This window comes from Salvelinus alpinus, chromosome 1, assembly GCF_045679555.1.
Source record: "Salvelinus alpinus chromosome 1, SLU_Salpinus.1, whole genome shotgun sequence".
In the NCBI taxonomy this organism is placed as follows: domain Eukaryota; kingdom Metazoa; phylum Chordata; class Actinopteri; order Salmoniformes; family Salmonidae; genus Salvelinus; species Salvelinus alpinus.
The window spans coordinates 95,586,434-95,730,612 of record NC_092086.1 but is presented as its reverse complement, the minus strand read 5'-3'; the positions used below and the strand labels follow the sequence as shown (position 1 = coordinate 95,730,612).

General features: G+C 44.5%; 1 protein-coding gene and 1 pseudogene across 11 annotated transcripts; one reads left to right on the top strand and one right to left on the bottom strand.

Annotated features, from left to right (window-relative positions):
- The first annotated feature begins 61,102 nt into the window (after positions 1–61,102).
- Positions 61,103–122,316, top strand: LOC139535806 (acetyl-CoA carboxylase). Of its 11 annotated transcripts, none has more exons than XR_011667207.1 (54): positions 63,155–63,310; positions 64,631–64,688; positions 64,900–64,983; positions 66,134–66,407; positions 69,476–69,620; positions 69,722–69,860; positions 70,241–70,350; positions 70,468–70,549; positions 70,674–70,772; positions 72,108–72,325; positions 72,489–72,698; positions 72,835–73,005; positions 73,772–74,097; positions 74,214–74,468; positions 74,627–74,854; positions 74,966–75,116; positions 75,239–75,373; positions 75,524–75,670; positions 75,801–75,989; positions 76,128–76,228; positions 76,339–76,427; positions 76,712–76,836; positions 76,958–77,071; positions 77,175–77,288; positions 77,405–77,494; positions 77,673–77,791; positions 81,032–81,055; positions 82,044–82,193; positions 82,773–82,916; positions 83,078–83,180; positions 86,273–86,380; positions 86,639–86,695; positions 86,952–86,996; positions 92,150–92,191; positions 93,013–93,228; positions 93,346–93,501; positions 93,630–93,854; positions 94,879–95,034; positions 95,560–95,706; positions 95,900–96,169; positions 96,530–96,627; positions 96,877–96,997; positions 97,609–97,719; positions 102,559–102,702; positions 102,870–102,990; positions 103,919–104,015; positions 104,800–104,896; positions 105,004–105,139; positions 105,237–105,414; positions 108,235–108,347; positions 116,023–116,177; positions 117,973–118,143; positions 118,358–118,450; positions 118,971–119,107. XR_011667207.1 is itself a non-coding variant. In XM_071335653.1 (54 exons), the coding sequence occupies exons 4-54, from the start codon at positions 66,169–66,171 to the stop codon at positions 119,481–119,483; spliced, it is 7,236 nt and encodes a 2,411-aa protein (XP_071191754.1). In that variant the 5' UTR covers positions 63,155–63,310; positions 64,631–64,688; positions 64,900–64,983; positions 66,134–66,168; the 3' UTR covers positions 119,484–122,316. The 11 variants fall into 11 exon arrangements, 10 of the variants coding, with proteins under 10 accessions (XP_071191745.1, XP_071191739.1, XP_071191754.1 ...); XM_071335653.1 differs by lacking the exon at positions 118,358–118,450 and adding an exon at positions 119,354–122,316 and having other exon boundaries at positions 69,488–69,620; XM_071335619.1 differs by lacking the exon at positions 118,358–118,450 and adding an exon at positions 119,354–122,316.
- Positions 122,317–130,568: 8,252 nt separating this feature from the next.
- The window catches only part of LOC139566670 (protein AATF-like), a 15,365-nt pseudogene continuing 1,754 nt past the window's right edge, over positions 130,569–144,179 (bottom strand).

Below are 144,179 nucleotides of genomic sequence, written 5' to 3'. Positions count from 1 at the left end.
TCTCTCTCTGTCGCCTCTCTCTCTCTCTCTCTCTCGCTTTCTTTCTCTCTCAAAACCCTCTGTCTTTGTCTGTTCCTCTGATGCCTCTCTCTCTCTCCCTCTGTCATCTCTCTTTCTCTCTGTCACTCTCTCTCTCTGTCACCGCTCTCTTTCTCTGTCGCTCTCTCTCGCTTTCTCTCTCTCTCAAAACCCTCTGTCTTTGTCTGTTCCTCTGATGCCTCTCTCTCTCTTTCTCTCTCTGTCGCCTCTCTCTCTCTGTCGCCTCTCTCTCTCTCTCTTTCGCCTCTCTCTCTCTCTCTGTCGCCTCTCTCTCTCTCTGTCGCCTCTCTCTCTCTGTCGCCTCTCTCTCTCTGTCGCCTCTCTCTCTCTCTGTCGCCTCTCTTTCTCTCTGTCGCCTCTCTCTCTCTCTGTCGCCTCTCTCTGTTGCCTCTCTCTCTCTCTCTCTGTCGCCTCTCTTTTTCGTTCTCTCAATTCAATTCAATTTAATTTAAGGGCTTTATTGGCATGGGAAACACATGTTAACAATGACAAAGCAAGTGAATTAGATAATAAACAAAAGCGAAATAAACAATACAAAGTAACACTAATTAATTAACATAAATGAACGTTAATATCTCTCTCTGTTTAACCACAAACAGGATGGTGTGAAGTCTGTCCCCTCCCCTGTTTTCTTTCACACACAAGTGTTTTTACCAAACACCAGCTTGATTGGGATTTAGGACATACACTGAGTGTACAAAACATTAGGAACACTTGCTCTTTCCATGACATAGACTGACCAGGTGAATCCAGGTGAAAGCTATGATCCCTTATTGATGTCACTTGTTAAATCCACTTTAATCAGTGTAGATTGCGGGGAGGAGAGGTTAAATACAGTGGGGCAAAAAAGTATTTAGTCAGCCACCAATTGTGCAAGTTCTCCCACTTAAAAAGATGAGAGAGGCCTGTAATTTTCATCATAGGTACACTTCAACTATGCCAGACAAAACGAGAGAAAAAAATCCAGAAAATCACATTGTAGGATTTTTAATGAATTTATTTGCAAATTATGGTGGAAAATAAGTATTTGGTCAATAACAAAAGTTTCTCAATACTTTGTTATATACCCTTTGTTGGCAATGACAGAGGTCAAACGTTTTCTGTAAGTCTTCACAAGGTTTTCACACACTGTTGCTGGTATTTTGGCCCATTCCTCCATGCAGATCTCCTCTAGAGCAGTGATGTTTTGGGGCTGTTACTGGGCAACACGGACTTTCAACTCCCTCCAAAGATTTTCTATGGGGTTGAGATCTGGAGACTGGCTAGTCCACTCCAGGACCTTGAAATGCTTCTTACGAAGCCACTTCTTCGTTGCCCGGGCGGTGTGTTTGGGATCATTGTCATGCTGAAAGACCCAGCCACATTTCATCTTCAATGCCCTTGCTGATGGTAGGCTTTGTTACTTTGGCCCCAGCTCTCTGCAGGTCATTCACTAGGTCCCCCCGTGTGGTTCTGGGATTTTTGCTCACCGTTCTTGTGATCATTTTGACCCCACGGGGTGAGATCTTGCGTGGAGCCCCAGATCGAGGGAGATTATCAGTGGTCTTGTATGTCTTCCATTTCCTAATAATTGCTCCCACAGTTGATTTCTTCAAACCAAGCTGCTTACCTATTGCAGATTCAGTCTTCCCAGCCTGGTGCAGGTCTACAATTTTGTTTCTGGTGTCCTTTGACAGCTCTTTGGTCTTGGCCATAGTGGAGTTTGGAGTGTGACTGTTTGAGGTTGTGGACAGGTGTCTTTTATACTGATAACAAGTTCAAACAGGTGCCATTAATACAGGTAACGAGTGGAGGACAGAGGAGCCTCTTAAAGAAGAAGTTACAGGTCTGTGAGAGCCAGAAATCTTGCTTGTTTGTAGGTGACCAAATACTTATTTTCCACCATAATTTGCAAATAAATTCATTAAAAATCCTACAATGTGATTTTCTGGATTTTTTTTCTCATTTTGTCTGTCATAGTCAAAGTGTACCTATGATGAAAATTACAGGCCTCTCTCATCTTTTTAAGTGGGAGAACTTGCACAATTGGTGGCTGACTAAATACTTTTTTGCCCCACTGTAAGTATTTTTAAGCCTTGAGACAAATAAGACATAGATTGTGTATGTGCCATTCAGAGGGTGAATGGACAAGACGAAAGATTTGAGTGCCTTTGAATGGGGTATGGTAGTAGATGCCAGGTGCACCGGTTTGAGTGTTTCAAGAACTGCAACGCTGCTGGGTTTTTCGCGCTCAACAGTTTCCTGCGTGTATCAAGAATGGTCCACCACCCAAAGGACATCCAGCCAACTTGACACAACTGTGGGAAGCATTGGAGTGTTGTGTGTTATTCAGCCTCTAGCACTTGACAGACACTATGATAAATAGGTCTTGCTTTACCTTCAGCAATCGTAACTAGATACTTAAAAAACAAATGTAAAGGACACTGGATAAATTTAAGTAGTTGTATTAATTAAGATCTGTATTTGTCAGTTGAATGTATTGACAGAGAGCAGGTAAGCCAAAATAAAGCTTTATAGGGAGGGAACAGGGCTTTATATAAAAAACGTAAGAGGAGGAGGCACTGAGGAGGACGTGCATCTTGCCGATTCCTGCTCAACTTTGCTTTTTTATGGCTATTTTAGCTCTAATAATTACTTTGTTTGTTCAGAATGTTTGTGCAATTTGTTTGTGTAATTTCCTACGATGAAAAACACTTCTGAATCATGAATTGGAAGCGACACACTTATCTCTCAGCCCCCCAGATCTGGAATAATACATTCACTCCTTTGTTCGCCGCACAGCGGGATTACCTGTTGCTGCTGACCAATACACTCGACTCTGCTATTCAACTAGACGATTTTTCCATTTTCTGTGTGGATCGAACGGCGGCTTCTGGTAAAAGTAGGGGGGAGGTGTATGCCTGGCGTACCAAAGCTGAAACATCTTGAGTTCCTCTTCACTCGACCTGGAATTTCGGATGCTAAAATGCTGCCCCCACTATATGCCGAGTGAATTCACGTATGTTATTATCACAGCTGTGTACATACCCCCACAACCAAACATCAAGACGGCACTCAGCGAACCGTACAAGAACATTAGTCAGCAAGAATCCTCTCACCCGGAAGCATTCTTTATTGTCTCGGGTGATTTTAATCAAGCATGTTTAAAACAAATTCTTCCAAAATATCACCAACATCCTACCCCACGAGAGGAAACCACGTGCTGGAGTGGGTAAATACAAATATCTGTGATGCGTACAAAGCCATCCCCCGCCTCCATTTCGTCTCTGTTCCTGCTCCCCGCTTACAAGCAGCAACTCAAGAGGGAGCCCCCAACACAGCGAATAGTGAGGCGCTGGACAGAGGAGGCAGACTCAATGCTGCAGGACTGTTTTGAGAAAACTGATTGGAATATGTTCAAAGATTCATCCACCCAGTACTCATCCATGAACATAGAGGAATATAAAAGGTCAGTCACAGACTTCATTAGCAAATTAGTTGATGATGTTGTACGCACAATAACAATCTGGACATACCCCAACCAAATAGCCTGCATGAATGGAGATATCCGTACCATGTTGAGAGCACGTATTATAGCATTCAATGTCTGTGGCGTGTGACGCGTACAAGGCAAACAGGTACGCGCTCCGCAAATCCATTAGGCTTGCAAAAAGAGAATGCATACTCGAACTTGAAATGTATGTTCGACAACTCAGACTCACGACACATGTGGCAAGTACCACAGACTACAAAAGCAAATTCAGCTATGTGGTGCACACCGAAGCCTCCCTCCCAGATGAGCTTAACACAATCAATGCTCGCTTTGAGGCAGACAATACCGAGCCATCCAGGAAGACCAGGTACTTTTGCTCTATGAGGCTGACATGAGGTTAACTCACTAAAAAGACTGAATACTCACAAAGCTCAGAGGTCATCCCTGGCCGCATCCTCAGATTGTATGCTGACCAGCTGGCAGGCTGTACTCCCCACCTGCTTCAAGAAGACCATCATCATCACATTGCCCATGAAAACAAGGTGACATGCCCAATTGACTATTGCTACATTGCCCTCACCCTAATCATCATGCAGTGCTTCGAGAGGCTGGTCATGGCCCACATTAAGGCCAGCATCCCAGGAACACTGGACACACTCCAATTTGCCTACCTACGGAAGATGCCATTTGACGGTATTCACATAGCCCTAACACATCTGGACAAGAGGAACACCTACAGTGCATTCGGAAAGTATTCAGACCCCTTGACTCTTTCCAAATGTTGTTAAGTTACAGCATTAATCTAAAATGTATTAAATTGTTTGTTTTTACTCATTAATCTACACACAATACCCCATAATGACAAAGCAAAAACATTCTTAAAATAAAGTGGTGTTCCTAACTGACCTAAGACAGGGAATTTTTACTCTGATTAAATGTCAGGAATGATGAAAAACTGAGGTTTTTTTAAATGTAAAGTGTATGTAAACTTCAACTGTAAGTAGTAGCAATTAATATAATATACATACAGTACAGTGCCTTCGGAAAGTATTCAGACCCCTTGACTTTTTCCATGTTATGTTACGTTACAGCCATAATGACAAAGCAACAAAAAAAAATGACGTTTTTGCTAATTTATAAAAATTTTGAAAATATCACATTTAAATAAGTATTCAGACCCTTAACTCAGTACTTTGTTGAAGCACCTTTGGCAGCGATTACAGCCTACAGTTTTCTTGGGTATGACGCTACAAGCTTGGTACACCTGTATTTGGGGAGTTTCTCCCATTCTTCTCTGCAGATCCTCTCGAGCTCTGTCAGGTTGGATGGGGAGTGTCGCTGCACAGCTATTTTCAGGTCTCTCCAGAGATGTTCGATCGGGTTCAAGTTCGGGCTCTGGCTGGGCCACTCAAGGACATTCAGAGACTTGTCCCGAAGCAACTCCTGCTTTGTCTTGACTGTGTGCTTAGGGTTGTTGTCCTGTTGGAAGGAGTACGTTCGCCCCAGTCTGAGGTCCTGAGCGCTCTGGAGCAGGTTTTCATTAAGGATCACTCTGTGCTTTGCTCCATTAATCTTTGCCTCAATCCTGACTAGTCTCCCAGTCCCTGACGCTGAAAAACATCCCCACAGCATGATGCTACCATCACCATGCTTCACCGTAGGGATGGTGCCAGGTTTACTCCAGACGTGACGCTTGGCTTTCAGGCCAAAGAGTTCAATCTTAGTCTCATCAGACCAGAGAATCTTATTTCTCATGGTCTGAGAGTCTTTAGGTGCCTTTTGGCAAACTCAAAGAGGGCTGTCATGTCTTTTATTGAGGAGTGGCTTCTGTTTGGCCATACCATAAAGGCCTGGTTGGTGGAGTGCTGCAGAGATGGTTGTCCTTCTGGAAGCTTCTCCCATCTCCACAGAGGAACTCCGGAGTTCTGTCAGAGTGACCATCGTGTATCTTTTCACCTTCCTGACCAAGGCCCTTCTCCCCCGATTGCTCAGTTTGGCCGAGTGGCCAGCTCTAGGAAAAGTATTGGTGGTTCCAAATTTCTTCCATTTAAGAACAATGGGTGCCACTTCAAGACAGCAGAATTTTTGGGGTACTCTTTCCCAGATCGTTGCCTCGACACAATTCTGTCTCGGCGCTCTACAGACAATTTCTCCGACGTCATTGCTTGGTTTTTGCTCTTTTTGCTCTGACATTAACTGTCAACTGTGGGACCTTATGATGACTATAAGTAGCAATTAATATAATATACATACAGACAGGTGTGTGCCTTTCCAAATCATGTCGAATCAATTGAATTTACCACCGATGGACTCCAATCAAGTTGTAGAAACATCTTAATGATGATCAATGGAAACAGGGTGCACCTGAGCTCAATTTCGAGTCTCATAGCAAAGGGTCTGAATACTTATGTAAATAAGGTATTTCCTTTTTTTATATTTCATATACAATGGGGAGAACAAGTATTTGATACACTGCCGATTTTGCAGGTTTTCCTACTTACAAAGCATGTAGAGGTCTGTAATTTGTATCATAGGTACACTTCAACTGTGAGATACGGAATCTAAAACAAAAATCCAGAAAATCACATTGTATGATTTTTAAGTAATTCATTTGCATTTTATTGCATGACATAAGTATTTGATCACCTACCAACCAGTAAGAATTCCGGCTCTCACATACCTGTTAGTTTTTCTTTAAGAAGCCCTCCTGTTCTCCACTCATTACCTGTATTAACTGCACCTGTTTGAACTCGTTACCTGTATAAAAGACACCTGTCCACACACTCAATCAAACAGACTCCAACCTCTCCACAATGGCCAAGACCAGAAAGCTGTGTAAGGACATCAGGGATAAAATTGTAGACCTGCACAAGGCTGGGATGGGCTACAGGACAATAGGCAAGCAGCTTGGTGAGAAGGCAACAACTGTTGGCGCAATTATTAGAAAATGGAAGAAGTTGAAGATGACGGTCAATTACCCTCGGTCTGGGGCTCCGTGCAAGATCTCACCTCGTGGGGCATCAATGATCATGAGGAAGGTGAGGGATCAGCCCAGAACTACACGGCAGGACCTGGTCAATGACCTGAAGAGAGCTGGGACCACAGTCTCAATGAAAGCCATTAGTAACACACTACGCCGTCATGGATTAAAATCCTGCAGCGCACGCAAGGTCCCCCTGCTCAAGCCAGCGCATGTCCAAGCCCGTCTGAAGTTTGCCAATGACCATCTGGATGATCCAGAGGAGGAATGGGAGAAGGTCGTGTGGTCTGATGAGACAAAAATAGAGCTTTTTGGTCTAAACTCCACTCGCCGTGTTTGGAGGAAGAAGAAGGATGAGTACAACCCCAAGAACACCAAAAAATCCTGGACATGCGCTGGCTTGAGCAGGGGGACCTTGCGTGCGCTGCAGGATTTTAATCCATGACGGCGTAGTGTGTTACTAATGGTTTTCTTTGAGACTGTGGTCCCAGCTCTCTTCAGGTCATTGACCAGGTCCAGTTGAGAACAAGCTCTCATTTACAACTGCGACCTGGCCAAGATAAAGCAAAGCAGTGTGACAAAAACAACACAGAGTTACACATGGGATAAACAAACGTACAGTCAATAACACAATAGAAAAATATATGTACAGTATGTACAAATGTAGTAAGATTAGAGAGGTAAGGCAATAAATAGGCCATAGTGGTGAAATAATTACAATTTAGCATTAACACTGGAGTGATAGATCTGCAGAGGATGATGTCCAAGTAGAGATACTGGGGTGCAAAAGAGCAAAAAATGTAATAACAATATGGGGATGAGGTAGTTGGGTGGGCTTTTTACAGATTGGCTGTGTACAGGTACAGTGATTGGTAAGCTGCTCTGACAGCTGATGCTTAAAGTTAGTGAGGAAGATATAAGTCTCCAGCTGTTACGGCTGTCATTAGATGAATGAGACCAAAGCGCAGCGTGGAAAGTGTTCATGATTTTTAATACTGAACTCCGACAAAACAACAAAATACAAAACCGAACGTAACGTTCTGCAGGGCTAGACATCAACTATGCAAAAACAAGATCCAACAATCTAAGGTGGGAAAAAAGGCTGCCTAATCAGAGACAACGATAACCAGCTGCTTCTGATTGGGAACCATACTAGGCCAACAAAGAAATAGAAACATAGATTTGCCCACCCAAGTCACACCCTGACCTAACCAAATAGAGAATAAAAAGGCTCTCTAAGGTCAGGGCGTGACACCAGCTTCAGTGATTTGCAGCAGAGAACTAGAAGGAAAGGCAGCCAAAGGAGGTGTTGGCTTTGGGGGTGACCAGTGAAACATATCTGCTGGAGCGCGTGCTACAGGTGGGTGCTGCTATGGTGACCAGTGAGCTGAGATAAGGCGGGGCTTTACCTAGCAAAGACTTATAGATGACCTGGCGCCAGTGGGTTTGGCAATGAATATGTAGTGAGGGCCAGCCAACGACAGCATACAGGTCGCCGTGGTGGGTAGTATATATATATATATTTTTTTTAATTTCACCTTTATTTAACCAGGTAGGCCAGTTGAGAACAAGTTCTCATTTACAACTGCGACCAGGCCAAGATAAAGCAAAGTAGTGCGACAAAAACAACAACACAGAGTTACACATAAACAAACGTACAGGCAATAACACGATAGAAACATCTATGTACAGTGTGTGCAAATGTAGAAGAGTAGGCAATAAATAGGCCATAGAGGTCGAAATAACTACAATTTAGCATTAACACTGGAGTGATAGATGTGCAGATGATGATGTGCAAGTAGAGATACTGGGGTGCAAAAGAGCAAGAGGATAAATAACAATATGGGGATGAGGTAGTTGGGTGTGCTATTTACAGATTGGTACAGTGATCAGTAATCTGCTCTGACAGCTCATACTTAAAGTTAGTGAGGGATATATAAGACTCCAGCTTCAGTGATTTTTGCAATTTGTTCCAGTCATTGGCAGCAGAGAACTGGAAGGAAAGGCAGCCAAATTTAATTTTTTTTTTTTAATTTTACCTTTATTTAACTAGGCAAGTCAGTTAAGAACAAATTCTTATTTTCAATGACGGCCTAGGAACAGTGGGTTAACTGCCTGTTCAGGGGCAGAACGACAGATTTGTACCTTGTCAGCTCGGGGATTTGAACTTGCAACCTTTTCGGTTACTAGTCCAACGCTCTAACCACTAGGCTACCCTGCCGCCCCCCAAAGGAAGTGCTGGCTTTGGGGATGACCAGTGAAATATACCTGCTGTGTGTTGGAGGCTATTTAGTAAATGACATCACCATAGTCAATGATCGGTAGGATAGTTGCAAATTAGGAAGCCGATTCTAGATTTAATTTTGGATTGGAGATGCTTAATGTGAGTCTGGAAAAATAGTTTACAGTCTAACCAGACACCTAGGTATTTGTAGTTGTCCACATATTCTAAGTCAGAACCGTCCAGAGTAGCGATGCTTGTCGGGGGGGGGGGGGGGGGGGGTGCGGGCAACAATCGGTTGAAGAGCATACATTTAGTTTGACTGGAATTTAAAAGCAGTTGGAGGCCACGGAAGGAGAGTTGTATAGCATTGAAGCTCATTTGGATGTATACAGAATAGTGTCATCTGCATAGAGGTGGATCAGAGAATCACCAGCAGCAAGAGCAACATCATTGATGTATACAGAGAAAAGAGTCGGCCCGAGAACTGAACCCTGTGGCACCCCCATAGAGACTGCCAGAGATCCGGACAACAGACCCTCCGATTTGACACACTGAACTCTATCTGAGAAGTAGTTGGTGAACCAGGCGAGGCAGTCATTTGAGAAACCAAGGCTATTGTGTTATGCTGGTGAATGAGGACCCAAAAGCGACTTAATAGAAACAGAGTCTTTATTCCAGTCTAAAACAAAAACCGATACTCCTGGATATTATCATAGGTAAATCCAAAACAGGAAAACTGAAATCCTCTCGTCAGTAGAGAGGAACGACTGGAGACGCGGCCACAGACTGCAGGTCGCTTCGGGAAGGCACAGGCCGTAGCTGACATAGACACCTGCTCACACGCAGCATCTGAAGAAGGCAAAAACACGACAGGGCGGAACAAGGACACAGAACAGCAAACAAGGATCCGACAAGGACAGAAGCGGAAAACAGAGGGAGAAATAGGGACTCTAATCAGAGGGCAAAATAGGGGACAGGTGTGAAAGAGTAAATGAGGTAGTTAGGAGAATGAGGAACAGCTGGGAGCAGGAACGGAACGATAGAGAGAGAGAGCGAGAGAGGGAGAGAGGGAGGGGGAGAGAGAGGGATAGAAAGAGGGAAAGAACCTAATAAGACCAGCAGAGGGAAACGAATAGAAGGGAAGCACAGGGACAAGACATGATAATCAATGACAAAACATGACAGTACCCCCCCACTCACCGAGCGCCTCCTGGCGCACTCGAGGATGAACCCTGGCGGCAATGGAGGAAATCATCAATCAACGAACGGTCCAGCACGTCCCGAGATGGAACCCAACTCCTCTCCTCAGGACCGTAACCCTCCCAATCCACTAAGTACTGGTGACCACGTCCCCGAGAACGCATGTCCATGATCTTCCGTACCTTGTAAATAGGTGCGCCCTCGACAAGGACGGGGGGGGGAGGGAAGACGAACGGGGGCGCGAAGAAAAGGTTTGACACAGGAGACATGGAAGACAGGGTGGACGCGACGAAGATGTCGCGGAAGAAGCAGTCGCACAGCGACAGGATTGACGACCTGAGAGACACGGAACGGACCAATGAACCGCGGAGTCAACTTGCGAGAAGCTGTCGTAAGGGGAAGGTTACGAGTGGAAAGCCACACTCTCTGACCGCGACAATACCTAGGACTCTTAATCCTACGTTTATTGGCGGCTCTCACAGTCTGCGCCCTGTAACGGCAAAGTGCAGACCTGACCCTCCTCCAGGTGCGCTCACAACGTTGGACAAAAGCCTGAGCGGAGGGAACGCTGGACTCGGCGAGCTGGGACGAGAACAGAGGAGGCTGGTACCCAAGACTACTCTGAAACGGAGATAGCCCGGTAGCAGACGAAGGAAGCGAGTTGTGAGCGTATTCTGCCCAGGGGAGCTGTTCTGCCCAAGACGCAGGGTTTCGAAAAGAAAGGCTGCGTAATATGCGACCAATCGACTGATTGGCCCTTTCTGCTTGACCGTTAGACTGGGGATGAAACCCGGAAGAGAGACTGACGGAAGCACCAATCAAACGACAGAACTCCCTCCAAAACTGTGACGTGAATTGCGGGCCTCTGTCTGAAACGGCGTCTAACGGGAGGCCATGAATTCTGAACACATTCTCAATGATGATTTGTGCCGTCTCCTTAGCGGAAGGAAGCTTAGCGAGGGGAATGAAATGTGCCGCCTTAGAGAACCTATCGACAACCGTAAGAATCACAGTCTTCCCCGCAGACGAAGGCAGACCGGTAATAAAGTCTAAGGCGATGTGAGACCATGGTCGAGAAGGAATGGGAAGCGGTCTGAGACGACCGGCAGGAGGAGAGTTACCTGACTTAGTCTGCGCGCAGTCCGAACAAGCAGCCACGAAACGGCGCGTGTCACGCTCCTGAGTAGGCCACCAAAACCGCTGGCGAATAGAAGCAAGCGTACCCCGAACGCCGGGGTGGCCAGCTAACTTGGCAGAGTGAGCCCACTGAAGAACAGCCAGACGAGTAGAGACAGGAACGAACAGAAGGTTACTAGGACAAGCGCGCGGCGACGCAGTGTGAGTGAGTGCTTGCTTTACCTGTCTCTCAATTCCCCAGACAGTCAACCCGACAACACGCCCTTCAGGGAGAATCCCCTCGGGGTCGGTAGAAGCCACAGAAGAACTAAAGAGACGGGATAAGGCATCAGGCTTGGTGTTCTTATTTCCCGGGCGATAAGAAATCACGAACTCGAAACGAGCGAAGAACAACGCCCAACGAGCTTGACGTGCATTAAGTCGTTTGGCAGAACGGATGTACTCAAGGTTCTTATGGTCAGTCCAAACGACAAAAGGAACGGTCGCCCCCTCCAACCACTGGCGCCATTCGCCTATGGCTAAGCGGATGGCGAGCAGTTCGCGGTTACCCACATCATAGTTGCGTTCCGATGGCGACAGGCGATGAGAAAAATAAGCGCAAGGATGGACCTTATCGTCAGAATGGAAGCGCTGGGACAGAATGGCTCCCACGCCCACCTCTGAAGCGTCAACCTCGACAATGAATTATTTAGTGACGTCAGGAGTAACAAGGAGAGGAGCGGATGTAAAACGCTTCTTGAGGAGATCAAAAGCTCCCTGGGCGGAACCGGACCACTTAAAGCACGTCTTGACAGAAGTCAGAGCTGTGAGAGGGGCAGCCACTTGACCGAAATTACGAATGAAACGCCGATAGAAATTAGCGAAACCGAGAAAGCGCTGCAACTCGACACGTGACTTAGGAACGGGCCAATCGCTGACAGCCTGGACCTTAGCGGGATCCATCTGAATGCCCTCAGCGGAAATAACAGAACCGAGAAATGTGACAGAGGAGACATGAAAGGCGCACTTCTCAGCCTTCACGTAGAGACAATTCTCTAAAAGGCGCTGGAGTACACGTCGAACGTGCTGAACATGAATCTCGAGTGACGGTGAAAAAATCAGGATATCGTCAAGGTAAACGAAAACAAAGATGTTCAGCATGTCTCTCAGTACATCATTAACTAATGCCTGAAAGACAGCTGGAGCATTAGCGAGACCGAACGGCAGAACCCGGTATTCAAAATGCCCTAACGGAGTGTTAAACGCCGTTTTCCACTCGTCCCCCTCTCTGATGCGCACGAGATGGTAAGCGTTACGAAGGTCCAACTTAGTAAAGAACCTGGCTCCCTGCAGAATCTCGAAGGCTGACGACATAAGGGGAAGCGGATAACGATTCTTAACCGTTATGTCATTCAGCCCTCGATAATCCACGCAGGGGCGCAGAGTACCGTCCTTCTTCTTAACAAAAAAAAACCCCGCTCCGGCGGGAGAGGAAGAAGGCACCACGGTACCGGCGTCGAGAGAAACAGACAGATAATCCTCGAGAGCCTTACGTTCGGGAGCCGACAGAGAGTATAGTCTACCCCGAGGGGGAGTGGTCCCCGGAAGGAGATCAATACAACAATCATACGACCGGTGAGGAGGAAGAGAGTTGGCTCTGGACCGACTGAAGACCGTGCGCAGATCATGATATTCCTCCGGCACTCCTGTCAAATCACCAGGTTCCTCCTGAGAAGAGGGGACAGAAGAAACAGGAGGGATAGCAGACATTAAACACTTCACATGACAAGAAACGTTCCAGGATAGGATAGAATTACTAGACCAATTAATAGAAGGATTATGACATACTAGCCAGGGATGACCCAAAACAACAGGTGTAAAAGGTGAACGAAAAATCAAAAAGGAAATGGTCTCACTGTGGTTACCAGATACTGTGAGGGTTAAAGGTAGTGTCTCACATCTGATACTGGGGAGAAGACTACCATCTAAGGCGAACATGGGCGTGGGCTTCCCTAACTGTCTGAGAGGAATGTCATGTTTCCGAGCCCATGCTTCGTCCATAAAACAACCCTCAGCCCCAGAGTCTATCAAGGCACTGCAGGAAGCAGCCGAACCGGTCCAGCGTAGATGGACCGACAAGGTAGTACAGGATCTTGATGGAGAGACCTGAGTAGTAGCGCTCACCAGTAGCCCTCCGCTTACTGATGAGCTCTGGCTTTTACTGGACATGACATGACAAAATGTCCAGCAGAACCGCAATAGAGGCAAAGGCGGTTGGTGATTCTCCGTTCCCTCTCCTTAGTCGAGATGCGAATACCTCCCAGCTGCATGGGCTCAGTCTCTGAGCCGGTGGGAGGAGATGGTTGAGATGCGGAGAGGGGGAACACCGTTAACGCGAGCTCTCTTCCACGAGCTCGGTGACGAAGATCTACCCGTCGTTCTATGCGGATGGCGAGTGCAATCAAAGAGTCCACGCTGGAAGGAACCTCCCGGGAGAGAATCTCATCCTTAACCTCAGCGTGGAGTCCCTCCAGAAAACGAGCGAGCAACGCCGGCTCGTTCCAGTCACTGGAGGCAGCAAGAGTGCGAAACTCTATAGAGTAATCCGTTATGGATCGATCACCTTGACATAGGGAAGCCAGGGCCCTGGAAGCCTCCTTCCCAAAAACTGAACGATCAAAAACCCGTATCATCTCCTCTTTAAAGTTCTGATAATCGTTAGAACACTCAGCCCTTGCCTCCCAGATAGCTGTGCCCCACTCCCGAGCCCGACCAGTAAGGAGTGATATGACGTAAGCGATCCGAGCTCTCTCTCTTGAGTATGTGTTGGGCTGGAGAGAGAACACAATATCACACTGGGTGAGAAAGGAGCGACACTCAGTGGGCTGCCCAGAGTAACATGGTGGGTTATTAACCCTAGGTTCCGGAGACTCGGAAGACCAGGAAGTAGCTGGTGGCACGAGACGAAGACTCTGAAACTGTCCTGAGAGGTCGGAGACCTGAGCGGCCAGGGTCTCAACGGCATGACGAGCAGCAGACAATTCCTGCTCGTGTCTGCCGAGCATTGCTCCCTGGAACTCGACGGCAGTGTTGCGAGAATCCGTAGTCGCTGGGTCCATTCTTGGTCGGATCCTTCTGTTATGCTGGTGAATGAGGACCCAAAAGCGACTTAATAGAAACAGAGTCTTTATTCCAGTCTAAAACAAAAACCGATACTCCTGGATATTATCATAGGTAAATCCAAAACAGGAAAACTGAAATCCTCTCGTCAGTAGAGAGGAACGACTGGAGACGCGGCCACAGACTGCAGGTCGCTTCGGGAAGGCACAGGCCGTAGCTGACATAGACACCTGCTCACACGCAGCATCTGAAGAAGGCAAAAACACGACAGGGCGGAACAAGGACACAGAACAGCAAACATCAAACAAGGATCCGACAAGGACAGAAGCGGAAAACAGAGGGCAAAATAGGGGACAGGTGTGAAAGAGTAAATGAGGTAGTTAGGAGAATGAGGAACAGCTGGGAGCAGGAACGGAACGATAGAGAGAGAGAGCGAGAGAGGGAGAGAGGGAGGGGGAGAGAGAGGGATAGAAAGAGGGAAAGAACCTAATAAGACCAGCAGAGGGAAACGAATAGAAGGGAAGCACAGGGACAAGACATGATAATCAATGACAAAACATGACATATTGAGTCTGCCGATAAGAATGCGATGATTGACAGAATCAAAAGCCTTGGCCAGGTCGATGAAGATGGCTGCACAGTACTGTGTTTTATCGATGACGGTTATGATATCGTTTAGGACCTTGAGCGTGGCTGAGGTACACCCATGACCAGCTCGGAAACCAGATTGCATGGTGGAGAAGGTACGGTGGGATTCGAAATGGTCGGTGATCTGTTTGTTAACTTGGCTTTCAAAGATTTTACAAAGGCAGGGCAGGATGGATATAGGTCTGTAACATTTTGGGTCTGGAGTGTCTCCCCCTTTGAAGAGGGGGATGACCGCGGCAGCTTTCCAATTTTTGGGGATCTCAGACGATACGAAAGAGAGGTTGAATATGCTGGTAATAGTGGTTGCAACATTTTCGGCGGATAATTTTAGAAAGAGAGGGTTCAGATTGTCTAGCCCAGCTGATTTGTAGGGATCCAGATTTTGCAGCTCTTTCAGAACATCAGCTGTCTGGATTTGGGCGAAGGAGAAGTTGGGGGGGGGGGGGGGGGGCTTGGGCAAGTTGCTGCAGGTGGTGCTGAGCTGTTGGCCGGGGTAGGGATAGCCAGGTGGAAAGCATGGCCAGCCGTAGAAAAATGCTTATTGAAATGATCGATCATTGTCGATTTATCGGTGGTGACAGTGTTTCCTAGCCTCAGTGCAGTGGGCAGCTGGGAGGAAGTGCTCTTATTCTCCATGGACTTTACAGTGTCCTAAAACGTTTTGGAATTAGTGCTAAAGGATGCAAATTTCTGTTTGAAAAAGCTAGCTTTAGATTTCCTAACTTCCCTGAAAAGTTGCATATCGCGGGGGCTATTCGACGCTAATGCAGAACGTCACAGGATGTTTTTGTGCTGGTCAAGGGCAGTCAAGTCTGGGGTAAACCAAGGGCTATATCTGTTCTTACTTCTAAAATTTTTTGAAAGGGACATGCTTATTTAACATGGCGAGGAAAGCACTTTTAAAGAGCAACCAGGTATCCTGTATTGACGGGATGAGGTCAATATCCTTCCAGGATACCCGGGCCAGGTCGATTACAAAGGCCTGCTCGCAGAAATGTTTTAGGGAGTGTTTGACAGTGATGAGGGGTGGACGTTTGACCGCGGACCCCTCACGCACGCAGGCAAAGAGGCAGTGATCGCTGAGATCCTGGTTGAAGACAGCAGAGGTGTATTTAGAGGGTAAGTTGGTCAGGATGATATCTTACAGGGTGCCCATGGTTTAGGGTTGTACCTGGTAGGTTCCTTAATAATGTGTGTGAGATTGAGGGCATCTAGCTTCGATTGTAGGACGGCCGGGGTGTTAAGAATTTTTGGTGGCCATGATTCAGACACGGCTAGGACATCAGGGTTGGCAGAGTGTGCTAAAGCAGTGAATAAAACAAACTTTGGGAGGAGGCTTCTGATGTTAACATGCATGAAACCAAGGCTTTTACGGCTACAGAAGTCAACAAATGAGAGCACCTGGGGAATGGGAGTGGAGCTAGGCGCTGCAGGGCCTGGATTAACCTCTACATCACCAGAGGAACAGAGGAAGAGTAGGATAAAGGTACGGCTAAAGGCTATAAGCACTGGTCGTCTAGTGCGTTCGGAACAGAGAGTAAAAGGAGCAGATTTCTGGGCGTGGAAGAATAGATTCAGGGCATAATGTACAGACAAGGGTATGGTAGGATGTGAGTACAGTGGAGGTAAACCTAGGCATTGAGTGATGATGAGAGAGGTTTTGTCTCTAGAGGCACCAGTTAAGCCAGGTGAGATCACCGAATGTGTGGGGGGTGGAACAAAAGGGCTATCTAAGGCATATTGGGCAGGGCTGGGGGCTCTACAGTGAAATAAGACAGTAATCACTAACCAAAACAGCAATCGACAAGGCATATTGACATTATGGAGAGGCAATGGGGCTTTGGTGACAAAACTGATGGCACTGTGATAGACTACATCCAAATTGCTGAGTAGAGTGTTGGAGGCTATTTTGTAAATGACATCGTCGAAGTCAAGGATCAGTAGGATAGTCAGTTTTACGACGCTATGTTTGGCAGCATGACTGAAGGAGGCTTTGTTGCGAAATAGGAAGCCGATTCTAGATTTAATTTTGAATTGGAGATGCTTAATGTGAGTCTGGAAGGAGAGTGGCGGAATAGCGTCTCTACTTCCTAAGGCCGTTGAAGACATTTGGCATGCCACCCCAGGTTCTCTCCAAATACTACCACTGCACCATCAAGTGTCCTGACCAGTTGCATCACGGCCTGGTACAGGAATTGTTTGGTCCAGAACTATAAGGTCATCCTGGTGAAGACGGCCCAGTGTGCTCCCACCCATCCAGGGCATCTACTTGAAACAGTGTCCGAAGAAGGCCCACAGCATTATCAAGGACCCCATACACCCCAGCAACAAGCTGTTCACCCCCTTACCGTCGGGCAGACGGTATCGGAGCATGAGGTCTGATACCAAAAGGCTCAGAGACAGTTTCTATCTACAAGCCATCAGACTGCTGATTACTTGAACTGGACTGACCACCTGCACTGACTCTCCGCTCCTTAGTACACACTCACTCACTCACTCACGCACACACACAGATAAACACACACACATACAGTACAATCATGCTACACAAACACATCACAACTGCTGATACCAGACTTGCTAAATACTGCACAATTTAAAAACTTCGTCCTCAATCCCCGTTTTCCCCAAAACACAAGTAAATATTGGACTATATATTGTGCCTTACTATATATACTTAATTAAAATGCTTATTATATCCTACTGAGTGATCTACTTTATGTTTGTATCTTTTCTTATTTATTATTGGTGTTGCATTATCAAGAAGTAACCTGCAAGTAAGCTCTTCGTTGGACGGTGTATACCATGTGTATCCCATACATACGATTCATTAAAACTTGAAATTGAAACTTGAAAATACAACGGTATAACATGCACCACAGTCTATGGTAACAAGTCATGGTAAATGATACAACAGATGTCAGTTTGATCATTACTCATGCAGGCCTACTCAATGCATCTCCTATCCTTATTAAATTGATGTTATTCAATCAAGTTCCTCTTCTAATTGTTTCAAAATAAAAGCTATGTACTTTATCTTTTCTGTCTAAAACCAGAGCAAGCCCACATCCCATTCACACAGCAATTAAAGAGTGTGTCATCATTGTAGCTCAGCCAGAGCAATCAGACAGTAATCCTGTTTGTCCTGCTGACAGTAGCTTCTCCTTATCCCCTGAACAGGCTCTGGTTGGGCTCTACTGTTCTACAGAGAGATAAAACATTATTCATGGTCCCCTGGGAGGGGCAGTAGCTCCTGGACCCTCAGTACAACAGTATTTTGGTGAAGTTTAGTGTTGAACAGGAGAAGGGTAAACATTGAGAGTGAGGACAGGAGAGGCAGGTGGCAGAGGATGAAGAGAGTATGTTGTCTCTAGTGATGAACAAGGCTCAGGACATTCAGGACACACACAAGTTCTCATGTCCTCTGTTTGGCCTAAGGGCCATGTTTTGTGGTGGGAGAGAGCCTCCCCTGAATCAACAATCCGAACCAAAGTCATGATAGAACTCTAAAAGTATGCCCTGCAGTTAGTTTTGTTCCATCCAAAGCGAGAACAAACAGATCAACAGAGCCAGGCAGAGAGCCCTTGTCTGGACACATTGAACTAACTCTGTCCCTCCCAAACAAACAGCTCTACAAAGCCTCCCATCCAGGCCTCCCTGGTTCCCTCTATCACAGTGACACTTAACAGTGTTTCAGAGGCTGCCAATGGAACATCAGTGTTTCCCTGACACAAAGGCTTCAGAAAAAGCCAAACATGGTACAAAACACGGAGCACATTACAGCCATTTAATCAGTGGGCTTATGGGGAGAGGCACTCTCCATGGCGCTGGCTCTGGAGCTGCAGCTAATTGTCTGTGCATTGTCTCTGCCTGTCCTGGACAAGAGAGGCTCTGTCAAAGCACCAGCGCACCGCTGGGAGAGGAACCAGAGTGCCATGTTTGTTTTTGAGGTGTTCTCCTGTTTTCCTGTGTGCCGCTCGTATTGTCCATGTGGGTTGTGGTTATTGTCTACTGGCACGATAACCCACGGAGAAGCATACATGTGTGAGTCAGCCTGGAGCCCTAGGTCCTACCGGTAGCACTGCTTCTTTGTGGGTCTCCACCTGCACAGACTCTTCCCTGGCTCAATCACTCACAGGCCGTAATCCCTCATCTGACAGAACACACAAAACAACTAAGCCAAGCTCTTTTCAGGGTCTAAGTACTTTTTAATCCCCAGACCAACTAAATAAGTTTTATGTTCAGTTTAAGTGTGCTTTTCAGGTTCAACATATTTATTTTCAATCCAGGAAACAAAGAAAACTACAGTTGTTGTGGTACATTTCTGTCTGTTGTTAGTCTATTCAAATACTCTTGAGGTGAAAAAGCAAATATATGTATTTTGACTTGTAGATTCTTTCCATAACAAAAGTTAAATGTCTGTTTATTCCATTTATGCTAATAATATGGTAGTTGATGTGAAAAGGGATAATGAAAACAGAAATCCATTGCTGAATCTAAAATATCAAATTCAACAGGAAAAGTGAAACATAGGTATTCATGACACAATCTGCAGTTACTTTGGTTTACTTTGCTTAGGTTTACCATGGTTTCAAATGCTGTGTTCTGTGTGGAGAACGAGGAAGGAAATTCACTCACTATCTATCCGCAGTCTGTAAAACAACTTTCACAAAAGTTGTATTATCACCCTTGCAACAAGCTCTCAGTCACAATGCCGAATTAGACATTTCTCCACATTTCTCCAAAGTAAAATTTCGAAGTTGCTCCAAATGTAAAATTTCGAAGTGTTTTTTACACCCTGGATTGACTCCTTCTGCTCAGTATCATTCCATTTCTCCAAACATAACATTTCGAAGTTACTTAGAACATTAAGGGTTAAGGTTTTGGATAGGGTTAAAACATTCAGTTTAGGCACTCATTCTGAATGGTTAAGTTAAGGGTTAAGGTTTGGGATAATGGGAAAAAGAAAGGGGGATACCTAGTCAGTTGTACAACTGAATGCATTCAACTGATACAGTTAGGTTGCATTGTCAAACTAACACAATTCGATATGGGCCCAATTCAGACTTAGGAAACGCATGACTTTCCTACTTTCCTACATTACATATGCCACCAACAAAGGTGATGGATACAATTTGGGATTTTAACTTTCCTGACCGGGACAGTCATGCAATACTGGAATATAAAAGAAAACCAGAAACCCCGAACATGTGAGTAGATATATTATTAATGAGCTAGCAATGCTGTGTGTGTGCTCATCCGGAAAACGAGTGTGCGTGGCTTTTGACAATTCAGTATGGGGTGCAAGTCCAACTGACCATCAGCTGGCTAGAGATTGTGTGTGTGGTGTAACGTTACGGATTCAAATAACCCATTGAATGTCAGAATACAACTATAGGGATTATATTAATTCTAGGTATAATAGATTGAATAAACTGCTGATTGTCTCTTATGGGAACATGTAGCACAAATCTATTGCTTCATGCTAATGCTAGCTAGGTAGGTTTTGACGTTTTGGTAGGGACGCGTCAGTTTTAGCTAGGTGGCTGTCACTGGCTAGAAATCGTATGTATGGTGTACTGATTCAAAGAAACCATCAGATGAAATTTCAGAATATAATTAATTATATGGCTAATAGATTGAAGTTAGTATCAATTGCAGATCTCCTCTTATGAGAGCAGGTAGCATTGTTAGTCTATGCTCGTTAGCTAGCTTAGCTTGCTAATTAATATTGATCTCAGATCTACTTAGCTAGCTAGTTCTTACCAGTGTCTGGATGTCGGCATTTCAGAGCAAGTTCAACCATCATTTCCCCCCGGGAATGCTGTGCCATGGTGTTGTATCCCTAGATTAGCAATGTATGTGTGTGTAGCTGTCAGTCAGTGTCATACAGGTTCCATTGCATCACTATCAGAATAAAATTATATGAAACCAAAGTATAACGCAGTAACTGCAGCCAAGAGCAGGTTGAAACCAAGCTAAAAGGCAGTAAGTTCACTTGGTTTCACAGCAACTTTTTGCAGTTACTGCTAATACGACCCCTATTTTCTCCAAAACACAATAGAGGCAGGATACTTGTCCACATGACTAAGCATGCATTTAATGTAACAAAAAATTACATTAACTCATTTTGGACCAAATGAGCAGTTACTGCCTTTTTGCTTGGGAGGGCAGCATAGGATACACAGAGGGGTGTTGTTACCCTCGCTTTTTCTCCCTGTTGAGATATAGATTCAACCTAGCCACTTGCGAATTGAAAGAACATTATGAAACACAGAGAGATGAAAAAAAGTATTATATAATACCTGTATTTTAATCAAATCACTGTATTTTTGATTCATCAATATATTGTGTGTGTAGAAAGGCTCTCCAACCCTGCAGTATATATATATATATATATATATATATATATATATATATATATATATATATATATATATATATAGTACCAGTCAAAAGTTTGGACCCACCTACTCATTCCAGGGTTTTTGTGGAATATTTTTCCTTCATAATGCGTTTGAACCAATCAGTTGTATTGTGACAAGGAAGGGGTGGTATACAGAAGATAGACCTATTTGGTAAAATACCAAGTCCATATTATGGCAAGAACAGCTCAAATAAGCAAAGAGAAACAACAGTCCATCATTACTTTGAGAAATGAAGGTCAGTCAATCCGGAAAATGGCAAGAACTTTGAAAGTTTCTTCAAGTGCAGCCGAAAAAAACATCAAACTCTATGATGGAACTGGCTCTCATGAGGACCGCTACAGGAAAAGAAGACCCAGAGTTACCGCTGCTGCAGAGGATAAGTTCATTAGAGTTAACAGCACTTCAGATTGCAGCCAAAATAAATGCTTCTCAGATTTCAAGTAACAGACACATCTCAACATCAACTGGTCAGAGGAGACTGCGTGAATCAGGCTTTCATGGTTGAATTGCTGGAAAGAAACCACTACTAAAGGACCCCAATAAGAAGAAGAGACTTGCTTGGGCCAAGAAACAAGAGCAATGGACATTAGACTGGTGGAAATCTGTCCTTTGGTATGATGAATCTAAATGCGCGATTTTTGGTTCCAACCGCCATGTCTTTGTGAGATGCAGAGTAGGTGAACGGATTATCTCCGCATGTGTGATTCCCATCGTGAAGCATGGAGGAGGAGGTGTGATGGTATGGGGGTGCTTTGCTGATGACACTGTCTGTGATTTGTTTAGAATTCAAGGCACACTTAACCAGCATGGCTACCACAGCATTCTGCAGTGATACGCCATCCCACCTGGTTTGCGCCTAGTGGGACTATCATTTGTGTTTTCAACAGGACAATGACCCAAAACACACCTCCAGGCTGTGTAAGGGCTATTTGACCAGGAAGGAGAGTGACGGAGGGCTGCATCAGTTGACCTGGTCTCTACAATCACCTGACCTCAAACCAATTGAGATGGTTTGGGATGAGTCGGACCGCAGAGTGAAGGAAAAGCAGTCAACAAGTGCTCAGCATATGTGGGAACTCCATCAAGGCTGTTGGAAAAGCATTCCTCATGAAGCTGGTTGAGAGAATGCCAAGAGTGTGTAAAGCTGTCATCAAGGCAAAGGGTGGCTACTTTGAAGAATCTCAAATATAAAATATATTTTGATTTGTTGAACACTTTTTTGGTTACTTACTTGATTCCATATGTGTTATTTTAGTTTTGTTTTCTTCACTATTATTCTACAATGTAGAAAATAATAATAATACAATTATTTTGAATTTTCTCTTAGTGTTGGCCTTCATATGACACTCTCTCCTTGAGGAAAGGGGGGGGTGTCATGATCCATTTATTATCGCTATGACAATCTCTCCCACTTTGTGTGTGTGCCACCGTCAGTCCTCCCGTGATCAGCATTCCACTCCGATCACACTGGAGGTGAGGACAGATCTCACTATGATTGAACTGATCCACTCCTCATTTTACCCTATTCACATTATCTCTGTAACTAAAAGTAAATGGTGGAAGCAGTTGATTTAGTCCTGCTCTTCCCCAAGTTCACTCAGTGTTGGGAGACAAATAAACAGCACCTACAAGTGGGAAGCACATACGGTTTTGGCAAAAGGTTTTGAGAATGACACAAATATTAATTTCCACAAAGTTTGCTGCTTCAGTGTCTTTAGATATTTTTGTCAGATGTTACTATGGAATACTGAAGTATAATTAGAAGCATTTCATAAGTGTCAAAGGCTTTTATTGACAATTGCATGAAGTTGATGCAAAGAGTCAATATTTGCAGTGTTGACCCTTCTTTTTCAAGACCTCTGCAGTCCGCCCTGGCATGCTGTCAATTAACTTTTGGGCCACGTCCTGACTGATGGCAGCCCATTCTTGCATAATCAATGCTTGGTGTTTGTCAGAATTTGTGGGTTTTTGTTTGTCCACCCGCCTCTTGAGGATTGACCACAAGTTCTCAATGGGATTAAGGTCTGGGGAGTTTCCTGGCCATGGACCCAAAATATCGATGTTTGTTCCCCGAGCCACTTAGTTATCACTTTTGCCTTATGGCAAGGTGCTCCATCATGCTGGAAAAGGCATTGTTCGTCACCAAACTGTTCCTGGATGGTTGGGAGAAGTTGCTCTCAGAGGATGTGTTGGTACCATTCTTTATTCATGGCTGTGTTCTTAGGCAAAATTGTGAGTGAGCCCACTCCCTTGGCTGAGAAGCAACCCCACACATGAATGGTCTCAGGATCCTTTACTGTTGGCATGACACAGGACTGATGGTAGCACTCACCTTGTCTTCTCCGGACAAGCTTTTTTCCGGATGCCCCAAACAATCGGAAAGGGGATTCATCAGAGAAAATGACTTTACCCCAGTCCTCAGCAGTCCAATCCCTGTACCTTTTGCAGAATATCAGTCTATCCCTGATATTTTTCCTGGAGAGAAGCGGCTTCTTTGCTGCCCTTCTTGACACCAGGCCATCCTCCAAAAGTCTTCACCTCACTGTGCGTGCAGATGCACTCACACCTGCCTGCTGCCATTCCTGAGCAAGCTCTGTATTGGTGGTGCCCCGATCCCGCAGCTGAATCAACTTTAGGAGACGGTCCTGGCGCTTGCTGGACTTTCTTGGGCGCTCACAACAATTGAACCGCTCTCCTTGAAGTTCTTGATGATCCGATAAATGGTTGATTTAGGTGCAATCTTACTGGCAGCAATGTCCTTGCCTGTGAAGCCCTTTTTGTGCAAAGCAATGATGACGGCACGTGTTTACATGCAGGTAACCATGGTTGACAGAGGAAGAACAATGATTCCAAGCACCACCCTCCTTTTGAAGCTTCCAGTCTGTTATTCAAACTCAATCAACATGACAGAGTGATCTCCAGCCTTGTCCTTGTCAACACTCACACCTGTGTTAACGAGAGAATCACTGACATGATGTCAGCTGGTCCTTTTGTGGCAGGGCTGAAATGCAGTGGAAATGTTTTTTGGGGATTCAGTTCATTTGCATGGCAAAGAGGGACTTTGCAAATAATTGCAATTCATCTGATCACTCTTCATAACATTGTGGAGTATATGCAAATTTCCATCATACAAACTGAGGCAGCAGACTTTGTGAAAATTAATATTTGTGTCATTCTCAAAACTTTTGGCCACGACTATACAGTGGGTTCCAGAATTATTGGATCTCTTGATAAAGATGAGCAAGAAATACTGTACAAAATAGATAATACAAATGCTGAAGTTTATTGAATGCCCCCCAAAAATATTATTTTGTGCTAATACATTTTTCATCAAAGAAAGAGATTTTGTTTAACAAGTTATAACAAAATATTAAAAAAAAAATAGGGGTCAAAATTATTGGATCCCCAGTTTCAATAATCCAGCACCCTCCCCTTGCGAGGATAATGACACTGAGCCTTTTTCTAAAATGTTTTATGAGATTGGAGAACAAATTGAGAGGGATATTAGACCATTCCTCCTCACAAAATCTTTCCAGATCCGTGATATCCTTCATCTCCTAGGGTTAGAAGTTTGGTTAAAGGGTTATGGTTAGGGTTAAGGTTAGCTAGCATGCTAAGTGGTTGCAAAGTAGACTAAAAGTTGTAAGTAGTTGCTAATTAGCTAAAATGCTAAAGTTGTCCGTGGTGATATTTGAACAACCTTTGGGTTGCTAGATGTTTGCGTTATACGCCTACCCATCCACCCTGACCAGCCACCCTACTTGTGTTTTTGCCTTAAGTAAACTGCTGTCTTAAGTAACCATACCATACCAAACATAACATATCATACTAATTTGAGTGTCCCCGGATATACATTTACTATGTTATGTCTTGTCTATGATACCAGGCTACAAAATCAACATTTTGCAATGGCCATCTCAGTCTCCGGACTTGAACCCTATTGAAAACATGTGGTTTGAGGCTAGTCCAAAAGCCCATACGAAGGATATCAAGGATATGGAAAGATTCTGTATGGAAGAATGGTCTAAGGTCCCTCTCAATGTGTTCTCCAATCTCATAAAACATTTTAGAAAAAGCCTCAAGGTTGTTATCTTCGTAAGGGGAGGGTGCTGGAGTATTGCAAAAAACAGGGCACTTTTTTATTTTTATATTGAGCAAAAAAAAAAATATATATATTTTTATAAAATATTTTTATTATTGAGCAAAATCTCCTTCTCTGAGCAATTGTATTAGTATAAAAGAATAAAATTTTTGATTTGTTTCAAGCATACAATATAGCTAAGTATTTGTATTTGTTATTTTAAAGTAGTTTTTGGTCATCTTTATTGAGGGATCCAATAATTCCAGACCCCACTGTATGTGATCAGCTGGCAAAATGTGACATTTTTGAATTTTCGAAAGAAATCAAGACTGGACAGCTGAACTCTTCCATGTTGTTATCGTATAAATCCTCATATTGGTCTTAGACGTCACGTATCTCATTTAAGGACACACTCCAGTGACTGGCAGGAGGCGAAGCCCAGCCGAATAGTATCAGGCTCATTGTGTTTGGGTTGGTGTTAAGTCTGCTTACGCACTGAGGAGTCTCCTTTCACAACCACATCCCACTGTACATAATTGCAAAGTGGTGACATTCACAGCTTTGGAAACCACCGCCACACCACCGACACCTTTTGTAATCAATATGGATCTATACTTAACCCACTTAAAATCATGCAAGACTCAAGGGCAAAAGAAATGCAAGAAACTACATCCAACCATTCATTATAAAACTGCATGAAGTCTAAATCATGAATGCTCCAATGCAATAGAGAGCCAGAGATATACAATGTCATCTAGTGCCAAGTTATTGATCCAACCCAAGGCCTAGACATCTGTCTCTTTAGAACAGACTCCTACCCCAATTAGTGTGTCACAAGTCCCCCAAAAAAGTCTGAAAGCCGCAAACAACCATACTGTAGAAATACCATCCTCCCCATACAACACTTGCCAGTCACATTCTGTTAAAGGTCCCCAAAGCACACACATCCCTGGGTTGCTCCTCTTTTCAGTTTGCTGCAGCTAGTGACTGGAACGAGCTTCAACAAACATGAACAGTTTTATCTCCATCTCTTCATTCAAAGACTCATTCATGGACACTCTTACTGACAGTTGTGGCTGCTTCACGTGATGTATTGTTGCCTCTACCTTCTTGCCCTTTGTGCTGTTGTCTGTGCCCAATAATGTTTGTACCATGTTTTGTGCTTCTACCATGTTGTGCTGCTGCCATGTTGTGTTGCTACCATGTTGTTGTCATGTATTGCTACCATGCTGTGTTGTCATGTGTTGGTGCTATGCTATGTTGTTGTGTTAGGTCTCTCTTTATGTAGTGTTGTGGTGTCTCTCTTGTTGTGAGGTGTGTTTTGTACTATATTTTTTATTAAATTTTTAATCCCAGCACCCATCCCCGCAGGAGGCTGTTCGTCTTTTGGTAGGCCGTCATTGTAAATAAGAATTTGTTCTTAACTGACTTGCCTAGTTAAATAAAGGTTAAATCAAATACAAATAAAAAATACAATCCATCAAGCTGAGCATTTCATATTATTCTGTACCGTAAATCCGAGACCCTCCATTTAGTATCATATGTTACATTTCGTACCGCATGGTATTCATTTGTGGAGGATCATCATCATCCATTTTGTATGATATGTTAGGAATTTGCAAAACGTACAATATGTTGCGAATGTACAAAACTAACAATATGTTACGAGTTTGCAAAACGTTTAATATGTTACAAATTCTAATTTGTTGTGGCTAACGTTAGCTAGGTGGCTAACATTAACATTAGCTAGCTTGCTAACGTTAGCTAGACAGTTAGCCATGAGGTATGTTTGGCGGCCGAGCCGAGCGTTGGACTATGTGGGAGAGTCTGCACTGGGCCATCAGCGGCCATCTTGTGTCTGTCTTAGAGATTTCAGCATGCTGTTTCTGGGTGTCTGTCTGGGCTGAGAGGCTGCAGCAGCTGAGGGTCTGATATACTGAGGCCAATCTGAATGCGTAGGCTATGAAGAGGTAACTGCCAAAAAAAGGAAACAAAAACATAAAGTGTCTGAACAGGGCGTTGGGCCACCACGATGGAACTCTATTGGAGGGATGCGACACCATTCTTCCACAAGGTGTTTTGTTGATGGTGGTGAAAAACACTGTTTTAGGTGCCACTCTAGAATCTCCCATAAGTAGTGCTCAATTGGGTTGAGATCCCGTGACTGAGAGCACGCACCCTTTAAATCCCCCGATGCTCCTTTGAAACCCCTCTTTCAAAGTCACTGAGATCTCTTCATCTAGCCATGGTAGCCAAAATAATGGGCAACTGACCATTTTTATACATGACCCTAAGCATGATGGGATGTTAACTGCTTAATTAACTCAGGAACCACACCTGTGTGGAAGCACCTGCTTTCAATAAACTTTGTATCCCAAATTTACCAAAATACCCACAAGTCTGTGTACGTGAGCAATAACACTAAACCCTAGACTAGGATTTAGTGTTACGTTTAGGAGATAGGTTAAAGGATTAAGGTTATGAGTAGGAATTGCCTACTAATGTGTTACTAATTGGTTGATGATGTAATTGGAAACACTTATCTTCTATCTTTATTACTACAAAATATAGAAACAGAAACGCAACATCTTCGCATACAGTATGTTGATGTTGGGGTGGTGCTGGAGATGATGAATATGAAGTTGAAAAATTGTAAGGCCTTTGAGACCAATCTTTACTTATAGGTGCAAATGGATAATCCATCTTTCTCTCTAATCTGTTAATTCCTCATCATTGGCACAGAGTTGGGTTTTTACAGTCCAGCAGCAGAGAATAGATATGCTCATGAGTTTATACAGATATTAGCTTCTAATCTGATCTCATTTTCTATGTCACAGACAGATATATTTCTGAAAAAAGCTACCAACATGTGAATAAAACATAAAAAAAAATATGATCAGCATTTGATGCACAATACATTTGAACTCCGAACATAGTATTCCCAGATATTTTAAACGTTTTGCTATCCCATCTTTCTCTGTGTCTGCTTGTCAATGTTTTAAAGAGATAGCTGAGCTATTTCTTAATTTTTCTTACCCCTTATTTATCCAGTCAATTAAGAACAAATGATTATTTAGCTAGATGCCAGGATGGACTCAGTCTAATTCTCAGGTATCTAAGTCAGGTGAAGCACCACTGACCGCGAGAATACAGGAAATGTATCTAAAACAAGGCAGCTGTCTTTTATTGATTAATGCTTCTTTTTTTGCTAATAACTGTCTTACACCTTCCGCATACAACTTTATTTTCCATGGACTGTTATTGGCTGTTATCTTCTGAATGACACTGTGGCAGACATGAACCTGTTAATCTCCACTAAGGCCAGCAGGACAAGGGACAAGAAGGGAAGGGAGCGGGGGAAACTGATTTTGTCCCAAATGTCCAGTTTGTAACCATACACTTTAAAATCCCATTAGCCTGTTGTCCTCATGACCTTTATGCAAATATGTTGGGATATCCCTGTCTTTTAGAACATCATTGCTACTAGTGCCTTGATGCCTGTAGGTTCTCCATTCCTAAGGTTCTGACCTTTCAATGTATTGCTTTGTGGTTGAACTGTGCCTCCAGAGACCCAGAGGTCCTATCAGAGCTGTAGCCAAAGCTTTCCTCTCTCACCTGGGTTTACTCCGTCACACCCAGCGTACTGACAGAGAATATATTGTATTTGTAATGGGCACAATGGGGATAGTGTCCACATATAACAGGTTTCACACAACAATGCCTAACACAGAAAGGCCTGCGGCGAGAGTCCATTCTGATGGACAGAGAAGGGGAGAGACGGTTATAGGACTGAGCAGGACTTGTAGGCATTCGGCACAAACAGTCCCTTGACAGAAAGAAACAAAAGAACATCTGCCAATTTTCAGCCACTGCCCTTCATGTGAATTTTGGCACTCAGGTCTGTAAATTGACAGGTGATAAGTTCACAGATATCCCACCTGACAGGCTGTGAGGGACAAAGAGAGGAATGACCCTTTCAACAGGTATCCTTGGACCCAATGAAGGCCTCCTCTAGGCTCCAGGCCATGGCAGGTACTCCATGGTGGGGGGGTCACGTCACTCTGGATGTAGAGACCCCACTCTAACACACACTCTGAGAGGCCAGTCAGCTTAACACACATTGACAGCTGTCATATGGTACATGTCATCATTAACACACAGACCACTAGATCTATATCATCTTCCTTACAAGTCCCCTAAAACCAACGTGTACAGCAGGAGAGAGCCCCAAATTCATCATGACACATTTTCATCCTGAACAGGAGAGAATGAATCCTACTGAGGTTATTGCCCGGAGCAGAGGTGCCCGTCACTCAGGCCGAGAGACAACGTCATAAAAGGCCACTAGTTTCCTGATGAGATCTCATCCGTCTCTGTGACACCAGCAGGGACAGGACGTTGAGAGTGGGGGCACAGGAGGAGGGAGGGGGCAGGGGCAGATTTTCCAAAGGAGAAGGCCTGTAGCCCAAGGGCTTGGTGTCATTTAGATCCAATCACAATCCAGCACGCAATCAAAACTGACAGGTTGCATATGTTAAAAAGCCAATCTTTGCTGCCAGCCAAAGATCCCCAAAAATAACAAAAACAAAACCTGGAAGGGAAGAGCAAATATGTCTTTAGACAAATGTGGGTTTTTTTTCTCTCTGACTTTTTGTTAATCTTACCTGGTCATCCATGAAAACATACAGTTAGCCACAAGGCATGTTTGGTGGCCGAGCCGAGTGTTGGACAGTGTGGGAGAGTCTGCCCTGGGCCCTCAGTGGCAATCTTGTGTCTGTCTCAGAGGTTTCAGCATGCTGTATCTGGGTGTCTGTCTGGGCTGAGAGGCTCTGATATACTGAGGCCAATCTGAGTCTAGTTGACCAACTCTGCATCTAAACATGTGTGTTTGAAAGTGAAACCATGTTTTACTTCTTATAGAGACTATTACAAATAATAGTTTATTTATTTGGATAGGAACAAAAAAAGAAAAAAAAAGAAAATTGCACATATTGTTGTTGGACATGTGCATTTAGTATTTGCTTTCATCAGATTCATGTTTTTTTTCTGAATGTGCAAGCTATATACAGGTAACTGCCAAAATAAAGGAAACACAAACATAAAGTGTCTTAATAGGGCGTTGGGCCACCATGAGCCGCAAGAACAGCTTCAATGTGCCGTGGCATAGAATCAAGATTCTACAAGTGTCTGAAACTCTATTGGAGGGATGCGACACCATTCCTCCATGAGAAATTCCATAATTTGGTGTTTTGTTGCTGGAGGTGAAAAACACTGTTTCAGGTGCCACTCCAGAACCTCCCATAAATAGTGTTCAATTAGGTTGAGATCTGGTGACTGAGGCACGCACGCACACCCTTTAAACCCACTATGCTCCTTTGAAACCGCTCTATCAAAGTCACTGAGATCCTATCTTCTAGCCATGGTAGCCAAAATAATGGGCAACTGGGCATTTTTATGCATGACCCCAAGCCTGATGGGATGTTAATTGCTTAATTAACTCAGGAGCCACACCTGCTTTCAATAAACTTTGTATCCCAAATTTACCAAAATACCCGCAAGTCTGTGTACGCGAGCAATATACTTTTTTAGATTTTACTCAAGTGTTTCCTTTATTTTGGCAGTTACCTATATATTGTGTGTGTGTCCCCAGAGCAGTGACCTCTGTGTGTTTGTGTCTCATCTGCAGCACCATGTCCCTGTTACACACAGCAGGCCAAGCCACCGTTAGTGTCACTGACCTGTCACTCACCCTGGGCAGGACAACCAGGTCATCAGCTGTGGGATGCAACCCTCCCTATGCTTATAAGACAATGGTGCATGAGGAAAATGTATCTGCGGAGAATATAGACGTTGTGAAATAATCCCTTTTGAGTTCTTCTGCACTGTGGTACGTCTTGTCAAATCATAGCAGATAAACTCAACCCCCTGACCCTTGACTTGGCACCATTATTGTGAAAGGGTAAGAATTCTTTGTCTGGAGACTGTTATCACAGGACACAGGGTACAGAAAACTGTCAATAACAGTTTGTGGCATTTGGGCCATGGGGAGGGAGTGACAATGGCCAGGCACACAAACACTTTCTACCCACACATTATCTTCCTCCATCCCACCCTCTCATCCCTGGGGCTGGACACTCAAGAGGGACCAGGAACAAGCTACAAAAGTTCAGATCTAATGCACCCCAGTCCCATTCCCCATGTCCAATGTGAATTAGTTATTCTAGGAGATTTTAACCTGGATTGGCTTACTCCAGCCTCTGATAGTTTGATGAATATTTCACTTGACTTTAACCTGACTCAACTAATCTTCAAACCTACACAGATTAATGTAAGAAACCAAGAAAACTACACGCTGATTAACCCTTATTTTGACAAATATTTATTGAGTAGTGTCTTTGCTAATGACATCAGTGATCACTGTCCTATTGAATGTATTAGAGATACCAAAATTAAAAACATTGACCCTCGAAAGATTATGAAGACTACAGTCATGGCCAAAAGTTTTGAGAATGACACAAATATTAATTTCCACAAAGTTTGCTGCTTCAGTGTCTTTAGATATTTTTGTCAGATGTTACTATGGAATACTGAAGTATAATTACAAGCATTTCATACGTGTCAAAGGCTTTTATTGACAATTGCATGAAGTTGATGCAAAAAGTCAATATTTGCAGTGTTGACCCGTCTTTTTCAAGGCCTCTGCAATCCGCCCTGGCATGCTGTCAATTAACTTCTGGGCCACATCCTGACTGATGGCAGCCCATTCTTGCATAATCAATGCTTGGAGTTTGTCAGAATTTGTGGGTTTTTGTTTGTCCACCCGCCTCTTGAGGATTGACCACAAGTTCTCAATGGGATTAAGGTCTGGGGAGTTTCCTGGCCATGGACCCAAAATATCGATGTTTTGTTCCCCGAGCCACTTAGTTATCACTTTTGCCTTATGGCAAGGTGCTCCATCATGCTGGAAAAGGCATTGTTCGTCACCAAACTGTTCCTGGATGGTTGGGAGAAGTTGCTCTCGGAGGATGTGTTGGTACCATTCTTTATTCATGGCTGTGATCTTAAGCAAAATTGTGAGTGAGCCCACTCCCTTGGCTGAGAAGCAGCCCCACACATGAATGGTCTCAGGATGCTTTACTGTTGGCATGACACAGGACTGATGGTAGCACTCACCTTGTCTTCTCCGGACAAGCTTTTTCCGGATTCCCCAAACAATCGGAAAGGGGATTCATCAGAGAAAATGACTTTACCCCAGTCCTCAGCAGTCCAATCCCTGTATCTTTTGCAGAATATCAGTCTGTCTCTGATGTTTTTCCTGGAGAGAAGCGGCTTCTTTGCTGCCCTTCTTGACACCAGGTCATCCTCCAAAAGTCTTCGCCTCACTGTGCGTGCAGATGCACTTACACCTGCCTGCTGCCCTTCCTGAGCAAGCTCTGTACTTGTGGTGCCCCGATCCCGCAGCTGAATCAACTTTAGGAGACGGTCCTGATGCTTGCTGGACTTTCTTAGGCGCCCTGAAGCCTTCTTCACAACAATTGAACCGCTCTCCTTGAAGTTCTTGATGATCCGATAAATGGTTAATTTAGGTGCAATCTTACTGGCAGCAATATCCTTGCCTGTGAAGCCCTTTTTGTGCAAAGCAATGATGACGGCACGTGTTTCCTTGCAGGTAACCATGGTTGATAGAGGAAGAACAATGATTCCAAGCACCACCCTCCTTTTGAAGCTTCCAGTCTGTTATTCGAACTCAATCAACATGACAAAGTAATCTCCAGCCTTGTCTTTGTCAACACTCATACCTGTGTTAACAAGAGAATCACTGACATGATGTCAGCTGGTCCTTTTGTGGCAGGGCTGAAATGCAGTGGAAATGTTTTTTGGGGATTCAGTTCATTTGCACGGCAAAGAGGGACTTTGCAATTAATTGCAATTCATCTGATCACTCTTCATAACATTCTGGAGTATATGCAAATTGCCATCACACAAACTGAGGCAGCAGACTTTGTGAAAATTAATATTTGTGTCATTCTCAAAACTTTTGGCCACGACTGTACATGACCAAAAGTACGTGGACACCTGCTTGTCGAACATTTCATTCCAAGATCATGAGCAGTAATATTGAGTTGGTCCCCCCTTTGCTGCAATAACAGCATCAACTCTTCTGGGAAGGCTTTCCACTTGATGTTGGAACATTGCTGCGGGGACATGCTTCCATTCAGCCACAAGAGCATTAGTGAGTTCGGGTCACTGATGTTGGGCGATTAGAACTGAACAGGCAGTCGACGTTCCAATTCATCCAAAAGGTGTTCGATGGGGTTGAGGGCAGGGCTCTGTGCAGGCCAGTCAAGTTCTTCCACACCAATTTCGTCAAACCATTTCTGTATAGACCTTGCTTTGTGCAGAGGCACATTGTCATGCTGAAACATGAAAGAGCCTTCCCCACACTGTTGCCACAAAGTTGGAAGCACAGAATCATCTAGAATGTCATTGTACGATGTAGCATTAAAATTTCCCTTCAATGGGACTAAGGGGCCTAGCCCGAACCATGAAAAACAACCTCAGACCATTATTCCTCATCCAAACTTTACAGTTGGCACAATGTATTGGGGAGGTAGCGTTCTCCTAGAATCAGCCAAATCCAGATTTGTCAGTCGGACTGGCAGATGGTGAAGCGTGATTCTTCACTCCAGAGAATGCGTTTCCACTGCTCCAGAGGCCAATGGTGGCGAGCTTTACACCACACCAGCCGACACCTGGCATTGCTAGCTAATTTTTCCTGGGATATAAACATTGAATTGTTATTTTACCTGAAATGCACAAGGTCCTCTACTCCGACAATTAATCCACACATAAAACAGTCAACCGAATCGTTTCTAGTCATCTCTCCTGCCAGGCTTTTTCATCTTTGAACTTACGTGGTGATTGGCATCTAAACTTTCATAGTATTACCACGATGTCCAGCAACACAGTTCGTCTTTCAATCACCCACTTGGGTATAACCAATGAGGAGATGGCAAATGGGTACGTACTTCTATAAACCAATGAGAAGATGGGAGAGGCAGGACTTGCGGCGCGATCTACGTCAGAAATAGAAAGGACTTCTATTTTAGCCCTTGGCAACGCAGACACTCGTTGACGTCTGCTGGCAGTGTGGGTGCAATAATTGAATAACATAGATTTCTAAATTTATTTTGCAACGCTTGCGCACCCGATGCAAGCGGTGTAGTCAGGGTATAAGACGGTGACATGTTGAAAGTCACTGAGCTCTTCAGTAAGACCATTCTACTGACAATGTTGTCTATGGAGATTGCATGGATGCGTGCTCTATTTTATACACCTGTCAGCAACGAGTGTGACTGAAATACCCAAATCCACTAATTTGAAGGAGTGTCCACATACTTCTGTAAAGTGCATTCAGAAATTATTCAGACCCTTTGACTTTTTCCACATTTTGTTAAGTTACAGCCTTGTTCTAAAATATATATTTTCCCCTATAATCTACACACAATACCCCATAATGACAAAGTAAAAAGTTTTGGGCAAATTTATTTAAAATAAAAAACTGAAATATCACATTGACCTAAGTATTCAGACACTTTACTCAGTACTTTGTTGATGCACCTTTGGCAGCGATTACAGCCTCGAGTCTTCTTAGATATTGGATGGTGTCAGGTTTTTTCCAGATATGACACTTGGCATTCAAGCCAAAGAGTTCAATCTTGGTTTCATCAGACCAGAAAATCTTGTTTCTCATGGTCTGAGAGTCTTTAGGTGCTTTTTGGCAAACTCCAAGTGGGCTGTCATGTGCCTTTTACTGAGGAGTGGCTTCCATCTTGCCTCTCTACCATAAAGGCCTGATTGGTGGAGACCTGCAGAGATGGTTGTCCTTCTGGAAGCTTCTCCCATCTCCACAGAGGAACTCTAGAGTTCTGTCAGAGTGACCATCGGGTTCTTGGTTGACTCCCCGACCAAGGCCCTTCTACCCCCATGGCTCAGTTTGGCCGGGTGGGCAGCTCTAGGAAGACTCTTGGTGGTTCCAAACTTCTTCCATTTAAGAATTATGAAGGCTACTCTGTTCTTGGGGACCTTCAATGCTGCAGACATTTTTTGTTACCCTTATCCAGATCTGTGCCTCGACCCAATCCTGTCTCGGAAGTCTAAGGATAATTAATTCGACCTCATGGCTTGGTAGACTCCAATCAAGTTGTAAAAACATCTCAAGGATGATAAATGAAAACAGGATGCACCTGAGCTCAAATTCGAGTCTCATTGCAAAGGGGCTGAATAATTATATGAATAAGGTTATTTGTAATACATTTGCTAACATTTCTAAAAACCTGTTTTCATTTTGTCATTATGGGGTGTGGTGTGTAGATTGCTGAGAAACAAAAATATATTTAATATATTTTAGAATAAGGCTGAATAAGGATTCCTAAAGTTTAGCATTGCAGGCTATTCATTGAAATGTCCATTGCAAGTAGCAAGATTGACTGTGGCTTCGAATTGAACATAGTTTGAAGCAATGAAACAGGCCACGGAATTACATTTACATTGGAATGTATGCTATGTATTAATGGCGTCAATACAATAGACAAGAATTGGCTTCATGACCACAGACAATTTTACCCTTAATTACATTGTGATTAATCTCTTTAACTTCACTAGGGTAGGGGGCACTATTTTCACCTCCAGATGAAAAGAGTGCCCAAAGTAAACTGCCTGCTACTCAGGCCCAGAAGCTAGGATATGCATATAATTGGTAGATTTGGATAGAAAACACTCTAACGTTTCCAAATCTGTTATATTAATGTCTGTGAGTATAACATACCTGATTTGTCAGGCAAAAACTTGAGAAGAATCCATCCAGGAAGTGGGATTTTTTTATGTTTGTAGTTTTCTCTTGAATGGCATTACAGTATCCATGTAGGACTCAAATTGCACTTCCTATGGCTTCCACTAGATGTCAACAGTCTTTAGAAATTGTTTCAGGTTTGTATTCTGAAAAATGAGAGAGTAAGACCACTCTGAATGAGTGGACCCTACAGTGTCCCAGAGCTTTTTCATGCGCGTGACCGAGAGCGCCCCTTTCTTGTTTACCTTTTATATTGACAACGTTATTGTCCGTTATTGAAATATTATCGATTATTTAGGCTAAAAACAACCTGAGGATTGATTATAAACATCGTTTGACATGTTTCAAATGAATTTTACGGATACTATTTGGATTTTTCGCCTGCCTGTTGTGACTGCGTTTGAGCCTGTGGATTACTGAACAAAACGTGCGAACAAAACTGAGGTTTTTGGATATAAACAGGGACTTTATCGAACAAAACAAACATTTATTGAGTAAATGGGAGTCTTGTGAGTGCAACCATATGAAGATCTTCAAAGGTAAGTGATTAATTTTATCGCTATTTCTGACTTGTGTAACTCCTCTACTTGGCTGGTAACTGTTTGTAATGATTTGTCTGCTGGGCGCTGTTCTCAGATAATCACATGGTATGCTTCTGCCGTAAAGCCTTATTGAAATCTGACACCGTGCTTTGATTAACAAGAAGTTCATCTTTAAACCAATGTATAACACTTGTATGTTTTATGAATTTTTATAATGAATATTTCTGTTTTTGAATTTGGCGCTCTGCAATTTCACTGGATGTTGGCCAGGTGGGATGCTAGCGTCCCACATACCCTAGTGAGGTTTAACAAAGCAACTGGAACAATTGCTAGGAACAGTTGGTTTTGCCTCGAAAATATAGCCTCGTATTTAATGATGCTGGCACTTATACCGCACTCAATGAGCTGTATACCGCCATTTTTAAAAATATATATATTTTTGATCCAAGATGGAGTAGCGGTAGGACGTGCGTGTTTGTTTTTGTCTTATCCCATGTAAATAGCCGTTTTTTCGTATATATCTTAATCGTACTTTCTATCTACGAAATAAATATACTTTCCTGCAACCCGCCTCACCCAATGTGGTACGGATCTGCTATTTGTATTCCTTATAACTGGAACTTCCATCAGGAACTTCCATCAACTAGCTACTAGTCTTTGTTAGCCACGGCTAGCGGTCTTCACCTTCTTTCTCGGTCGCCGCCAGGACTGCTTCTCTCTACCACATCACCGGATTCCTGCCGCTCTGGATCATTACACCGGATCATCACAGCTAGCTAGCTGCAAACGAGTGGCTACTGTTAGCTAACGCCTCTGTCCCGAAGGAAGCAACAGCTAGCCTCGAGCTAGGCCCATATACCAGCTATATCTAGGGCTAGTTTATCTCCTTTGCCAATTGGCCTGGACCCTTTATTGTCGACACGGAGCTCTGCCGATCCATCACGACTGGACTGCCGACGTGATCGCCCGATGTTGTCTCAACAGACTATTCTGTTACGATGTCGCACTATTGCACTCCACACTGCCCTTTCACACCTGGACAAAAGGAACACCTATTTGTGAATGCTATTTATTGACTACAGCTCAGCGTTCAACACCATAGTGCCCTCAAAGCTCATCACTAAGCTAAGGACCCTAGGACTAAACACCTCCGTCTGCAACTGTATCCTGGACTTCCTGATGAGCCGCCCCCAGGTGGTAAGGTTAGGGAACAACACATCTGCCACTCTGATCCTCAACACATAGGCCCCTCAGGGGTGCGTGCTCAGTCCCCTCCAGTAGACCCTGTTCGCTCATGACTGCACGGCCAGGCACGGCTCCAACACCATCATTACGTTTGCCGATGACACAACAGTGGTAGGCCTGATCACCGGCAACGACGAGACAGCCTATAGGGAGGATGTCAGAGACCTGACCGTGTGGTGAAAGGACAACAACCTCTCCCTCAATGTGATCAAGACAAAGGAGATGATTGTAGACTACAGCAAAAGGAGGACCGCGCATGCCCCCATTCTCAACGATGGGGCTGTAGTGGAGCAGATTGAGAGCTTCAAGTACCTTGGCGTCCACATCACCAACAAACTAACATGGTCCAAGCACACCAAGATAGTTGTGAAAAGGGCATGACAAAACCTATTCCCTCTCAGGAGACTGAAAAGATTTGGGATGGGTCCTCAGCTCCTCAAAAGGTTTTACAGCTGCACCATCGAGAGCATCCTGATGGGTTGCATCACTGCCTGGTAGGCAACTGCTTCGCCTCCGACAGCAAGGCACTACAGAGAGTAGTGCGTACGGTCCAGTACATAAGCGTCTTGCCATCCAGGACCTCTATACCAGGCGGTGTCAGAGGAAGGCCCTAAAAATGGTCAAAGCTTCCAGCCACCCTAGTCATAGACTGTTCTCTCTGCTACCGCATGGCAAGCTGTACCGGAGCAACAAGTCTAGGTCCAAGAGGCTTCTAAACAGCTTCTACCCCCAAGCCATAAGACTCCTGAACATCTATTTAAAATGCTACCCAGACTATTTGCACCCCCCACCCCCCCCCCTTCTACTCTGCTGCTACTCTCTATTAGTATCTATGCCTAGTCACTTTAATAACTCTACCTACATGCACATTTTACCTCAATTACCTCGACACCGGTGCCCCCCCACATTGAATCTGAACCGGTAACCCCTGTATATATCCTAGCTATTGTTATTTTACTGCAGCTCTTTAATTATTTGTTACTTTTATCTCTTACTTTTTTTTGTGGTATTTTCTTAAAACTGCATTGTTGGTTAAGTAAGGGCTTGTAAGTAAGCATTTCACTGTAAGGTCTACCTACACCTGTTGTATTCGGCACATGTGACAAATAAAATGTGATTTGATTTTGATTTGATTTAGTATATAAAACGAAGGAAAAAATGTAGGCTATTACTGGCTATAAACTGTAAATTATTAGGTGTATCACTTTTGTATCAACTTCAATTATTTTTTAATGCATTTGCTCCTAGTGTGGTTGTTTTGTTTTTAAAGTGGCAAATAAATGAAATCAAATTTAAATCACAAAAAATGTAGGCTAAGGTTTATAGATCACAACGAAAAGAGCTTGCAGCCTCTGGCTGGCTGTGTTTGGCTGGAAGGTGGAAGAACTAATTTGAGATTAGCAAAACTCCTGGCTATTGTCTTTCAAATGAACTCAGGGCTCCATGGCTTGCCTAGGGCATATAGTGGTCCGCTGAGTGGTTAAATGCCAGAGATGCAAAAGCGGCCTGCCGAGGGCTTATAGTGGTCCTCTGAATGGGGGCTACCCGCCAGAGATGCAAATCACGTCTTGAGCGGCAAGCTCCATTTGCCTGCTGGCAATAGGAATTTATAACCTTGGGTGTAGCAACAGCGAGAAATAGCAAGCATGGGGACATTTTTTGCTATCAGAGTAGCATAAAACTGTTAGAATTGCTATTACACTTTTGTAATACATGCTCTTTATTTTTCTCCATTACAGAAAACCCCTTCCAACATTACTTCCTTTTTCAATTCTGTGTGTGTGTCTGTCTTGAGTGTGATATGAAAAGCATGAATTGTATCTCCTACTGATTATTCTACATTCTCTAACCGGGACAGTTGTACCTATATTTTAAACTGGCACCTCTATCAGTGGCACTCTCTTTGGTCCGAGTGACAGCAGCAGTCCTCCTGTCATGCTGACCCTGTTGGTGAAGATGTCCTTACCAGTGGTACCAGCCAATGTGGATCCCGAGGAAGACCCCTGCACGCTGGTCCTGCCCCCCAAGAAACACTGAAGAGGCCCTGTCTGACTGATGCAGCTAATTTACCTCGTTTCATAAGCTATCTATGAACAATCTGCTTGTGACCTGTCCTCTCATCATGTATCACCAAATAGCTGCAGAATAAATATAAATAAAATCACAGTCAATATTCAACAGGAATGGTCTGATATCAAATTTTAAGTTCATACCAAAAGGCTTAAAAGTTTTTAGTGTATAGTGCAGTACCAGTATTCTCAAGTGTGGAACGTGCATGTCACCCTCTTTTTCTTCATTTCAGTAGTGCCCTCTCTAAAGGAGCCACAGTGTTAACATTTCATGCTACTCTGTGATTGCGGCACACAATGTAGTTGTCTTTTCATCCTACAAGAACTCCTATTAGTTATCGCAGGACTAATTCTGTGGTCTTTATTTCCTCCTAGCTCTTGGCAGAGGAGCTAGTGTGTTTTAGCTCTCCCCAGCATAGTAATAAAATCAGTGTGGCTGCCTGCCTGGCTCCGTGTGCTGACTATAACTGGTGCAGGCGGTCTCCAAGGAAGAGCATTGATCTAAAAGCCCTCTTCCACTCATGTCTCCTCTGGGTGGATTTTCTCCTCGGCTGAGCGTGGCTTCACACTGAAAGAGCATCTCTACTGGCTTGGAAATGTGGCGGACAGGTCAACCACAAGTTCTTGCAGTCAGCAGAAAACTTCGTACTGCAGGGTCAGTGAGAGTTTTCTGCATGGTGGTCAGAGGAAGGGAAGCAGTGGGCAAAGAAGAGCTCAACTCCTGGCGCCAGAGCCCTCTCTTTCCCTCTCACTCTCTTTCTCTCTCCCTCCCTCAACCATCTACTGCTGTGGGCTGAGGCGGCTGGGGAAGCAGGAGGAGTAGGGATGGGGGAGAGAATGATATCAGCTCACACTCTGCTGCGTGTAGAATACTCACTGAGCCGCGTTAAAGAGACAAATGAGAGAACTAGCACACAGCGCAGAACTCTGCACGCCTGAGCTGGATTGTGAAATCAAGCGAGGCCATACTTCCTCAGGTCTGTAAAGGTGATGACAGGAAAACTGGGATATGACTTATTGATTAAACATCATCCTTTGCATGCTGTAACGTCGAAGCGACAAAAAACCCTGTTTGTCAACATTTGCCAGGGGTCCCCATGAGAATGTTCGCCTCACAAGTGCACTCCAATTCCATTCCATTCCACAGTCTTGAAATATTCATTATACAGAATTTACTTTCATCATAATAACTGCAGTCACTTCAGCTTGTCTAAACGTTAGCACGTAATCCTACAACAACACAGATGGCAGAGAAATACACTTAGTGAAGGCCTGTGAATAATGCATATCTCAACTATTTCATACAGTAGGTAAGCGGTCCAGTTACAGTGTCTTACATATAAAACCGCCTAGTGTATTTTTAGGAAATGTATAATATAAAGACCAGAGAGAGACAGGGCTTGGCAAATACAGTGCCTTCGGAAAATATTCAGACCCCTTGACATAGTTCACTTTGTTCAAAAATGGATTAAATTAATTGTTTTCCCCATCAATCTACACACAATAACCAATTATGACAAAGCGAAAACAGGTTTTTAGAATTTTTTTCAAATTTATTTAAAAAAACAACAGAAAAATACGTTATTTACATAAGTATTCAGACCATTTGCAATGAGACACAAAATTGAGCTCAGGTGCATCCTGTTTCCATTGATCATCACTGAGATGTTTCTACAACCTGATTGGAGTCCACCTGTGGTAAATTGATTGGACATGATTTGGAAAGGTACACAACTGTCTATATAAGGTCCCACAGTTGACAGTGCATGTCAGAGCAAAAACCAAACAATGAGGTCAAAAGAATTGTCCGTATAGCTCCGAGACAGGATTGTGTTGAGGCACAGATCTAGGTGAAGGGTACCAAAATAATTCTGCAACATTGTAGGTGCCCAAGAACACAGTGGCCTCCATCATTCTTAAATTGAAGAAGTTTGGAACTACCAAGACTCTTCCTAAAGCTGGCTGCCAAGCCAAATTGAGCAATCAAGGGAGAAGGGCCTTGGTCAGGGAGGTGACCAAGAACCCGAGTTTGCCAAAAGGCACCTAAAGGACCCATGAGAAACAAAGTACTCTGGTCTGGTTATTTGTTACGTTTTTTTGCTTTTTTTAAACTGCATTGTTGGTTAAGGGCTTGTAAGTAAGCATTTCACTGTTGTATTCGGTGCATGTGACAAATACAATTTTATTTGATGAAACCAAGTTGAACTCTTTGGCCTGATTGCCAAGTGTCACGTCTGGAGGAAACATGGCACGATCTTTACGGTGAAACATGGTCGTGGCAGCATCATGCTGTGGGGATGTTTTTCAGCGGCTGGGAGACTAGTCAGGATCGAGGGAAAGATGAGCTGAGCAAAGTACAGAGAGGTCCTTGATGAAAACCTGCTCCAGAGCAATCAAGACCTCAGACTGGTTCACCATCCAACAGGACAACGACCCTAAGCACATAGCCAAAACAACAAAGGAGTTGCTTCGGAACAAGTCTCTGAATGTCCTTGAGTGGCTTGGACTTGAACCTGATTGAACATCTCTGGAGAGTCCTGAAAATAGCTGTGCAGCAACGCTCCCCATCCAACCTGACAGAGCTTGAGAGGATCTGCAGAGAAGAATGGGAGAAACTCCCCAAATACAGGTGTACCAAGCTTGTAGCATCATAGCCAAGAAGACTCGAGGCTGTAATCGCTTCCAAAAGGGCTTCAACAAAGTACTGATTAAAGGGTCTGAAAATGTGATATTAAATTTTTGTTTTGTAAGAAATTTTCAAAAATGTATTAAAATCAATTTTTTTTGTCATTATGGGGTAATGTTCGTAGATTGATGAGGGGAAAAAAAGATTTAATCAATTTTAGAATATGGCTGTAACGTAGCAAAATGTGGAAAAAGTCAAGGGGTCTGAATACTTTCCGAATAAACTGTATGTCCCAGAAAACCATAGCAAATGCATGCATGACTACACTGCTTTCACAACAATACATAACATTTACATAGCCTACAGTAACTAGAGATTACTGTATTTTAAAATCAATTCAATGTGGTGCAATTCATCAAGCAAGGTGCAGGCTTTTCCCCCCAAAATTGCTCAAACTGATCAAATATTTCAGCAAGTATCTTTCTTCTGGATATACATGACAATGGGTTGTCTGGTTATGACGTTACATTTTCTTTAGCTCTCTGACTGCCTTAAGTTGCATTGCTGTTTTTTCCATCCCTTTAATAATGGAGGGTGTCAGCAGCACAATGGCCACATAAATGAAACATAGAGAAGAAGCCTTTCAGATCCACCAGATAACAGGACGCACATGGAGATGTGAATTATTCACACTCTGTACATCACAGCCATGATCACCCCAAGGATGGTAGGTAGGGCCCAACTACCTCTACCATGTTTGGACAAGGGAGTTGTGGACAACATTATGATTTGACCAATAAACATCAAATGACATAAATTATGTAAATATGTCCCCAAATCCGTATTGGAGGGGGCACTTATGTGTACACCCACAAATCCAGTAATAGTTAGGTGGGTGTTTATATTTGTCCTATTTCACACATGTTCAAGTGTGTATTATACACATGTGAATTAGAAATGTGTTTTTTGCATATCCCAACTCCGCTTCAGACACCCTCAGAGAGTGGGGCCCCGGCCAGGCTCTGCCATTATCAACAGCAACCCTGGAGTAATTAGGGTTAAGTGCCTTTCTCGAGGGCACATCAACAGATTGTTCACCTTGTTGACTCAGGGATTCAAACTAGCAACCTTTCAGTTACTGGCCTAGCATTCTAACTGCAAGGATATTTGCTGCCCAATCTATGAACAACAGACAAGAGTAAATTAAGCTTTAGACAAAAGTGTCTACATAAAAACATTGTCTGTTACAATATGCAATAAGGACTGTATATGAATTGACCTGGAAATATGAGAAGGCTTCCAAAGCATTACTGTAGTAGAATTAGCACTGATAGACAGCATGAAAGATACAACATTATTCATCTTAATAGCAGGACAGAACAAAGTGGACAACAGAGTATTCATCAATGGGCTCCTATGGTAAACACACAGAATGTAAGCTGAAACAAAGGAAAGTTAAATGTGAATTGTAAACTGAGGTTTTGGACGTCATGTATTATACATGCTAGCTGCTTATTATCAGTGCTTTGAAACCTACACCCACCTTCACAATGAATAATTATATGATGCATAACCGCACAGTAATACGAAAGCATTTTAAGGGCAACATTTTTACAGAAATGTACAAACAAAGATGGTAGCTGAGTTGTGTCAAACAATGGCCTGTGGAGACATCTAGTGGATTAGCAAGGCAATGGCCTCTGTAGACATCTAGTGGATTAGCAAGGCAATGGCCTCTGTAGACATCTAGTGGATTAGCAAGGCAACCATTTTTTAGAAAGGAAAGACAAACCAAACGAAATTAATTGCAAAATAGTATCTTTGTGTTCTATTTTTTGTCTTGGGAGAGAAGGCGATCCTTTGGCCACAGAGCGAGGAGCCGCTGTCTGAGTGAGAGGTGGATGTGATTGCACCAGGTAGCCCTTGATCTCTGTGTAAAGTGTAGGACAATGTCTAAATTGGTTCTCAGAAGCTGTCATACTCTGCAGCAGTTCCACATCCCAGTAATGTATTGCTGTGGAAACACCAAAAACATACTGTACACAGGCACTCACATATCACTCACTACACACATTCAATTCATCAGTGTATCAAAGACCCCCAGCTCTATGGATGTCTCCTTCAGAGAGGTGTTCTGGTACTGAAAGCAATTCACAGCACTACACTCAACAGCATGGAAGGAGGTGCAATTCAACCAGAGAGTACACTTATCAGAGATCTGAGCTTATTATGTTAAATTGGGAGCTCATTTTGCCCTCTTACATCAAAGTGATGACCCTCTTCACTTCAGACACAAAAGCAACACAACTTCTGTACTACATCAAGGAGAAGGCACTATCAGTAACATCCTCAAATAACAAATCCTCAACTCTATTTGGCCCTCTCCTTTTTCAACCTTTCTCTTTTCAAACTATGATCAGTAAGGCTATATCCTTTATAAACAAATAGTAAGCCAACGGCGTGTGTTGCACCACAATACCAGGGATCAAGCTGCCTCCTTAGCCTCCCGTTGCGGTGGAAAGGACAGACTCCGGTTACCTGCTGTCCTTCTCAAGCTTGTTTGCCATTAAATATTACAATGCGTGATAGAGTGGAGGTGAATGTGACCCCTTTTCGAGCTGTCAGTCAGGGAGAGAAAGAGCGCTCGGTGGCAGGTAGGGTTACGGCCCTGCTGGAATTGGTACACACTCGGCTCCAGTTGCCCGTGACAGGGGATCACTTTACCTACGGCTGCCACATGAAATAGTCCATTCCAAGTGCCCGGCCTCCGTGATGGGATAATTACTTATTCATCACGGTGGCGAAGAAGGGGAAAGTTGTGAATGGGGGTCCTTGTCAGCTGCAGCGCAGGACACAGCTGACACAAGAGTATCTGTTACCCGTCCCACCACTCCCCCCCCAGCCCAACCCAACCCAACCCTCCACCTTGGAGATGCCTGCCACAGTCTCAACTTCAGTCACACCGACACAGCAGCAGGCCGGGAGTCTCCTCTGGAATGTAGATAACAATCCCACATCAGAGTGAACCCTCCCATCCCAAAAACTACTGCACCCACACTAAGCGACCATCATAGATCATCATACCACCTGCTGTTGTTCATCTCATAAATTCATGAGGTTAAAAGGGTAAGATAGGGAGCACTGTGCACTGTGGTAATATCTGAGGTGATAGTGAGATGTTCAGGACATACTGGATTACACAATCCACACAAGTGTATCTGAGGGAGGCTAATGTGGCTGAGATAAGGTATTTGCCAGTGTCCTTTACACACAGGGCTTGGTTAACAGGTTGTCAGTCTGTCTTTTCACTCGGCGGAGGTAGCCTGATACCCAGTAGCTCCTGGGCTGTGTGGAGAGAAAGGAGAGAAAGTGGCTCGGCCTGTGTGAGCCTGAGACCTCTCTCTCCCTCCATCTCTAGAACGGCTGTTCAGACACCTGAGAGCGGCCACGGTGTTTGGGCGGTGTGAAATCTCACACGGCCGGACGCTCCAGGGAACCTCTGGCTCAACTGAGCTGGCACAGCCTCACAGTGGCTCCAGCAGCTCTTCTCTGGTTCCCCTGGTCTCCTCTCCCCCAGACCCCACTGCAGGGCTCTCAAGTGAGCCCCTCTCACAAAGCATCTGCCTGTATCCTGGGAGTCATGCACTAACCAGAAGGTGAACTCCATTCAATATTTATCATGGGGGCTCTCAGATCACTGTGAAGCCGGGCAAACGCTTTAATTAAACTGGAGCTTGCCTCAAAAGCTGCATTCAAGGATGTCAATCAGCGATAGAGGGATGGAGTGAAACCGTATCCGGCCACTTTCCTTCTCGCCGTGGCAATAAAGGGGCCAGGGCCCCGGTGCCCATTGTAACAGTCTGCCAGTCTCCAGGAACGTGTAACTGAAGTCACCCCGAGCCCATTGTACCGATTGTAAGCAATATGTTCCTCTGTGTGATGGGTGAGCACATTAACACAGATTCTTTTCACTGCAGGACTCCAGAAACCCAGGGTGTTTATTACAATGCATTTGATTTTCAGCGACTCCTGGCATAGAGGGACAAAGAGTGATGATAGACTTCCACTGGCCTTTTTAGTCATTTTATTACAGCATTTTCCACAACATTTTAGACCCTTTATTGTGAAAAGTGATCTATGTATTCCTATCAAAATGAATCATAATTACTGGTCATTTGTTGACATCTTGTTGAGTGTTGTAGAAAAGGGCTATGTGATACATTACTCTACTGCCAGAAAAAAAAGTACAGCTTTTTTTTCTTACCCTTCACACCTTTACTCACAAGGTAAAGCACAACCTCCCCTGGTAATTTGACATTTGAATTTGACTATTTCCAAGCCATTTCCCTTGATCTGTGCATGTGGTTCTGTACATATCCAGAAGACATTACTGCTGGGCAAATACTGGCTGGATTCTGCTGCACTCCAGACAGGAGACAACAGAGCATGCAAACACAAATTAAATCAAAAGATGGAGACACTTGCAGTGTTAGTAAATATCCACTGGGTGGCAGGGTTGTACTGTGATCTTTATGTGGTTACCTAACCTTATCGTCCACTTTTTAGACTAGACTACATCACCTTCTATTTAAGGAGGGGAAGGACCTCAACCTTATGGCCTAGAATGTTCCCTGCACAGTTCACAACAGATCATCAGATGAGGTAGTTTAAGAAAAAGCAAATTGGCAATTTTATTACAGCGTTTAAATAGTTTCACAAGGGTTACGGAATGGGTGATGGATATATATTCAAAATACTCTATCCTGTCTAGCCGATCACCAGATCTATCTCGGGGAGCTGGAGCTCGCTTCCAACCCGTGTCCCCGCCCCAGGCATCTGCAAGGGAGATAATGATGTGGAAAAGAGAAAGAGAAGGAAAAGAACAGCAAACCAGGGGCGGACTGGCCATCTGGCATGTCGGGCTAATGCCAGATGAGCTGGTTAATTTTTTGCCTAGTGGGCTTGTCTAACTTGTTTTTTTTGGTGCAAAATTATCATTATCTGGCTAATAATAGAAGCCTCAAGGGAGGGAGGAAAAAAAGTGGGGGCCTCAAGAAAAAAAATGGGCCGGTGTGTTAGAAATGTCAGGGCCGATTTTTCTTCCCTGTTGTCCCTTATGCCCTTATGAATGGAAGCAAGTTCCCACACCAATATTCCAACATCTATTGGAAAGTGTTTCCAGAAGAGTGGAGGCTGTTATAGCAGCAAAGGGAGGACCAACTCCATATTAATGCCCATGATTTTGGAATGAGATGTTCGATGAGTAGGTGTCCGCCTACTTTTGTTCATGAAGTGTAGCTACTATAACTAACGCGTTAGTACAGTGTACAGTCAGAATGTGCACAAAATCGTATCGTATCACTACAAAAACACCCGTGACAAAATCCCCCACCAAAACACCGAAATTAAAGCAGTGATTGGAGCGCGGAACATTACCCCAGCTTGCCCTCCCAAGACACTTTGGGTGGTGGCTGACTAGAGGGGAAACAGACTATCCACAAGATTAGCGCAAAGGAGCGAGAGCTGTGATAGATTCTGCTCCTGTAGCCAACTATCTGGGCAGCACTGTTAATTCAAGCATTGAAAACATACACCATTCAGTCACACATCTACAGTGTATATATGCATACTCTAAAAGGAAATAGTGTTTGGTACACGCTTTGCAAGCCCTGTACATGCCCCTAGACTGGCTCCCTTTTCACCATCCCTCCTATTGGTTTGGAGCTACGAGATGAGATAAGGGCCGAGTCCGGCCGGGTTCTGGATCGGACGATTCCCTGGCATACCCTAAACACAAGATTGGATTCATTCACATTACAAAGCTTTACACGTTGCAACATAGAAAATGTATGTAAATTCAATATCTCGACTGCAGATCTACACACACAACCCCAGCACAGCAGCACATTCCCTCGCTCTTCTTTATGGCGGTCAGCAAACAAGCATTAGAGGTGCATGCCGCCCCCTACTGTACGAGTGGTAAATTATAGAAATAATATCCATTGTAGGAAAAACTGACATCATACAATAAAAAAACGAAAACAATTATAGCCTAAGATCCCACTCCTTAAGTCACATTCCAATTCAAGTCACATCACTTCTTCTTCAGATGAGGAAGGGGAGGGCCATCCTCCTCAGTGAATTTCATACAAATAATGAAACATTTTAAAAGTATTTTTTTTTAGATAAAACAATACTAAATATATTCAGATGTCCCCAAATAATGATAATTGATTAAAACACACTGTTTTGAAATGAAGGTCTACAGTATCCTCAGTATCACTCACTAAGGGAGCACCATGGTGTAACTGGAGGACGGCTAGCTTCTGTCTTCCTCTGGGTACATTGACTTCATTACAAAACCTAGGAGGGTCTTGGTTCTCACCCCCTTCCATGGACTTACACAGTAATTATGACAACTTCCAGAGGATCTCCTCAACCCTATTAGAGCTCTTGCAGCATGAACTGACATGTTGTCCACCCAATCAAAGGATCAGAGAGTGAATATAGTACTGAAGGTATAAGCTACAGCTAGTGCATAAAATGTGGTGAGTATTTGATTCAAAGAGAGAGAAAGACAATATTTGAACAGTTTAAAAAATTCATTTCTTCCAAAATTAAGGAGAAGCAAGAGAAAGAGAGAGATTGAGAGAGCTATATATTATTATTTGGTTGTATTTAAAAAAAACTTTCACTTAGCTAGCTGGATGCAGCTAGCTAGTTTAGCCTGCTCAAACACCCAGCTCAAACAGAGAGGGATGTTATGTTAGCTAGCTGGCTATATAACACTGGAACTCTTACAAGTCAAGGTAAGCTTTTGATTTTATTACATTTATTGCCGTCGGGGCCGTCCGGTGTAACTGCTAAACTGCTTTCTGACTGTACACTGTACTAACGCGTTAGTTATAGTAGCTACACTTCATGAACAAAAGTAGGTGGACACCTACTCATCGAACATCTCATTCCAAAATCATGGGCATTAATATGGAGTTGGTCCTCCCTTTGCTGCTATAACAGCCTCCACTCTTCTGGAAACACTTTCCAATAGATGTTGGAACATTGGTGTGGGAACTTGCTTCCATTCATAAGGGCACAAGGTGAGACCCTAATGCAGACACAGGAGGCAGATGGTAGACCTCCGATATGTATTATAACAAAGGGAGTAGGCAAAGGCAGGTCGGGGACAGGCGAGAGTTCATAAACCAGGTCAGAGTCCAAGCAGTACCAGACGATAGTCAGTCTCGAGGTCAGGCCAGGCAGGGGTCAGAAACCAGATCCGAGTCCAAAACAGTACAAGGGGATAGGCAGGCTGGTAGTCAGAACAGGCAGATTGGTCAGGCAGGCGGGTACGAAGTCAGTACAGGCAAGGGTCGAAACCAGGAGGACTAGAAACAAACAGATACTGGGAAAAATAGGAGCAAGGAAAAACGCTGGTTGACTTGGCAAACAAGACGAACTGGCACAGAGAGATGGGAAACACAGGGATATATACACCGGGGATAATAAGTGACACCTGGAGGGGGTGGAAACAATCACAAGGACAGGTGAACCAGATCAGGGTGTAACACCATTCAGCCACAAGAGCATTAGTGAGGTCAGGCACTGATGTTGGGCGATTAGACCTGGCTCGCAGTCAGCGTTCCAATTCATCCCAAAGGTGTTTGATGGGGTTGAGGTCAGGGCTATGGGCAGGCCAGTCAAGTTCTTCCACGCCGACCTCGACAAACCACTTCTATATGGACCTCGTATTGGGCACGGGGCATTGTCATGCTGAAACAGGAAAGGGCCTTCCCCAAACTGTTGCGACAAAGTTGGAAGCACAGAATAATTTAGAATGTCATTGTATGCTGTAGCGTTAAGATCTCCCTTCACTGGAAGGGGCCTAGCCCGAACCATGACAAACAGCCCCAGACCATTAATTCTCCTCCACCAAACTTTACAGTTAGCACTAGGCATTCGGGCAGGTAGCGTTCTCCTGGCACCTGCCAAACCCATATTAGTCCTTCGGACTGCCAGATGGTGAAGCGTGATTCATCACTCCAGACAACGCGTTTCCCTTGCTCCAGTGTCCAATGGCGGTGAGCTTTAGACCACTCCAGCCGACATTGCAGCATCCGGGTGTCCACTACAGAGGACATCAACAAAGAGGTAAGAATATGTAGGCTATATGTAGGCTATATCCATGCTGTATCACAACCGGCCGTGATTGGGAGTCCCATAGGGCGGCACACAACTGGCCCAGCGTCGTCCAGGTTTGGCCGGTGTAGGCCGTCATTGTAAATAAGATTTTGTTCTTAACTGACTTGCCTAGTTAAATAAAGGTTAAAAAATAAATACAAATTTGAATATGTTGAAGGCTAGCTGTACTGGGTGCAGATGACTGAACTGTTCACTTTTCTGTCTGTGTCTGCAGGTATACCGACAAGGAGGCATACAAAGGTATGTCAATTGGTATTGGTATGTTATGCAGATCACATTTACCATCCTCCTCCTTTACCTCTTCAATGACTATCCCATATGCCTCTACATTATGGACAATGTGTGTGTATGAAAACTATTATCAAAACAGTTTTTTTCATTCAAATTCACCACAAATACCAAAGGTATGAATACTGTTGTGTGTTTTGTTAATCATCTGTATAATTATATTTTGTGGATTTCCAGACTTCACCCTCTCTACATCTCTGATTAATATAACAGGAAACCTGTTCAATCACCATGCACTGCAAAATCATTGTGGCTATGGATACGGAGAACATCAAGACATTAATATGCAAGAGGATATACCCATTGGACTTGGGGCTCTGCTGGGAGTTTACATCATATTTGGATTTTTAAATGCTGCTTTGCCACTAAAATCATAATAAACACTGAGAACTAAAATATTGTGTTATTGTTGTTATTGTTATACATATTATTATAATTAATAATAAGAGGGGTAGTTCTTAGGTTCTTCAAAAGGTTCTTCGAGGATCCATTAAAAGGGGTTCTTTGAAGAACTTATAGGGGTTCCCCCACAGTTTCAATTTGAAGAACCCCTGAAGGATACTCCAGGAACCTTTTCTTTTTAGAGTGTACATTATTCTTCCCTATCTGCATACACTGGATACATGCCCAAATATTTTGCATTTATAACACTGGAGGGGCTCGTGCACAAAAGCTCTTGCAGGGTATCTCATAAAGCCTAGCTTTACATGAGAAAACAGTAATATGGACAAAATGGGTTTCCTTACTCCATCCACCATACAGTCGACGTGCACCAATCACTTCATTTACTTCTTCTGCGTACACTTCATGCGCAACCCCAAAAATAGCCCCCTTGAGAGGGGCTCTGCTTCGGAAATCCATACACAAAATATTCCAATCGCAAAGCATGCTACTTCTGTTCCGCGGACACGCAAAAAAACTGAATAAGAACACCTCTTGTGACTCTCACCCAAGCCACCTTACCCAACGCCTCCATGATACTCTTTGAGACTTCAAACAGATCCCCCAGGTAACATTGAACATTGATCCAAAACCCTCACTATAAACAAATCTAGGAATTTCTTAGTTTCAATCACAACTTTACTTCTTTTGTTTCCTTTCTTTTTCACAACTGTAACCCACTCGTTCTGAAGCTCTGTACTCTCATCGTCGCCCGACCCACCATCAATTTCCAACAGAATATCTGTTTCCGCCATCTTCCCTGAGAGGCGTCACTCCATTACCTCTCTCTCAAACCAAAGCAGAAGTGCCTTTCAAATACTCGACACTGCCCACTCACTCACACATCTAGGCTATTGGGTCTTGGGTGTCTTCTATGGGTGCACTACTGTGGGGACTGTAGGTGTCAGCCTGGACTGGGCTTCTTCTTTGAGGTTTTATTGCAGACCTATTGGTGTATTGCCACCAACTACTGTACACTACAAAGTCCACTTTCTTAACATGCAACATGTCAGGGTCCTTCTGTTGACAGGAGATATTCTCTGGTGTCTACTCCTACCACCATTATTTATTCAACATCACTCCTTTCATTGACTCTTCTCACAACCGCCAGACAGGAGACATGCTGGACAGACTATTTCTATTGAATTAAATTAACATTTAACTATGCAAGTCAGTTAAGAATAAATTCTTATTTACAATGACGGCCTACCAGGGAACAGTGGGTTAACTGTCTTGTTCAGGGGCAGAACAACAGATTTTTACCTTGTCAGCTCGAGGATTCGATCCAGCAACCTTTTGGATACTGGCCCACCGCTCTAACCACTAGGCTACCTGCCACCCCTTTATTCTTTCCACTTTTCTCCTTCACTCTAACAGGGCACCTCAGGAATTAGGGCGCATGTTCGCCACCACAATTACAGCATTTAGGCCCCGTCTACATACCTTGACACATGACCAAATACTGTAATTTGCATTTATCACACTGCATGAGTTTGGGCCCAAAGGCTCTTACAGGGTATCTCACAAAACCCAAATACACGTGCGAAAGGAGAGACTCTTCTTAAAAAAACAATAGAATGGATGGAGTCAGTCGGTTTGCACCAACCACTTGATCTAATTCTTCAAGTTCATCCTGTGCATTGTACGGATACAAAAATATAAGCCCACTTCTCGGTACTCTCACATACGCCACATCATCCAACGCATCCACAATTACATTTACATTACATTTTAGTCATTTAGCAGACGCTCTTATCCAGAGCGACTTACAGTAGAGTGCATACATTTTATTACATTTTTTACATACTGAGACAAGGATATCCCTACCGGCCAAGGGCAGACGCTCTTATCCAGAGCGACTTACAGTAGAGTGCATATTTTTTTTTTTACATACTGAGACAAGGATATCCCTACCGGCCAAACCCTCCCTACCGGCCAAACCCTCCCTAACCCGGACGACGCTATGCCAATTGTGCGTCGCCCCACGGATCTCCCGGTTGCGGCCGGCTGCGACAGAGCCTGGGCGCGAACCCAGAGACTCTGGTGGCGCAGCTAGCACTGCCCTAGACCACTGCGCCACCCGGGAGTTAATTCTCACAATTCTCATAGACACTTCCAATGGATCTCCCAGGTAACTCCATTGATCCAAACCCCTCACTCTGACCCAAAAATAATCAGCACTAAGCTTGGATTTACTAGATACCACTATCACTTTATTTCTCTCATTTCCTTTTGAATTCGTCACTGCAATCCTTCTTACTCTCATCTCCACTCGACGCGCCATCTTATTCAAACTTCCAATACCTCCCCTCCCTGGACTGGGCTTGGGCACCACACTTAGCTTATTACAGAGTTATTACACCACAGATCACATCCCTGTAGCAAGGACTATTTATAATCACATTTATAACAATCCTGGTAGGTAGACTGCTCTAAAGGTTTCACTCCGTAAGATGATGGGGAACAGGAAAAAATTACTGATCAATTAGACAGACAAGGTATTGCAGTGTCTGTAGTCACCCAATTGGCAATATATCTGATCTTACCATAATATGTCTGCTGGCTCTGGGTAAGTCATTAGGGTCAAGGCTGCATGTTTAGTGGAGACACAGCGGCCTGTGGCCAGCCAAACTGTGGTGCATCAGCCATGTGGTTCCAAAGTACAGTTCAGGTTCTGTAAAGAGTAGGACAAAGGGATAAATACACCAGGGAAAATAAGCGACACCTAGAGGGGGTGGAGACAATCACAAGGACAGGTGAAACAGATCAGGGCGTGACAGTACCCCCCCTCTAGGGACGCCACCTGGCGTCCTACCTGCGCGCATACCTGGCTGACCAGGGTGTCAGCAGTGAAAATCGGCGATGAGGGCCGGGTCCAGCATGTCTTTCACCGGAACCCAGCACCTCTCCTCCGGGCCATAACCCTCCCAGTCAACCAGATACTGGAAACCCCTGCCCCGTGGTCGAACGCTCAGGAGGCGTCTCACCATATAAGCTGGCTGGCCATCGATGACATCGGGGGAAGGGATGGGCCTAGAAGCAGAAGACAGAGGACAAAGAGACAAGGGTTTAATCATGGAAACAGGAAAAGTAGGGTGAACACGGAGGGTACGGGGCAACAGCAAAAGGACAGCAGTGGGACTAATGACTCTAGAAATGGGGGGAATGGACCAATGAAACGGGGGGAAAGTTTTCGGGATTCTACCCGGAGGGGTAGGTCCCGAGTGGACAGCCATACCCTCTGCCTGACCCGATAGCGAGGAGCCAGAGTCCGGTGCCGGTCCGCTTGTCGACGATACCTGGAGGTGGTCTTGAGAAGAGCCGCCCTAGCTCTTTTCCAGGTACGCTGACAGCGGCGGACGAACATCTGGGCTGAAGGTACGTTGACCTCAACTTCTTGCTCTGTGAAGAGCGGGGGCTGATACCCCATGGGGCATTCAAAAGGGGATAGTCCAGTAGCCGAGCAAGGGAGAGAGTTTCTGGCATATTCCACCCAGACCAATTGCTGACTCCAGGTGGTGGGGTTACTGGCAACCAGACACCGGAGTGCCGTCTCCATATCTTGATTGGCTCGCTCCGACTGGCTGTTAGATTGGGGATGAAACCCACAGGACAGGCTGGCGACCCAATAAGAGTGCAGAACGCCTTCCAGAATTGGGACGAGAACTGAGGACCCCGGTCCGAGACAACGTCAACCGGGAGGCCATGGATATGGAAGATGTGCTGCACCATAAGCTGGGTCTCCTTGGCTGAAGGTAACTTAGGAAGAGGGACGAAATGGGGGGCCTTGGAGAATCTGTCCACCACCGTCAGAATGGTGGTGTTGCCATCTGACAGAGGAAGCCCAGTGACGAAATCCAGAGAAATATGGGACCAGGGGCGATGAGGGACAGGAAGTGGCTGTAGGAGGCCAGACAGAGCTTACGGCGGAGTCTTGATTTGAGAAACCATGATAGGCCACCAGAAGCGTTGACAGCGGAAAGCTTCTTCCGGTCTGACGAGTACCAGCATGACAGGTAAGCCTGAAGGAGTGAGCCCATTCCAGGATCTTAGACCGGACCGCATCAGGGACAAACAGATGGTTAGCCGCCGCTGCCTCCCCCCCCCCATTTTCAATGACGGCCTAGGAACGGTGGGTTAACTGCCTTGTTCAGGGGCAGAACGACAGATTTTTACCTTGTCAGCTCGGGGATTCAATCTTGCAACCTTACAGTTAAGTAGTCCAACGCTCTAACCACCTGCTTTACATTGCACTCCACGAGGAGCCTGCCTGTTACACGAATGCAGTAAGAAGCCAAGGTAAGTTGATAGCTAGCATTAAACTTATCTTATAAAAAAACAATCAATCAATCAATCACTAGTTAACTACACATGGTTGATGATATTACTAGTTTATCTAGCGTGTCCTGTGTTGCATATAATCGATGCGGTGCACATTCGCAAAACAGGACTGTCGTTGCTCCAACGTGTACCTAACCATAAACATCAATGCCTTTCTTAAAATCAATACACAAGTATATATTTTTTAAACCTGCATATTTAGTTAATATTGCCTGCTAACATGAATTTCTTTTAACTAGGAAAATTATGTCACTTCTCTTGCAATAGAGTCAGGATATATGCAGCAGTTTGGGCAGCCTGGCTCGTTGCAAACTAATTTGCCAGAATTTTACGTAATTATTACATAACATTGAAGGTTGTGCAATGTAACAGGAATATTTAGACTTATGGATGCCACCCATTAGATAAAATACGGAACGGTTCGGTATTTCACTGAAAGAATAAACGTTTTGTTTTCGAGATGATAGTTTCCGGATTCGACCATATTAATTACCTAAGGCTCGTATTTCTGTGTGTCATTATGTTATAATTAAGTCTATGATTTGATAGAGCAGTCTGACTGAGCGATGGTAGGCAGCAGCAGGCTCGTAAGCATTCATTCAAACAGCACTTTCGTGCGTTTTGCCAGCAGCTCGTTGCTGTGCTTCAAGCATTGCGCTGTTTATGACTTCAAGCCTATCAACTCCCGAGATTAGGCTGGTGTAACCGATGTGAAATGGCTAGCTAGTTAGCGGGGTGCGCGCTAATAGCATTTCAAACGTCACTCGCTCTGAGACTTGGAGTTGTTGTTTCCCTTGCTCTGCATGGGTAACGCTGCTTCGAGGGTGGCTGTTGTCGATGTGTTCCTGGTTCGAGCCCAGGTAGGAGTGAGGAGAGGGACGGAAGCTATACTGTTACACTGGCAATACTAAAGTGCCTATAAGAACATCCAATAGTCAAAGGTATATGAAATACAAATCGTATAGAGAGAAATAGCCTTAGAATTCCTATAATAACTACAACCTAAAACTTCTTACCTGGGAATATTGAAGACTCATGTTAAAAGGAACCACCAGCTTTCATATGTTCTCATGTTCTGAGCCAGGAACTTAGACGTTAGCTTTTTTACATGGCACATATTGCACTTTTACTTTCTTCCCCAACATTGTTTTCGCATTATTTAAACCAAATTTAACATGTTTCATTATTTATTTGAGGCTAAATTGATTTTATTGATGTATTATATTAAGTTAAAATAAGTGTTCATTCAGTATTGTTGTAATTGTCATTATTACAAATAAAACAAATAAAATACGTCTGATTAATCGGTATCGGCTTTTTTTGGTCCTCCAATAATCGGTATCGGCGTTGAAAAATCATAATCGGTCGACCTCTAGCTGTAACCACGAATGAAACAGAGGTAGAAGTTAGCAAAACCTTGGAAACGTTGCAACTGCACCCTGAACGTGGGTTGAGGCCAATCCACCACTGCTTTCACCATTCCAGGATCCATCTGGACATTTCCCTCAGCAATGACATATCCCAGAAAGGAGATGGTAGAGTGTTGAAACTCACACTTGTCGGCTTTTTCGGACAATTGGTTCTCCAGAGGCATTGAAGGACCTGTCTGACATGCAGACCATGTTCTTGGGCGGACCAGGAAAAAAACAGGATGTCGTCAAGGTGAACGAACAAAAACTGGTTTAGCATGTCCCGGAGCACATCGTTTACCAGGGCCTGGAAGACAGCGTTGGTGAGTCCAAACGGCTTGACCTGGTGCTCATAATGTCCGCTGGCTGTGTTGAACGCTGTCTTCCACTCGTCTCCTTCGCGTATCCGAACCAGGTGGTAGGCATTCCGAAGGTCCAGCTTGGGAAAAATGGTGGCCCCCTGGAGAGGTTCAAAAGCCGAGGATAGGAGTGGGAGGGGTTAACGATTCTTAATTGCAATCGTAATCATTAAGAACCCGGCAGTCAATGCACAGACGCAGGGTATTGTCCATCTCCACAAAGAAAAACCCTGCGCTGGCAGGAGAAGCAGATGGACAGACAGCCCCAGTAGCCAGAGACTCCTCTATCTACTCCTCCATGGCCTTGGTCTCCGGCCCAGATAGAGAATATAACCTACCACGAGGTGGTGTGGTGTCTGGGAGGAGATCAATGGCACAATCACAAGGACGATGCGGGGGAAGAGAAGCAGCCCGTGCCTTGCTGAAAACCTCCAGGAGGTCGTGGTACTGTGTGGGGACGGTATAGAAATCCAAGACTTAACTTAAGCCCTGAGGAGGCTGTCTCGGGGAAGGCTGCTTTGCTTTGAGGCAATGGGAATGGCAAAACGGACTCCAACCCAGGACTGAACTTGTGGTCCAATCAATAACGGGGTTGTGTTTCTTAAACCAAGAAAATCCCAAAACAACTGGAACATGGGGAGACTCAATGAGAAGCAGTTGTATTGCCTCACTGATTTCCTGAAACCCGTAGATTAACAGGAACAGTGCTGTGGGTAACTCTACCAATAGATCATCCATCCAGTGCTCTAGCGTCCATGGGAACAGAGAGAAATTGAGTGGGAATAGCTCATTCAGAAACTAGAGTAGCATCCATAAAATATAAAATATAAAATATTCAATCAATCCTTATCCCAGTCTGCTGTTCCCACATGCTTCAAGAGGGCCACCATTGTTCCTGTTCCCAAGAAAGCTAAGGTAACTGAGCTAAACGACTACCGCCCCGTAGCACTCACTTCCGTCATCATGAAGTGCTTTGAGAGACTAGTCAAGGACCATATCACCTCCACCCTACCGGACACCCTAGACCCACTCCAATTTGCTTACCGACCCAATAGGTCCACAGACGACGCAATCGCAACCACACTGCACACTGCCCTAACCCATCTGGACAAGAGGAATACCCATGTGAGAATGCTGTTCATCGATTACAGCTCAGCATTTAACACCATAGTACCCTCCAAACTCGTCATCAAGCTCGAGACCCTGGGTCTCGACCCCGCCCTGTGCAACTGGGTCCTGGACTTCCTGACGGGCCGCCCCCAGGTGGTGAGGGTAGGTAACAACATCTCCACCCCGCTGATCCTCAACACTGGGGCCCCACAAGGGTGCGTTCTGAGCCCTCTCCTGTACTCCCTGTTCACCCACGACTGCGTGGCCATGCACGCCTCCAACTCAATCATCAAGTTTGCGGATGACACTACAGTGGTAGGCTTGATCACCAACAACGACGAGACGGCCTACAGGGAGGAGGTGAGGGCCCTCGGAGTGTGGTGTCAGGAAAATAACCTCATACTCAACGTCAACAAAACAAAGGAGATGATTGTGGACTTCAGGAAACAGCAGAGGGAGCACCCCCCTATCCACATCGACGGGTCAGTAGTGGAGAAGGTGGAAAGTTTTAAGTTCCTCGGTGTACACATCACGGACAAACTGAACTGGTCCACCCACACAGACAGCGTTGTGAAGAAGGCGCAGCAGCGCCTCTTCAACCTCAGGAGGCTGAAGAAATTCGGCTTGTCACCAAAAGCACTCACAAACTTCTACAGATGCACAATCGAGAGCATCCTGTCGGGCTGTATCACCGCCTGGTACGGCAACTGCTCCGCCCACAACCGTAAGGCTCTCCAGAGGGTAGTGAGGTCTGCAGAACGCATCACCAGGGGCAAACTACCTGCCCTCCAGGACACCTACACCACCCGATGTCACAGGAAGGCCATAAAGATCATCAAGGACAACAACCACCCAAGCCACTGCCTGTTCACCCCGCTATCATCCAGAAGGCGAGGTCAGTACAGGTGCATCAAAGCAGGGACCGAGAGACTGAAAAACAGCTTCTATCTCAAGGCCATCAGACTGTTAAACAGCCACCACTAACATTTAGCGGCCGCTGCCAACATACTGACTCAACTCCAGCCACTTAAAAATGGGAATTGATGGAAATTATGTAAAAATGTACCACTAGCCACTTTAAGCAATGCCACTTAATACAATGTTTACATACCCTACATTACCCATCTCATATGTATATATACTGTACTCTATATCATCTACTGCATCTTGCCATCTTTATGCAATACATGTACCACTAGCCACTTTAAACTATGCCACTTTATGTTTACATACCCTACAGTACTCATCTCATATGTATATACCGTACTCTATACCATCTACTGCATCTGCCATGCCGTTCTGTACCACCACTCATCCATATATCTTTATGTACATATTCTTTATCCCTTACACTTGTGTGTGTGTGTAAGGTAGTAGTGTGGAATTGTTAGGTTAGATTACTGTTGGTTATTACTGCATTGTCGGAACTAGAAGCACAAGCATTTCGCTACACTCGCATTAACATCTGCTAACCATGTGTATGTGACTAATAAAATTTGATTTGATTTGATAAAACTCTCATCTGCCCCAGAGTCAGTGAGCACCCTTAGAGATTTAGACTGGTCTCCCCATAGCAGTATAACAAAGGAGGAAGTGCGGTTATTAATGGAATTAAGAAAACTCCCAGTCTGGCTCACCAGAGTAGTTGTGCCTACTATAGAGATAGGTCTCTTAACTGCGCAGGTGGCTATATAATGTCCTGCAGCCCCACAGTACAGACAGCTGTTGGAACTCAGCCTATGTGAACGTTCTTTCGGCGATAATCTAGCTCTGCCCAGTTGCATAGGTTCCAGAGTACATGACTCACCCGTCGCTGATGATTCTTGAGGGAGCTCGGGTGGCTTCGGATCCTCTCTGAAAAATAGCCTTCGGGGACTTCCTGATTCCTTCGAAGGTGAGCGAGCCACTGCGGATGAACGAGTGTGACCCAGGCTAGACCTCTCACTCCTGCGTTCCCTTAGCTGCCCATCAATTTTAATGGTGAGGGCGATGAGGGAATCGAGGTCCACCGGCAATTCCCGAGTGGCTAGCTCATACTTTTTCTCCTCAGATAGTCCGTGAAGGAAGGTATCAAAAAGGGACTCCGGATTCCAGGCACTCTCGGCGTCCAGCGTGCGAAAGTCAACAGCGTAGTCTGCCACACGACGAGAATTTTGACGTAAATCCAGCAGTTTATGGGCCGCCTCTCTGCCGGATACCGGAGAATCAAAAACCTTCCTCACCTCTGCCATAAAGTCCTCCAGATGACGACAAACAGCGGATTGTTGCTCACAAACTGCCGTCGCCCAGGAGAGCGCCCTTGCCGACATTAGCGTAATAATATATGCTATTTTAGATCAGTCCAAAGGAAACAAAGATGGCTGTAGCTCAAAAATAAGGGAGCATTGAGAAAGAACCCCGGCAGGTACCAGGATCCCCAGAGTATCGCTCAGGAGGAGGTAAGCAGGGGATGGTCTAATTTACTAATGGGATGGTCTAATTTACTCAACAATCAAACACTGTATCTGTTTAGATTTCTTAATGAACCAAAAGAATATATAGTTATTTCCAGTGGTGTTAAGTACTTAAGTGAAAATACTTTAAAGTACTACTTAAGTAGTTTTTTGGGGTATCTGTACTTTTACTTTACTATTTATATTTTTATATTAACTTTTACTTCACTACATTCCAAATGAAAATATTATACTTTTTACTCCATACATTCTCCTTCACAATCAAAAGTACTCGTTACATTTTGAATGCTTAGCAGGACGAATTCAAGCACTTATCAAGAAGACATGTGGTCATCCCTACTGCCTCTGGCCTGGGGGACTCACTAAACACAAATGCATCCTTCTTAAATAATGTCTTGTGTTGGAGTGTGCCCCTGGCTATCCATACATTTTCAAAACAAGAAAATGTGCTTAAGGAATGTTGAATGATTTACACTTTTACTTTTGATACTTAAGTATATTTTAGCAATTACATTTACTTTTGATACTTAAGTATATTTTAGCAATTACATTTACTTTTGATACTTAATTATATTTAAAACCAAATACTTTTAGACTTTTACTCAAGTAGTATTTTACTGGCTGACTTTCACTTTTACTTGAGTAACTTTCTAGTAAGGATATTATTCCCATTTTATTTGGTGTACCCCTGCTGTCGTGGGTACACCAAATAAAAATGTGATTCACATTTTAAAAAATATATATATAAAAACATTTTTTTTATCTGCAACTATATTCAATGTGTGGGACAAAATTGAGACTATGACTAAGAAGTTGGAGCTCTTTTCTGTCTGCATTAACAAGGACAACACACAGGTCTTTCCATAATTGTATGATTTTTTTTGTGTGCAAATGAACTCAAGCTTACAGACAATGTCAAATGTGATACAGTGAAGCACCTGAGTGAGCTGGGTGCGCAATTACGCAGGTACTTTCCCGAAATGGACGACACAAACAACTGGATTCGATATTCATGCCCTGCCTCCAGTCCATTTACCAATATCTGAACAAGAGAGCCTCATCGAAATTGCAACAAGCGGTTCTGTGAAAATGTAATTTAATCAGAAGCCACTGCCAGATTTCTGGATAGGGCTGCACTCAGAGTTTCTTGCCTTGGCAAATCGCGCTGTTAAGACACTGATGCCCTTTGCAACCTCGTACCTATGTGAACTCGGCCCTCACTAGCATGCAAACTAAATACAGGCACAGACTGTGTGTGGAAAATGATTTAAGACTGAGACTCTCTCTAATACAATCCAACATTGCAGAGTTATGTGCATCCTTTCAAGCACACCCTTCTCATTAACATGTGGTGAGTTATTCACAATTTTTGATGAACAATAAGGTTTTATATGTAAGATGGCTAAATAAAGAGCAAAATTATTGATTATTATTATATTATTTGTGCCCTGGTCCTATAAGAGCTCTTTGTCACTTCCCATGACCCGGATTGTGACAAACTCACACTCATTCTTATTTTTAATAAATGTATCATATAGTGTGTGTGTTGCAGGCTTACAATGATAGCAAAAAACAACATTTGAGAATGCACTGACCCTGGTGCAGCTGGAGGTTGAATGTTTGAAGGGGTACGGGACTATAAAAAGTTTAGGAACCACTGTATTAAGGTATCTATACTTTTACTCAAGTATGAAAATTGGGTACTTTTGACCCATTGATTCTACAATGTAGTATACCACCCCAGGCCATACTGGACCAAACACGTGGGACAGTACAAAGGTTTTCTCATTGGGCACACCTCCTCCCAGTCAGTTCCAGTTATGGCTCTTTCTGCCCTCCTCCTGAAATCGTCGCGCAATCCGATTGGTCCTCCGCTGCAGCGTGAGGCCAGAAGTAACCCATCTTCGTATCACACTATTCGTTGCTGTCAAAAACGTATCTTGTAGTTGCGTTAGGTCATCATAGTGTGATTTTTGTTTGGAAATGCATGTCTGAACCAGAGTGAATAAATAATCACCCATCCTTTGGGATAAAATATCCAGGATTGCTTGTCGGTTTATTTCACACGGTGAGTATCTTAAGCTCATTACGAGTACACTGACTGCCTGTGTACAGTATAACGCTAACTAGCTAGCTGCCTGTATATAACTACACCTTGCATGCCATTGTGCTAGCTAGCAAGATGCCGGTCTGACTAGCTAGCTTGGTGCAAATGTCAGTAACCCAAACTTTCTTATATGATACGCATTCACATCCACCAGATTTGTATTGAGACGATTGCGTTTTGATGAATTTGATTATGGTAGTCAAACCATAACGCGACACAGAATTAGTAGTTACTAGCCTGATTTGATGTAGCTAGCTAGCTAACGTTTGTTACTTTGCTCGACATAGGATTCCCATCCATAAGCTTCACCAGTTTTGGGCCAGTGCGGGGGAGACATTTATTTCCCATCCTTAGAGTCAACATGGACTCGGGGGTAGACGTAACATAGTAAACATAAATCCGGAATACTCCATTTAGTTTGCTGTTTCGTTTAGTTCGTATGGTATGTATTAATATGTGGGTAATCATCCAATTTGTATGCTATGCTGCAAATGTCAGTTTGTGAGCTATGCTCCAAATGTCAATTCGTTTTGGCTAATGTTTATTAGGCTAGGAGTTAAGGTTAAAGGGTTAGGGTTGGGCAGTGGTTTCTACTAGTTCTGGGTACTTTTTAGCCGTGTACTTTGTCCACTTAAATTAACTATGCTACTTTTTTACAAGTCAGTCAAGCCCTCTCCCGCATGAATGAATGATAGGCATTAACTAGGCTACTTTTCAATTCGCAAGTCAAGTCGTCAGCTGAGCGCTCTCTCGTTAGAATGAACGATATGCATCTTCTAGCGATCTATTGATAGGACAAGCGCTTGTCAGTCACAAAGTGAGCGATGACATGGAAACACTACTGGTTTGACAGTCTGCTGTCTGTTACGCCTCACTACCTGGGTGTGTGTTGTCCACTTAGCCTATTGTTTTTTGGCACATTCATTTATTTTCTTTTGCGTGTTTCATATGCAGCCACGAAATGCTGGTGCGTAGGCTTAGTGTGATTTGATTTACGAACGGCAAACTTTACTAGTATATAAGTTATAAATGGGTTCGAACTGATTAAATACAGTCTCATATATCCTTGCCATTCATAAATAATAGAACGTAGTTATGTCTATGGTATCGTAACAGGACAAGTAAACGAAAGATCTTGTTTGTATTTTTGATATGAAGTCCATCAGGACTTTCCAGACAGACGTTAAAGTGAGTGACTCGTCAGTAGCCTACCAAATCGCATTGGTAAGAGCCATTCATTTGACTCTCTAATTTGTTGCCTTTTTGGTGTTTTATCTGCAGATAAATTATGAAAACATTAGATGAAGATGATGAGTCCTCCTCACTGCAGTAACATAAGGTAGGTTAGTGGAGCAATAGCCTCAATCTGGCCCAAAATATGATAAAATAGATTGAATTGTTTTAAAAGCTAATGACACTTATGGTATTTTCAGAGATATTGATATAGGTCTACTGATTTAATCAAAGTGTTGACAATGGACTGCTGTTTTCAGTGAAGGAAGGCCCATGATTAACACCTGCTTCATTCTTCATTCATACCTGTATTGCAGATAGCTGAGAATTCCTCTTAAAAGGAAGTTTGAAGCCTGTGGAAGTCAGCAGACTCTTAAAATTATTTAAGAAGGAATCTGTGGGTCAGTTGTTAAACAATTACTTTTTTTTGAATAAATGACATACTGCAGTTCACTTGTTGAAATTCTTTCAATAATTTAACTGATGTTCAATCTTGTCTCTTAACATGTATGTACCCAAAACTTAATTGAGCATCTCTTCTGTTTATTTTAGAGACCAATTTTTCTGTTGGTGAAAAATCAGGTCCTATTAAAAACCTACTTTATGTAAAGTTGTTGGTGCTATAGCTTGCAAAATAGACAAATGTGACTGTAGGTGACATACTGTTTGTTTCTAACAACTGTTTTCCTCAAGAAAGTAAAATCTGCTTCATGTTTTATTTCCTTGCCACGATACTTCAGAGTATCGCGACAACACTGCAATAAAGTGTTCAATAATTTCACTCTGTATTTAGGATGGAATCAAGCTAAAACACTGAAGTTGTCCGTGATGAGATTTGAACACGCAACTTCCTATCCACCCCGAACAATCGCCCTACTTTAGTTTTTGCCTTAAGTAAACTTCTTTCTTATGTAACCATATCAAACGTAAGATATCATACTAATTTGAGTGTCCCTGATTTACATTTACTATGTTATGTCTTGTCTATGATACCAGGCTGTTAGAGCCCTGTTGTAAAACATAATGTATTATCATGCTGGGTAGCTATGTCTATGATCAGTGCTGTTCACTCACCTTCACTTAAATTATGTCTGCGATGCTGGGCTTGTTTTTCAGGTCCAGCAGCTAAAACTGCTGCTGATAAGGTGTGTCTGTCTTCTGGTGGCTCTGCTCATGCGCAGTTGCAGTTTCCAGAAATTATACCCCCTCAAAGACTAATATCAAGGCAGACCATGCCTCTCAAACCAGTCAACTAGCAGTAGTTGACTACGTGGTTTTGGATTGGAGTTTGTTGTAGCTGTGAGATATATTACAGTAAGCACTTTATTTAAGAAGGATTGGGAGGTATTGCAATCTGTACCATTCTTTTGCAATATGAATGCAGCGTCAGCATAATTGTTGTGCAACTCAACTCACTGATGAAATCTGACTAACAGCAGCCCATGCCAGGATGACCCTGTCATCATGCTGTGACCTCACTTACTTGAGGACTCAGTCCTATCTCCAGCTTTATAAATACATGTGGTTTTGAATCCCCTCCTCTCCCTCCAGTGTTCACAGCCTGCCAGGGTGGTGACAGTCCAGTCATGGCACAGCAGGACACGCCTGCCAATAAGGCCGCTGCCCCGAACCTGGCCGTGCTGCACTCCAATTTTATCATCGGCTCTGTGTCAGAGGAGAACTCTGAAGATGAGTTTTTGGGGAAGCCAGACCTGACGCTGGGCCTGGAGGAGAAGGAGCGCTCCATATCCCCCACCTCTAGCCTCAGTTCAGAGAACAGCAGCTACGAGATGGGCTTTGACAACATTGACGGACCCCACATGAGGTCAGAACCCGGGCTTTTCTTTATTGTTTGTGTTACCTGAGTCTCTCTGTTTGGTTTGTATTGTGTATCCAGGCATGGCAACCACACAGGTGTTTAATCATAGCATGATCTTTACGGAGGTTACCGTTATCTCAATAGATTATACAAGATGGTACTGCACTAGTTTTGATTGCAGCAACAATCTGGCCCCAGTCATATGGGATGAAGAAACCTCCAATACAGACCTGTCCCCATCAGATGAGTCTGGAGGGGAGTATTCTGAAATGGCAGCAGGAGGAGAACACTGGGTTCAGTTCAGTGCTAACCCCCTGGCTGGCTCCCTCTTCTCTGCTGTGTGTGTGTTGAAAAACGTGGCCTGGCCAGGCCAGCTTCACACCCTGCCTATCTGCTATAGAGGAGCTGTGTGTTCTGGGAGGACTGGCCTCCCTGATGCTGCTGTCCTTCTGCTAACAGCCTCAGCCCAGAGCTCTCCCTGGAGCCTGGTTTCACCAGCTCTCCTTTGTATTCAGTGGCTCTTTTTACAGCTACTGGGACTACAGCCACACTCATTGTGAATGAGTGTGGCATACATCAGACTTGATTTGTATGATTAAGTGGCAGATATGGTGCTGGCAGGAAGAATATGGCTACATTTGTACACAGTAGGCTTTGGCTGTTAATTTAGAATGGTGTTCAGATTTGTTTCTCACTGTTTTTCTTGTTGCAAACTCTGTTTTTCTTTGTGTAAGTTATTTGGTCTAGTGAGGTTAAGCTAGAGTATATGCCTGCCTCAGGTCTGGGTTGTTGTTGGCGATTGAAGCATTGTAATAGAGACTAAAGCTGTGACAGTCATGGAATTTTGGATGACAGTTATTGGTCAGCCAAATGATCGCGGTTACCGTTATAACTGTTTGAATAAATAAAATGATATATACATTATATTACACATTTTCTCATATCATCTGTGCCTGACTGCATGTGCTCCTGCTGCAGGGAGGGGTGTGTTGCCTAAGCAACCAAAAACTTGTTAACTACAACACCTTGCTTGTTTCAATAAGAAGCAACACATTTTCATCACGTTGTAGAGCAGGGATCATCTACTAGATTCAGCCGTGGGTGGACCTTTTCTTCTCTTCTCTTGAGTGGATTGTCAGGGGGCAGGAACATCGTTGCAAATAATTTGTATACTGCAAATTGACCGCAAGAAGTCCAAATATATATTAATGTATTTATTTAGGCTTTTTGCGGTCAATTTGCAGTATACAAGTTATTTGCAACGATGTTCTGGCCCCCCCGACAATCCACTAAAGAAAACAAGTCGGCCCATGGCTGAATCTAGTTGATGATCCCTGCTCTACAATGTGATGAAATATTATATTTGACTAGAACATATTCATTTCAAACCTTGCTTATGTTTGTGTACGGTCACATACACTGAGTGTACAAAACATTAGAACATGCTCTTTCTGTGACAGACTGACCGGGTGAATCCAGGTGAAAGCTATGATCCCTTATTGATGTCACTTGTTAAATCCACTTCAATCAGTGTTGATGAAGGGGAGAAGACAGGTTAAAGAAGGATTTTTAAGCCTTGAGACAATCAAGGCATGGATTGTGTGTGTGCCATTCAGAGGGTGAATGGGCAAGACAGATTTTAAGTGCCTTTGAACAGGGTATGGTAGTAGGTGTCAGGCGCACCGGTTTGTGTCAAGAACTGCAACGCTGCTGGTTTCTTTTTACGCTCAAGTTTCCCGTGTAAAATCACTGAATTTGGCCAGCAGGCCACCAGTTGGGGAACCCTTTTTTAGAGTTTATGTAAAACCAGAAACGGACTCAACCGCACAATTGCCCGGCTGTCCAGTCTTCAGTCAGCTTTTTTAGAATATGTAAATGGTATCATGGTTATTTTATTTTCATGCTGGTTTTCATCCATAATCATCGGTTACAGTTATACGGTAATTGTTCCAGCCCTAATAGAGACTGGTGAGTCAGGCCTACAGTCACTCTAGCAGTAAGGTTTTAGTGGTGTAGTTGGCCAATACCCTGAAGTAAATATTCACACTGCTGTTCACCTGTCAGCTAGGCCTAACTCTTTCATACACCTCGGGCTACATGCCATAGCCATGGATGTACAATAGCAGTGTACACACTCCTATATTAGCCTGTTGGCAATCGTTTGGTGGGAGGATGGAAAGAAAACAATTGAAATGTACATCAGATATCAAGTTAAGTTTAACTAAACATCATGTCAAAGTATTTACCTACAGTCTATTTGGTATTGACTGAGCTTTCAGACTGTTATGATGTGCCAGTTTGACAAAGGAGGCATGTTTTTGTTGTTGATCCTTTTTTAGTGATCAGTTGTAGTTTCACAGCTCTCCACAGCTGCCCTCATGTCTGGTTGGGCTTCAGGGGAGTATGTGATGAGGGAATGTGAGGGTTGATGGTGAAACTGGAATTACTGGACAGTGGGAGGGGAGACTCTCCTCCCCCACCCCTCTCTCCTATAGGGCAAGGGGGAGCTCAGCTTAGCTCTGTAACGGGAAGTGCCATTCTCTGGGGGGCTTCATGCAGAAGCCTCTGTCTGCCTGTCTGAATGTAACATGCCTGCTGAGGAGAGCACAGATCTCGCCAATATCCAACAGTGCAACAGTGCAGTGTCAGGCCACAGCAGCCAGCCAAACGCAGACTGGGGGCTCTGCCTCTGCCACACCCTTCTGGGTGAATGGATGCCTGCTCATCCTCCCACTGGCTCTCTGTGGGTGGAGCCTAGTTTATTGTTCCCTCAGTGGAAACGCAAGAGTGTGCAAAGCTGTCATCAAGGCAAAGGGTGGCTACTTTGAAGAATCTCAAATATAAAATATATATTTTGATGTGTTTAACACTTTGGTTACTACATGATTCCATGTGTAATTTCATAATTTTGATGTCTTCACTGTTATTCTACAATGTAGAAAAACCTTGGACTGAGTAGGTGTGTCCAAACTTTTGATTGCTACTGTACATTTTTATGATAGATTGTGTTATGTTTATGCTGGGAAATGGTGAACCTCATCAACTGTACACTCTTAATGCGGAAATAATGTTAGTTGTTCACACAGACCAAGCATGTCTGGGCTGCACCTGGTCAAGCAGGGACGAGACCGCCGTCGCATCGACCTGCAGAGAGATTTCACTGTGGCCTCCCCCGCCGAGTTCGTCACCCGCTTCGGAGGCAATAAGGTCATCGAGAAGGTAAGACCAGGGCTTCTTTAGCGTCTGTTGCCTAGTTTTACCACATTATTGACAGAGTATTTCAGAGACTAGTCCCTCACTCACATCTCTTCCTGTCTCAGGTCCTCATTGCCAACAATGGCATCGCGGCGGTTAAGTGCATGCGCTCCATCCGCCGCTGGGCTTACGAGATGTTCCGCAACGAGCGCGCAATCCGTTTTGTTGTCATGGTAACCCCCGAGGACCTGAAGGCCAATGCAGGTGTGCTTTACATTATGGTAGCATCACCACTAGTAACATCAGAGTGACTCTAGTCTCTACCCATCCTCTCCTAACTCTGCTTAATAAACAAGCAGACCCTCGAGGCTCCCAGGGATGGACCAGAGCAGGCTGTCTGTTGGTTTTGTCCTGCAATGCACTGAACAGCCAAGCATGACCTAGTTCAGAAGAAAATGCTCTGTCTGATGGTGTAGCAAGACAGTGCATTCTGAAAGTGCTATCTTGTGTAAATAGTTTGACACTGATGGTGAGGTTTAGATGAGAGGATATTGAGAGACGAAAGGTCAGATTAAATGTTGGACTGTTATACATGCTATCTTATGTGTAGAGCGAAATGGTTTTCACTCCACGATCTTCTACAGAGTACATAAAGATGGCCGACCACTATGTGCCGGTGCCAGGAGGGACCAATAACAACAACTATGCCAACGTGGAGCTCATTCTGGACATTGCCAAGCGAATACCTGTGCAGGTACTGCTAGACATTCATTTATTTATGCCTAGAGTAGACCTTCTTTTAAATAATGATTGAACTTTCTTGAAATCTGTATTTGAACTTGTGTGTGTAATGCTTGTCTTGTGTCTCCAGGCTGTATGGGCTGGGTGGGGCCACGCATCAGAGAATCCCAAACTCCCAGAGCTGCTCATGAAGAATGGCATTGCCTTCATGGGTAAGACTGTGTTTTCTACTGAGTCTAGTTCTTTCTTCACACACAGAGCCATGGATACTGCTTTTTGCCCTTCTGTCCTGTGCCTGAGTTGGCCTGTAAGATGTGTTCTGCGGCCCACTTCCAGGTCCTCCTAGCCAGGCCATGTGGGCTCTAGGGGACAAGATCGCCTCATCCATCGTGGCTCAGACAGCTGGCATCCCTACCCTGCCATGGAGCGGAGCAGGTATGTCCGTGCACTTTAAAATATATATATATATAATTCTTTAACCTTTTATTTAACCAGGCAAGTCAGTTAAGAATTAAGAACAAATTCTTATTTACAATGACTGCCTACCAAAAGGCCTCCTACGTGGACGGGGGCCTGTGATTTAAAAATAATAATAAATACAATATAAATATAGGACAAAACACACATCACAACAAGAGACACAACACTACATAAAGAGAGACCTAAGACAACATAGCAAGGCAGCAACACATGACAACACAGCATGGTAGCAACGCAACACAACATGGTAGCAGCATAAAACATGGTACAAACATTATTGGGCACAGACAACAGCAAGAAGGTAGAGACAACATTACATCACACAAAGCAGCCACAACTGTCAGTAAGAGTGTCCATGATTGAGATAAAACTGTCCAGTTTGAGTGTTTGTTGAAGTTCCTTCCAGTCGCTAGCTGCAGCGAACTGAAAGGAGAAGCGACCCAGGGATGTGTGTGCTTTGGGGACCTTTAACAGAATGTGACTGGCAGAACGGGTGTTGTATGTGTAGGATGAGGGCTGCAGTAGATATCTCAGATAGGAGGGAGTGAGGCCTAAGAAGGTTTTATAAATGTGCATGAATACTTCTGACGTCTTAAGAAGTAAGTGTGTTGTCAGACTGCTCCCATAGTGTGGGTTAGGCTTGGGCGGTATACCGTATACCGGGGTATTTTGAAATACCCACGGTGCATATATTTTTGTTGAATAATTGTTTTCACAAAAATCTAATTGAGCCAGTCACATGGTGTTTGTCTCAAAGAGCACACAGAAGTTTTGTGATGTGATGAACCAGTGCGAGAAAGGTGATCAAGTTATACTTGAAATTCACTAGCTACTAATGTTTGGCAGCTGAATATCTTATAACTAACTATAAGTTAACTATCTAAGATGTGCCAAATAAATGTTTTCCAGCTCAGGGCTCCAGCTATGCATTTGGTTTGCTAACTTGCTAGCTATAGGTGGCTAACTTGCAAGATCAAGCTTCTTGGTTACAGCAGAGACGATCAATCCCCTCCAGGATGAAGTGCGAGTAGCCCGTTGAGTTAGTTGTAATACTTTATGAGCTGGGTTTTCTGTGCTTGCAATTACTTTATGTTCGCTTGCATTTGTTAGCAGTTAGCTAGCGTCCGCTATGGGAATTCACTAGTACTTTGTTTGCATTTGTTTGCATTTGTGAGGGGTGAAAGAAATAGAGCCCCTTGTGTGCGCTGCCGGTAATACCAAACACACTGGTATGGTACAGGAATGGTATGGAAATCTGGATACCCCCCAACCCGTGTGTGTGTGTCTCAGGACTCACAGTGGATTGGACAGAGAGCGATCAGAAGAAGAGGATCATCAACGTTCCCCCTGATCTGTATGAGCTGGGCTGCATCCATGATGTGGAGGCAGGACTGAAGGCTGCGGAGGTGGTGGGCTACCCCGTGATGGTGAAGGCCTCCGAGGGAGGTGGAGGAAAGGGCATCCGCAAAGTCAACTGTGCTGATGACTTCCCCAACCTCTTCAGACAGGTGAGAAGTCCAGTCTAATTCCAGTATCAGTAGAAGGTTATGATGAGCTGAAATACATGATCAGTATGTGTATAATTATCTAAACTACGTGATCAGTATGTGTATAATTATCTAAACTACGTAATTAGTATGATTATGATGCCTTCTCTCCTTGGCTCCTCAGGTCCAGACCGAGGTTCCAGGCTCACCCATCTTCGTGATGCAGCTGGCCAAACACGCTCGTCACCTGGAGGTCCAGCTCCTGGCTGACCAGTACGGCAACGCCATCTCCCTGTTCGGCAGGGACTGTTCCGTACAGCGGCGACACCAGAAGATCATAGAGGAGGCGCCCGCCACCATCTCCACCTCAGACGTCTTTGAGGACATGGAGAGGGTATGGCACAATTTGTGCTATTGGATGGGAAGAGCTATGCCAATATGTTTAATTTGAGAGAGACTGACCAGAGGGACTTGTTGACCTGTGGTTAAGTTGCCGGGTTGTGACTGAGTGTCTATTCCTCACTCCTCAGTGTGCAGTGAAGCTGGCTAAGATGGTGGGCTACGTCAGTGCTGGCACAGTGGAGTATCTCTACAGCCAAGATGGCAGCTTTTACTTCCTAGAACTCAACCCTCGTCTGCAGGTGGAACACCCCTGTACTGAGATGGTGGCCGACGTCAACCTGCCTGCTGCACAGCTACAGGTCTGTGTGTCTTTTTGGTTTTACTATCCTTGTCGGTACCAGAAGTCTTCACAAAGATAGTAAAATAAGGACAATTCGGGTATTTTAGGTGTTAGGTTTAGGGTGTTAGGTTTAGGTGTTAGGTTTAGGGTTAGGGAAGCTAGGATTGTGAATGGGAATCAATTGTTTGGTCCCTACATGGATAGTAAAATAAACACGTGTGTGGTGTCCTGCCCTGCTCATGTTCAGTCTGTTGTACATCTCTGTTGATTAGGCACACCTCACTGTTCTCGAAGGTGAGTTTTATCCCAGGCCTCTGTCTCCATGGTAACTGGCTAGGTTAGAGCGAGCTAAGCTACTCCGCAGCGTGTAGACAGACAGAGCTGTTGCTGAAGAAGGCAGGCGTCTGTCTGTGCTGTGGTGGAGGGATCTGCTCTCTGTCAACCTCTCTGCAGCATAGACATGATCTAATCTCACTAGGCAGGAAGGTACAGACAACAATGGGATACAACAGCGCTTGGACTCTGAGTTACACAAAGGAGAAACTTCATAACCGTGTTCTAAGTGAGAGAAAAATATCTGTTTCATTCAAGATACAATGTTCCTCTTGTCAGCCAAATAAAACTCTAGCTACCATTTTGGAAATAAAAGGGACATTTTCCTTTGATAAAATTGTTAATAATGATCATGTCACTTCTAAACATTGGACTTTTCTCATTTCTTTAAAGTCCAATTAGTATGACAGAAAATTCTTAGTTCTACAGACTATAATGGTCTTCCTCCTCAGATTGCCATGGGGATCCCCCTGCACCGTATTAAGGACATCAGAATGATGTATGGGGTCCAGCCCTGGGGAGACTCTATGATTGACTTTGAGGGTCTGTCCACGGCCCCCTCCCCACGTGGACACGTCATCGCTGCCCGCATCACCAGTGAGAACCCGGATGAGGGTTTCAAGCCGAGCTCGGGCACAGTGCAGGAACTGAATTTCCGCAGTAACAAGAATGTGTGGGGATACTTCAGTGTGGCCGCGGCCGGAGGCCTGCATGAGTTTGCAGACTCCCAGTTTGGCCACTGCTTCTCCTGGGGAGAGAACCGAGAGGAGGCCATCTCGTGAGTACACACGCGAGCCAGTCAGCACACACACTTTAGAAATAGTAATGTAAAGTTTGTTGTCAGTAACACCCAATGATGTACTGTATGGTAACACCTCTCCTGTGTGTGTGTAGTAACATGGTGGTGGCCCTGAAGGAGCTGTCGATCAGAGGAGACTTCAGGACCACAGTGGAGTACCTCATCAAGCTGCTGGAGACTGAGAGCTTCCAGCACAACACCATCGACACAGGCTGGCTGGACAGGCTCATCTCCGAGAAGATGCAGGCGGAGCGTCCTGACACCATGCTGGGCATAGTGAGCGGGGCTCTCCACGTGGCTGACGTCAACCTGAGGAACAGTGTCTCCAACTTCCTGCACTCTCTAGAAAGGTCAACACTATTTTAAGCATTGAAGAATGTTACAACTTTAGTCCAGCGAGAAGCAGCAGTGCTCCGGTGACTTTGGGATTGCTATTGATTGTGACCCTACACATCTCCACATCTCCACACACACACCCCATCTCTCCCTCCTCTCTCCCCCTCTACAGAGGTCAGGTGCTGACCGCGCACACTCTTCTCAACACCGTGGATGTGGAGTTGATCTATGAGGGTACTAAGTATTGTCTGAAGGTGACGCGTCAGTCCCCCAACTCCTATGTGGTCATCATGAACAGCACCTCTGCCGAGGTGGACGTCCATCGCCTCAGCGACGGGGGCCTGTTGCTCTCCTACGACGGCAGCAGCTACACCACCTACATGAAGGAGGAGGTGGACCGGTAGGATGGATGGAAAGAATAAATGCGTTATTTTATTAAAAGGAATATTGAGGCGTTTGCTTGGGGTTGATTTTAGAATTGGGCAATAGACTGAAAGAGAATTTCTCCCAGGTACCGTATCACCATTGGGAACAAGACGTGTGTGTTTGAGAAGGAGAACGACCCGTCGCTGCTTCGCTCGCCCTCAGCAGGGAAACTCATCCAGTACACCGTGGAGGACGGAGGGCACGTGTTCTCTGGCCAGTGTTATGCTGAGATAGAGGTGTGTGTGTGACATATGGTTGAGGTTTGGTTATATAGGTGAGATGTGGTTTGGCCATGGTCACACACTCCATTAGTGGAGTGAACAGGCATGTAAACCGTGTGTTTGTGTCTCTGTTTCAGGTGATGAAGATGGTGATGACTCTGACGGCGCTGGAGTCCGGCTGTATCCACTATGTGAAGAGGGCTGGTGCCGTGCTGGAGCCGGGCTGTGTCATCGCCAAGCTGCAGTTGGATGATCCTGGCAGGGTACAACAGGTCAGTGTGGCAGGGTGTGTCTGACACTGGGGAATTTAGCAATATTTGACTAAATATGCTCCTTGTATTTTGTACTGGAAATATGGAGTAGGTATACAGAATGTTCCATGTGAGACTTTAGAAGTATTTTGTAACGTGCGTGTCTCTCAGGCGGAGCTGCACCACGGGGCCCTGCCCGTCATCCAGGCGGTGGCGCTGAGAGGAGAGAAGCTCCACAGGGTCTTCCACAGCACCCTGGACCACCTGGTGCACATCATGAGTGGTTTCTGCCTGCCTGAACCCTTTTTCAGTGGAAAGGTAAGTTGTCCACTACTACTGTACATACAGACACTCTATTATACGCCCAAAGATATACAAACAAAAGATGCCAATATTCTGTGTTCATACATTAATCTGTTTAAATTGGTAATATTGTGTGTTTCCCCAGCTAAAGGAATGGGTGGAAAGGCTGATGAAGACTTTTCGGGACCCCTCCCTGCCGCTGTTGGAGCTGCAGGACATTATGACCAGTGTGTCAGGCCGGATCCCCCTCGCTGTAGAGAAATGCATCAAGAAGGAGATGGCCCAGTACGCCAGCAACATTACCTCTGTGCTCTGCCAGTTCCCCAGTCAGCAGGTACACACACACACACACACACACACACACACGTATTATTCAGGTTGGTTATTACATTATTTATGGCTATATGAAGTTGTTGATATGGAGAGTGCATGGGGAATACACCAGACTGATTGTGCATGTTCTTTGGTCCAGATTGCCAACATCCTGGACAGTCATGCTGCCACTCTGAACAGGAAGTCGGAGAGAGAGGTGTTCTTCATGAACACTCAGAGCATTGTACAGCTGGTGCAGAAGTGAGTCCTGCCCTCAGCTTCAAGGATTTAAATTGCTGATGATAAATACACATACTGTGTTCACACTGATTCTCTCTGTGCCAGACCATGTCCATGTTGTCTCTGTCCAGGTACCGCAGTGGCATCCGTGGTCACATGAAGGCTGTGGTGATGGACCTGCTCAGACAGTACCTCAAAGTAGAGGTGCAGTTCCAGCATGGTGAGGAACATTACACTCTACTGCCAACATTTGCAGGCTATGTTAAGCAATGGGTATCCTGGGTTGGTATAGGGGGAAAAGGAAAGGATGAGCCTTTGTTTTTTTAGTCCTGTTGGTCTTTGATTTATAAATAGGATTCAAAGGTCTTCTCTCAGGACTGCAGTTGATCTATTTGTCCATGTGAGGGCACTGTTACACAACACATTTAATTTGCGCCTTACTTTGGGCTCCGGTTGATTTTCATTTTCCTCTGAATCCTGTATACTGTGTGTGTGTGATTCCAGGACACTACGACAAGTGTGTGTTCACACTGCGTGAGGAGAACAAGGGCGACATGGCCAACGTGTTAAACTACATCTTCTCGCACGCCCAGGTCACCAAGAAGAACCTCCTGGTCACCATGCTTATTGTAAGTCCTTCCCTCTTTAGAAATACATTGGTCATGATTAATTGCTAAGTGTTTGTGTGACACAGTTGACTGTGTGTGTTTTCCTGTTTGTCTAAGACCAGAGTTTGTGTGTGTGTTGTAGGACCAGCTGTGTGGTCGTGACCCCACCCTGACTGACGAGCTGATGGCCATTTTGACAGAGCTCACCCAGCTCAGCAAGACAACCAACGCCAAGGTGGCACTGCGCGCCCGCCAGGTCAGCACTCATCACTTCCTGTCTCTCTGAAGGGTCTCCCTGTTTTTGTGATTTATCAAGGTATGAGTTGTCATCTTCTCACTCCCGTCTGTTTCCCCCTCAGGTGCTGATTGCCTCCCACCTCCCCTCCTACGAGCTCCGCCACAACCAGGTGGAGTCCATCTTCCTCTCTGCCATCGACATGTACGGACACCAGTTCTGCATCGAGAACCTGCAGGTAGGGACAATGGCCATTGTTGACTTTTTATTGGCATTGCTGAAGGCAGTAAATTGAGGATCTTTGTTACTTTTTCACAGCATTTAAGATTCTGAATTCTCTCTCGTTCTTTGTAGAAACTGATCTTGTCTGAGACGTCCATCTTTGATGTGCTGCCCAACTTCTTCTACCACAGTAACCAGGTGGTCCGGATGGCTGCCCTGGAGGTGAGAGGAAGCAGACCGTGGTTTTTGGATTCAAAGCCACCGTAGCTGGTTGCCCAGAGAATTTAACCGTATTTGCCAATTAACTAAGAGGGACATTTCAGGGGATTAAAGGTAACGATCCTCCACTGTAGCCAGATCTCTACTGTGTTAACTCTGGTGTCTGTGTTCCCCATCCCAGGTGTACGTACGTAGAGCCTACATCGCCTACGAGCTCAACAGCGTCCAGCACAGACAGCTGAAGGACAACACCTGCATTGTAGAGTTCCAGTTCATGCTGCCTACCTCCCACCCCAACCGGTACGTACGTGTACACACACACACACACACACACACACACACACACACACACACACACACACACACACACACACACACACACACACACACACACACACAGGAGATGGTTCTATATGGGAGGTGGTTCTACGGTGCTTTCGGAAAGTATTCAGACCACTTCACTTTTTTACATTACAGCCTTTTTCTAAAATTGATTAAATTAACTGTTTACCTTATCAATCTACACACAATACCCCATAATGACAAAGCGAAAACAGGTTTTTAGACATTTTTGCAGATTTATTAAAAATAAAAAACAGAAACCTTATTTAGTATTCAGACCCTTTGCTATGAGACTCGAAATTAAGCTCAGGTGTATCCTGTTTCCATTGATCATCCTTGATGTTTCTACAACTTGATTGGAGTTCACCTGTGGTAAATTCAATTGATTGGACATTGATTGGATTTGGAAAGGCACAGCGCTCCAGAGATCCTCTGTGTAGATGGGAGACCCTTCAAAAGGACAACCATCTCTGCAGCACTCCACCAATCCGGCCTTTATGGTTGAGTGGCCAGACTGAAGCCACTCCTCAGTGAAAGGCACCTAAAGGAGTCTCAGACCATGAGAAACAAGATTCTCTGGTCTGATGAAACCAAGATTGAACTCTTTGGCCTGAATGCCAAGCGTCAAGTCTAGAGGAAACCTGGCACCATTTACATTTACATTTAAGTCATTTAGCAGACGCTCTTATCCAGAGCGACTTACAAATTGGTGCATTCACCTTATGACATCCAGTGGAACAACCACTTTACAATAGTGCATCTAAATCTTTTAAGGGGGGGGGGGGGGGGTCAGAAGGATTACTTTATCCTATCCTAGGTATTCCTTGAAGAGGTGGGGTTTCAGGTGTCTCCGGAAGGTGGTGATTGACTCCGCTGTCCTGGCGTCGTGAGGGAGTTTGTTCCACCATTGGGGTGCCAGAGCAGCGAACAGTTTTGACTGGGCTGAGCGGGAACTGTACTTCCTCAGTGGTAGGGAGGCGAGCAGGCCAGAGGTGGATGAACGCAGTGCCCTTGTTTGGGTGTAGGGCCTGATCAGAGCCTGAAGGTACTGAGGTGCCGTTCCCCTCACAGCTCCGTAGGCAAGCACCATGGTCTTGTAGCGGATGCGAGCTTCAACTGGAAGCCAGTGGAGAGAGCGGAGGAGCGGGGTGACGTGAGAGAACTTGGGAAGGTTGAACACCAGACGGGCTGCGGCGTTCTGGATGAGTTGTAGGGGTTTAATGGCACAGGCAGGGAGCCCAGCCAACAGCGAGTTGCAGTAATCCAGACGGGAGATGACAAGTGCCTGGATTAGGACCTGCGCCGCTTCCTGTGTGAGGCAGGGTCGTACTCTGCGGATGTTGTAGAGCATGAACCTACAGGAACGGGCCACCGCCTTTACTATGCTGAAGAATGGTGGTGGCAGCATCGTGCTGTGGGGATGTTTTTCGGCAGGGACTGGGAGTCATGATCGAGGGAAAGATAAACAGAACAAAGTACTTGATGAAAACCTGCTCCAGAGCTCTCAGGACCTCAGACTGGGGTGGAGGTTCACCTTCCAACAGGACAACGACCCTAAGCACACAGCCAAGAAAACACAGGAGTGGCTTCGGGACAAGTCTGAATGTCCTTAAGTGGCCCAGCCAGAGCCCGGACTTGAACCCGATCTAACATCTCTGGAGAGACCTGAAAATATCTGTGCAGCAACGCTCCCAATCCAACCTGACAGAGCTTGAGAGGATCTGCAGAGAAGAATGGGAGAAACTCCCCAAATACAGGTGTGCCAAGCTTGTAGCACAATACCCAAGAAGACTTGAGGCTGTAATCACTGCCAAAGGTGCTTCAACAAAGTACTGAATAAATTGTCTGAATACTTATGTAAATGTGATATTTCAGTTTTGTATTTTTTATACATTTGCAAAAATGTCTAAACCTGTCTTTGCTTTGTCATTATGGGTTATTGTGTGTGGGTTGATGGAAGAAAACAATTGAATCCATTTAGAATAAGGCTGTAACCTAACAAAACATGAAAATAGTGAAGTGGTCTGAATACTTTTCCAATGCCCTTTATATGGGAGGTGGTTCTACATGGGAGATGAGCACTAACAGAGACCAGAGTTCTAAGGAGAGTACTGTCTTTCACCATCTCCAGAAGGGTCCAGTTCTCATCCATGGTGCCATGCTTCTTTTACCCACATTCCACTGTGTTCAACCCCTGAAAAACGCTCCTCATGTGCAAAAGCAGGTGTTCTGTGAGAGCTCAAATACTTTCTCTGGTTTACAAAAAATGTGTGAGTGGAAACTGTAACTAGTCTCCTGTCAGCATAAGAGTCCCACTTTTGTCGATCTGTCCACTGGATGACTACAAGATGTACATTCTGTTTCAGTAACACACAACCAGAGAGCGACTCAGGACTTGTACTGTACATGTTCAGCGTTTGTGTCGACTGCCTGTTACAGATCCCAGATACATAGATGTTCTGTGTGTAATGTTGTGGATGATCATGTCTTTGCTTCTTGCTGTTGTACCCATGTACAATTTGATATGTATGGCAATTTGATATGGCTGATAAATAACTGTGATCCAGTGTGTTGACCCCTCAGACATGAGGGGTCATCTCCCATTGACTGCTATGCTCAGATTGTTGCATGCACCTGCTTTAACCTATTTTAAAATGTGTAACCCGGTTGCATTAACCAACCATGATTGGCTTCCTCATTGGAACTAAGCTAGCTGCGTGCATGTCTCCCACCTCGGGAATGAACCAATACCCTGAACAAATAATAGGCTTCTAGGGAGGTTTAGGACTATTGTTGCATTTCTGGAGGATCAATCCTAGAGTGCAATGTGTATGTTTATGAGACAATACATTCGCTGTATGACAGTGCCCTAGGGTGTCACATTAATGTCTTGTTGTAAAAGGGACAGGATCTGACACCACTGAACATCCAGCCCATGTGCTGCCTGCCATTTGTAATACATTGTTAGTTCATGAAGCCCTTGAAGTCAACAATAAGGCCTATGTCATGAGAGATTGTTACTTCTGACAACCTAACAAATTATAACAATGTTCAAAATGTACCATATGAGACGCCAGCCATATCCATAATACATAGTCTCACACTTGTATGATTCACACACACTTCTCTGAGCCCTGACTGCTTCCTTAAACTGATGCCTGCCTGCCTAACTAACCAATCAGTGTTGTTTGATTGCAGAGGGAACATCCCAACTCTAAACAGGTATAGTACACATTCTTCTTATTGCAACCAATATGTAGACCTCAGTGGAGGCTGGTGGGTGGAGCTCTAGGAAGACGGGCTCGTTGTAATGGCTGGAATGGAATGGGTGGAACGGTATCAAACATATGGAAACCACGTTTGACTCCGTTCCATTTATTATATTCCAGCCATTACAATGAGCCCGTCCTCCTATAGCACCTCCCACCAGCCGCCTCTGGTAGATTTGAGACGCTCTAGAAAGCAGCATGGTCAACAATCTGCAGAGAAACGTTACTGAAAGCCTTAATGCCTGCAACATTTAGAATTGAATCAAATTGTAATTCTACCATTTACACTTAACAAAAATATAAACGCAACATGTAAATTGTTCTTTTTTTTTCATGAGCTGAAATTAAAGAACACTGAAATTTTCCATATGCACAAAACGCTTATTTTTCTAATTTTGTGCACAAATTTGTTTACATCCCTGTATGAACTGTAACTCAGTAAAATATTTTAAATTGTTTCGTATATATTTCTGTTCAGTGTGCGTGTAGATTATATATAGATAGATTGCATCTTGTGGCAAGACGAGATAACGTTGGGCATTATTGAAATGTTTGGCTAGACTGCTTGTTCTGTAAAATGTTAAAAGTTATTACAAAAATAAATCAGATTTTTACAATTGGAGCTGAATATGTTTGATCATGGATCATTTACTAAATCAATGGTAACAGCATGGCATGATGCAGCATACTGAGAAGACTGAGATTCTGTCTTTCTGTGGGTGTATTGTCGGTGTATGTACGCTACCTTGTGTGTGTGCAAATCATGGATCTTGTGCTGTTTTCCGGTGAGAAATGGGGAGTCAAAAGATGTTGGCTACATGTACATTAACTGTGTAATATTCTGGGACAAAATGTTATCAAATAGTGCTCTGTGTGAGATCAGATGTCCTGTTTTGTGTTGTGTTAGCTGTGTTCTGAATGTGCTGCTACTGTCCTCTCAGGAGACTGTCTGCCCTGCCCCTGCCTCTTCTACTTAAGCCTGTGTCTGTGGACAGTAAAATACAGGACACTAAAGCACAGGATGATAAAACAAAGGATGATTCTAAAACGGAGGAGAATAAACCTCCAGATACGGATGACTCTGTGGACAGGTTGGGCCCTATAGCAGCCTCTAGGCTGTATATCATTCTGTGGGCTAACAGACTTCTGGGCTTAACCTCTCTAAAAGGGGACTTGGCCTCTGTGTGGAGGGGAGAGGAGGACCTCTGAATACTAAAAACACCTGGGGGAACTTTGGGTCTTTCTACTATGTTTGGCTGAGGGAAAATCTACAATGCTTCCATGTCCACTAACATTATACAGATGTGCTCTTCCACATAATCTACAGTACCACTTAGCGTTTGGACACTGCTGCTGGGCTGCTCCATGAGTATTACATCCAGATCTATAAGAGGCATATTTAGTTCTTATATTCCGATCCTCATTCACTGATCTCTGTGAGAACACGGTGCTATATTACTGTTATTATGGAAGTGAATGAGGAGTCAATGTTCCTTCTGTCCCAGCAGCTTATCACAGAGTTAATAAATACTGGTGTGTGATAGAAGTGGCTGGTGGGGGGCTCTTAAAGGTGACTCTCCTTTGGGCCAGAAATGGGCTCTGCTCTGGGTGGGTGAGTGAATGTGTTTGCTGCAGGACCCCAGTCTAATGGCTGTCTATTGTGACCCCAGGATGTCGTTCTCGTCCAACCTGAACCACTACGGCATGGTGCACATGGGCAGCGTGAGTGACGTTCTCCTGGACACTTCCTTTACCCCACCCTGCCAGCGCATGGGAGCCATGGTCTCCTTCCGCTCCTTCCAGGAGTTCACCAGGTGAGGGCTGGGCTCTTTGACCTTTTCAAAATCATTACATTATAACTTTATTATTATCCCACATTGGGAAATGGCGTTATTGAATTAGAGCTGTAAAACCTAGATTTTACCTTAAGTGTCTGTTTGTGGTGTCTTAACGGTGGTCCTTTCTACTCCCTCAGGAACATTAAAGACGTGATGAGCTGTTTCTCTGACTCTCCTCCTCACAGCCCCACCTTCCCAGAGGGAGGGAATCCTGTGCTCTATGGAGAGGAGGACACCAAGGTCAGAATGTTCTGCTTCTACTGATTCTGAGCTGTATTGCAACACTAGAGTATTATGACTGAGAGCCCTTTGTTCACTGCTACAAAGTAGAATGACCTTGCTTTTCTTCACATAGTCGCAATATTCACGACTGAAATGATCGACACCCTTGATAAAGATGTGCAACAAAGACTGTGTTAAATAAATAATACAAATACTGAGCTACACTGCTCAAAAAAATAAAGGGAACACTTAAACAACACAATGTAACTCCAAGTCAATCACACTTCTGTGAAATCAAACTGTCCACTTAGGAAGCAACACTGATTGACAATAAATTTCACATGCTGTTGTGCAAATGGAATAGACAAAAGGTGGAAATTATAGGCAATTAGCAAGACACCCCCAATAAAGGAGTGGTTCTGCAGGTGGTGACCACAGACCACTTCTCAGTTCCTATGCCTTCTGGCTGATGTTTTGGTCACTTTTGAATGCTGGCGGTGCTTTCACTCTAGCGGTAGCATGAGACGGAGTCTACAACCCACACAAGTGGCTCAGGTAGTGCAGGTCATCCAGGATGGCACATCAATGTGAGCTGTGGCAAGAAGGTTTGCTGTGTCTGTCAGCGTAGTGTCCAGAGCATGGAGGCGCTACCAGGAGACAGGCCAGTACATCAGGAGACGTGGAGGAGGCCGTAGGAGGGCAACAACCCAGCAGCAGGACCGCTACCTCCGCCTTTGTGCAAGGAGGAGCACTGCCAGAGCCCTGCAAAATGACCTCCAGCAGGCCACAAATGTTCATGTGTCAGCATATGGTCTCACAAGGGGTCTGAGGATCTCATCTCAGTACCTAATGGCAGTCAGGCTACCTCTGGCGAGCACATGGAGGGCTGTGCGGCCCCACAAAGAAATGCCACCCCACACCATGACTGACCCACCGCCAAACCGGTCATGCTGGAGGATGTTGCAGGCAGCAGAACGTTCTCCACGGCGTCTCCAGACTCTGTCACATGTGCTCAGTGTGAACCTACTTTCATCTGTGAAGAGCACAGGGCACCAGTGGCGAATTTGCCAATCTTGGTGTTCTCTGGCAAATGCCAAACGTCCTGCACAGTGTTGGGCTGTAAGCACAACCCCCACCTGTGGACGTCGGGCCCTCATACCACCCTCATGGAGTCTGTTTCTGACCGTTTGAGCAGACACATGCACATTTGTGGCCTGCTGGAGGTCATTTTGCAGGGCTCTGGCAGTGCTCCTCCTTGCACAAAGGCGGAGGTAGCGGTCCTGCTGCTGGGTTGTTGCCCTCCTACGGCCTCCTCCACGTCTCCTGATGTACTGGCCTGTCTCCTGGTAGCGCCTCCATGCTCTGGACACTACGCTGACAGACACAGCAAACCTTCTTGCCACAGCTCACATTGATGTGCCATCCTGGATGACCTGCACTACCTGAGCCACTTGTGTGGGTTGTAGACTCCGTCTCATGCTACCGCTAGAGTGAAAGCACCGCCAGCATTCAAAAGTGACCAAAACATCAGCCAGAAGGCATAGGAACTGAGAAGTGGTCTGTGGTCACCACCTGCAGAACCACTCCTTTATTGGGGGTGTCTTGCTAATTGCCTATAATTTCCACCTGTTGTCTATTCCATTTGCACAACAGCATGTGAAATGTATTGTCAATCGGTGTTGCTTCCTAAGTGGACAGTTTGATTTCACAGAAGTGTGATTGACTTGGAGTTACATTGTGTTGTTTAAGTGTTCCCTTTATTTTTTTGAGCAGTGTATATTGAATGCAATTTTTTGAAAGAAATTATTAATACAATTGCTCAGAGAAAAAGATTTTGTAGAACAAGTAATATTTTATTTTCTCAAAGGTAGGGGTCAAAATGATTGGCACCTCTGTTTTCAGTACCTGTGGTTTGAATTAAAGGGGGGATAGAGGGATACATAATGAGTTGTCCAACTGAATGCATTCAACTGAAATGTGTTTTCCGCATTTAACCCAACCCCTCTGAATCAGCGAGGTGCTGGGCCTGCAACCTTTAGATCCAGCAACCTTTCAGTTACTGGCTCAACGCTCCTACCCGCCAGACTACCTGCCGAGCAGTCCATAAGTGCAGACTAAGGATATCAAGGATATGGAAAGATGCTGTTTTCAACTCTCTAGAGATAGCAGGAGCGGTAGAGATACTCTTAATGATCGGCTATGAAAAGCAAACTGACATTTACTCCTGAGGTGCTGACTTGTTGCACCCTCGACAACTACTGTGATTATTATTATTTGACCATGCTGGTCATTTATGAACAGTTGAACATCTTGGCCATGTTCTGTTATAATCTCCACCCGGCACAGCCAGAAGAGGACTGGCCACCCCTCATAGCCTGGTTCCTCTCTAGGTTTCTTCCTAGGTTTTGGCCTTTCTAGGGAGTTCTTCCTAGGCACTGTGCTTCTACACCTGCATTGCTTGCTGTTTGGGGGTTTAGGCTGAGTTTCTGTACAGCACTTTGAGATATCAGCTGATGTAAGAAGGGCTATATAAATCAATTTGATTATGTATGGAGGAATGATCTAAGATCCCTCCCAATGTGTTCTCCAATCTCATAAAACATTTTAGAAAAAGTCTGTCCCATTATCCTTGCAAGGGGAAGGTGCTGGAGTATTGAAAACGGGGGTGCCAAAAATGTTGACCCCTATCTTTTTGGGAGAAAATAAGTATTACTTGTTAAACAAAATCTATTTCTCTGAGCAATTGTATTAGTATAAAATAATACGTTTTTCAAAACATTTGAGCTGACAATATAGCTCAGTGTATGTATTGTTTATTTCATGTATTTTTTTTGCTGATCTTTGGTTGCGTTCCCCTGCTCAGGCGTTGCATGCGTCAACCATTGAGTGCGTGCTACGTCATCGACAGTGTCATCGACTGACGGATTTCTGTAACATATGTGGTTAGCTGATACATAAAATACCTATCCAGGCATTGTAAATCTGGCAGGTGTCCGCAACGCCTGGGCAGAGGAACGTGCCCAATATCAAGGATGCCAATCATTTTGGTTGTGACTACTTTCTCTTTGAATTGTATGACTGAGGTTTGCCTGCATGTGTTTGTGTCCCAGAGTATCCAAGATGAGCCCGTTCACATCCTCAACGTGGCCATTAAGACTGACAGTGACATCGACGACGACGGCCTGGCCGCCATGTTCCGGGAGTTCACCCAGTCAGAGGTCAGATGAGCCTTTCAGGAAATACAACTGGACACATTGGCATTTTAGTCATTTAGCAGACACTCTTATCCGGAGTGACTTACAGGAGCAATTGGGGTTAAGTGCCTTGTTCAACGGCACATCAACAAAAAAAATGTACCTGATCTGCTCGGTGACTCAAACCAGCAACTTTTTGGTTACTGGCCCAATGCTCTTAACCGCTATGCTACCTGCCTCCCAGTTGCTCACACTTTCTCTTCCTCTGTCTTCGTTCCCCAGAAATCCCTGCTGTTTGAACATGGCATCCGCAGGCTGACCTTCCTGGTTGCTCAGAAGGTGAGGACTAAGAGTCCCACTCTTCTACTCTACCCTCGGTTTTCTAAGCAACTCTCTGCCAGTCAACTATCTTATCTTAATCACAGTGATACTGGTTGAATCTCCAGACATCTAGACGGCATGAGAGAGTCACTTTTAATTTGGAATGGCCTATAATTTGACAAATTTGTATCTCAAATTTGGCTGTTTGTTTGCTTGCAATCTTTTCCCCCTCTGTATCCATGTCTTGCCTTTGCTGTGGTGTTTGTGCTGACAGGATTTCAGGAAGGCAGTCAACTATGAGGTGGACCAGAGGTTTCATGTGAGTAGCCTGGGAGGATGTGGATGACTGAAACAGTACAGTTTGTCTTCCTGTATTGTCAACTCTTTCCTTTAAGCACTCAAAGTAGCTTTTAGATTCTGAGAGAAAATGAAAGCATTTGAGACTAAAGGCATTTGGGTAAATGCCAGTTTCCCTTCTCTCTCTCCCCGCATCGTGACTTCAGCCCTTTGACTCTGTCGTCACTAGTTAAAACAGCTACAAAGTCATCATAATGGCTAAACCCTGCTCATTTATACATTTTATTTTCTTTAAATCTGATTTTAAACCTAACCATAACCTTATGCCTAACCTTAAATTAAGACCAAAATGCCAATTTGGACTGTCGCTGTGGAATCTGACTTTGTGGCTGTGTTATCTACTGGAAACCCTTTAAGAGAAGAACGGGTCCCGATGAGACCTAATTACTGCCATTGGTGTGGCTGCCCTCGTTATGTGGGTTTGTGTTGGTGTGGCTGCCCTCGTTATGTGGGTTTGTGTTGGTGTGGCTGCCCTCGTTATGTGGGTTTGTGTTGGTGTGGCTGCCCTCGTTATGTGGGTTTGTGTTGGTGTGGCTGCCCTCGTTATGTGGGTTTGTGTTGGTGTGGCTTTCTTCGTTATGTGGGTTTGTGTTGGTGTGGCTGCCCTCGTTATGTGGGTTTGTGTTGGTGTGGCTTTCTTCGTTATGTGGGTTTGTGTTGGTGTGGCTGCATTCGTTATGTGGGTTTGGGTTGGTGTGGCTGCCCTCGTTATGTGGGTTTGTGTTGGTGTGGCTGCCCTCATTATGTGGGTTTGGGTTGGTGTGGCTGCCCTCGTTATGTGGGTTTGGGTTGGTGTGGCTGCCCTCGTTATGTGGGTTTGCGTTGGTGTGGCTGCCCTCGTTATGTGGGTTTGCGTTGGTGTGGCTGCCCTCGTTATGTGGGTTTGCGTTGGTGTGGCTGCCCTCGTTATGTGGGTTTGCGTTGGTGTGGCTGCCCTCGTTATGTGGGTTTGCGTTGGTGTGGCTGCCCTCGTTATGTGGGTTTGCGTTGGTGTGGCTGCCCTCGTTATGTGGGTTTGCGTTGGTGTGGCTGCCCTCGTTATGTGGGTTTGCGTTGGTGTGGCTGCCCTCGTTATGTGGGTTTGCGTTGGTGTGGCTGCCCTCGTTGTGTGGGTTTGTCTCATACAGGGGAGACACATCCTCTGAATATTTGTATTTATTTAACTAGGCAAGTCAGTTAAGAACAAGTTCTTATTTACGATCCTACACCAGCAAAACCCGGACGACGCTGGGCCAATTGTGCGCCGCCCTATGGGACTCCCAATGACAGCCGGTTGTGATACAGCATGGATTCGAACCAGGGTGTCTGTAGTGACACCTCTAGCACTGAGATGCAGTGCCTTAGACCACTGCGCCACTCGGGAGACCAAGTAGCCAACCCTCTTCAGACTATACAGACCAGTGTATTCGCACATATTAAATTGTGTATTCTCTGTTATAGATAGAATAGGGGATGTGATGTACTAACACCATTGTGTTGTCATCAAATCAGTCCTGTATACAGGCTTGTAGTGGGCATACTAGAACACAGCTCTCTGACAGCTCTCTTGTTACCATGTACACATTGAGTTGATGAGTGTTTGCAATTAGGCCAGTATTGTTTGGCCAAGTGGGGTACGATCATCAAAGACAAACCTGCCAACCAGGCTTCTAGCTTGAGCATTCAGAAATACAAAGCACTCCCTGTTGGAAAGATGTTTTATTCATTGGTTAAGATGTGACTGCTGCATGTTGCGGTCTGTCATTATGTAAAAAGGCAGTTTTGGGAAAATACACTGTAATTTTACCCTCGGACACCAGGCCAAATAGGAGATCAGGGCTGTTGAATGTTAAACAGGCTGTTGCTGATCACAGACTGATGCCATAGTGTTCCTCTTCAAGCTCACAGCAATTCACATGATAGCGCTCATCACAGCTTATTGAGGGAGAAATGTAGACCCTTAGAAGGAAATGTAGCCGCTTAGTCTTGTTAGAATGTCGCTGTCATTTTCACCTGCAGTCATTGGGTTCTCTAGATGTCATGTCTATTTTTAGTCTAGATGGTTCTGTAACTTTAGGTTTCTTTCACACTTGGTCCCTTTCAGACAAAACATTTTTTACCCCAGTGCGGTATGCTTAATTTTTTGGTGGAGTGTACAATCCAAAGGAACTCCGACGCCTCAAAAGAGCCCCCAAAGAGAACCGAACTGAGAGTGAGGGTTTTTTCACATATAGTCCTCTTTAAAAGAACCAATCTCAGTCCTCTTTAAAGTGAACTCTGGGGCTAAAAACAGCAACATACAGTGGGGAGAACAAGTATTTGATACACTGCCGATTTTGCAGGTTTTCCTACTTACAAAGCATGTAGAGGTCTGTAATTTTTATCATAGGTACACTTCAACTATGAGAGACGGAATCTAAAACAAAAATCCAGAAAATCACATTGTATGATTTTTAAGTAATTAATTTGCATTTTATTGCATGACATAAGTATTTGATACATCAGAAAAGCAGAACTTAATATTTGGTACAGAAACCTTTGTTTGCAATTACAGAGATCATACGTTTCCTGTAGTTCTTGACTAGGTTTGCACACACTGCAGCAGGGATTTTGGCCCACTCCTCCCTACAGATCTTCTCCAGATCCTTCAGGTTTCGGGGCTGTCGCTGGGCAATACGGACTTTCAGCTCCCTCCAAAGATTTTCTATTGGGTTCAGGTCTGGAGACTGGCTAGGCCACTCCAGGACCTTGAGATGCTTCTTACGGAGCCACTCCTTAGTTGCCATGGCTGTGTGCTTCGTGTCGTTGTCATGCTGGAAGACCCAGCCACGACCCATCTTCAATGCTCTTACTGAGGGAAGGAGGTTGTTGGCCAAGATCTCGCGATACATGGCCCCATCCATCCTCCCCTCAATACGGTGCAGTCGTCCTGTCCCCTTTGCAGAAAAGCATCCCCAAAGAATGATGTTTCCACCTCCATGCTTCATGGTTGGGATGGTGTTCTTGGGGTTGTACTCATACTTCTTCTTCCTCCAAACACGGCGAGTGGAGTTTAGACCAAAAAGCTCTATTTTTGTCTCATCAGACCACATGACCTTCTCCCATTCCTCCTCTGGATCATCCAGATGGTCATTGGCAAACTTCAGACGGGCCTGGACATGTACTGGCTTAAGCAGGGGGACCTTGCGTGCGCTGCAGGATTTTAATCCATGACGGCGTAGTGTGTTACTAATGGTTTTCTTTGAGACTGTGGTCCCAGCTCTCTTCAGGTCATTGACCAGGTCCTGCCGTGTAGTTCTGGGCTGATCCCTCACCTTCCTCATGATCATTGATGCCCCACGAGGTGAAATCTTGCATGGAGCCCCAGACCGAGGGTGATTGACCGTCATCTTGAACTTCTTCCATTTTCTAATAATTGCGCCAACAGTTGTTTCCTTCTCACCAAGCTGCTTGCCTATTGTCCTGTAGCCCATCCCAGCCTTGTGCAGGTCTACAATTTTATCCCTGATGTCCTTACACAGCTCTCTGGTCTTGGCTATTGTGGAGAGGTTGGAATCTGTTTGATTGAGTGTGTGGACAGGTGTCTTTTATACAGGTAACGAGTTCAAACAGGTGCAGTTAATACAGGTAATGAGTGGAGAACAGGAGGGCTTCTTAAAGAAAAACTAACAGGTCTGTGAGAGCCGGAATTCTTACTGGTTGGTAGGTGATCAAATACTTATGTCATGCAATAAAATGCAAATTAATTATTTAAAAATCATACAATGTGATTTTCTGGATTTTTGTTTTAGATTCCGTCTCTCACAGTTGAAGTGTACCTATGATAAAAATGACAGACCTCTACATGCTTTGTAAGTAGGAAAACCTGCAAAATCGGCAGTGTATCAAATACTTGTTCTCCCCACTGTAACTCTTATCTTTGTATTCACACTGCCCTTGCCTTTTTGCCAGTTCACTTTACCTATGTTGTGGTCCAAGTCCTCTTTACATTCACATTGCTATCTAAAAAGGAACCAAGATCTTTTTCCAACATTCAGCTAGATATACCTACTTACATTTGGGAAGCTAATTTTGGAAGCTTTTAACTGCGTTTAGTTAGGAGATGAGACAAAATACTTTTAATCAGAAGATGCTATTAACAGGTTTTAATAGTGTGAACATATTTGGTGATAATTGGGCACAAAATCAATTATTGTTCTTAAAGGGGCAGTAGGCTACATTGGGTGTACAATTGTCAATTAGAGCATTATTTAATCTGCAGTTATTTGGAAATAAACAGTTTATGAAGCTCTCTTAGCCTATAGATCACATATTGCAAACAAATAATCTGAACCTGCACGTTATCATCTTCTCTCTTTTGTGGCACCAATGTGAGGGGTTATGGCAGGGGAAACGGTGTTACAGTAGTCTAGTGTGAGGGGTTATGGCAGGGGAAACGGTGTCACAGTAGTCTAGTGTGAGGGGTTATGGCAGGGGAAACGGTGTCACAGTAGTCTAGTGTGAGGGGTTATGGCAGGGGAAACGGTGTCGCAGTAGTCTAGTGTGAGGGGTTATGGCAGGGGAAACGGTGTCGTAGTAGTCTAGTATGAGGGGTTATGGCAGGGGAAACGGTGTCGCAGTAGTCTAGTGTGAGGGGTTATGGCAGGGGAAACGGTGTCGCAGTAGTCTAGTATGAGGGGTTATGGCAGGGGAAACGGTGTCGCAGTAGTCTAGTGTGTGGTGCGGGAATGACAAGCGAACCTGGGGAGCTTTGTGTTCACATTGCCCTAAAAAAGGGAGCTGGACAGAGGATTTCAAGCGAACCAAACTCAGACCACCTCTCAATGGGTTTGCTTCGGGGGCTCTTTCGAGAGGTCTGAGTTCCATTGGAGTGTTCATACTGGATAAAAAGTTCAACAAACAACACCGTGTTCACAAAAATTGTCTGAAAAAGACCAAGTGTGAAGAGGACTATATGTGAAAACACCCTTAGTTGCAGCATAGCAGGGATCCTTGAATTCCTGGACTCAAAGCCCTAACTGTCATTCTTAGCCGGTCTTAACCAGTAGAACTGGTAAGTTGGTAACGTGTGTTCTTCGTAGCATGAGAATCTGTTTAACTGTACTCTCTCTCCTCACCTGTCTGTCTCCCACACAGAGAGAGTTCCCCAAGTTCTTCACCTTCCGGTCCAGAGACAAGGTTAGTGTCATCACATTGTCTGTGTGTCAATATGAACACTGGCTTTATGGGCTACCATCAAATAATAGGGAATGGTCTTCTCAGTGGTAGTGGTCAATAAACTGGTTGAATCCATCCCAAAAAGACAAGGGAATTCATATTTGAAGTGCAAACGCAGACTGAATATATTACTGAGATGAAATATGAGCCCAAATGACCATGTTTCTCAATGTGTAGACTAGAGTTACAGTGGAAGAGGTAAGCCAGTTTCAACTAGGCAAGTGTCAATTTCACATAATGACTACAATTGAGGTGAGGCAATTTGAATAAGATAGTTGCAGAAGTACCTTCCCGCTGTCCTTGCTCACCCCTTCGTTGGCACTGAAAGTCTCTCTAACATGATCAATGATGGCTCATCCCCTGCCTAGGCCCCTGATAGTCTCACTACAATGGCACCACAAACTCATTACCGTAATTATCTATTTAATGACGTCTCCATTTAAGAGAAATTACACCCATTAGCAGGCTGAGATTGCCTTTGATTTAATTTACTTAATGCAGTGTATGGCTGGCGGGCACCCTCTACTCTTATATAAACCCAATGCGCCTGAAACAGCCAAGTTCCCTGAGTTCTGCAGTTATTAATATTGGGGATGATGGTAGAACAGCCTTAACTGGTTAAGTCATTTCTAGGCCTTGAGGAAAGATCATTCCCATCTCTTGAACCCTCATTGGTTGGTGTGACCGTATCTTGCTGTCGGTGGCTGTGTCCTGCTGTCTGTGACGATGTCTTCTTGTGCGACTGCTTTGCTATGTAACGGACTGTCACCATGCGTCTCCAGTTTGAGGAGGACAGGATCTACCGTCACTTGGAGCCAGCGCTGGCCTTCCAGCTGGAGCTGAACCGCATGCGTAACTTTGCCCTGACCGCCATTCCCTGTGCCAACCACAAGATGCACCTTTACCTGGGCGCTGCCCGTGTGGAGGTGGGCACAGAGGTCACCGACTACCGCTTCTTTGTCCGGGCCATCATCCGTCACTCAGACCTGGTCACCAAGGTGAGAGCAATAATGACACACTGCTTCGTGTGTGTTTTGATTGTTACACCTGTTCAGTTTGTATGTGAAAACGGGCCCCTCTCTGACCTCTGCTTCCGTCCTGTGTCTTATCTCCAGGAGGCGTCTTTTGAGTACCTCCACAACGAGGCCGAGCGTCTGCTGCTGGAGGCCATGGACGAGCTGGAAGTGGCCTTCAACAACACCACCGTACGCACTGACTGCAACCACATCTTCCTCAACTTTGTCCCCACCGTCATCATGGACCCCTCCAAGGTCAGTGGCAGCACACCCAAGACCTGTACATGCACTGTGTACATTGGTTTTGTACACTGTACATGTAGTGATGTGTTTTGGTATTGTATATGTTTATAACAAACTTCTCTCTGTGTAACCATGCTCAGATTGAGGAGTCTGTGCGCTCTATGGTGATGCGTTACGGCAGTAGGCTGTGGAAGCTACGGGTCCTGCAGGCTGAGCTGAAGATCAACATCCGGCTGACGCCCACAGGCAAACAGATACCCATCCGCCTGTTCCTCACCAACGAGTCAGGCTACTACCTGGACATCAGCCTGTACAAGGAGGTCACCGATTCCCGTACGGGACAGTTGGGGCCTAAAGACCGACAGGTGGGGCACTCGCACGTCCCTCACGCTCCTCACTCCAATCCAATCACAGGCCGGGGAAGCAGCTTCATTCATAATCCTCAGCTCCCAAAATGCACCTTTAATGGGCCACTCTTGGTTCTTGCTCAAGTATTTTCAAGTTTAGTTAAGAAATAAATTACATGCCAACTGTGGATCAGTCAGTCCACTGTGTAAAGTGGAGCTGAGGGTTCTATAAGTGGTCTGGTCAGCCTGTTGGACAAGACTAGCAGTGATCATGATATTTTCCTTTTATATAGGAGAACAGGTAAGTTACAGCCATCTATATGTCATCCCATTCCAGGGTAAATGATCCATAAATCAAATAGTCATTGGCAGAGAGCATATGCAGAAGCTAAGAGTGGTTAAGAAAAATAATACCCCCACTACTACAGTCTATGGACCATAGTTGAGAGAGGAATACTGAAATGTAACGCTTCCCATTTGTATTCTGGGCAGGTACCTTTATTCATTTAATGAATCTGGGTTCTATTTTGGAGGTGGTAGATGGTGCTAAGTGAGGATCCGGTGCATTGAGCTTAGCCTTATTCGTTAACACTTAAGCACCGGTGATGCCAGACCTATTCTTACCTTATGCTACTGTAGGTCCATGAGAACCTCTCAATAGCCAGATGTGTTAGATTAACACTTTTTCTTCAAAAATTACTTCTATTGTGTTCTCATTCTGAGTCGTCGATATGCTCCTGTCTCTAATGTGAAATGACCGCTTATGTTGCCAGGTCTGGTCAAAGAACCTAATCAGACGGATGTGCGATGTGCACAGCTGATTGGGATTTTAAAGAACATGTTCTCCTATGTAGATATAACTGATTCCACAACTCTAAACGCCTTTCTCACCATTTCATGTTTATCTTGGAATACGGTCCGTGCCTGATGTCTGTCCTCATTACATTACATATTGGGTTCTGTGTTGTTTTTGTAGATGTGTGTGCTGCAAAGGGCAGCTAGTGTCTGTGTGTGGGGAGTGACTGTGTCCCCTCTCCTCCAGATCATGTTCCAGGCATATGGGGACAAGCAGGGTCCTCTACATGGCATGCTCATCAACACCCCATATGTGACCAAGGACCTGCTGCAGTCCAAACGCTTCCAGGCCCAGTCCCTGGGAACCACCTATGTCTATGACTTCCCTGAGATGGTCAGACAGGTACGGACCGTGACACAACGGCCCACAGTGGTCTCCGTAGATGGTAAACATACAATCATGTGTTTTTGTTTCATTTAACTAGGTAAGTCAGTTAACACATTCTTATTTACAATGATGGCCTACCCCGGCCAAACCTTAACCTGGACGACGCTGGGCCAATTGTGCACTGCCCTATGGGACTCCCAATCACGGCCAGTTGTGATGCAGCCTGGAATCGAACTAGGGTCTGTAGTGACGCCTCTAGCACTGAGATGCAGTGCCTTAGACCGCTGCACCACTCGGGAGCACTGTTTGGGGTCAATTGCATTTCAACTCGGTCAATTCAGGAAGTTAATTGAAATCCAATGCATGAAATTAAGATTTCACATTGTAAAATAATGGGAAATGTCCAATTCATTAATTAAAATGTCGAACCTGAATTGAAATTGAATTGACCTCAACCCTGCATGTTATCACTTTCCAGTAAGTTTGTTATATTAAGAGTGAGCAGCAGTCCCTCGTGTCTCTGGCTCCTCTTTCCTCCAGGCTCTAAAGAAGCTGTGGCAGTCCACTAAAGCCTTCGCCCACCTGCCCAAATGCCCTCTGCCCTCTGAGCTGCTCACTTTCACTGAGCTGGTCCTGGATCCACAGGGACAGCTGGTGCAGATGAACCGTCTACCAGGAGGGAACGAGGTGAGAAGTAACTCCTTTTAAAGTTGCAGTTCCATTTCTGATCTGTAGGTGTCTCTGTGTTTCTTTGGCAGGATTGTTCAGTAACTGTTTGCCAGGTTATTGTATTGCATGGGTATTGTCTTTGTGAAAATGCATACAACAGTCATGTCTCGACTACATAAATGAATGTGAACCTGTGTGTGTGTCCCTCTAGATTGGCATGGTGGCCTGGCGGATGACCATCAGGACCCCGGAGTACCCGGCAGGGCGTGAGATCATTGTGATCAGTAATGACATCACACACAAGATTGGTTCGTTTGGGCCGCAGGAGGACCTGCTGTTCCTGCAGGCCTCAGAGATGTCCAGGGAGAGTGGCATTCCTCGTATCTACATCTCTGCCAACAGCGGTGCCCGCATCGGCCTGGCAGAGGAGATCAGACACATGTTCCATGTAGCCTGGCAGGACACGGCAGACCCCTACAAGGTCAGCTGGCAGAAGGGGGCATGGCGGTGTAGACCTTCTATTGAAGAATTGAAACTATTTTGATTTGGAGATTAGTGTTGTAGGTCTCTGTTAGCAGATGGTTCTATTGTGATGCTGTTTTGTACTGTAGGGATTTACTGTTGTTTTGTCTGTATTGGTGTATTCCATTGGGGACCATGTTGGAAACAAGTGATATTAGCTTTAACGTGGAATTTAAAGAAGCTGGGTTGTACTCGGTGCATCTTTTTCCCCCAATAAATTAATCAATCAAATCAATCTACCCAAGTATGTATGTATGTATGTATGTATGTATGTATGTCCCTCGCAGTCTGCTGATGCAAAGTCTGTTTCTCGCCCCAGGGCTTCAAGTACTTGTACCTGACCCCTCAGGATTACAAGAAGGTGTCAGCCCTGAATTCTGTTCACTGTGAACACATAGAGGATGAGGGAGAGTCCAGGTGAGTCCAGACCTTACCTCTCAGCCATATTATTATTCACTGTCACCCTATTCAATACAGATAATACATCCAGCTCACTGGATTAGGCCAATGGAGAAACTGTAAATCTACAAATTAAGAGAATCAATGGACTGCATGAATACACATGACAAGACCCTTGTACAATGGGAGAAGTGGAATAAGGAAAAGGATGACGTGATGATTTCCACGAGAAAGGCGTGATGTCTGACTGAGCCTTTCCTTGTTCAGGTACAAGATCACTGACATCATCGGGAAGGAGGAGGGTCTGGGGGTGGAGAACCTGAAGGGCTCCGGGATGATTGCTGGAGAGTCCTCTTTGGCCTATGACAAGGTCATCACCATGAACCTGGTACGCACCGACGCACTGGATGTTCCGACACACACAGGCCTACGCACAGCACTTATAGGAATGGTGGACTTAACACCTCTTTAATTCGAAACTGTCTTTCATGTCTAAGTTACTACTTAAAGACAAGCTCCGGAACTATGGCGACTACGAAGTATATTTTTAAACATGGATTCAGACGTGATGGATGTGTCAATCTGTAGTTCATACATGTAGAATATGAGCAGAATTACTGTCTTTACTGTCATCAATTTGCAAAGAAATCCCTATATTGAAAGCGGATGTTTTTCTGGAAGCTGTGACGTGCCATTTTCCCCCACCTGGGCCAGCCCCTTAACAATTCGAGTTCTAGCCAATGGGCTTCAGTCCTTCGCCATTTGAGTAACAGCTAGCAAGATGCACACACAGCAGAGAGAGAGAGCAATGACATGGTGCACGTATATCTGCAGATATGAACTTTGGCTATTTTTAGAACTACTGGCTGAAAAGTATACAGAAGTACCGGAGAATCTCAGAGGCAGAGGATGGCAAATCTAAGAATTGGTTTACCCTGATCACTAACATGCACTTGACCAATGGTTTCCTAACCAGGCTGTGTGCACTTCTCTCTCCAGGTGACTTGTCGTGCAATCGGGATCGGAGCCTACCTGGTTAGGCTGGGTCAGAGGACCATCCAGGTGGAAAACTCCCACATCATCCTCACTGGGGCTGGAGCACTCAACAAGGTAAGGGCCAGTATCACTCCCCCTGTGCTAGCTGTACCTCATGGCACACAAAACTGAAATACTGAGAGAGATTCTGCTTGGATGCATTGTTCAAATGAAACTTTATTTGTCACATGCGCCAAATACAACAAGTGTAGACCTTAACGTGAAATGCTTACTTGCAAGCACTTAACCAACAGTGCAGTTCAAGAAGAGTTAAGAAAATATTTACCAAATAAACTAAAGTAACACAATAACATAACAACAACCAGGCTATATTCAGGGGGTACCGGTAATGAGTTAATGTGCGGGGGTACAGGTTAGTTGAGGTAATTTGTACATGTAGGTATTGGTGAAGTGACTATGCATAGATAATAAACAGTGAGTAACAGCAGTGTACAAGACAAATGGGGAGGGGGGGTGTCAATGTAATTGGCCATTTGATTAATTGTTCAGCAGTCTTATGGTTTGGGGGTAGAAGCTGTTAAGGAGCCTTTTGGTCCTAGACTTGGCGTCCTGGTACTGCTTGCCGTTCAGTAGCAGAGAAAACAGTCTATGGTGACTGGAGTCTGACAATTTTATGGGCTTTCCTCTGACACCGCCTAGTATATAGTCCTGGATGGCAGGAAGCTTTGCCCCAGTGATGTACTGGGCAGTACACACTACCCTCTCGCGCTTTACGGTCATATGCTGACCAGTTGCCACACCAGGCGGTGATGCAATTGGGTCAGGATGCTCTCAATGGTGCAGCTGTAGAACTTTGAGTATCTGGGGACCCATGCCAAATCTTTTCAGTCTCCTGAGGGGGAAAAGGTGTTGTCGTGCCCTCTTCACAACTGTCTTGGTGTGTTTGGACCATGATAGTTCGTTGGGGATGTGGACACCAAGGAACTGGAAACTCTCGACCCCGCTCCACTACAACCCCGTTGATGTTAATGGGGGCCTATTCGGCCCGCCTTTTCCAGTAGTCCACGATCAGCTCCTTTGTCTTGCTCACATTGAGGGAGAGGTTGTTGTCCTGTTCACTGCCAGTTCTCTGACCTCCCTATAAGCTGTCTCATCGTTGTTGGTGATCAGGCCTACCACTGTTGTCGTCAGCAAACTTAATAATAGTGTTGGAGTCGTGTTTGCAGTCGTAGGTGAACAGGGAGTACAGGAGGGGACTAAGTACACACCCCTGAGGGGCCCCAGTTTTGAGGATCAGCGTGGCAGACGTGTTGTGTACCCTTACCACCTGGGGATAGCCTGTCAAAGTCCAGGATCCAGTTGCAGAGGGAGGTGTTTAGTCCCAGGGTCCTTAGCTTAGTGATGAGTTTTGTGGGCACTATGGTATTGAACGCTGAGCTGTAGTCAATGAACAGCATTCTCACATAGGTGTTCCTTTTGTCCAGGTGGGAAAGGGCAATGTGGAGTGCGATTGAGATTGCGTCATCTGTTGGGGCGGTATGTAAATTGGAGTGGGTCTAGGGTTTCCGGGAGGATGATGTTAATGTGAGCCATGACCAGCCTTTCAAAGCACTTCATGGCTACCGAGATGAGTGCTACGGGGCGGTAATCATTTAGGCAGGTTACCATCGCTTCCTTGGGCACAGGGACTATGATGGTTTGCTTGAAACATGTAGGTATTACAGACTCTGTCGGGGAGAGGTTGAAAATGTCAGTGAAGACACTTGCCAGTTGGTCTGCGCATGCTTTGAGTACACGTCCTGGTAATCCATCTGGCCCCGCGGCTTTGTGAATGTTGAGCTGTTTAAAGGTCTTGCTCACATCGGCTAACGAGAGCGTTATATCACAGTCATCCAGAACAGCTGGTGCTCTCGTGCATGCTTCAGTGTTGCTTGCCTCGAAGCGAGCATAAAAGGCATTTAGCTTGTCTGGTAGACTCGTGTCACTAGGGAGCTCACTTCTGGGTTTCCGTTTGTAGTCCGTAATAGTTTTCAAGCCCTGCCACATCCGACGAGCATCAGCGCCGGTGTAGTAGGATTCAATCTTAATCCTGTATTGACGCTTTGCTTGTTTGTTGGTTCGTCTGAGGGCATAGCGGGATTTCTTATAAGCGTCCGGATTAGTGTCCCGCTCCTTGAAAGTGGCAGCTCTAGCCTTTAGCTTGATGCGGATGTTGCCTGTAATCCATGGCTTCTGGTTGGGATATGTACGTAGGTTCACTGTGGGGACGACGTCGTCGATGCACTTATTGATGAAGCCATGACTGAGGTGGTGTACTCCTCAATGCCGTTGGATGAATCCCGGAATATATTCCAGTCTGTGCTAGCAAAACAGTCCTGTAGCGTAGCATCCACATCATCTGACCACTTCTGTATTGAGCGAGTCACAGGTGCTTTAGTTTTTGCTTGTAAGCAGGAATCGGGAGGATAGAATTATGGTCAGATTTGCCAAATGAAGGGCGGGGAGAGCTTTGTATGCATCTCTGTGTGTGGCGTAAAGGTGGTCTAGAGTTATTTATTATAATTCTTTCTTCCTCTGGTTGCAGTGCAGCGTCTGCAAAGGGACATTGGTTCTTTGTCTGAATAAAAGGTATATTCAGCTGTAGCACTCACCACCATGCATCACTAACAACAAGACTACACATAATTAAATGAACCATTTATAAAACAGTTACCGTGAAGGTCATTTTATACTCTTTTAATTGTCCTGTTTTTTTTAAGAATAGGCAATGTTCATGTGTGCTTTATGCACTGTGCTCTGTCATCTGTGACGCACATAGATTGTTCCTTAGTTGATGCAATTAACGCATTTTCATTTTAATTTGGAATTTCACTATTAATATGCATTACTCGGTCATGCCATTTATTTTGCAGTTAATTTAAGGAAGAGGACAAAGTGTGTAGTTTTGTTACTGTAAACTGTAAGGACAGAGCGTTGGCCATTGGATAGATATCCCGTAAGAGATCTCCCTCTGAAATAGTATGGAGGCAGGAAGACTGCATCACGTCTGAATCTAACAATACAAATTATAATGGTGTTTTCTGATCCCATATTATTCTCTCACTCAGTGTGCAGTTTTCCACCTCAGTGATCAGGCCTTTTTCGCCCTTGTTCTGTGGTTGAACCCCCCCCCCCCCCCCCCCCCTCGTCTCCCCAGTCACACTGCTGCAGCTCCTGGTGGAATAATAGAAAGAGAAGCGTCAAGTTGTTGTTGGCATAGAAATAGCAGCGTGATGCCTGAGGCTGCTGCTGGGGCGAAGGACACCCTTATCATTTCTCTCCAATCAGAATGAAAAGTTTTGCTGAGGCAGATTATTTTCTCTCTCTCTCAGGGCTCCACTAGCACTGACTACCCACTGCTTTCCCCATCTCTCTGCCTCCGTCTCTCTTCCCTTTATCTCTCCTCAGTCTCAGCATTAACATGACTTTATAACAAATTACATGACAAATCGCCGCATGACAAAACACAACATGCGAGTTTCCATTTGCAGGTTTTGCTGCAAGTTCGTCTGTGTGTGTGTTCGGATGCTAGAGAAACATCAGAAGATTATGTAATATATCACAATTTTACAAATGTATTGTGTTACAGTAAATGTTTAAATGGGAGACTATAGATTTACTGAGAAATGTATACATTTACCAGTGCAGCGATAAATCTATAGTTTTTCCCAAATGGATGTCACTTTGATGGACCGTCCAGTCAACAAAAATATGGCAGAAAAATGTACCAAGACATTCACTATAACCTTGCCTTCATATTATATCCCCATAGACTCCCTGGTTCACCAAAGCCGTAGATAGTCTGTCATCTAAAGACACTCATTTCATTCACTGATGGACATCTTTCTCCTATTTGTATGGTGACTGGATAGTAACTACTGGTACAAATATCCCAGTCGGCCACTAAAAGAGCCTACGTCCCTCTCTCGTGCCTCCACCCTACCTCTTTTCTCCCTCTGCTGTGGAATGTTAATGAACCAAGGCCCAGCCCGGTGGCACAGAGGCCCTGTGTCTGCCTGTCAAGGTGACTGCAATGCTTCCCGGGGCCACGGGCTGGCCTGACAGCTTTAGGAGAGCACCCAGGATTTGTAGCCAGGGACATATCCATTAATGGGAACAGAGAAAGTAAATGATGGTGAAGAGGTAAGAGCTGAGTGATCAACGAGCACCTCTGTTTTACGGAACTGTGTCCCCTGCACGGCCGCCTGTGTATGTGTGGGGAGGTTAATGGGTCCATGCCATCCTTCATTAGCCTCTCACACCAGGAGAGACGCACAATAAACCAATATACACGCACACATACAGGCAGTCTCATACACATGCTATTCACTGTGTGTGTGACCATGTGTGTTTTTGTGTATGTGTGTGCGTGCTCATAAACCGGCTGTGAGGCAGTGTGCGGGCGGGCAGCTCTTTGTCACAGCTCCTGTCGATTGTGTCGGGGAGGAGAAACCTCGGGTATTAATTCACTCTGGAGGTTACAAATAACCCCTGGGAGAGAGAGCGCTGGATGCTAGCGGCCCCCCGTGACCGCCGTGATGCAGTGATCCCTAGCCACCGATCGACAGTATTGACGAGGCGGTGCCACGGTGGGGAGCAGGGGGGTCCCTGTCCCCTTTCAGATGTGTGTGTCATCCTATTGATCCACAACCCCAGGGACCAGAGCCCTGGTGACACCACCCTTTATCCTCAGCCCTAAGCCTCAACGGGCTTGGTTCACTATGCCCTGTAGGGAGAAGAATGGATGTCTCAACATAAAAATACCCATTATTGTATATCTAGTGTCTACATATGGTTGGAGGTCTCTCGGCTTGTAGTTTATAGGGAAATTGGCTTACATGGTTTGATACTACCAAGGAAGAATTAGCGATTATTATACAGAATATGACTTCACCCCCATCTTCTTTCCCGTAGGTGCTGGGTAGAGAGGTATACACCTCCAACAACCAGCTGGGTGGGATTCAGATCATGCACAACAACGGTGTGACCCACAGCACTGTGTGTGATGACTTTGAGGGAGTCCACATGCTGCTGCACTGGCTCTCCTACATGCCCAAGGTAAGCATCAGCTGTTACTGTCAACATGTATTCCACTGTCCATTCATTTAGGCTTAACCAATGCAAATGTACCTTTATGCTGTTAGCTACTCACAGTGAAGCTGTGTTAAATTCAGAGGCAATGTTTACATTTTTTCTACGAGTTCTTGATTGTTTGTCCCCCATAGGACCGATCTAGTCCTGTGCCCATCATCAATGCCAAGGACCCCATAGACCGGCTGGTGGAGTTTATGCCCACCAAGGCTCCCTATGACCCCCGCTGGATGCTGGCAGGACGCCCCGGCCAAAGTAAGTAACCCCCATTTTTATTTTTTTCTCTCAGATTAATATTTCTTCAACATTTTACAGTACCCCACAAATGAGAAATAACTACTTTTCACTTACAACATATTGTAAACTTTGTACCTCACTCATCACCAACTCTATCTAATCTTTCCATCGCTGTGCAATAAAGGATCTTATTATTATTGTTATATTAACAATAACAACTCACGTGTACAGTAGTCATTCATCCTCTCATCCAGTCTCACTAGTGCTGCCTCAGCAGGTGTGAAACAGCAGCTGATTGTCATTTAAAGGTTGACATGCGATATGCGCTGCTATCATTTTGGGCAGATCTCCTTGAGGCCAGGGGTTAAACTAATTCCTGACTGTTAGAGAGGGTTATAGGCTTGCTGTAGGGGGGATATTCCTCATTCAGACAGTGTGCGAGACACTGTGAATCCTGGGCTCGCTGGATGGATGAAGAGGTGGAGATAGCAGGGGAATGGATGGCTTAGGTTTTACATGCATGGACAGGCCCGAGCAGATTCCATATCAGTGTAATTACAACTTTGGGCAGAGGAAGCGACTGAGGGGCGGTGCGCGAGGCAGACCAGTCCATGTCTTTAGCTGTGATGAGCGGGGAGCCTTAATTGAATGGTAACCTCTTGGACTAGCCCTGTAGCTCTGTCGCTCTGTCTGCCAGGAACAGCAGAGCTGAGCAAGGCTCTTTACAGCCTCATTCGTCTGAAGATTAGAGATCTCTGTTCAAAATATAAAACAAACTCTGCTTTTGGCCGCATGGATATGACATGAGTGTATGGTCAGCATCTGGAGGGAAAAATGTATTATTCTGCCAAATAAGGGCAAATGGTATTTCTCATTTACAGATGTTTACTTTGTAATAATCCAATATTAAAACTCTTTCTCGCTCTCTCTCTCTGTCTTTCTGCAGCTCCAAAGGGCCCGTGGCAAAGTGGGTTCTTTGACCATGGCTCATTCATGGAGATCATGCAGCCTTGGGCTCAGAGTGTGGTGGTGGGCAGAGCCAGGTAAGGAACCACATCACTCCACTATTTCTAAGCAATATAGACACTATTAGTCCTTTGTCAAACATACCAGAGCATTAAGACCAAGTCATTCTCGCGTGTCCGCAGAGCTTCAATGGTCATCTTGGTCACAACATAATTTGTTGAGAATGTATGTAGTTATAGAACAGGATCTTGTTTGAGCCATGCAGGAAATATATTAAGTGGCCTGAGATCTTTCCTCTGTTGAAGGTCATGCAAGTCGATCTACATTCTCCAGTACTGAAACCCCTCTAGCCTTTTTTCACATGAACCCATGGATACCATTTTTATGCATCTGTGTCCAGCATGAGGGAAGTTGAAGTTAGTTTTGTCAGCCAATGCTAATTAGCTTAGCACAAAGGCCAGAAGTCTTTGGGTACAGCTAGCATGTGCTAGTTAGCATTGGCTCGCGAAACTACCTCTAACTTCATATTGGATGCAGATACATACAAATGGTATCCATGAGTTCATCTGACTCTGGGAAGTAAATAAAAGGATTCCTTGCCAAAATCCTGAACTATCCGTTTAAAAGGCACCTACTATAGTGTTTTTTTTTATTTAAGCTCTTGAGATGGGGTAAACATACTTTTTAATAAGTTGAACATGTGCTCTTTATGACAGAATGTTCAAATGAGGGGACATGTTTTTATTTTTTTTACAAAGTTACACTACCAGAAGGTACCCGTTTGGTGGAGCGACCCTCCTATCAGCCCTCAGTGTCATAGTTGTGTGTCCTGTCCTGATATGACCCTCTTCTCTCTCACAGGCTAGGTGGCATACCTACTGGAGTGGTTGCTGTGGAAACTAGATCTGTGGAGCTGTCAATCCCAGCCGATCCAGCCAACCTGGACTCTGAAGCCAAGGTAACATCCTTTCAATACCTACAATACGTTGTGTCCTAATTCAGATTGTTTTACATGAACACAGAGAAATACACGCTTACTGTTACCCTATGTTGTCCTATCCTCAGATCATCCAGCAGGCAGGCCAGGTGTGGTTCCCTGACTCTGCGTTTAAGACGTCACAGGCCATCAAGGACCTGAACCGCGAGGGCCTCCCTCTTATGGTGTTCGCAAACTGGAGGGGCTTCTCTGGAGGCATGAAAGGTACCAGATAACAGATGTTTTGTACATATCTTAGTTATACCTGTGTCTGTGGGTTTTCAGTCGCTGAAATAAAATCCCACTCCTGTGCCTCCCTCAGACATGTATGACCAGGTGCTGAAGTTTGGAGCCTACATCGTGGATGGGCTGAGAGAGTACCGCCAGCCTGTTCTGGTGTACATCCCTCCCCAGGCAGAGCTCAGAGGAGGGTCCTGGGTGGTCATAGACCCCACCATCAACCCCCGCCACATGGAGATGTATGCTGACAAGGACAGTCGGTGAGTTTCTCTGAACATAACCCAGGTGGTAAGGGTAAGCAACAACACATCTGCCAAGCTGATCCTCAACATTGGGGCCCCTCAGGGGTGCGTGCTCAGTCCCCTCCTGTACTCCCTGTTCACCCACGACTGCGTGGCCACGACTTCAACACCCTCATTAAGTTTGCTGACGACACAACAGTGGTAGGCTTGACAATGATGAGACAGACTATAGGGAGGAGGTCCGAGACCTGGCAGTGTGGTACCAGGACAACATCCTCTCTCTCAATGTGAGCAACACAAATGAGCTGATCGTGGACTACAGGAAACGGAGGACCGAACAGGTCCCCATTTAACATTGATGGGGATGAAGTGGAGCGGTTTGAGAGTTTCAGGTTCCTTGGTGTCCACATCAGCAACGAAGTATCATGGTCCAAACACACCAAGACAGTTGTGAAGAGGGCACGACAACACCTTTTCCCCCTCAGGAGACTGAAAAAATTTGGCATGGGTCCCAAGTTCCTCAAAGTTCTACAGCTGCACCATCGAGAGCATCCTGACCGGTTGCATCACCGCCTGGTATGGTAACTGCTCTGCATCTGACCGTAAGGCGCTACAGAGGGTAGTGCGTGCAGCCCAGTACATCACTGGGGCCAAGCTTCCTGCCATTCAGGACCTACTGTTGAAGTCGGAAGTTTACATACACTTAGGTTGGAGTCATTAAAACTCGTTTTTCAACTACTCCACAAATTTCTTGTTAACAAACTATAGTTTTGGCAAGTCAGTTGTGTCATGCACAAAGTAGATGTCCTAAGTAATTTTTCCAACAATTGTTTACAGACAGATTATTTCACTTATAATTCACTGTATCACAATTCCAGTGGGTCAGAGGTTTACATGCACTAAGTTGACTGTGCCTTTAATTTTCAGGAATTTTCTAAGCTGTTTATGTCATGGCTTTAGAAGCTTCTGATAGGCTAATTGACATTATTTGAGTCAATAGGTGTACCTGTGGATGTATTTCAAGGCCTACCTTCCAACTTTGTGTCTCTTTGCTTGACATCATGGGAAAATCAAAAGAAATCAGCCAAGATCTTAGAAAAAAAGATTGTATACCTCCACAAGTTTGGTTCATCCTTGGGAGCAATTTCCAAACGCCTGAAGGTACCACGTTCATCTGTACAAACAATAGTACGCAAGTATAAACACCATGGGACCACGTAGCCGTCATACCGCTCAGGAAGGAGACGCGTTCTGTCTCCTAGAGATGAATGTACTTTGGTGCAAAAAGTGCAAGTCAATCCCAGAACAACAGCAAAGAACCTTGTGAAGATTCTGGAGGAAACAGGTTGAAAGTATCTATATCCACAGTAAAACGAGTCCTTTATCGATATAACCTGAAAGGCCGCTCAGCAAGGAAGAAGCCACTGCTCCAAAACTGCCATAAATAAGACAGACTATGGTTTGCAAGTGCACATGGGGATAAAGATTTTGGCGAAATGTCCTCTGGTGTGATGAAACAAAATTAGAACTGTTTGGCCGTAATGACCATCGTTATGTTAGTAGGGAAAAGGGGGAAGCTTGCAAGCCGAGAACACGATCCCAACCGTGAGGCACGGGGGTGGCAGCATCATGTTGTGGGGGTGCTTTGCTGCAGGAGTGACTGGTGCACTTCACAAAATAAATGGCTTCATGAGGAAGGAAAATTATGTGGATATATTGAAGCAACATCAGTCAGGAAGTTAAAGCTTGCTCGCAAATGGGTCTTCCAAATGGACAATGACCCCAAGCATACTTCCAAAGTTGTGGCAAAATGGCCTAAGGACAACAAAGTCAAAGTATTGGAGTGGCCATCACAAAGCCCTGACCTCAATCCTATAGACAATGTGTGGGCAGAACTGAAAAAGCGTGTGCGAGCAAGGAGGCCTACGAACCTGACTCAGTTACACCAGCTCTGTCAGGAGGAATGGGCCACAATTCACCCAACATATTGTGGGAAGCTTGTGGAAGGCTACCCGAAACGTTTGACCCAAGTTAAACAATTTAAAGGCAATGCTACCAAATACTAATTGAGTATATGTCAACTTCTGACCCACTGGTAATGTGATGAAAGAAATTAAAACTGAAATAAATCATTCTCTCTACTATTATTCTGACATTTCACATTCTTAAAATAAAGTTGTGATCTTAACTGACCTAAGACAGGGAATATTTACTAGGATTAAATGTCAGGAATTGTGAAAAACTGAGCTTAAATTTATTTGGCTAAGCTGTATGTAAACTTCCGACTTCAACTGTATATACTAGGCGGTGTCAGAGGAAGGCGCAAAAAAATGGTCAGACTCCAGTCACCCAAGTCATATAATGTTCTCTCTGCTACCGCATGGCAAGCGGTAGCAGAGCGCCAAGTCTAGGACCAAAAGACTCCTTAACAGCTTCTACCCCCAAGCCATAAGACTGCTGAACAATTAATCAAATGGTCACCCAGACTTTTTACATTATCTTTGCATAGTCACTTTACAAATTACCTCAACTAACCTGTACCCCCTGTATATAGCCTCATTATTGTTTTTTCATTTGTTACTTTTTGTTTAACTTTTATTTTTATTATTTGGTAAATATTTTATTAACTCTATTTCTTGAACTGCATTGTTGGTTAACGGCTTGTAAGTAAGCATTTCATGGTAAGGTCCACACCTGTTGTATTCGGTGCGTGTGACAAATACAATGTGATTTGATTTAGCAAAGCACTTTCCAGACCGATTTATGCTTCTACTGTAATAATGTTCAGGCAGTGACGTTAGGGTGCTGTGTTGAAGATGTCCTCTGTCTGTTCTACAGTGGTGGAGTGTTGGAGCCAGAGGGAACAGTAGAGATCAAGTTCAGGAAGAAGGACCTGGTGAAGACTATGAGGAGGGTGGACCCGGTCTACATGGGCCTGGCAGAGAGACTGGGTCAGTAAGATACTCTCGCTTTATTCCCATTTTCTCTCAATCACACAATGCCGTTCTCTTTTGTAAATAATCAAGTATTTCACAACTGCTCTTCTCCCTTTCTCATTCACTCTTTTTCGGTTTCTCCTTTGCGTTCTCTCTTTCTCATTCTCTCTCTGTGAGGGAGGGATGGTAATATCTAGCGGAGTATGTGTGCTGTAATTCCCTGTCACTCTTGTTCTTTATCTGAGGGTGATTGTATCGTCCCTGCTCTGTTCCCTGGGGAGATGTGTCAATCACGGCAGGGCCAGATCAATCAGCAGGGCCTGCTCTCCCCCCACCCAACCCGGGCTTATTGATTTTCCTCTGGGCTCACAGGAGCACCATGGAGCAATGGGCCAGCGCCGGGCCTCTAGGGGCTATGGTGGGGATGCTGACCGATTGGCTTTGACAGAAATCAATCTCTGCTGACAGGTAGCACAGCAGCCAGAGGTTCTGGAGAACAGTGTAGTAAAACAGACAGTGAAACGGAGAGCTGAGCTGAGCCTGCACTCAGTCATAAAGCACCAACCAACTCAGGGATAATGAGTGGCGCTTACACACTATTGCATAAAACCAACACCATGCTAATGGAGTGTAGCTTCTTACCTAAACACTCCTGTTGTCATGCGGTCATCACCGTTAACTCGGACATCAGCCAGCCTCAGCCCGGTCAATTCCTGCCAGTATGCACAGCGCGATATCAACCCAGAGCATATCGGACTGCTTTTTCTCTACCACATCTCCGTATTCCTACCGCAAGCTCCGAACCTTTACACCGGATCATCGCAGCTAGCTAGCTACTCCTGACTAACGTCTCTGTCCCGACGCAAGCACCGGTTAGCCTCGAGCTAGCCTCAAGCTAGGCGCATCTCCCGGCTAGCTGAAGAGGTCCATCAGCCAATTCTTGGGCAACAATACCTATTTTGCCAATTGGCCTGGACCCTTTTACTGCTAACACGGAGCCCCGCCAATCCATCACGACTGGTCTGCCGACGTAACCGTCCGAGGGGGTTTCAACAGGCTTTCCGGCTGCAACGTCCCCCTGAGGCCCATCTGCTAGCCCCTGCCCGCTAGCTGTCTGAATCGCCGTGACTCCAGCTCGCCTAGCTACTCACTGGACCCTGTGATCACTCGGCTACACATGCCTCTCCCTAATGTCAATATGCCTTGTCTATTGCTGTTTTGGTTAGTGATTGTCTTATTTCACTGTAGAGCCTCCAGCCCTGCTCAATATGCCTTAGCTAGCCCTTTTGTTCCACCCCCCACACATGCGGTGACCTCACCTGGCTTAAATGGTGTTTCTAGAGACAAAACCTCATCACTCACTGCCTAGGTGTACCTCCACTGTATTCACATCCTACCATACCCTTGTCTATACATTGCCTTGAATCTATTCTTCCGCGCCCAGAAACCTGCTCCTTTTACTCTCTGTTCCGAACGCACTAGATTACCAGTTCTTATAGCCTTTAGCCATACCCTTATCCTACTCCTCCTCTGTTCCTCTGGTGATGTAGAGGTTAAAGCAGGCCCTGCAGCCCCTAGTTCCACTCCCATTCCCCAGGCGCTCTCATTTGTTGACTTCTGTAACGTAAAAGCCTTGGTTTCATGCATGTTAACATTAGAAGCCTCCTCTCTAAGTTTAGTTTATTTCTCTGCTTTAGCACACTCCACCAACCCGGATGTCCTAGCCGTGTCTGAATACTGGCGTAGGAAGGCCACCAAAAATCTTGAAATTTCCATCCTCAACTATAACATTTTCCGACAAAATACAACTGCCAAAGGGGGCGGAGTTGCAATCTACTGCTGAGAGAGCTTACAGAGTTCTGTCTTACTATCCAGGTCTGTGCCCAAATAATTCGTGCTTGTTCTTTTAAAAATCTACCTTTCCAGAAACAAATCTCTCACCATTGCCGCTTGTTATAGACCTTCAGCCCCCAGCTGTGCCCTAAACATCATATGTGAATTGTTCCCCCCCCCCCATCCTTCTTCAGAGTTCGTACTGTTAGGTGACCTAAACTGGGATATGCTTAACACCCCGGCCGTCCTACAATCTAAGATAGATGCCCTCATTCTCACACAAATGATCAAGGAACCTACCAGGTACAACCCTAAATCCGTAACCATGGGCACCCTCTTAGATATCATCCTGACCAACTTGCCCTCTAAATATACCTCTGCTGTCTTCAACCAGGATCTCAACGATCATTGCCTCATTGCCTGCATCCGTAATGGGTCTGCGGTCAAACGACCACCCCTCATCACTGTCAAACGCTCCCTAAAACACTTCAGTGAGCAGGCCTTTCTAATCGACCTGGCCCGGGTATCCTGGAAGGATATTGACCTCATCCCGTCAGTAGAGGATGCCTGGTTGCTCTTTAAAAGTGCTTTCCTCACATCTTAAATAAGCATGCCCCTTTCAAAAAATGTAGAACTAAGAACAGATATAGCCCTTGGTTCACTCCAGACCTGACTGCCCTCGACCAGCACAAAAACATCCTGTGGCGGACTGCAATAGCATCGAATAGCCCCCACGATATGCAACTTTTCAGGGAAGTCAGGAACCAATAAACTCAGTCAGTTAGGAAAGCTAAGGCTAGCTTTTTCAAACAGAAATTTGCATCCTGTAGCACTAATTCCAAAAAGTTTTGGGACACTAATGTCCATGGAGAATAAGAGCACCTCGTCCCAGCTGCCCACAGCACTGAGGCTGGGAAAAACAAATCTACGATAATTGAGAATTTCAGTAAGCATTTATCTATGGCCGGCCATGCTTTCCACCTGGCAACCCCTACCCCGGCCAACAGCTCTGCACTCCCCGCAGCAACCTTCCCAAGTCCCCCCCACCCCCCACACTTCTCCTTCACCCAAATCCAGACAGCTGATGTTCTGAAAGAGCTGCAAAATCTGGATCCCTACAAATACCTACAGTTGAAGTCGGAAGTGTACATACTTAGGTTGGAGTCATTAAAACTAGTTTTTCAACTACTCCACAAATTTATTTTTAACAAACTATAGTTTTGGCAAGTCGGTTAGGACATCTACTTAGTGCATGACATAAGTAATTTTTCCAACTATTGTTTACAGACAGATTATTTCACTTATAATTCACTATCACAAATCCAGTGGGTTTTGTTGACTGTGCCTTTAAACAGCTTGAATATTCCTGAAAATGATGTCATGGCTTTAGAATCTTCTGATAGGCTAAGTGACATCATTTGAATCAATATGTGGTGTACCTGTGGATGTATTTCAAGGCCAACCTTCAAACTCAGTGCCTCTTTGCTTTACAACATGGAAAAATCTAAAGAAATCAGCCAAGACCTCAGAAAATAAATTGTAGACCTCCACAAGTTTGGTTCATCCTTGGGAGCAATTTCCAAACACCTGAAGGTACCACATTCGTCTGTACAAACAATAGTATGCAAGTATAAAAACCATGGGACCACGCAGCCGTCATACCGCTGAGGAAGGAGACGCGTTCTGTCTCCTAGAGATTAAGATGCTTTGTTGCAGAAAGTGCAAATCAATCCCAGAACAACAGCAAAGACCTTGTGAAGATGCTGTAAGAAACGGGTACGAAAGTATCTATATCCACAGTAAAATGAGTCCTATATCGACATAACCTGAAAGGCTGCTCAGCAAGGAAGAAGCCACTGCTCCAAAACCACCATAAAAAAGACAGACTACGGTTTGCAAGTGCACATGGGGACTAAGATTGTACTTTTTGGAGAAATGTCCTCTGGTCTGATGAAACAAAAGTAGAACTGTTTGGCCATAATGACCATCGTTATGTTAGGAGGAAAAAAGGGGAGGCTTGCAAGCCGAAGAACACAATCCCAACTGTGAAGCACGGGGGTGGCAGCATGTTGTGGGTTGCTTTGCTGCAGGAGGGACTGGTGCACTTCACAAAATAGATGGCATCATGAGGCAGGAAAATGATGTGGATATATTGAAGCAACATCTCAAGACATCAGTCAGGAAGTTAAAGCTTGCTTTGCAAATGGGTCTTCCAAATGGACAATGACCCCAAGCATACTTCCAAAGTTGTGTTAAAATGGCTTAAGGACAACGAAGTCAAGGTACTGGAGTGGCCATCACAATGCCTTGACCTCAATCCTATAGAGAATTTGTGGGCAGAACTGAAAGTGTGTGCGAGCAAGGAGGCCTACAAACCTGACTCGATTACACCAGCGCTGTCTGGCTAAGGTGTATGTAAACTTCCGACTTCTACTGTAGGTATTTTTATGTTTGGAAAAATAACGTTCCCAAAGTAAATGGCCTATTTCTCAGGCCCAGATGCTAGAATATGCATATAATTGGCAGATTAGGATAGAAAACACTCTTAAGTTTCCAAAACTGTCAAAATATTGTCTGTGTATAACAGAACTGATTTTGCAGGTGAAGCCCTGAGGAAATCCAACCAGGAAGTGCCTCTTATTTTGAAAAATCCCTGTTCCATTGCCTGCCTTTCCTCCATTTAAAGGGATATCAACCAGATTCCTTTTCCTAAGGCTTCCACAGGGTGTGAACAGTCTTTAGACATAGTTTCAAGCTTTTATTCTGAAATATTAGTGAGATTTATCACATCGCGTCAGTGGACTGCCAGATGTCCTTCGATTAATTAATGCGCGCGACAGTGGTAGCTCGACATTTCTTTCTCTCTTGTATTGAATAGTTTACCGTCCGGTTGAAATATTATCGATTATTTATGTTAAAAACAACATGATGATTGATTATAAAAAATATTTGACATGTTTCTACGAACTTTACGGATACTATTTGGAATTTTCGTCTGCCCGTCATGACCTTGCACGAGCCTGTGGATTACTCAACAAAACGCGCCAACCAAATGGAGGTTTTTGGATATAAAAAGAATCTTTATCAAACAAAATGAACATTTATTGTGTAACTGGGAGTCCCGTGAGTGCAAACATCTGAAGATCATCAAAGGTAAGCGATTCATTTTATTGCTTTTCTGACTTTCGTGACCAAGCTACTTTGCTGCTAGCTGTTTGTAATGTTTTGTCTACTGATCGATGTCCTCACACAAACGCTTGGATTGCTTTCGCTGTAAAGCAACTTTTCAAAATCTGACACGACAGGTAGATTAACAACAAGCTAAGCTGTGTTTTGGTATATTGCACTTGTGATTTCATGAAATTAAATATTTTTAGTAATTTCATTAGAATTTGGCGCTCTGCAATTCAGCGGATGTTGACAAATGATCCCGCTAAAGGGATCTGTGCACCAAGAGGCTAAGGTATATGTCCCAGACCTGCTGTTTTCAACTCTCTAGAGACCGCAGGAGCGGTAGAGATACTCTTAATGATCGGCTATGAAAAGCTAACTGACATTTACTCCTGAGGTGCTGACTTGCTACACCCTCTAACTACTGTGATTATTATTATTTGATCATGCTGGCCATTTATGAACATTTGAACATCTTGGCCATGTTCTGTTATAATCTCCACCCGGCACAGCCAGAAGAGGACTGGCCACCCCTCATAGCCTGGTTCCTCTCTAGGTTTCTTCCTAGGTTTTGGCCTTTCTAGGGAGTTTTTCCTAGCCACCGTGCTTCCACACCTGCATTGTTTGCTGTTTGGGGTTTTAGGCTGGGTTTCTGTACAGCACTTCGAGATATTAGCTGATGTACGAAGGGCTATATAAAATAAACTTGATTTGATTTGTAAACTTCCGATTTCAACTGTAGGTGTCTGGTTAGACTGTAGACTCTTCTTCCAGACTCACATTAAGCATCTCCAATCCAAAATGAAATCTAGAATCGGCTTCCTATTTCACAGCGAAGCCTCCTTCACTCATGCCGCCGAACATACCCTCGTAAAACTGACTATCCTACCGATCCTTGACTTCGGCGACATCATTTACAAAATAACCTCCAATGCTCTACTCAGCAAACTGGATGTAGTCTGTCAGTGTCATCTGTTTTGTCACCAAAGCCCCATATACTATCCACCACTGCGACCTGTATGCCTTTTTGGCTGGCCCTACATATTCGGCGCCATACCCACTGGCTCCAGGTCATCCATAAGTCTTTGCTAGGTAAAGCCCCGCCTTATCTCAGCTCACTGGTCACCATAGCAACACCCACCCATAGCACGTGCTCCAGCAGGTATATTTCACTGGTCATCCCCAAAACCAACACTTCCTTTGCTGCCTTTCCTTCCAGTTCTCTGCTGCCAATGACTGGAACGAATTGCAAAAATCACTGAAGCTGGAGACTTTTCTCCCTCTCTAACTTTAAGCGTCAGAGCAGCTTACCGATCACTGTACCTGTGCACAGCCAATCTGTAAATGGCACACCCGACTACCTCATCCCCATATTGTTACTTATCCTCTTGCTCTTTTGCACCCCAGTATCTCTACTTGCACATCATCATCTGCACATCTATCACTCCAGTGTTAATGCTCAATTGTAATTATTTTGCCTCCTATGGCCTATTTATTGCCTTACCTCCCTACTCTTCACCATTTGCACATAGATGTTTCTGTTGTGTTATTGACTATACGTTTATGTGTAACTCTGTTGTTTTTGTCGCTTTGCTTTATCTTAGCCAGGTCGCAGTTGTAAATGAGAACTTGTTCTCAACTGGCCTACCTGGTGAAATAAAATTTTAAAAACAATTCAGTGAATAAGGAAGTGTAGCCCATCCCAAACGTTCAGCATCACATTGACACAATATCCTTGGTGTGTTAGTTTCTGATGTTACATAAATGTTCTCAGCATGCAGCTGGCTTGAATCATACATTTACATTACATTTAAGTCATTTAGCAGACGCTCTTATCCAGAGCGACTTACAAATTGGTGCATTCACCTTATGATATCCAGTGGAACAACCACTTTACAATAGTGCATCTAACTCTTTTAAGGGGGGGGGGGGGGGTTAGAAGGATTACTTTATCCTATCCTAGGTATTCCTTAAAGAGGTGGGGTTTCAGGTGTCTCCGGAAGGTGGTGATTGACTCCGCTGACCTGGCGTCGTGAGGGAGTTTGTTCCACCATTGGGGTGCCAGAGCAGCGAACAGTTTTGACTGGGCTGAGCGGGAACTGTACTTCCTCAGAGGTAGGGAGGCGAGCAGGCCAGAGGTGGATGAACGCAGTGCCCTTGTTTGGGTGTAGGGCCTGATCAGAGCCTGAAGGTACGGAGGTGCCGTTCCCCTCACAGCTCCGTAGGCAAGCACCATGGTCTTGTAGCGGATGCGAGCTTCAACTGGAAGCCAGTGGAGAGAGCGGAGGAGCGGGGTGACGTGAGAGAACTTGGGAAAGTTGAACACCAGACGGGCTGCGGCGTTCTGGATGAGTTGTAGGGGTTTAATGGCACAGGCAGGGAGCCCAGCCAACAGCGAGTTGCAGTAATCCAGACGGGAGATGACAAGTGCCTGGATTAGGACCTGCGCCGCTTCCTGCGTGAGGCAGGGTCGTACTCTGCGAATGTTGTAGAGCATGAACCTACAGGAACGGGTCACCGCCTTGATGTTAGTTGAGAACGACAGGGTGTTGTCCAGGATCACGCCAAGGTTCTTAGCACTCTGGGAGGAGGACACATACCTCCGTGAATAATCCCTGCCTCACCATAACCTGCTCAGAATAGTTTGTGTTGTAGCCCTCCTGCTCATTTTGGTCCCCCTCCCCAGGTACCCCAGAGCTGGGCCCGCCAGAGAGGAAGGAACTGGAGACCAAACTGAAGGAGCGGGAGGAGTTCCTGTTACCCATCTACCACCAGGTAGCCGTGCAGTTCGCCGACCTCCACGACACCCCGGGACGCATGCAGGAGAAGGGCGTCATCACGGTGAGACGACACTGTCACAAAGTCACGCTGAAGCAAAAGTGATCACAACAGAGATTGTGTCAGAACACTATGAAAATGAAGGGTGCGATAGGGTCCCCCATAGCTATATGAGAATACATTTTATTTGATAAAATCTAACTCATACACACACAACTGTGTCTATGCGGTATGTGAGTAACCAAGCCTGTATTACCCAGGATGCAGTAGCCTGGTACAGTTGATGAGATGCCTAGGGAATAGTGTGTTCGGTAGAGGCCTAGGGAATAGTGTGTTCCAATCTCTCTCAGGCTGTGAGATGTGTCTTTATAATTATCTTCTGATGACCCGGCCCATCACCTCAGCAAGCACAGAACAGCCCCAGGCAGAATTACAGGCTCTCTCTATCACATACACGCTCACACACTTGAAACACACACTCGTGTACGCACAATGGGTTACTTCATGAGAGAGGACTGCTGGGGCATTTCTGTATAAGAGATGACAATCTCTCTGATGCTCTCAAGATGCATGCAAATGTAACAGCACAATAATCTGTGATTGACAGACACACAGATTCCCATTAGAATACCAAGGACCAATGGATTTCTCTGGAGGGTCTCTTGCACTCAGTGGCGATTTTAGCATGTTAATCTTGGTGGGGCAACAGCAGAGCTTTATTTCCAGCACCATGGAGGGAATCCTTACCACAGCTACACCTGGCTATCAGTGGATCCTTCTGGGAACGAAACAATTCATTCAGCCTCGTTTACTACCTTTTAAAAAAACATTGCTGACCATATCTCCCTGGCATATTACATAATTTATGCAGCAGCATATAAGACATTGTTGTGCGCGGCGGTTACAATTCCGAGTTGGATAACCGTTCAAAACATATTTTCCCCATCTGACTTCCCAGTTGCAATGCTTGTGGTTAGCCACTGTCACCGATTCCTTCCAAATTTGCAATTTCCAACTTGTTGTGTAATGTTTATGTCCAATGGTCGATGAGCACTGATACGTTTTAGCTATATTTTCTCTTCATATGACCATATCCTTTAAAAAGGATTTGCCAGTAGACTTGATTCATGACGATGACTGCTAGCTAAGATTGTGAAAGTAAGTAAGATGTTGACATGATCAGTCCAATCAAAGCTACTGTACATATTTGATGTCATTTCTGTGGCCAATGACCTTAAGTGCCCTTCCAAGAAGGCTCGTAATATAACTATGGTAGGACCCAAAGGGCTGAAATTTTGGCTGTACAAAAGGACTGAAGCTAGGCGATTGCACAAGGTCCCCATGAGTGACAGAATACTGAGCCAATCATGGTGCAATGCTCCTCATTTCTGCTGGCCCGCCCCACCACCACAGAAAGCACTGAGTTAGACTGAAACACCTGCATTTTGGAGCTTCCTTACTCAAGAAAACAAAATAGAGACCATGGTTGTATACGGCTTTATTAACTCAATTATATATTTTTTCCCCACATTGCTTTCAAACTGATATGTGACACGTATTAATGCCAAAATAAAAAAGATATACCTCAAAGCAGGTGGGGCTCAGCCCAAATAAATGACAGGATGCCACTGCTTGCACTCATAAGTTCTCATATCATGATGAACAAATATTTTATTCAGTTCAAAATAATAAAATCTATGTAAACTAAGTATTGTCAGATATTAGATCATGTTTTGGTGAATAACTACACATTATACGATTCTATGTAAATGTTAAAAAGTACAGTGTCAGCCAGTATGGCTTGTCTGTGAGACATATCCTCTCTGAAGCGCTGGTGTGTGTGTGGTTGGTTTCCCAGGACATCCTGGAGTGGCGGACGTCACGTCACTTCTTCTACTGGCGTCTGAGGCGTCTGCTGCTGGAGGACACGGTCAAGATGAAGATCCAGGTGGCCAACAGCGAGCTGACTGATGGACAGATTCAGGCCATGCTGAGACGCTGGTTCGTAGAGGCTGAGGGGACCGTCAAGGTGACTGTCCAGTGCCTGCTCCTCTACTTTCCTTAATCCAGCCCACCACAGCACCGAGACACTGACGGTCACTGTCGGCTAGAGGCTGCAGAGTATATCTATACCTTCCTTTACAGCCTCATAATTAAAGTCTGGTTTTAGTCATTTTCAAAACAAATACATTCCGATCAGTTAAATTTCAAACCAGGCGTTGTGGTGTCTTGGATATGGCTAGGTAGAAATAACCTGAAGTGATGGTGATCGAAGAGATGTCCCTCAGCCCAGACTGCTGCCTTCAGGGGTGACTAGAAAAAGCCCAGCTCCTGAGGTACATTGAGAGTATATCTTTAGAAGCGGCCGTCTTGTTAGCTTAATACATTACTCCAATCAGGGCCGGCTATCTTAAGCTACAATTAATCCGAGCCCTGGCACGTGCAGATAGGAGTGCGACACGCTGTTTCTTAATTAAAATCAAACGGATAAAAAATGATTAATAAGGGCATTAAATGTTCTTGCGGACTACAAGCAGGAGCGCTCTTAAAACGGCGTGAGGTCACGCCCTCCCAATCTGCCTAAGCCCCCCCCGTCTGCCTTTGTTTGGGATCAGAGACTGGCTGCGCTCATGAATAGGGATCTCTCTATCAGGTCCAGTCAAAAAGGCATCAGTGGTCTGCTTTGTAGCTCTTTCACTTCTGATAGGATTTTATTTTTTTTAAATCACTTTCTTGGTTTGCTATTTCAAACAAGCAAGGCTATGAGAAAATTGTAGTACTCTCCTGCTCGAAAATGGGTAAATTTAAGGCCCAAAAAAGTAATGTTCCTCTCTTCTCTCTCTGGTATGTGTGCAGGCGTATCTATGGGACAGCAATGAGGAGGTAGTGGAGTGGCTGGAGAAGCAGCTGAAGGAGGAGGAGGGGGCCAGGTCTATCGTCGACGAGAACATTAAGTACATCCGCAGGGACCACATCCTCAAGCAAATCCGCAGGTGAGTCAGACAGCCTGTTTAACAGGCAGATCACTGGGAACTTACCGGCCACTTACCGGCCTTTATGATGTCCGGTAGCAGTCAACTCAAAGCCTTGTATAGTACCATCTGTTTATGCAGTGGGATATTTCGTGGTGTCAGGAAAGTGTGATGTCACTGATTACCACAGAATCAATTTATTCCATGTAATCTGTTTTACTGTGCATTGCCTTAATTTCACTCACAATCTCTCATCTCTTTTCTTAGCCTGGTCCAAGCCAATCCTGAGGTTGCCATGGATTCCATCGTGCACATGACCCAACACATCTCCCCAACACAGCGTGCTGAGGTGGTCCGCATCCTGTCTACCATGGATGCTGCCCCGGCCGCTACCTAAGCCTCATTTATACCTGGTTCTAACATGCGTCCTTTGTCTTGATCTTGTCCACATTTTTAGTGCGGTATAGATTATTGTGGTCATATTTTCCTGACCACCTCCGGAGGTAGTCAGGGACCCATTGTATTTGGATATCAATCCATTGTAAACAGATCTGGATGGTCAATCCATTTAAATCATTATAGCGGTATCTAAAACCATTGGCAGGTAGCTCCATTGACTTATGGCATCAATAATTGTTTAACACAAAATATATATATTTTGAAAGAATCTGTCACATAATTTGCATACAGGGAGGCACCAGGAAATCTGGTCACAATGGTTGGTGGATAAGAGACACATTTTACTACCATGTGTACATCTAATTGTATTTGTCACATGCGCTGAATACAACAGGTGTAGACTTTACTGTGAAATGCTTATTTACGAGCCTTTTCCCAGCAATGCAGAATAAAAAAAGTAAGTAATAACACAATCAATTAACAATATCGAGTCTGTACCAGTACTCCTTGTATATAGAGTGGATGTGCAGGGGTACGAGGTAGTTGAAGCAATCAGGAAAGATAAGCGTGTTAACAGCGTGTGTGTGGGTAGAGTCCAGTGAGTATGCAAGAGAGTCAGTGGAATTTTTTAATAAAATGGTATTCATCAATGTGGGCACAATCAGAATGTGAATATGATCCGGACAAAGGACTCACGTTAGCACCAGTTATAAACCTAGAGCGCCTCCCCTCTCTTCTCAGCCTGGCCCCACTGCACTCTGGCACTGCCCCTGTGGAGGAACTGTGCTGGAAACTGGGGCTGGAGGAGCCAACATGGCAGCCGATGAGTTTGTGCTGTTACTGATGAAACTGTTGGCAATGATTCTGGAGGGAGGGGGGGGAGAGTGGAGACACACGGGGACTGATGTCCAGGGTAATGAATTTACACAAGTCTTACAGAATGTGTGTTCATGTTGATAAACTCCCTTTTTCTCTGAGAATAGCCTCAATTTGTTGGGGCATGGTGTTGAAAGCATTCTTACAGGGATGCTGGCCCATGTTGATTCCAATGCTTGCAACAGTTGTCAAGTTGGCTGGATGTCCTTTGGGTGGTGGACCATTCTTGATACACATGGGAAACTGTTGAGCATGAAAAACCCAGCAGCGTTGCAGTTCTTGACACACTCAAACCGGTGCACTTGACACCGGTTTGACAACAGCTTGACAACAGCTTGCCTGTTCAAAGGCACTTAAATATTTTGTCTTGCCCATTCACCTTCTGAATGGCACTCATACACAGTCCATGTCTCAATTGTCTCAAGGCTTAAAAATCCTTCTTTAACCTGTGTCCTCCCCTTTATCTACACTGATTGAAGTGGATTTAACAAGTGACATCAATAAGGCATCATACTGTAGCTTCCACCTGGTCAGTCTGTCATGGAAAGAGCAGGTGTTCATGTTTTGTACACTCAGTGTATCTAGTATATGTAAGTGCAATTTGAAAAATGATCAACAAAGCAGAGACCAGAAATGATATACTTGTATAGCTAACATGAATGAGGCCAAGCTTAGGGACTACACAATTGACCAAAGTGGAAGCAGCTCTTCATACATTTGCAATCATAAAGAGCCTCTGTCCTATGGGAAAGGAAAACATGCATTGGGTTTTGGGGTGTTTTGATGGTGATCTTGAAAATAAGATGCCAGCAGACTGCTGGGAGGGTTCACTAGGGTGGGGGTGTTAGTACACATTTTGGAGGGAGCACTTATTTACTGATAAAACCCATGGTAGTGAGTGTTGCATGGCGCTACCGGGGCATTGTGATTGGGAAAGTGGGCTGATCTTCCCAGGGCCTGGAGTGCTGGAGAGGAGTCCAGCAGGAGGAGAGGCCAATTCAGACCAACCACACTGGCCCTGGGGTGAGCCAAGGCAGACACATGCTGAAGCAGATAGACGAGCAGTTGTCGCCTTACACACATTGCTTTGAATGGACCTTACTGTTCTATTACTTACATTAGGCTTTAGTGCAGCACAGCTTGCTCTTTAGTATACTAAAAGTCTGACACACAAGCAAACACTATCAATGGAAATTGTTGCCATAATGGTTAAGAATCAATAGTTTTCTACCGTGGTGTATATTTTTGGCTATTATTGTGGCTTATTCCCACCAAAAAACATGTTGAAAATGTGTTTTTTCTGTATTTGTTTTTGTTGAAAATGTGAAACATTTGGGTGACTAATTTATTAAATGGCAATCATGTTAAAGAGACCTAGGTACTGCACACTGGAGTTATACAGTCAGTATTACAGGTGTGTTTTAAAATGTTCACTGTAATTTTGAGTTAATTATTGATCCGCAGTTCTTTCTCCATGGAGTCATTGGGATCGGGGTTTGCTATAAAAATAAAAAATAAACTGTTTGCTTGCTCACTCAAACTCTAGGCCTAGGTCCTACTACTACAACATTCAAATGTACAAAAAAGTATCTGAAATGGAGCATACACAACAACTGTTTTATATAGTTTAATAACTAGTGGTGTAAAAATACTTTAAAGTACTACTTAAGTAGTGTTGTGGGGTATCTGTACTTTACTATTTATATTTTTGACAACTAATGTACTTTCAACTCCATACATGTTCCCTGACACCCAAAAGTACTTGTTACATTTTGGATGCTTAGCAGGACAGGAAAATGGTCCAGTTCACATACTTCAAGAGAACATCCCTGGTCATCTACTGGCAGACTCCTCTGATCTCTGGCAGACTCACTAAACGCACATGCTTTGTTTGTAAATTATGTCTGAGTATTGTAGTGTGCCCCTGGCTATCCATAAATAAAAACTAAACTGCTGTTTGGTTTGCTTAATATAAGTCATTTTAAATTATTTATATTTTTACTTTTGATACTTACTGACTCACTTTTCCTTGAGTAATTTTCAATTATGGTATCTTTACTTTTACTCAAGTATGACAATTGTGTACATTTTCCACCACTGTTAATAAAAGATAGATATTGATCTCCACTAGGCTGATGACATACAACTGTATACAAAGGTCAAACTTTAGTCCAATTGTGGCCTGGGGTGGTCAAGCTGTTAGGGCTACTGGCTTCGGCACGCACATATAGGCCTACCATGTTGGCGTGAGTTCGATTCTGGAATAAATACAGTGCATTCGGGAAGTATTCAGACCCCTTGACTTTTTCCACATTTTTGTTACGTTACACCCATTTTAGAATAAGGCTGTAATACATTATTTTACTGCATCAATCTACACCCAATACCCCATCATGACAAAACAAAAACAGTTTTTTTGAATTTTTTTGTGTATAAAAAAAACATTTGAACTACATATTCACATACTGTACCAGTAAAAAGTTTGGACACACCTACTCATTCAAAGATGTTTATTTTTACTACTTTATACATTGTAGAATAATAGTGAAGACATCAAAACTATGAAATAACACACATGGAATCAAGTAGTAACCAAAAAACTGTTAAATCAAAATCGATTTTATATTTGAGATTCTTCAAAGTAGCCACCCTTTGCCTTGACCGCTTTGCACCCGCTTGGCATTCTCTCAACCAGCTTCATGAGGTAGTCACCTGGAATTAATTTCAATTAACAGGTGTGCCTTAAGTTAATTTGTGGAATTTCTTTCCTTAATGCATTTGAGCAAATCAGTTGTGTTGTGACAAGGTAGGGGTGGTATACAGAAGATAGCTCTATTTGGTAAAAGACGAAGTCCATATTATGGCAAGAATGGCTCAAATAAGCAAAGAGAAACGACAGTCCATCATTACTTTGAGACAGGAAGGTCAGTCAATCTGGAACATTATAAGAACTTTGAAAGTTTCTTCAAGTGCAGTCGCAAAAACTATCAAGCGCTATGATGAAACTGGCTCTCATGAGGACCGCCACAGGAAAGGAAGACCCAGAGTTACCTCTGCTGCAGAGGATGTTCATTAGAGTTACCAGCCTCAGAAATTGCAGCCCAAATAAATGCTTCACAGAGTTCAAGTAACAGACACATCTCAACATCAACTGTTCAGAGGAGACTGCGTGAATCAGGCCTTCATGGTCGAATTTCTGCAAAGAAACCACTATTAAAGGACACTAATAATAATAAGAAACGTGCTTGGGCCAAGAAACACGAGCAATGGACTTTAGACCAGTGGAAATCTGTCCTTTGGTCTGAGTCCAAATATGAGATTTTTGGTTCCAACTGCCGTGTCTTTGTGAGACGCAGAGTAGGTGAATGGATGATCTCCGCATGTGTGGTTCCCACCATGAAGCATGGAGGTGATGTGATGGTGCTTTGCTGGTGACACTGATTTATTTAGAATTCAAGGCACAATTAACCAGCATGGCTACCACAGCATTCTGCAACGATACGACATCTCATCTAGTGTGCGCTTAGTGGGACTATCATTTGTTTTTCAACAGGATAATGACCCAACACACCTCCAGGCTGTGTAAGGGCTATTTGACCAAGAAGGAGAGTAATGGAGTGCTGCATCAGATGACCTGACCTCCACAATCACCCGACCTCAACCCAATTCAGATGGTTTGGGATGAGTTGGACAGCAGAGTGAAGGAAAAGCAGCCAACAAGTGCTCAGCATGTGGGAAGTCCTTCAAGACTGTTGGAAAAGCATTCCAGGTCAAGCTGGTTGAGAGAATGCCAAGAGTGTGCAAAGCTGGCATCAAGGCAAAAGGTGGCTACTTTGAAGAATCTCAAATATATTTGGATTTGTTTAACACTTTTTTGGTTACTACATGATTCCATGTGTTATTTCATAGTTTTGATGTCTTCCCTATTATTCTACAATGTAGAAAATAGTAAAAAATAAAGAAAAACCCTTGAATGAGTAGGTGTGTTCAAACTTTTGACTGGTACTGTAAGTATTCAGACCCTTTACTATGAATCTTGAAATTGAGGTCAGGTGCATTTTTTTTCCATTGTTCACCCTTAAAATGTTTCTACAACTTGATTGGAGTCCACCTGTGGTAAATTCCATTGATTAGACATGATTTGGAAAGACACACACCTGTATATATAAGGTCCCACAGTTGGCAGTGCATGTCAGAGCAAAAACCAAGCCATGAGGTCGAAGGAATTGTACATAGAGCTCCGAAGGAATTGAACATAGAGCTCCGAGACAGCATTGTGTTGAGGCACAGATCTGGGGAATGGTACCAAAACATTTCCATCACAACCCATATTCTTTTAGGTATATTAGTATATTATGTATAATTTACATTGATTGATTTGTTTTAGATATGGAAATCATTTGGTTATCATAATTTCACAAAAAGTTTGGGTGGAAATGACTTATTTTTCATGATGTTTTCAGCTGTGACCAAGGCAAGTTTAAACATTCAGGGATAGGGTTGACATATTAATATTAGGAAAACCATAAAAATCACTTAAAACAATATTCAATACAAGGTCATGTACAAATGTGTTAAATAAATGGTATGATATTTCATTTTCAACTAAAATGGATGTTTAATGACGATGGAAATTACCTTTGTCTCTGGCTGTCTGAGGAAAATGACAAATATATAAATTCCTAAATAGTACGATCGCAGCCATTATCAGATATTGTTTCTGGACAAATCAAAGACAATTATAATACTGGTAAAATGGTGTTTCAATAAGTTTTATTTCTGAAAGCTTGCAGGGCCAAAGTGCCCGAAGTTGCAGAATCACCCAAATAGGACATGAATAAAATAATAATAGGTTACACAAGCATTCATTTCCATTCATAGAACGCGTCGGGTGAATTGCCACAGTAGATTTGACATGGTAAATAAGGAAATACTGTACGTTTTTATATTGAACGGAATGCTTGTAAAAGGAATACATCTCCCTTAGGGCTCTATTCAATCTATTCAAACTAAAGCGTTACAGATTCCGTGATAAAAATGTAAAGGTAATTTCCGTTTGAGGCGACATATGCGGCGTTGAATACAGTCTCTGCTAAAGTGGGAACACTACCCTTTACATTTGTGTCATGCTGAAAAGCTGAACTTCTGCGATACGGATTGAATAGAGCCCTTAGTATGTTCAAAAAGGACACTACATTGTTCCGATTACAATACCAACCAGAGGGCAAACATATCTTGAAAGACGTTGGTTGCAAGCAGGACTAACTTTAAGGTAACACACACATTTTAGGGAGCGGTAATGAGGTGCCCAATAATGGTTGCAACTGGAGATCAGCTGTGCGGGTGAATTTAGCATGTAGGCCTATTAATGTTTAAATGACATCAACTGGAGATAATCTAGTGTTATTTGACTATATTCCAATAGGCTACCCGTTAGCCTATCCATTGTCACGTAATGAAAGGTGAGAAAACCGATGAAAGGCTAGTCCAGGGCTTCCCAAACTCGGTCCTTTGCTGAACTAACGCTACTGGACTGGTCACTACTCATGAGACTGCCCAGCACTCGTGAGGCTTGGAGCTGGAGCGCGCTGCTTAGACCACTGCGTTATGGCAATTCACAATGCTCTCTAGCAAGCACCAAAATAATACTGATACATAGACACGTCGTTTTTTTAATCATTTTGTTTTTAACCTTCCCGAACCATAGCACTAACCTTAAGGACTCACTAACCTTAACTGTTAACCTTTGAGTTGTGTGATGGGTCAGTGACTGTAACCGCAAGTTCACACAGGCACTGAGGTAACCGAAAACATTTATTCTACCTATTGCTTGCCTTCAACATATGAAACCATTGATTAAAAATAAATCCCTAACGAAAAATACATCTACCCCTTACAAATGTCAATTTATAGTTAACAAAAATATAAACACATGATGCAGCAATTTCTAAGGTTTTACTGAGTAACAGTTCATTTAAGGCAATCAGTCAAATGAAATACATTAATTAGGCCCTAATCTATAGATTTCACATGACTGATAATACAGATATGCATCTGTTGGTCACAGATATCTTTTTAAAAAAGATAGGGGAGTGGATCAGAAAACCAGTTAGTATCTGGTGTGACCACCATTTGCCTCATGCAGCACAACACATCTCCTTCTCATAGAGTTAATCAGGCTGTTGATTGGGGCCTGTGGAATGTTGTCCTACTCCTCTTCAATGCGAAGTTGCTGGATATTGGTGGAAACTGGATCATGCTGTCGTACATGTCGATTCAAAGCATCCCAAACGTGCTCAATGGGTGACATGTCTGGTGAGTATGCAGGCCATGGAAGAATTGGTACATTTTCATCTTCCAGGAATTGTGTACAGATCCTTGCGACATGGGGCGGTGCATTATCATGCTGAAACATGAGGTGATGGCGGCAGATGAATGGCACGACAATGGGCCTCAGGATCTCATCACGGTATCTCTGTGTTTACTGTATATTTTTGTTCAGTGTATTATAATCCACATAAAAATATCTTCATGGCAAAGTGAAGGTGGCCTAGCCCCTGGAGAAATAGATCATCCATGATAGATTATCACACCACCATCATACTTCAGCAATTCTGCCAAATGCAGTGAGAGAAGTATAATACTTGGGGAGAGACATTCTGATTACTCTGAAATGATATTCTTCTCATGCCTCAACCCACAGATGATCAGTGGCATTTTTTTAAATGTATGGGCTTTTAAACTTCAACCGTCTTAAGAGGGATGAGACGAATCAAACAAATAGTGAGGAATCCATCTCATCCCTTTAGTTTTTTTCCTGTCTCACTTTCATATCGTCCCCTTGGCTCCGTCAACTCTATTACCATCCTACCAACAAATATGTAAGACAAATTGAGTTGCATACACCCAATACCCATCACAATTATGGGAGACCCAATAAGAAAATGAGTCATTTGGTGGTATAATTGGAAATGCGCCTTGCCTGGCCTCTCCGGTCTCCCAGAGGGCTTTGCTCATTTGTAGAGGCACGCTAGGCTGGCTAATTCCAGCGCTAATCACTGACAAACTGCAGCATCAGACCCTTCCTCCACTACTTCTACTGGAGCGGAGAGAACGGGATTGTTTGGAGAAAGTTACGAGGAATTGCTTTGTTATGTTTGGCATGGCTGCTTGTTAGGTTTTTAAGTGTTTTTTCCCCCATAATAAGTTTAAAAACAACAATACATTTAATCACCAACCAACTCTGGGGTGGGTTAATTTCCCTCCATTGGTCAGCAGACAAATCACCTGACAGACATAAAATGGGGATAATAGAAACAACTTTTTATTGATTTATTTTTATTTAATCTTTATTTAACCATTTACAATTTACAATGATGGCCTACCAAAAGACAAAAGGCCTCCTGCGGGGACGGGGGCCTGGGATTCAAAATAAAAAATAAATACAATATAAATATAAGACAAAACACACATCACAACAAGAGAGAGAGTTTGAGTGTTTGTTGCAACTTGGCAAAAAAAAAAAAAATCTGATAGTATCAAAATCACATATTTAAACCTAATGAAGAAAACCGTATCTTCAAGTCAATGAGGCAGATTCCAAACCAGTCAGGTCCATTCTGAACTAACATCTAGACTGGTGCTGTTCATAAGCCTTTAGAGGAGAGGGCCAGACCACAGGAAGAGGCATGTGTTTATCTCCTGGGTTCTGCCTTCTGTTCTGCTGTGCATCTCTCCTACTAGCTCAGAGCATGTCACTGCACCTTCAGAAAATTGTATTTTTTATTTAACATGGCAAGTCAGTTAAGAACACATTCTTATTTACAATGACAGCTTACCCCAGCCAGACCCGGACGACGCTGGGTCAATTGTGCGACCTCCCTATGGGACTCCCAATCACAGCTGGATGTGATACAGCCTGGATTCGAACCAGGCACTGTAGTGACGACTCTTGCACTAAGATGCAGTGCCTTAGACCGCTGTGCCACTCGGGAGCACAATGCGTTCTTCCTGAATAGTGAGCGATACAACTCAGTCCTACACCATCAAGGAGAAAAACATTTTAAACATCACTTTTTTCAATAACAAGAAGCATGGCAAAATTATGATCAAACCTGGCTTCGCCACAGACTTAACATTTTAATGTGACAAAAGAGGAAATCAGCGGATGACGGAGGGATGAGACAGAAAAGAAGGAGAGGTCTCAATCATGCATCGGGAGCAGGAATAATTCCACATTCATGCGTCTCAATGACTTGACGGTACTTGAGAGATAATGCCAGGGACCCAGTTGCAGGATTCCAATTAGGGAGGTATATGCAATAGGCCAGATGAGACAGAGAAGGGTCTTTACGGAGCCCAGTGCCGTCTGATTACGGCCTGAACACAAGTGTCTGTCACTGTCTTTGACAGGCCTGTCCATGACAAAAAGCAAACCAACACAGGCAGGCAGGGAGGGAATCAGGGAAAGGCCCCAGCTGCTCTCAATCTCCATCTCGCTGGGCTGCCTCCTCCTTCCCTGACCAGCTCAGTCATTTCAATCAGTCAAATGTTCCAGCCAAAGTGGCTCTACTCAGATAGATCGGCCAATAGAGCCTAATTTTGAGACAGGGCTAGTTTTGTTTGTGTACGACTGTCTGCACATAGATCACAACTGTTTTCTACATCCATAAAACATAATGTTCAGCATTTACATACAAATGTACAGCATGTAAAGCCTGTGTGCGTCTGTCTGCATATAGAATAGACACTAGATGGCAGTATGTGATGCCACCAGAAGTGACATGTCTCCGTTAATTGTGTTGAGATTATTAGAGAATCAAGGGAGCCAGTTGACCTGTGCTACTCTGGTGCAGCCAGTTGACCTGTGCTGCTCTGGTGCAGCCAGTTGACCTGTGCTACTCTGGTGCAGCCAGTTGACCTGTGCTGCTCTGGTGCAGCCAGTTGACCTGTGCTACTCTGGTGCAGCCAGTTGACCTGTGCTACTCTGGTGCAGCCAGTTGACCTGTGCTACTCTAGTGCAGCCAGTTGACCTGTGCTACTCTGGTGCAGCCAGTTGACCTGTGCTACTCTGGTGCAGCCAGTTGACCTGTGCTACTCTGGTGCAGCCAGTTGACCTGTGCTACTCTGGTGCAGCCAGTTGACCTGTGCTACTCTGGTGCAGCCAGTTGACCTGTGCTGCTCTGGTGCAGCCAGTTGACCTGTGCTGCTCTGGTGCAGCCAGTTGACCTGTGCTGCTCTGATCTGAATGCAGCCAGTCATACCAGAACTGCTGTGGGTCCACTTCCATGGGAAAAGGCAAAGGACCCAACCAACTATAGGTAGCCAGAGGTAGAGTCCCAGAGACATCACTGCAGAACATGAACGGGACAACCATTTCTCCCACACTGCACTGCTCTTTACTGCAGTGGTGTCAAACAACCTATAGTTTGTGTTGGCCAGGGTAGAGAAATAACCACTCCTACAATAGCATGCTATACGGATTATAACCTATTACAAATCTGTGTCCACTACAGCATAACAGTCAGTGCAGGGTCCCAGTCCCTGTATCTGTGTAATGTGTTGTGTTAAAGAGGAGCCTTGTGTTGTTCTCAGGGGGCAGGGAGCCAACGTGTCTGTCAGCCAGCCACAGGGGCTTAATCCCCAATCCTCATTTGAAATGCGCCACCAGGGTCAAGGATTACAATACATTCTGATCATCACCACATAATGCATAAATTCTCATTCCGCCTGAGCTCGGTAAATATCGGCTGGGGAATACTGAGGAGCGCCGGGAAGACAGGGGAGGAGGAGAGGCTCAGAACCCAGCCTAAAATAGGACTGACTGACTGTGTGTCTCTGTGTGTGTGTGTGTGTGTCTCTCTGTGTGTGTGTCTCTCTCTGTGTGTGTGTCTCTCTCTGTGTGTGTGTGTGTGTGTGTGTGTGTGTGTGTGTGTGTGTGTGTGTGTGTGTGTGTGTGTGTGTGTGTGTGTGTGTGTGTGTGTGTGTGTGTGTGTGTGTGTGTGTGTGTGTGTGTGTGTGTGTGTGTGTGTGTGTGTGTGTGTGTGAGTGAGAAGAAACAGGGGAGCTGAAGTGTGGTTGGAGGTGAAGCCTGCCTCAAATCTCATCTCCTATATATTACATGCAGAAATGTGCCATGATGAATGTCTAAATACCTTCTAGAGGACTTAAATGTGCACAGGTGTGCAATGTGCATGAAATGTATGCATGACACTTGTATGTGTGTGTCAAGAGTGATCAAATGCACATCCTTTAGTGGGTGCAGGGACGGAAAAAGTCAGTATAAAATAAAAAGAGCCTACTCACTCATCAGCTCCACCACGTACCTTTATTAATAAACAAACAGCGTTTAGATCCTGCATTGTATGTGGGACCTGTCTGTGACAGCCCCCCTCCCCCCTCACATTAACATTCATGGAGCCAGTGGAGCATTGCGGGCTGCGTCCGTGAAGCCAGCGCAGCGTTGAGATACGGTGGTGGGGGAGAGAGATAAGAGGTCCGGGAGGGAGGGTGATATAGAGGGTGAGGAGGGCTGTGCCGGGGCATTCATTCCAAAAGGTCACCCAGTGTGTCTCTCTGAGAAAGGTCAGTGAACAGCCTGATGCAACGGCCATACATCACCATTATTACTGTAGGCCATTGATTGCTATGGAAATGAGGTGGGCTGTACACACGACAGGGCAAGGTCACGCCATTGGTCAGTTATTACCGCGTTTAGAATACCTGTCATCTCACAGTAAACACAACCTCAGCCTGTACTACCCTGCCTACCTACAGTATGTACTGGACGAGGACAGATAAGGAGGACAGTCAGGGGACTAGCCATCTACTGTCCTCTCTTTCTCCAGTGTGTGCTTGGAATCAATATGGACCCACTAGCAAATGGAAGACTACAACACTCCTGCTATGGCATTTGTAAACTCACATAATAGGACAATCAGCAGTCTACAACTGAAGAACCTGTTCTTCTCATTTAGAAATCACACTGACCAACTACAGACATTGGTAACAAAAAAGCTAAAAGGGGAACAACGTCTGTGTGTGAGTGCAGGAGAGCAGGCGAGCAAAGCAGCATTCAGAGATTTATGGGAGGGTAGCCGTTATAGGGACAGTCATTTCAGGTTTGTGAGTGAGGCTGTGTGTCAGATGGCTGTGACAAGAGGACAGGACAGAGGAACACTGAGCTCTGTGATTTCCAGCCCCAAGATAGAGGAGGTGATAGGTTGAAGAACAGGTCAATATTGGCATGTCAGTGAAAAGTGCTGCCTTTACTCATGTAATGCGTGACCAATAAGAGACTCGCCGTGCGTTATCATTCATGGAGCTGTGGTCGATGGGGGCCATGATGTTCACCAGCTTACTGTGGATGTGGAACCTAGACAGATACGCACGCAAGAACAAACATCATCAAAAATAGGGAATACACACCATTTCAATTATGTTGTATTCTCTGGATACGAGTGTCTGCTAAATGACTAAAATGTTAATGCAATGTACATGTGTGTAACTGTGGTTTGTCCGTTAATAAATGTGAGTATTTGAGTCCATGTGTTAGTTCAGTGTGCCTGCGTGTATAAGATAAACACAGAGAAATACAATGGGCACAAAAGGCCCCAAATAAAAGGCTGACCTTTCCACTTGCAATAAATGGAGAAAACAAATAGCGTAGTTGAAAAAAAATAGTCTATATAAATGGAATTTACATTAACAGATGGGGACATTTTCTATAAAAGATCATTAAAATAACTGAAAGGACATTAGACAAACCGGCATTAGAGGAAGTGAAATCTATTTGTTTTTTCATAAACGAACCAAGGGTAATACATGCGGTCATTGGGGCCTCCACGGACAGAGAAACACAGATTGTTCTGCAGTGGATGCTAAAAACAGACCGACTACACCTAATACTGCTAACGGACATAAATGGAACAAGACGTACATGGAAACAAGGGCACTCAATTATTGTCAGAGTTTTAATGTGGAGAAAAGGAAATATTCTAGTGAATCAATATTTCCTCACATACCTTCGCTGTTCCCTCCACTCAACTGACTTTGCGGCTCTTGCTCGCCTTGGTGGCCACTTTCTTTTCGAACTTACTGCGAAGCTTCTGAATGGCTAGCCATTGTCTGGAAGAGTAGGAGAGGAGAGGACCCCTATCAGACAAAGCCTAGAGGGGTAATCCCAGATCTCAGCACCACACACACAGACGCATGCACACACACATCACTCACCTCCCCATAGCCACCTGGTCGTTGGGGTCTGCAGCACTTGTCTTACATTCAATAAGCACCCGCAGAAGCTGTTTTAAACATAATAAGGTGAGCGGAGGAAAAAGAGACCAAAAGGGGAGACTTAGTGTTTCCTGTGTGTGTGTGTGTGGATATATTTATCCCCCCTGCTCATTCACCAGAGTACAGAGCTCCCTCTCTCCCCCTCCTCTCTGCCCTAGCAGCAAATCCATTCACTTAACCTGGACCTCTTCAACAGCGTCAGCCCAGCAGCCAACCACAGAACCTAGGCCCAGACCAGCCAGGCTCTGCCAGAATGAACCACCGCTGGGCATCAGCCTCAGTTAGAAGAGTAACACAGTGCCAGGACCCCAGAGGATCATCAGCACTGGACCTCACAGTACAACATCTTAATGAGGACAGTTCTCATTGATTCACACTCCATTCACACAACTGACTCTGACTACACATAACCCCACACACAGCCCCACATTACAGGGAGTAGTTTCATTACTCAGCCCTGTTCCTTTGTGTTCCCCCCAGAGATAATAACGTCTCGTCTTGACTGACTGGACCATTTCGTTTTAAAATCGGCCACCATGCAGCCCTCTCCCTGACCCCTATCAGGAGAGAGAGAATCTTCATTAATGTCCCCAATTAACCCCTCTGGCTCTCCCTCTATGGGGCTCTCTCTCTGTATGGCCAGCTTCCAGGCTCTGAGACAGGGAAAGATAGCGAGAATGGGCACTACCAAGTCACCAGCAACACAACATGCACACTACAGTGTGCATGTCCCCATAGCTTTCCTCATCCTTGATCAGGACGTAGGTTAGGAATGTGCATATCTTGCAGTTCCTTGGTGAATGTAACTGTTAAAGCTCCATTGGTGCTACATAATGACTCTAATCCAGTGTGGGAGTGATCGCTCTGTTCACAGACATGGTTAATGACTACGCCTCAGCTGTACTGAGCGGTGTAGAGAGAGCCATTACAGTACTATAGGAGTCAGCATCACACACACAAATGCACAACAGTGATTTATGGCATGCACAGAGTTGCTGACTAAAAAGGTTTCGGTGGATGCAAAGATCAGTCCAGCTCTGGCCTGGTGTGAGAGGTTAACCACATTAAAACCATGTATTACTGGAGTATTACTGGAGCAGGCTTAGTCCCACAGGGAACGGCTCTGAGCTGCACTTCCGGAGCCCTCAGACTGGGGGAGACTGGAATGACAGGACATTGTCCTCTGAAGGACCAACTATAATAACAAGGGCAGTCTTGGTACTTCACGCGACACAATGTAGATCCAGGCACCATTCCCAAGAGCACAGCATCGCTTACTCCTGATATGCTGCCTGTAATACACGTCCACTTTTGTAACAAAATGGAAGTGTGGTATCAAACAATAGATATTTTTAGGAATGCTTCAGCCCTTGTGTGATGATTGTTTCATGCAGAAGGGTTGATATTTACCTGGTGATAGAAATCATCATCATCAAAGATCTCCTCGTCCAGGTCTTTCAGACGTGTGTTAGCTTTCAGCAGCTGCTCTGTCCCCCGAGAGAGAAGAGAGCGGAAGAGGAGGGGAGAGGGAGGGAGGGAGGGGTGAGAACGAGGTAGAGAGGGGGAGAGAAAAAGCTCTCTGTCATGTAGCGATGCAGGAGGTGAAGTCATAAACTCCAGATGTAGCACCCTAGATAAACAGGCTGCTCTCCAGATAAAGTGGCACCTCTGGAGGAGGGAGAGGGATGGCTGAGCTGCGCGGGTCCTAATCTAAAACAACCCCTCTATCTCCCGTAATGTATTTAACAACCTACAAATGCTCCTTGCTTGAAATCATTTTGGGCCGTGACATTGCCTACATTTCAGGTTAATAAAGTTCAGATGCTGCATTTGCTGACTAGATTAAGTTAAGATACAGAGCTTAACGTATCTCACTCAGTTAATGCTGTAACAGATGAACGCTTAACAAACTAGAAGGAATCTGACTGAAGAGAGGGTTTCATGGTGAAAGCTCCCACCAGAGATATATTCTTTAAAGGGCCAATGCAGCTGTTTTTATCTCAATATCAAATCATTTCTGGGTAACATTGAAGTACCTTATGGCCTAAACTCACCAAAGGCGAACGTATGAGGCATGTGTGTGATTTATTTTAGAATGCATTGTTTTGAATTATTATGACCCAACCGAAGTAGGGGGGGCGGGTTGTCCGCTTTCACGTCTCGCTCAATTAGAACGTGTCTCTATTTTTTGCGTTTTATCGCTGGCGCTGCAGTCAAAATTTTTTATTTTAATGTTGTCATTATTACAATTTTTTTTAGCTCATTTGAATTGGGAGAGATAGCTAAGGGTTTAGGCTTTAGGCCAATTCATCCACTTTTGGAAACACAACATTGCTCTCAGCAAAGATTATTGGCGATATGGACTATCCTGCTAGCATACAGTCACTGCTCTGCCTGTCCCATTCTTTCCACCCGCCTCCCTCTGCTTGCTCCACCCGCTCGCTTCTGGTGAGTTTTTAGCTTCTTAGCAAATAGCAATTTCTCAAGCACCTGGGTGAGGATGTTTCTGTCAAACGCCCAAAACCCTGAGAGAAGAGATAAAGAACAGTCAGAAACAATACCTTAACTCAGTTTGTATTATTTTTATTTCACCTTTATTAACCAAGTAGTCCAGTTGAGAACAAGTTCTCATTTACAACTGCGACCTGGCCAAGATAAAACAAAGCAGTGCGACAAAAACAACAACACAGAGTTACACATAAACAAACGTACAGTCAGTAACACAATAGAAATATCTATGTACAGTGTGTGCAAATGTAGTAAGATTAGGGAGGTAAGGCAATAAATAGGCCATAGAGGCAAAATAATTACAATTTAGCATTAACACTGGAGTGATAGATGTGCAGATGATGATGTGCAAGTAGAGATACTGGGGTGCAAAAAATCAAAAAGATAGGTAACAATATGGGGATGAGGTAGTTGGGTGTGCTATTTACAGATTGCCTGTGTACAGGTGTTGGCTTTGGGGATGACCAGTGAAATATACCTGCTGGAGCACGTGCTACGGGTGGGTGTTGCTATGGTGACCAGTGAGCTGAGATAAGGCGGGGCTTTACCTAGCAAAGACTTATAGATGACCTGGAGCCAGTGGGTTTGGCGACGGATATGTAGTGAGGGCCAGCCAACAAGAGCATACAGGTCGCAGTGGTGGGTAGTATATGGGGCTTTGGTGACAAAAAGGATGGCACTGTGATAGACCACATCCAGTTTGCTGAGTAGAGTGTTGGAGGCTATTTTGTAAATGACATCACCAAAGTCAAGAATCGGTAGTATAGTCAGTTTTACGAGGGTATGTTTGGCAGCATGAGTGAAGGAGGTTTTGTTGCGAAATATGAAGCCGATTCTAGATTTAATTTGGATTGGAGATGCTTAATATGAGTTTGAAAGGAGAGTTGACAGTCTAACCAGACACCTAGGTGTTTGTAGTTGTCCACATATTCTAAGTCAGAACCGTCCAGAGTAGTGATGCTAGACGGGCGGGCAGGTGCGGGCAGCGATCGGTTGAAGAGCATGCATTTAGTTTTACTAGCATTTAAGAGCTGTTGGAGGCCATGAAAGGAGAGTTGTATGGCATTGAAGATCGTTTGGAGGTTTGTTAACACAGTGTCCAAAGAATGGCCAGATGTATACAGAACTTGTCGTCTGCGTAGAGGTGGATCAGAGAATCACCAGCAGCAAGAGCGACATCATTGATACAGTTGAAGTCGGAAGTTTACAGTGAGGGAAAAAAGTATTTGATCCCCTGCTGATTTTGTACGTTTGCCCACTGACAAAGAAATTATCAGTCTATAATTTTAATGGTAGGTTTATTTGAACAGTGAGAGACAGAATAACAACAAAAATATCCAGAAAAACGCATGTCAAAAATGTTATAAATTGATTTGCATTTTAATGAGGGAAATAAGTATTTGACCCCCTCTCAATCAGAAAGATTTCTGGCTCCCAGGTGTCTTTCATACAGGTAACGAGCTGAGATTAGGAGCACACTCTTAAAGGGAGTGCTCCTAATCTCAGTTTCTTACCTGTATAAAAGACACCTGTCCACAGAAGCAATCAATCAATCAGATTCCAAACTCTCCACCATGGCCAAGACCAAAGAGCTCTCCAAGGATGTCAGGGACAAGATTGTAGATCTACACAAGATTGGAATGGGCTACAAGACCATTGCCAAGCAGCTTGGTGAGAAGGTGACAACAGTTGGTGCGATTATTCGCAAATGGAAGAAACACAAAAGAACTGTCAATCTCCCTCGGCCTGGGGCTCCATGCAAGATCTCACCTCGTGGAGTTGCAATGATCATGAGAATGGTGAGGAATCAGCCCAGAACTACACAGGAGGATCTTGTCAATGATCTCAAGGCAGCTGGGACCATAGTCACCAAGAAAACAATTGGTAACACACTACGCCGTGAAGGACTGAAATCCTGCAGCGCCCGCAAGGTCCCCCTGCTCAAGAAAGCACATATACATGCCCGTCTGAAGTTTGCCAATGAACATCTGAATGATTCAGAGGACAACTGGGTGAACGTGTTGTGGTCAGATGAGACCAAAATGGAGCTCTTTGGCATCAACTCAACTTGCCGTGTTTGGAGGAGGAGGAATGCTGCCTATGACCCCAAGAAACCATCCCCACCGTCAAACATGGAGGTGGAAACATTATGCTTTGGGGGTGTTTTTCTGCTAAGGGGACAGGACAACTTCACCGCATCAAAGGGACGATGGACGGGGCCATGTACCGTCAAATCATGGGTGAAAACCTCCTTCCCTCAGCCAGGGTATTGAAAATGGGTCGTGTATGGGTATTCCAGCATGACAATGACCCAAAACACACGGCCAAGGCAACAAAGGAGTGGCTCAAGAAAAAGCACATTAAGGTCCTGGAGTGGCCTAGCCAGTCTCCAGACCTTAATCCCATAGAAAATCTGTGGAGGGAGCTGAAGGTTCGAGTTGCCAAACGTCAGTCTCGAAACCTTAATGACTTGAAGAAGATCTGCAAAGAGGAGTGGGACAAAATCCCTCCTGAGATGTGTGCAAACCTGGTGGCCAACTACAAGAAACATCTGACCTCTGTGATTGCAAAACATGACTTAGTACTTGGTGGCAAAACCCTTGTTGGCAGAGGGGTCAAATACTTATTTCCCTCATTAAAATGCTAATCAATTTATAACATTTTTGACATGCGTTTTTCAGGATTTTTTTGTTGATATTCTGTCTCTCACTGTTCAAATAAACCTACCATTAAAATTACAGACTGATCATTTCTTTGTCAGTGGGCAAACGTACAAAATCAGCAGGGGATCAAATACTTTTTTCCCTCACTGTACATACACCTTAGCCAAATACATTTCAACTTAGTTTTTCACAGTTCCTGACATTTAATCCAAGTAAAAATTCCCTGTTTTAGGTCAGTTAGGATCACCACTTTAAGAATGTGAAATGTCAGAATAATAGTAGAGAGAATGATTTATTTCAGCTTTTATTTATTTCATCACATTCCCAGTGGGTCAGAAGTTTACATACACTCAATTAGTATTTGGTAGCATTGCCTTTAAATTGTTTAACTTGGGTCAAACGTTTCGGGTAGCCTTCCACAAGCTTCCCACAATATGTTGGGTGAATTTTGGCCCAATCCTTCTGACAGAGCTGGTGTAACTGAATCAGGTTTGTAGGCCTCCTTGCTCACCTACGCTTTTCAGTTCTGTCCACATAACTTTCTATAGGTTTGAGGTCAGGGCTTTGTGATGGCCACTCCAATACCTTGACTTTGTTGTCGTTAAGCCATTTTGCCAACACTTTGGAAGTATGCTTGGGGTCATTGTCCATTTGGAAGACCCATTTGTGACCAAGCTTTAACTTCCTGACTGATGTTGCTTCAATATATCCACATAATTTTCCTTCCTCCTGATGCCATCTATTTTGTGAAGCGCACCAGTCCCTCCTGCAGCAAAGCACGCCCACAACATGATGCTGCCACCCCTATGCTTCATGGTTGGGATCGTGTTCTTCGGCTTGCAAGCATCCCCCTTTTTCCTCCAAACATAACAATGGTCATTATGGCCAAACAGTTATATTTTTTCATACTTTTCATGACTCTGTACTGGTACCCCCTGTATGTTACTGCTGCTCTTTAATTATTTGTAATGAAAAAATTGTACTAAAATCTATTTTTTACTGAACACTTATTTTTCTTAAAACTGCATTGTTGGTTTAGGGCTTGTAAGTAAGCATTTCACTGTAAGGTCTACACCTGTTGTATTCGGGAAATGTGACAACATTTGATTTGAATCTGGGTAACAATTAATAAGAACCTTACTGTAATAGTTTTCCATTCAAATGGTCAAAGAGAAACAAAAATAGCTTTTTAGCAAAAAACTATTTCTCAAGCAAAAATGTTGTTAGGGGCTGTCTGATAGTGTTCTTAGTGGAGAGGGGGAGGTATATGTAATCTTGAACATTAGCTGTTATTGGCAGAGTTTTTATATCAATTTATTGTTTTGGTACATTTTACCCCTTTTTCGTGATATCCAATTGGTAGTTACAGTCTTGTCTGAACGCTGCAACTCCCGTACGAACTCGGGGAAGGCGAAGGTCGAGAGCCAAGCGTCCTCCGCAACACGACCCCGCCAAGCCGCACCGCTTCTTGCTTAACCCGGAAGCCAGCCGCACCAATGTGTCGGAGGAAACACCGTACAGTTGTTCGCCACCTCATGGGTCTCCCGGTCATGGCAGAGAGGTTTTGAACTCGCTTTGTTATTGGTCTATATCAACTTATACCGCCTGGTGATGTCAGCAAATGTATTCACACTTTTTCAGTGTTAGTTTCATCAGCTGTTGTACAATATGATACAAAACACAGGGAAAAAAGTTTGACTACACTGGGCCTTTAAAGCCGGAAGTAGGTTGAAATTCAGAGCATTTAATGTTAATCAGGAGAGTGGTTCATGTAGCAGAGTACAACGTGTGCTGTCTGTGGGTGTGGAGGAGAGACAGTGCTGACCTGTGTGCTCCCCAGGTCGTGCCCAGGGAGATGGGCCTAGTGTCTGGGTTCTGATGGAGCAGCTGGTCCTGTAGCTCCAGTGGAGACTCTGGAGAGCCTTCAGTGCTTTGTGACCTTACAGAACATCATAGAGAGAACATGCTGTCAGGATGTAATATACTAACAGAGAGATATGGGAACCAAGAGGGTAAAGATAGAGGGAAACATGCTATGAATATGGTGTTGTCTAAAGTAAACTTAACATTGGTCTTTGTCAAACTCTGAAATGACAATTAGTAGTAAATATGATTACACAAGACCCTGCTAGGTAAAGTCCCCCCTTATCTCAGCTCGCTGGTCACCATAGCAGCACCCACCTGTAGCACGCGCTCCAGCAGGTATATCTCTCTGGTCACCTCCAAAGCCAATTCCTCCTTTGGCCGCCTCTCCTTCCAGTTCTCTGCTGCCAATGACTGGAACGAACTACAAAAATCTCTGAAACTGGAAACACTTATCTCCCTCACCAGCTCACAGATTACTGCACCTGTACATACCCCATCTATAATTTAGCCCAGACAACTACCTCTTCCCCTACTGTATTTATTTTGCTCCTTTGCACCCCATTATTTCTATTTCTACTTTGCACATTCTTCCACTGCAAATCTACCATTCCAGTGTTTTACTTGCTATATTGTATTTACTTCGCCAACATGGCCTTTTTTTGCCTTTACCTCCCTTATCTCACCTCATTTGCTCACATTGTATATAGACTTATTTTTCTACTGTATTATTGACTGTATGTTTGTTTTCCTCCATGTGTAACTCTGTGTTGTTGTATGTGTCGAACTGCTTTGCTTGATCTTGGCCAGGTCGCAATTGTAAATGAGAACTTGTTCTCAACTTGCCTACCTGGTTAAATAAAGGTGAAATAAATAAATAAATAAAAATGAATTAAGGAAGTATGAGTGTAAATGGCATAACGGTGCAAGTCAAATCCTCAATATTAGCTGGGTGGAAAAGGGAAAATAATAAAACAAAGTTATACCGCATAACAATAGAAAATATAACTTCACTTGTCAACCAATCTACAGAAAGTATTCCCCTCAAGCATAAAATGTTTTGGAGCAGATCTGCCTCGGCTGTTGTTAGTCCACATCTCGTCAACATCCATTAAAACATACCACAAATCTTCGAGACTTTGCCCTCCAAATCACAGGGTGTAGGAAAAGAAAGGAGGTGGGGAACACTTATGATTCCTTCCTCTTCAACTTTAATCAAAAGTACACTGGCACGCTGGAGCCCCCTCCCTCCCTTTCATAATAATGGGCCGCTAAAAATTCAGGAGGCAGGCTCCACATCAATCACTCGCCAGATTTGAGTCCAATGTAATAAATATGCAAATGAAGAGAAGCCAGTGTCTCGTAGCTTTGAGATCAGCGCGGGGAGAAAGAAAGGGAAAAACTGTATTAATTGCCCATGGCCAGAGGAATCCTATTACTGTGGGCATTGATTATAAAATTGTGTGAGTGATTTTCATGAGGGAGGTGGACTACCATCACGCCTTGAGAAAAATAGTATTAGAAGACTCACGACAAATCTGTCAGGTTTAAACAATAATGAGAGAAAAGCAAACTAGCGTTTCACATATGATTCCACTGTGGAATTAAGGATTAAGATATTCTTATAAGAAAAGACAGAAAATATGATTTCGTTATGACAATCTTCCTGTAGTGATGTTTTTACCGACAGCCAAGCCTACTTCAGATTCTAGTCACATAGTTTGAATTATTTTCTACTCACCAAATACTAAACCATAACACTAGCTCCAGCCTTGTCCACCAAGATTAAAAATTCATGTTTCAAATGCCATTGCGTTTAAAGTAACTTATTTTACGCACTAATAATCACTGCATATGCAGGCAAGCAATACTAATTTTCTAAATCTGTGTCTGGGAGATAACATGTCTAGACAAAACATTCAGTATTATCACCACATCATTTATTAACTTTGTAATGTGTGTTTTTGTGTAATTTCCATTTTTTCTCAATTTCCCCCTGGGGATCAACAAAGTTAAATTAATTTAATATTCTTGGTAGCTGTAAAATAAAATGTAGTTTAAAATATAACCAGAAACAATGCACTCACTATTCTTCAACGCTCCAGCAAACTCTGCTCCACCCCTCTTCTTGAACTATGGGAAGGTATGTGTTTGTGGCAGCTTATTGGCTGTCAGAAGAGCTTTCTGCACTTTAATTTGCCCCTCAAGTAGCTGGTCCCAAAGAGCTGTGAAGATTCAATAAAATAATGACACGGTTGTCTACTGAGAAAAATAGATGATAATATTTGCTTAAGTTGGTTCATCATTGTGAAGAATATACACTGCTCAAAAAAATAAAGGGAACACTTAAACAACACAATGTAACTCCAAGTCAATCACACTTCTGTGAAATCAAACTGTCCACTTAGGAAGCAACACTGATTGACAATAAATTTCACATGCTGTTGTGCAAATGGAATAGACAAAAGGTGGAAATTATAGGCAATTAGCAAGACACCCCCAATAAAGGAGTGGTTCTGCAGGTGGTGACCACAGACCACTTCTCAGTTCCTATACCTCCTGGCTGATGTTTTGGTCACTTTTGAATGCTGGCGGTGCTTTCACTCTAGCGGTAGCATGAGACGGAGTCTACAACCCACACAAGTGGCTCAGGTAGTGCAGCTCATCCAGGATGGCACATCAATGCGAGCTGTGGCAAGAAGGTTTGCTGTGTCTGTCAGCGTAGTGTCCAGAGCATGGAGGCGCTACCAGGAGACAGGCCAGTACATCAGGAGACGTGGAGGAGGCCGTAGGAGGGCAACAACCCAGCAGCAGGACCGCTACCTCCGCCTTTGTGCAAGGAGGAGCAGGTGGAGCACTACCAGAGCCCTGCAAAATGACCTCCAGCAGGCCACAAATGTGCATGTGTTTGGATAAACAGGGATTAGCTTGATTAACAACAATGCAATTTCTCCATTTAATAGCCAAAAAAACAGCCCACTTGAAGATGTAGGCCTAAGCTATTCTATGTTACATGCTTATTGTAATTAAACGTCTACACATGATTTGACAATACACAGCTGAGCATAGATTAAATTGGAAATAAGGAACCTACATCAATCTATTAAAGCTACGGTATCTTGTTCACCAGCAATGTGTTATGGTAATAATTATAGGAGACATTAACAAGATTATAAGAGAATCTAGTGTGGCGTGAGAGGCACATTTACTTGTAGTTTATTTTGAACTGAATGATGGACAGTTACTAAATGTAAAGGTGTCCCTTGCAGAACCACAAGAGGGCAGAATTCTACAAAATACCATTTTCAAATGCAGTGCCTTGATGAAATTGCTTTTGAAATACACTGCTCAAAAAAATAAAGGGAACACTAAAATAACAAATCCTAGATCTGAATGAATGAAATATTCTTATTAAATACTTTTTTCTTTACATAGTTGAATGTGCTGACAACAAAATCACACAAAAATTATCAATGGAAATCAAATTTATCAACCCATGGAGGTCTGGATTTGGAGTCACACTCAAAATTAAAGTGGAAAACCACACTACAGGCTGATCCAACTTTGATGTAATGTCCTTAAAACAAGTCAAAATGAGGCTCAGTAGTGTGTGTGGCCTCCACGTGCCTGTATGACCTCCCTACAACGCCTGGACATGCTCCTGATGAGGTGGTGGATGGTCTCCTGAGGGATCTCCTCCCAGACCTGGACTAAAGCATCCGCCAACTCCTGGACAGTCTGTGGTGCACCGTGGCGTTGGTGGATGGAGCGAGACATGATGTCCCAGATGTGCTCAATTGGATTCAGGTCTGGGGAACGGGCGGGCCAGTCCATAGCATCAATGCCTTCCTCTTGCAGGAACTGCTGACACACTCCAGCCACATGAGGTCTAGCATTGTCTTGCATTAGGAGGAACCCAGGGCCAACCGCACCAGCATATGGTCTTACAAGGGGTCTGAGGATCTCATCTCGGTACCTAATGGCAGTCAGGCTACCTCTGGTGAGCACATGGAGGGCTGTGCGGCCCCCCAAAGAAATGCCACCCCACACCATGACTGACCCACCGCCAAACCGGTCATGCTGGAGGATGTTGCAGGCAGCAGAACGTTCTCCACGGCGTCTCCAGACTCTGTCACATGTGCTCAGTGTGAACCTACTTTCATCTGTGAAGAGCACAGGGCGCCAGTGGCGAATTTGCCAATCTTGGTGTTCTCTGGCAAATGCCAAACGTCCTGCACGGTGTTGGGCTGTAAGCACAACCCCCACCTATGGACGTCGGGCCCTCATACCACCCTCATGGAGTCTGTTTCTGACCGTTTGAGCAGACACATGCACATTTGTGGCCTGCTGGAGGTCATTTTGCAGGGCTCTGGCAGTGCTCCTCCTTGCACAAAGGCGGAGGTAGCGGTCCTGCTGCTGGGTTGTTGCCCTCCTACGGCCTCCTCCACGTCTCCTGATGTACTGGCCTGTCTCCTGGTAGCGCCTCCATGCTC

What these genes read in the sequence shown, in the direction of transcription:
- LOC139535806 (XM_071335644.1), top strand. Translation starts at nt 66,169, where the DNA reads ATGGCACAGCAGGACACGCCTGCCAATAAGGCCGCTGCCCCGAACCTG. An exon ending in TCTGCATCGAGAACCTGCAG is followed by an intron (nt 77,289 to 77,404) that starts GTAGGGACAATG and finishes CGTTCTTTGTAG; the next exon opens with AAACTGATCTTGTCTGAGAC. An exon ending in TCCGGATGGCTGCCCTGGAG is followed by an intron (nt 77,495 to 77,672) that starts GTGAGAGGAAGC and finishes TCCCCATCCCAG; the next exon opens with GTGTACGTACGTAGAGCCTA.